Below are 134245 nucleotides of genomic sequence, written 5' to 3'. Positions count from 1 at the left end.
CGATCAAAGTTAAAATTAGGTGAATCTTAATAGATCCTAAGTTCTGTTAAATTTCTTTTTTACAAAATTGCCACCCTGCACTTGAGTGTCTTCCCTCTACTTTATGCTCATTTTCTTTCTTTTTTACCGTTCTACTCTATCGCCGGCGAGTTTTTAGGGTTGAGGTTTCGAGGTCTCGAGGAGGGGCTCATCAATCCAAGGGCGAAGTCAGGACTATTATTAGTAGAGGCCAACCATACTAATTTTTCCAAAATTTGATAAATTTAAAATTTTCAATAAAAAATTGCAAATCATTGGGGCTGGTACCTGCACCTGGGTAGTTGAGGAGTGTTAGAGAATATTTACCATGTAATCTAATTCTAAGGAGTACAAACAGTTACAAGTTTTAATAGACATGTCCCTTCACATCGAACAGATACGAGGCCTATTCATGGTGTCCCTTCATCATGTATATATATAGATAAATAGATAGATAGATTTATGAGACCAATATAACTCATGAAATCAATATAACCATGCACTCGCTCTTGTTATTTGTCTCTCAAGAACTGACGGAAGAAAAACTGGAGGCCTCAACTGTCGTCTCTCTCCGCCCGGCGTCCCGGCGTTTCTTACCCCGAAAGCATCCACCGCTCTTCCTCAGCGGATGAGGAAGACTTGTTCCTGCACGGAAGCGGAGAGCGGCATTCTTGCCTCGTACAACGGGTGACCAAGGAAAGGGGTGCCCACGCCGACGATCCAACACCCAGATCGATCCCTGCCACATTGCTGGCGTTGTCCTCTCGCACGAACATTTACAGCAAGAGAAGGATTGAATATCGAGAACACCCACTGCTAATGGTACGGTACGTACCAATACGGCCTTCTTCAATTTGAAATATGCATACCTATTTTTCGGCACTAGACGATGTTGATAATTAGGTAATTGTTGTATTAATTTTCGAAATAAATAAATCAAGACAAGAGACCATCCTAGTATGCAAAACTTTAACGTACTAGGCAACATGATTAACAACCAGATCAGATCACGTCACACATACCGGGAAGCCGTGATGATGAGCGGTACTGACGGGACGATGATGGTATTGTGGACGGATCGCAGCAGCCAACATTGAAGACGAGTCGTGATGACAAATTTAAGTAATCGCGCGGAGCGCTTTCCAAAAATCTTATTCACCCTCTCCCTGTGCAAGATCACAAGGACGAGTGGTTCTAGAGACCTGCTCTCCCGCTCGCTGATGCAACGGAATAGAGAAGACTACGGTGGCGGCACAACAGTGTAGAAGAGACAAAACCTAACTCGTATAGACCACATTAAGGATACCCGGCCTTCCCGTATAGTACCCTATGGTGCGTCTTTTCCATGAGGGTATGGTCCGTATTTATTGGGAGGAAAACCCCTAACATCGTCTATTAGCACTACGAGACTAGTAGATGGTGTGCCCTCTCTTACGCTAATGGGTTTTTGAGATTTATTCAGAATTATTTATATGGGCTAAGCCCGCATATCTAACAATCCTCCACTAGATATCAAATACCCATTTAGGTGTTTTGCGTTTTTCTCATTACTATTTGATATACCAGTATTTCAGAAAGGACTTTTAAGTTGAACTCTTGCCTAGAACTTCAGGTTACACTCATCCACAACTTGACAATGGACTATGCCTTGAATTGCTAGTTTTGTGCAAACAAGTTTCACTTAAAGTCATAACCAATGCCTAGCTGCCAATAGCCTACTCTGCAGGTGGAGCATATACATCGTACTTCCTGGTTTCTTTCATGAGCTTACTAGACATCACCCAAGTCTCATAGACTGCGACATTTAACAACCGGATTTATATAGATGTGTTCTTTCAAGAATGCTCTGTAGAACAACATTTTCGCTTATCAAAGTCAATAGAATCACATTAACGCATATAGCCAACCTGCCTTACAGCACACATACCTTACAACATTTGAGAGTATTGCATCTTCACTTAGAGAAGGTTAAAGAATTACTCTCCTCAATTAACCAAAAGCTTATTTTCCCCAGATCCTAATTCACGGGATCTCCGATCACATAGGTTGGGTTACCACTATAGCAACTCAAACGGGTCTCATACCCATCTCCCTCGATGCACTTTCTATCACATTCCGTCATAGCCTTTTAGTAAAGGGATTTGCTAGGTTTTTATCTATTTGAATATAAGTCACACTTATTACTCTGGAGTTTCTCAATTTCCTGACAGACTTCAGTCGTCTCTTGACATATCTTGATGACTTCACATTATCCTTAGCACTGTTCACTTTGACTATCACAGTTTGATTGTCATAGTTCATAGGATGGCCGGCACTGGTTTTTCAACCATAGGCAAGTCCATCAAGAGCTCACACAGCCATTCTGCCTCAACAGTGGCTTTATCTAAAGCATTAAGTTCTGCTTCCATAGTTGACCTCGTCAAAATAGTCCGTTTGCAAGACCGTCATGATATCACACTACCTCCAAGGGTAAATACATACCCACTCGTGGCATAAAGCTCATCAGCATCTGAAATCCAGTTCGAGTTACTATATCCCTCAAGCACAGCAGGCTGCCTAGAATAGTGAATCCCCTAACTCGTAGTACCCACCACCAAGTAGCGCATAACCCTTTCAAGTGCACGCCAATGATCAGAACCTGGGTTTGACATGAACCTGCTCAATTTGCTCACAACAAAAGATATGTTAGTTCTCGTTGCGCTATCTAAGTACATGAGTGAACCGATAATCTAAGAGTATCTCAGTTGATCTTTCACAATTTTCTTATTCTTTCGAAATTGCAAAATAGGATCATAAGGAGTTGGAGAAAGCTTGCTGTCCATGTAGCCAAAGTGGTTCAAGATCTTCTCCACATAATGAAATTGAGAAAGAGTAATCCCATTCTTATCCTTAATTAGCTTAATGTTCAGAATAACATCAGCTTCTCCTAGATCTTTCGTATCAAAACTCTTTGATAGAAAACACTTAACCTCATTGATCACATCAATATTGGTGTCAAAGAGTAGTATGTCGTCCATATACAAGCATAATATAACTTCTTCGCCCCCACCATGGCGATAGTACACACATCTATCAACCTCATTTATGACAAAGCCTGCAAAAATTAAAGTTCTGTCAAAATTCTTATGCCATTGCTTAGGCGCATGTTTCGGACCATATAAAGATTTCAATAACTTATACACCTTTCTTTCTTGACCCTTCACCATAAATCCATCAGGCTAATCCATATAGATCTCCTCATCCAACTCTCCATTTAGAAAAGTTGTTTTTACGTCTATCTGATGGACAATAAGACCATATGAGGTAACCAAAGAAAGTAGTGCTTGAATTGTGGTCAGTATAGTGACAGGTGAGTAAGTATCAAAGAAATCTTATTTTCTTTTTGTGTGTAGCCTTTGGCCATAAGCCGTGCCTTGTACTTCTCAATAGTATCATCAGGCCTAAGCTTGTTCTTAAAAACCCATTTACAACCCACCAGTTTGCAGCCATAGGGTCGTTCAGTGAGCTCCCAGGTTCCATTAGAAAGAATCAAATCCATCTCATTATGGACAGCTTCTTTCCAATCATCTGCATCTGTAGATGCAAATGCCTCAGCAATGGATGTGGGTGTATCATCCACAAGGTATACAGTGAAATCATCACCAAAAGATTTTGCAATCCTATCTCTTAGTCCTTCTAGGAGTTTCACTGTCATACTTCTCAATGAGCTCCTCATGCTTATCAAATTGTTCAGAAGACTCAATAGATGCAATTGGTTCAGGAATTATCTTAGAGGAAAATCCAGAAGTGTTATCCATATCTTTCATAGGAAAAATATTCTCAAAAAATATCGCATCATGAGATTCCATAATAGTATCAACATACATATCAGGTACCTCTGATTTAACTACTAAAAATCTATAAGCAATGCTCCTCTAAGCATATCCTAGAAAGACGCAATCCACTATCTTAGGTCCCAACTTGCGCTTCTTAAAAATTAGTACATTGACTTTCGCCAAGCACCCCCAAGTGCGCAAATAAGAAAGTGATGGTTTTCTCCCAACCCACATCTCGTATGGAGTTTGCTCTTTATTCTTGTTCGGAACTCTATTCAGTACATGACATGAGGTCAATAAAGCCTCCCCCACTATGCTTTAGATAAACCAGCAGTGTCTAATATAGCATTAATCAGATCAGTTAGCGTGCGATTTTTCCTCTCAGCAATCCCGTTTGATTCGGGCGAATAGGGAGGCATCCTCTCATGAATAATACCATGTTCCTCACAGAATTCATCAAATATTTTAGAAAAATATATTCACCACCACGGTTTGACCTTAGATGCTTGATCTTTCTCTCTAGTTGATTCTCAACTTCTGCTTTATAGATTTTAAAGTAGTCTAATGCTTCATCCTTAGTTTGCAACAAATAAACATAGCAAAATCTAGTCGCATCATCAATCAATGTCATGAAGTATCTCTTTCCACCTTTTGTCATAACACCATTCATCTTACAGAGATCAGAATGTATGAGTTCTAGAGGTGCCAAGTTTCTCTCCTCAGCCGCCTTGTGAGGCTTCTGAGGTTACTTTGATTGCATACAGCTATGGCACTTAGAACCTTTGGCAATGGTGAATTTCGGAATTAAACACATGATGGAAAGCTGAGACATCAAACCAAAATTAACATGACATAGACGTGAATGCCAAGTACTCACATCATCACTAACATTGCCACAAATATGGTTCACTGACTTATTACAAAAATCTGCAAGGAAAAAGCGGAACAAGCCTCCGCAATCATAGTCTTTACCAACAAATTGTCCATGTTTCGACACGACTAATTTATTGGACTCTAGCACTACCTTAAGGGTGTGTTTGGTTGGGCTGTGGCTTTTGGAAAAGCTGCTGTGAGCTATGGGTTGTAGAAAAGCAACTGTGAGAAAGCAGCAATGGGAAAAGCAGAAGGCCATTTGGTTAGAGCAATTATGAAATTAAACTGTAGGTTGTGTAAGAAATACATGTAATGCCTCTAAAGGCCTGAGGGTCTGTTTATATGCAAATTGTTAATTCACATGTAAGTGACTATTTTAGAAAGGAAAAAAATAAATTTTCTATATTTTTCATCCGTCATAGTGATTGGTTCACATAAATAGAATAATATCGATCAAAAATCTTATACAATGATGCCATCCCTCAACATAACTGTCCTCCTCTCGCAATAGGAATTGTAAACAATGCAAAAATAAAACTCGGGTTTTATTTCCCTTCCCAAGTCGCAACCTCACACAGCTCAACCAAAATCCCCAAAACCAGGCGACCCTGCCGCCGCCGGCCGCTGCCGCAGGCCTCCCCGTCGAGTGCTACGACCTTCAAGTGTAGAGATTTTTGTACTCTACCTCTCGAATCTCAAGATCGATCTAAGTTTGCTGTTACTTAGTCCAGCGCTTCCTTGGTGGTGTGAGAGCAGAGCCGATGAAGAAGAGGGCGGCGATTCCTTCGTCGTGGGAGGAGCTCCCGCCGGATGTCCTTAGGCTCGTGCTCCTGCGCCTGCCGTCCCTCGCCGACCGTGTCCACCTCCGCACCGTTTGCCGCCCCTAGCACGCCAACGCCTCCGCCCGGCGGCACCCGCTGCTACCGCCACCACTCCTGTGGCTCACCCTACGCAATGGCTCCCTCATTGAACTTGACGGCGCTCCCGTCCGGCTGGGGCGGCGGTCGGGTAGGGCAGGTAGCGGGCGGTGAGCGGCTGGGGCGGACGGCCGCCAGGGGTGACGGGTGCGGGAGTCGGATGGGAACATAACAAAATCAACCGGTATCTTCATAATCAATGGCAGGTGGGTAGTTTTTTACTCCAAAAGCAGCTGAAAGTAGGGGGGAAGGTGCTTTTAGTTTTGTACTAAAGCAAAAGCAGCTTTTGGCCTAAAGCATCGGTGGCTTTTAGGCCCTTTGGTTGGCTTTTAACTTTTGGAAAAGCAAAAGCATGTTGGAAAGTCCAACCAAAGGCACCCTAAACCCGTCCTTGCACAGGACCAAGCTGCTCATAAGATTCTTGTGGATAGTAGAGACATGTTGTACATTCCTCAATTGCGCGATCTTTCCCGAAATAAACTTCAGATCTACCGTGACAACACCATGAACAGAAGCATGTGATCCATTCCCCATTAGGACGGAGGAATCCTTAGCAATCTGGTAAGAAGAGAACATGGATATGTCAACACACACATGAACATTGGCACCTGTATCAAGCCACCAACTAGTAGATTGAAAAACTGAAAGAATAGTAGGTAATAAATTACCATACTCGTCTCCAGTGTTGCCTATGGTCATTGTGTTGACATCCTTGGACCCAGATCCATGATTAGCCCTTTTATCCTCACGAACTGCGCGATCTGGACAATCCTTTTGACAAATGTCCCAGCTCACCACAGGTATAGCAAGACAACTCACATTTGTTCATCTTTTTCTTCTTGAAGGTAGTAGTCTTGACGACCTTATTTTCCCCTTTATTCTTGTTGCGTGGGAACTTCTGCACCATGTTGGCGCTAGATTGACCTCGATCTCTTTTATCAGTGACATCTTTCATCCGAGCCTTCTCCTCAACATCAAGAGACGCTATCAGGTTTTCAACTGATATCTCCTTCCTCCTATGTTTCAGAGTTGTGGAGAAATTGCTCCACGTGGAAGGCAATTTTGCAATCATGTATCTAGCCACAAACTTGTCGGGTAACTCACACTTGAGCTGCTCAAGGTCCTTCACAATGCACTGCACCTCATGCACTTGCTCTACAATAGAACAGTTGTTCACCATCCTATAGTCATGGAAGCTCTCCATGAGGTACAATTCACCGCCTGCATCTGTTGCACCATACTTTGTAAACAAGCATCCCACAACTCTTTCGCATCTGTCGAGTCCACATAGATATCGACCAGACGATCAGAGAGCATGCTGATGATACATCCCACGAAAAGATTATTGGCATCTGCGAACTTCTACTGCTGCTTAGTCAGTTCACCTTCTGGTTTGCCTTTTCTCGTGTCCCAGATGTGCATCGCATTAAGCCATAGACAGACCTTTGATTGCCATCTCTTAAAGTTCACACCAAAAACTTTTCTGGCCTTAGTGACTCAGCAAAACCAGTCATGGTAAAATCAACAGATTGCCTATTATAAGGTTTTTTATTGTTGGATAATTAGACAATTGCTATATTAATTTTTAAAATAAATAAAACATGACAAGAGACAATCCTAGCATGCAAAACTACTAGATAACAGAAACAACATAATCATGATATCAGCATGATTAACAACCAGATCCGATCACGGCGCACGTACCGGGAAGCCGTGATGACGAGCGGTACTAACGGGATGACGACGGTGTTGCAGACGGATCGCAGTAGCCGGCGTTGAAGACAACGATACACTGCATCGCCTGACTTGGACGGAGGACGAGCCGTGATGACAAATTTGAGCAGTCGCGCGGAGCGCTTCCAAAAACCTCATTCGCCCTCTCCTGGTGCATGATCACAAGGACGAGTGGTTCCGGAGACTTGCTCTCCCACTCGTCGGTGCACGCCGACGCAACAGAATGGAGAAGACTACGGTAGTGGCGCAACAGTGTAGAAGAGGCAAAACCTAACTCGTATAGACAACCTTAGGGATACCCGAACCTAGAGGCCTTCCCGTATAGTAGTCTATGATGTGTTTTCTCCATTAGGGGATGGTCCATATTTATTGGGAAGAAAACCCCAACACTCTCATCTACTAGCAATACGGGACTAATAGATGGTGTGCTCCCTTCTGCGCTAATGAGTCTTTGAGATTTATTCAGAATTATTTATATGGGTCAAGCACATATATCTAACACACAATGGACAAATTCCTCTTGAAGTTGCGACCACGCATGGTCAATGGTTGTGCTGGGCATGGGGCAGTAGACGTGTCTGATGGTCTGAGGCAGCGGTGGCGGTTACGCCCTGCGCGCCATCGTGATTGTGTCCGTAACGCGGCACTTCAGATGTCGAACTCCGGGATACTTTCGCCCGAGGATCAACGACCACTGCACTCCGCTCGTTGCGCTCCTGCATTGAACGGTGGCAGCACCCTTCTATTCGCCCTTCATACGGCGAACGGCTGCGGCATCCACCCATCAGTGCCATTTGCGGCAGCGGCGGCGGTGCTTGCCGTTGCCGTCTGTCCCCATGCAGCAATGCTGGCCGGCCCCTTCAGGGCTCAGCTGTGGCAGCGCCTGTGGCATGCAGGAGCAAACCTGCGGCCCACTGTCCTGGTCCTCCGTGATGCGTGCCCACTTGGGCCTCACGGCAACCGGCGGTGGGTGCGCTTGCCTAATAGCAGCACGGCTGCACTCGGCATGTGCCCGCGCCATGCGGCAGCAACGGCACTAGGCACACAAAGTGGCCGGCTGTGATGAGCCACTTACGGTAGCGGTGGTTCGGTCCACCACCGGTGGCTACCCTACTGGTAGCAGTTGCAAATCTACCACAAGTCCATTGTTGCCGTAGCGATAAGGTTCGTCAATTTTACATGTGGCTCCCAGGCTTCATGTAATTTGCTCTATGTTTCATAGCATTTTCTGCTTTTTAACTCGTGTACTGTGTATCTAAACATACATAGACAATTATGCTATTTTTGCTGAGAATCCTGCAGGATCTTGCATAATTTTGCAAATTCTGTACAGTAGAGTGTTTCCTCCTTCAAAGTATTAGCTCCCGTACTACATTTTTGTCAACCTTGTTAATTTGGCAATTTACTTTATAAATTGCATTTTAACAAATTAGAATTCTCTTAATTAGTGATGAATTTGAGGCAAAATAGGCTACATGTCTTCAACTTGGGATTGAAAAACACATGATAGAGATCTAGGCATTGGCTGCAATAAGTTCTTCTTAAGAATTTATTTGCCCTGAGTCCACATCATATTACTTGCCCATCACTGAAAGGTATACATCTTATGATGATTACCTACACGTGTTCTTCCAAGTAAATGTTTTGGAGATTTAATTTTGGTCTACACCTTTACGGTGATTACCATTTTATTTTTGAAATTTGATCAAGCACAGGGTAGTGGAGACTTAAGCATCGCTGTGGTATGTTCCTTTTGAATATATCAACCCAGAGACCATGCTTTTAGACAACATGATTCTTGCCCACTACTGGGAGTTCTACTCCATTGTTTCACTACATGGAGATTATCTACATTGTGTCCACCAATTTTCAAAAATAACTCAATTGTTAGGTACACCTTCTGTGATACCTACAATCCTCCAACATAAGAAGATGTGATGTTTTATTTTGCATCAATATTACAAGATCACCAATGTGGTTCTTAATTTACCTACTGTAAATTAATGAGATTATGCCATGTTAGGGATAATTACTTTATTAGAGTTCGATGAACTCGCCTGATGGGTTTGACTATCCTACATGTGCATTAGATATCAAAATCACTTTTGCATTTCATGGGCTACTAAAGGTGCTAAGTGAACCCCAATATAGGGATCCACCTCTTCACATCTAGAAGAAATGTGATGCTCTCTTTCTTTTAAGGTTCTACATCCATAAGAATCTCACACATGAGTACCTATTGGAAAAGAACCTATGTGCTTTGTGGCTTGCTCTACAAGCGCACAATGAATAGCAAAGGAACTCATAAGACCTACTGCCTTATGAGTGGAACCATGTAAATCTCCAATATTTTTAATATATTGCAGACTACAACCTTGCCGTTCATGACATTTGCTCGAAAGTGGAAATTTTGCAAACTACCAGCATTATTCTCCATCCATTCAAAACACATGATGAATAGTATGATGAACTTCTTTTGAAGAATCATCACCAACGCCCAATTTGTGTGGCGCCTCTCTCCTGAGGTTCATAGTAGTGTTTATAATAACATTGAGAATAACATGAGGTTCAATGGATTGACACTCCTATTAATCTATGAACCCAGCTAAAAAATACAAATACAACACGAGGCAAATGTCCAATGCACACTAGAAAGAAAAGGGCAATTTGAATGACAACTCACTTGTCATAAATGTGGTTACACTATACATTTTTGTATAGTGTCAATGCCAAAGCACCTAATCATGTATCATAAGTCCCTAATGGATGCAAAGTACTCATCAAAGCCAAGATATGAAGCACCCTTCAATCTTCAATCTAATATAACACCGGTGGTTGGTTGTTTACTTGTGGCTCCTATTGAATAACGTAACAACACTTCTCTTTCCCAAGAGGACCCCACTTTGTTGGATGACATGCTCATTGAGTACTATACGAATGATCCACTTTAAGATTTCACATAATCTCATTGTCATTGATGTCCCATTTATTGATGTTGTAATATGTTCGAACTCATGCTATTTGAGTTGAACAAACTTATTCATAACTTGAGTTCTACAAACTTGGTTGTGATTAGGAGTACAAACTCATGAGTTTTGAGTTGTACAAACCCATTTGTATTGGAATATCATACCTTCGTATTGGATGTTCAATACTATGTTTCTGTATAATCGATAAGGATTTCATTAATTCTTATCCTATATAGAACTGTACGGGAATCATTTCAATTGAGGAAGAAATATGCCTTGTGACCAATTAAACCACAACCTCTATAACTAGGGAAATAAAATATTCTCACATTTCTTTGAAAAGAGGAGGGAATATTTTGGCAATCACTCCATGCGATGTAATGATAGTTCACTATCATGCTCCCTATGGTACTAAAGTCATCGAGGATGTTTTATTATATCCTAATTTGACTCATATCTTACCAAATTGTAGAGATATCCATAAACGTTTCTATCATGTGGAAACACAAGATGATAGTAATGTATATGGCATATGTTTTTCTGAGAAATATTTCTCTTGGATTGGATTCTACATACATCTTCCTGTACAACATGTTCCATTTGACATAATTTTTCATGCTTTTGATGCATACCACACCTGGTATGATCAACTTGGCCATTCTGTCATTGGGATGAAGTGAAAAGTTATAGGCAATTCTATTGTTAATGATTTTTCCATAGCATGGATAATCTACAAGTACCACTGGGAACTAGATTTTAAGTCCCTCTTATCTTAAAATCTGATCTAAACGTCTTAAGTTCCTTGAACTCCTTCAAGAGAACAAGTGTGGTCCAATACAAAGATTGCATGGACATGTAAGGCATTTCATGGTTCTATGTTGCATCTATATGATGACTTCCAATGTGTCCTACTGACAACACAAAACCATGAACTAATAATGGCTCAATTTCTGAGCACATTAGCCTATACACTACTAAATTTACCTCTTGTGCTTACAATGACGATTGTATTGCCTAGGTATTCAGGATTATATCCACAATGGATATGACGAGTTTATGACTCGGACATTTAAGATTCATCACGTGACCATCACTAATGAATTGCCATTTCCAACATCTTTGTTGGAGTCAGGTAGTTTTACACAATCCTAATTTGTGATTAACTGCATTTATGAGTTCCCCTATTCTTTTAGTACATGGGATCCATGAAGTATTTCCCATTTGCGTACATTCGGTGTGTTTTTCTTCTAAAACATCCCAATCTCACCACCACAGGGTACATCTATGGGCACATAGAAAACTGGGGATCTATAAGATTTCACTCTCCGTTGATCATTAAGTATTTAGAACCTCTTTGCGAGGATCTATTTACACCCTGTACGCTGGCTATATTTTAATTATGAGCATTTCCAGGCATTACCAGAAATTATGCCAGGAACTTTATTGGAATGCATTAAGTATTTCAGGCTCAGAATCCCGTACTAAAGCTGAACTCTTCTGGTTCAAATGATTTCCAATAAATTGCGAATCAACTGCCATATGCATTTACTATGAGGTGTCATAAAATCTTACTGATCCTATGAAGAATGTGCCAGAAAGAGTACCATGTAAAACCACTCAACTCCTTGTTGCAACCACTGTTGTAAATAAGAGGAGGAGAAGTATGGTCACAAATTAGGATTAAGTTGCTTGCAAGCAACTAAAGGCTGGACCTTCTAAGATAGTAAATGCAGACTAACATTTTGTTGGTAACCAACCTACTATTGACAGACACCTAAACGATATTATGATTATCCTGTGAATGGAAGGCATTCACAACCTAGCTCAGTGGTGCACAATACTAAGACTGGGATATCGGAAGCCCCTGATTCTCGTTTCGGGACATCTTGATGAATCATAAGGGTGCATAAGACATAGACATCATGTCAACCGGAAAATTATGCTCTTTAAAGGCTACATGTATGGTTCTACTTCTTATTTTTTCTAGTGGGTTTTGAGGAGTTCACTTGGTATATATTTACCTACATATATTCCTCGGATTTTTTTTCCAACAAGGTTTTTCTTGGAGGAATTAACAACATAAATGAAGGATGATCAAGTGAAGCTGCAATTAATTAAGGGGGAGTGTTAGAGAATATTTACCATGTGATCTAATTCCAAGGGGTGCAAGCGGGTACAAGTCCTAACAAACATGTCCCTTCACACCGAACAGACATGAGGCCCTTCGTGATGTCCTTTCATCATGTACGTGTGTATATATATATATGTGTGTATGTACAGACTTCATAAGATCAATACAACCATCCATTAACTCTTGTCATTTGTCTCTCGCTCTCTCTCGTGCATCTCCTTTAACAAGGAGTTCAGGCCTTAATACCTGAAATTTTCAAATTAAATTTAGGTTTATCAACTTCCTACCTGATATAGTGATCGAGTATATCTAGTTTGGGTAATTTAGGATCGGGTTCGGGTTCGGAAAATTCTTCCACGCGTGTTAGCAGGAGTAACAACCGACAAATTATACGTACTTTATTATATGTGCGCTCTATATATCTTTTCAAGTCAGTGTCTATTGGAGCATACATGCAAATATGAAAGGCAAAATTTGTCGTACGCTCGGAAGGAAAAAGGATAGGGGAACATAACCACCTAGCACAAAGACACGTGTACAAACTTGTGCTTCCTTTTCTAAGTAGACGATCAATTTCTCACAATAATTTGCATGTGCACGTATTCTAACGTGTACTAAAGCTATGAATTTTTTAATGCACACATTCACCTTTTGCGGAAAAGTATATGGAGCATAAGATCCGAAGATCACACATATGCTTTTCCGTACATCTCGGCACTAATATAAAACAGAACAATGCTATAAAGCGTTAAGTTGACCTCATCGATACAACCGTTTCAGTATGACAGCAAGATCTCTTCAATTAAGCATTCTTCGTCCATTACAGTGCGCCTTGCTCCCAGTATGGACATATATATAAATGTAGTTACAAGTCTCAAGTCTGTTGATGATATATATATATGTAACATATATGACAATATACAGAAAAGAAAAAAAAGAAAAAGAAATTTGGAAAAGTAGAGGAGAAAACCCAGTAACTCTGCATGTGAAAATTTTCCTGATAACGACGAAAATTTTCTTGCCTGAGAATTATTTACTGAGGGAATGGACCTGAGTCTCACCACCTTGCCCAACATGCTATCGAACCTGACATTCAAAAACCTTCCTTTTTTCCCGTTTTGGACATGAACAGAAGAACGCAAAAATTGCAAGTGAATCGAGCTTGCTTGTAACCTATCAATGCTCTTATTGTGATGGTAGAGAAAACCACCCTCGCCACAGCTTCTCTACAGAGGCCACAGCTTCTTATTCACATTGGAGAGGCCTATCGGAACTGATGTCAAAAGAGCAGGTGTTATCAGCAGTTGTATGTTTTATGCAATGACGAAAATTCAATAGAAGATGGGACGGTTAACCTACCTGTGTCAAAGTGACAGAAAAATTGTGCTGAGAGATCACTCCACTCAGCTCAGAAAAATCAGCGACCACCACCAGGGCTTGAACTGCCAACACCTGTAGTAGAAGTCTGAGTTCGCATAATGGTATCTGGAGGGAATCCCCCTTTTGGCAAGACTGCTCCAACAGGCTCGGGTGCTGCCACTGGTGATGCTACTTGATTCATAGATGGATCTTTGGTTGAAATATATTCTGGGGAAGACGGAGATGGAGCCAGAGTGGCAACAGAGAAACTGAGAGGATAGGGAGCAATTGGCATGTCAGATAGGGGTAAAGCAGATGAACTGTAGCCTAGTGTACCCATTGGGTGATCATATTTGCATGCAACTCCATATCTGCAATATCCATTTTGGGCATAGTATGCACAAGGCTGAGCACCCTGTATGTTAACATAACAGAGAGATTGGTAAGAAGCTGCAGATCATTTTTCAAATAAAAAAGGCAATGACAAACACAACATGATAAGTTCACCAGAACACATAAAAAAGAAACCTAACATACTATATGTTTGTACTCAACAGTATATGCCAGCTGCAACAGGCAAATGTGCAGGATAAAGAAAAAAGGATGAAAATGTATCCAAGACACTTCAGTAAGAGGTACAAATCTCTAGGTCATTATAAACTAATACAGGATTTCACACCATAAGCACAACTAGTAAGGAGCTGGAACATGCAACTAAACATCAAGATCTTACAAGGTCAAACTAAAGGGAAAATAAAATAAAATTGTTATTACAAGTAGATATTTTTAGTTTTCACAATATATGGGACGCTTTGCAGGGTACAATGAACTTCAGTCCAATGTTTTAAAAAGAAACTTAACCCGACTAAACTACTATGCTTTATTGAACTGAGCACCTTAATTAGACGGAAAATAATAATCATGAGTGTGCAACATGGATACACTTGTTAATTCTGTATCAAAATTCCATATCTTTATTTGTTCTTCATGAAAAAAGAGGTATCATGGTTCAGAGCAAATGACAACATAGATGATTGGTTCAGTCTCGTTCTGACAACACTTTTGTTAAACTAACACCTAATATAGTTTATGACTGCCTGCTACAGTGAGTCATCCTATAGCATTTCAATTATATTAACTATCATTTAAATTAGTTAAAAAAACGATATCTACCTGGCAAGAGCTGATTATCAGGGGGAAGAGGAGAGTTGCAGTACAGAAGTATGCATTTGTTTTATATTGGCTCACCAAAAGGGATTTATTAGAAACAAACCAAAACCAATTTGTGACTTACATAAAGCAAATTATTTGCTTAGTAGATGCAAATCCATGACATGTATAGCAAGATGAGGTATTAATATTGCTGCAAGCCATCTGTGGGCATGGTAAAGCTTATAAATACCAGAGTTACTCTAATAACGCGATCCTTCAATAAAATTCATTTTTAAAATGCCTCTATAAGTTCCATATATAGGCCACAGGTGGTTTTCATTCAATCTCCCAACTTCTCAGAAAGTCAACATACTAAGTAGGTGAACCTTTGCATTTTCACATGATCATTACACTTGTCACTAACTAGACTGTAATATCCGCATATTGGTTGATATGGATTTGTTTCCTACCCTAAAGTGGGTCCTACTCCATCAGTTCAACTCCAGCCCTTTTTATGTGGTTACTCCATCAGTTCAAATCCAGCCCTTTTAATGTGGTTAAATAACACAAGAAACCATATTGTAATAGCCCAGCTTTGTAATTCTCCTTATGTTGTGCTTACTATCCATGGTTTTTCCAGCAAGATTTTCTCATGTAAAATCGTGTCTCTCGTTTTCATCTACTTGCAGGTCATTTTCTAATATAGACTGCCAGATATGCAAAGACTATTAAACAAAAAGGAACGAAATAGAGATGCTAATCTCGACAGTCACTCATTTTGATAGGACATTATCATGGGATACAATGGCTCTTGTAGACTATTAAAGCACTTATCTAGTTATCTTCAAGATTTTTTTTAACAAACACATGCTTTTTTTGTTTCTATAATGGTGAGGCGGCATGGTTTGACAGGTTTGATTTTGTTCAAATTTGCTAAAACTGTGGAAGCAACCCACTAATGGAGAAATATAGTGACTTTACAAGTAACATTACTGAATTAGTCCCATCAATACATACATAAATACCAAGTTCTGGATGCTCACCGGACGAAGCGGAAGGCAGAGAGGGCTGAACATATAATTGGACTTAGCAGCACTCCAATCTCGAGGATGATTATATTTACATGTAGCTCCAAATTTGCAATCTCCAGTTCTCATGTAATACTGACACTCAGGCTGCCCTGGCCGCTCAGGGAATCCATGTTCTTGATGGTTATTGCTCGATTGTCCAGTTGAGGAAGAATATGGCATGTATGGACTGCCATAAGCAATTGTGGCGGAAGATCCATGGTGTCCTATACCATACAGTGGTCCGGCTTGAACGGTTTGCTGCGCTCCACCTGATGCTACAGGATTTACTGATGCCTGCATCAAACAAAAGAGTTAAAACTTGGGGAAAGTCTAGCTACTCTTTTAGGTAAAAGTATTTTTTTAGTTTTTTTTATTATTTGTCAAATAAGTTAACTGTATTGCCGTACATTATATATTTTCTTGACATGGCCAAGTAATTTCAGGTAACACAATAATTGAATGTCTTGCAGATCTTGCCTAGACAAAGATCATATGATAATCTTATACTCCCTCCGTCCCAAATTGTAGGTCGTTTTGGCTTTTCTAGGTTCACGGATGTTTGTATGCACCTAAATATAGTGTATGTCTAGGTGCATACAAACATCTATGAACCTATAAAAGTCAAAAAGACCTACAATTTGAAACGGAGGGAGTACTAGCTTGCAAAAGGGCTTGCTCATTTTCTTTATATCTTGGCACAAGTTTGTTGCCATGAACCCTTTCTTCTATCAAAAATAAAGCAATGTGTCCAAATTATATACCGGATAAGGGCTCCATCCTTGCAATGGAACCATTCCAGATGAGAGCATCATCGGAGTGTATGAGCCTGGCATATATGATCCAGGAACTACAGGTGACCTTCCCATTTGCCAATTTGCAAGAGGAGCATATGTATGGGGGGAGGGCACAGATGCTGATTGTAATGGTGGATATATTCCAGGGGTCACAGGAATACCACCAAATTCTGGATGATGAAATTTACATGTAGAACCAAACTTGCACTGCCCAGTCTTCATATAGTAGGAGCATTCTTTCTCACCCTGCACTTCATTCATGTAAATTATTTTTTCCAAAATAATTTTAAAAATGATCCAAGAAGCAGAGTCATAGGAATTTTCATACCGGGCGTAGAGGGAATCCATTGTTGTTTAGTATAACAGATTGCACTGATCCATCTTGCTTAGGATGGTGGTATTTGCAATTGGAACCAAATTTACAAGTGCCAGTCTTCAAAAAATACTGTAAAAAAACAAAAGGACAAGCAGTAAAGCACCAAAAATTAACAAGTCATCTGACATAACATGTAATAAGAGGCGTGGACAATTACTTCCTTTGATATTTGTGCAATGCCCGTGCACAAGCAGCAGATACATGCTACACTGGGGGTGCGCAAATAGTGTGCAGGAGGTGCCGAATACATGCTTGAATGTGTGAATGATGCTTAACCTTTTTTATGGAAGATAATGAAACTTTAGTTTGAAGGTGTTAATGTACCTCGCATACGGGTTGACCCTGTCTCTCTGGAAAGTCTGGTGCTGCTCCATTCTTGGTACCTCCACCAAACTAAAGTTTTGAAATAATATTGAAAGAAATTATTAGTTTTTCACATTAGAACAATTTGCAAAAAGGTTCCCTAGAATTCTATTGGAAAACATAAACTCTTAGCAACTAGGGATTTATTTGCAGCAGACGTCAGATAGCCTAAATCATCTAGGATTGCCACCACAGGATGAGAAGCAGATTTACAAGTGCTAACCGTGACTAGTAAGTAGTAGCAGTAATCAAAGTTGTGAACATTTGAAAGAATAGCAGGTCATAAAGCTCCTAATCCGTGAAAAACAAGGATAAAAAAAAGTTACTTCAAGCTACCATAGTACCATGTACCAACCATCAGCATTGTGAATAAAAAGTTGAATTACAAAGATGACTGTCCCTGCTTTTGTTCCTTCACATTTGACGTAGAAAACTTAAATAACTACCAAATTGGGAGGAAAGTAACTTTTTATGTCATCACACGTCAGGATCACTATGACAACATCAAAAGTGAAAAAAAACAGGGGTGGGCTATGTGCTTTCAGTATATGCATTTATTACAACCTGGTAAACTCGAAGGAGCAAATAAAGACAAAGTAGTGAATTTGAAGCATAGAAGAAACAGAAACGGCATAGCAGACATCAACAACAAACCACGAAAAGAAGGAATGACATTCCGCACAAATGACTGGCCCATCAGCTCCCAAAAGGATGCTCAAGGCTGATCAAGACATTGATTCTTGCATCCGATCACTAATAACAAGACACCACTGATAATTTCGCAAGTGCCGCGCCAAGAACTGGCTTCGGAAGAACCACATTACCCAAAATCACTAGTTTCTGCGTCCCGCCCCTCACGGGGTTCACACCGCAACTACCTCGATCACACGGCGAATCTACCTGGAGCGGGAGTAATTCGCCTGCGGCAGCGCCTCGGACGCGGGCACGGGGGGGCCGCGGCGCGACGCGCCGCATCAGATCGGGACGGAGCGAGGGAGTAACGCGGGAAACAGGGGGCTCACGCTCACCTCAGTGCCGCCGCGATCGCGGGGGTGGTTGTAGCGGCAGCGCTCCCCGAAGCCGCAGGCGCCCGTGCGGAGGTAGTAGCCGCAGTCCGCCTCGCCCGGGCGCTCCGGCAGCCGCGCGTCCGCCTCCCGCTCCCCGTCCTCCCCCTCCCCGCCGCCGTCCAGCCCCAGCCTCAGCATCGGCCCTGCAACAGCCACGCATTCGCGCGCCACGCGCACGCACACACCGTCAGTCACACCCGGAATCCACCGGAGATCCGCGCGGCCGTACGCCGAGCCGGAGATCTGGACGCAACGAAAAGGCCGTAGGCAAAGCAGAGTACCTTCGAGGCCGGTGCCGGGGCTCGCGCGGCCGCCCTCTCCACCTCCACCTCCTCCTCCTGCGGCCGCGGCCTCCTCGGCGTGCGGCGGCTCCATGGCGTCGCGGGCGGCGGGGAGGGAACCTGGAAGCTTCACGGAGCGGCGATCGGTCGGGCGATCGGAGTGGGAGGAGGAGATCGGGGAGGTGCCTGGGTTTTCTCTCTCTCTCTCTCCCTCTCTCTCTCTCTCCCCCTCTCGTTTCCTTTCCTTCCACTACTGTGGTGTGGCAGGCTACTGCTCCCTCCCCTCTCTTGTCTGTTTTTTTCTCTTCCTCTCGCTCGCTCTATTTTTCCGCAGCCTCTGTCTCGCGGCTTCGCTCGCGTCGCGTGTGCACCTGTCCGGAATTTACACGGGGGTAGGTGTTCGTGTTCGTGTCCCCTTTTCGTTTTCTTTTTTTTTAATTTTTTTTTGTTAAAAAAGGGTTTGTTTTGCCTGCAGGACCACGCTTTGGGAGGTAGCTTAGCTATCTACTAGGGCGGGGCGGATTTATGGTGATTTTCCTTCGTTCGTTCGTTCGTTGCATAAATGTGGAGCGATAACGGTTGGAGTTAAGGGGTGCTGTTATGGCGCTTGAGGGTGAAGTTATGCAGCTCCTTGAGCCGTCAACTCTTGCATTTTGGGACTGCGGGCGCGTGTCATCTCTCGTATGCCGTGTGGAAACGTTTTCGTCTGTGGTGGTTTAGTTTCCGTGACGTGTGTTATCTCTCGCGTGCCGCGTGAAAACGCTTTCGTCTTTAGGATGTGCAACGTTTTGCGACGCGTGATGGTGGAGCGTGACACTGGAAGGACATATCTTGTCATTCTTGTCCGTTAGATTCTCGTGATGCAAAGTTTTTCATGGGGGCTGAACTTTGCTTTATGTAACTTTTTCTTTGTTATGTTATGCAGGGCTGGCTGCGTATGTTCTCTCCTATCAAAGTTCCAAATCTCGTGAGCATGGAAGGATATGCTTCAATGGTTTTGCAACTTTAAAGATCTATAAAGGCACCGTGTATATACGAGACGGTGATTCATATAGGTTTTACGCACGAGGAATAACCACATTAGTCGACAAAAACAATCTTTCGTAGACAATGAAATGAGAGAACAATAGAGGGACATTTCTTAGAGAACGGTACAATCTTGGACTTTGCCTGGTAAGAAAAGTACAAGTCATCCGGTACAAGAGCAAGTATTTGAAATAATACAATTCTTTATTTGCCTTGTTACACGCACGTGAGTGTGGACCGTGCGTGCATGTCTAGCATGTGCTCATTTTCCATATGTGATCTTAAGGACCAATAGTTTTTCAAAATAAATCCCAAGGACCAATAAGAACAAGATTGGCAATATTATCTAAATTCCAAATTGAGTAGCAGATTTTAAATTGCAGGCTTTTTACCTGGCAATTAAGAGAACTACCAGAAACTTATTGGACACAAAGCAAGCATTCAAATCAAATAATAATGTATTTCCATGGCACCCTTTTTTGCGTGCACGTGAATGTGCGTCTCCATCTGGTATTGTGTATCTAACCTAGACTTTAGTTTGGACGTGTGATCTTGAGAACCAGTGAGAACAAGGTTAAACCATACAACATTCAGGTCGTTTTGACTTTTCTAAATGTACAGATCCAATGAATATCTATATGCATAATATTATTTATTAATCTAAAAAATTAAAACGATCTACAATTTGGAACAGAGGAAATATTAAACATCTATTATGATCCAAAGTCCAAATCGATCTAGTCGCAGCTTTTCTAAATCCTACTCTGATCGCCAAGGTGGAAACACGAATTTTAGGTAAAACAGACTAATTAAGCTCGTGTCCCGAACGTATGGGCCCTTACTCCACCACTGCTGCTGCTTGAGCACACTCATCTTCAGGGGGTGTTTGGGAACACCGTGCTAAACTTTAGCACCTGTCACATCGGATGTTTGATACTAATTAGGAGTATTAAACATAGTCTAATTACAAAACTAATTGCACAGATGAAGTCTAATTCGCGAGACGAATCTATTAAGCCTAATTAGTCCATGATTTGACAATATGGTGCTACAGTAACCATTTGCTAATGATGGATTAATTAGCCTTAATAGATTTGTCTCGCGAAGTAGACTCTATCTGTGCAATTAGTTTTGTAATTAGCTCATATTTAGTCCTTCTAATTAGCATCCGAATATCCAATGTGACCCTGCTAAAGTTTAGCACATCGTATCCAAACACCCCCTCAGCCTAACACACCGTGGCCTGGGGTCAATCCCTCACGTCGTACTACATTCTCTCACATGGCACGTACCTTGGCCCAGCCCACACCGTGCCATATGCGTACACCGGTAAAGAAACGACATTCGATCCCTGGACATATATCTCGGTTATTTTTGAACCCGAAACTAAAAGAGCTTTAGTCCCGGGTCAAATTCCCACCACCGACGGCCACCTCCGATGGGCTCCTTAGTCCTGGTTAGTAATATCAACCAGGACTAAAGAGCCCCCTTTAGTCCTGGTTGTAACGGTTTGTAAAGCTAGAAGCATCGAGGAAAATCTGGTGGGGCGTTTAGTCCCAGTTGATAACACCAACAGGGATTTTATATGCCGGGTGTTACCAACTGGAACTAAACATTTAGTCTCGGTTGGTAGTTTCAACCGGGACTAGATGATGCTCTTTAGTCCCGGTTGGTAACGCCCGGCATATAAAATCCCCTTCTTCCTCCCTAAGCTCGAGCCACTCACACAAAAAGCTTGGGCTCTCCTTCTCCATGGCGACTTGACAAGCTTAGAGAGGTACTGCCCGATTTTTTTCATCAATTTCGTGGGGATTTCACTCATCCAAAATGTTGTAAAGGTTAGCTACTTCATCCTCCCTTCATTTATTATTATTATACTTTGTTTTATACTTTAGAGATAGAGAAAAATGAGTTTTTTAGAACGAGGGAGAATGGAGATGATTTTTTATTTATATATGTTTTTGAGCTAGAATTTGATGGATAGATAGCTTGCTTGTTATATATAATTCATATTAGATAAAGAACTTGATTAATATTAGGTATAAAAAATAGAGTAAATTTGTTTTTAATATTTAGTCCTTGCAATAAAATTGAGGTAAATAAATAGTCCTTGCAATCAAATTGATGTATTAAATAGAGTAAATGTGTTTTTAATACTTAGTCCTTGCAATAAAATTAGGTAAATAAATAGTTTGCATATCAAATTAGAGTGACATGAACCCGCCCACCGGTCAAGTTAATGCTAGAATTGTGGAACAGGACAACAAAGATACACTAAAGACTACAGACGCTCCATAGTGGACTTCATGGAGTCAAGAATCCAAAAATAATGGTAGAACAGAAGAACTTCGAGTCCACAAACTCTAGCTAAATATCATAAAAGAATCTTGAAATAGTTTTTCAAACGTCTTTTGGAGCCACATTCTCATAATATAAGTATGGTGACCCAGTAGCCTATTCAGGTAGAGATTTGTTCACTGACCTTCACCCATCGGTTTTTGGTTGGTTTTGGCTTGCCAAAATGGGTCATGCTCAGTGAACAGATCTTTTGCCTAGAAAGGCTATCGTGTGCCACCATAATTCTATTATGAAAATCTAGCACTTGCTTCAAAAGATGTTTGGACAATTATTTCAAGATTCTTTTATGATATTCAGCTAGAGTATTAGACTCGAAGATCTTCTGTTCTACCATTATTTTCTGATACTGGAGGAGCGGAGGTAACTCTCCATAGACTTTAGAGAAGATTGAGTCATGTGCAGAGATGCTTGGAGGGTGAACATTTTGCTATGTTGTACCCTTATTCTAGGATTATTGACTACGTGAAGTCTACTATGGAGCGTCTGTAATCTTTAGTGTATATATATATTTATTGTCTTGTTCCAGAATTCTAGTATTTTTATTTTTGTCGACCTAATGAATGATATGAAGGTTGATTGGTGTAATTTTTATGTGAATTGTTTTTATCTTTATGAAGGCTGATTGGTGTAAATTATCAATATTGATCAACTTCTTTATCTAATACGAAGACCTATGTCTATTTTTCACGTAATACAATGCAGATGGACCGGCAATAGATGTACAATGCGGACAAATGGACCAAGGAGTTCGTTGATGGCTTGCATTATTTTTTCGAAGTAGCCAAAGCCAACAAGCCAGAGAAGGAATTTATATGTTGTCCATGCTTCCAATGTAGTAACAAGAAAGACTACTCTTCCTGGGGACTCTTCACAACCATTTATTTAGATACAGTTGCATGCCTAACTATTTGGTTTGCACCAAGCACGGCGAAAGAGGGGTTATAATGAAAAATGGTGAAGAAGAGGAGGATGGTAACAATATTCCGTACTAGGCTGCAGGCTAAACTTTTGCAAATATTACAATGGGCGAGGCTAATGAAGAAGAGTTTGCAAAAGACAGCCCTATTGATGATCTTGGTCAGGTGCTACGGGATGTACAAAAAGACTACAAAACGGAGAAGGAATCAGAAAAGTTGCAACGTATAATAGATGATCACAAAAAATTGTTGTACCCAGATTGTAAGCACTGGCATAAAAAATTAGGTACCACACTGGAAATGCTGCAATGGGAGGTAAAAAATGGTGTGTCCGATAAAGCATTTCAGGGAAGATTGAAAATAGTAAAGAACATGCTTCCCGAGAATAATAAATTATCGTCCAACACATATGAAGCAAAACAGATTGTTTGCCCTCTAGGATTGGATGTTCAGAATATATACGCATGCTCTAATGACTGTATCCTCTATCGTGGTGATGAATACAAGAAATTGGATGCTTGTCCTGTGTGCAGAACACTGTGGTATAAGATTAAGCAAGATAATCCTGATGATGTTGAGGGGCAGCCTCCCAAGAAGAGAGTTCCCACGAATGTGATGTGGTACTTCCCTATAATACCACATTTGAAGCATTTGTTCAGAAACAAGGCGAATGCTAAACTGATGCAATGGCACAAAGAAGAACGTAAGCAAGATGACATGCGAAGACACCCCGCGGATGGGGCCCAGTGGAGATCAATTGATAAAGCATTCCTGGACTTTGAAAGTGATGCAAGGAATATAAGGTTTTGGTAAGTACTAATCGATTCAATCCATTCGGTGAGTTGAGTAGTGGTCATAGTACTTGGCCTGTGACCCTATGTATGTTCAATCTTCTTCCTTGGGTATGCATGAAACGGAAGTTCATTATGATGTCGGTGCTTATCCAAGGTTCAAAACAACCCGGCAACGACATTGACGTGTACCTAAGACCGTTAGTTGATGAACTTTTACTGCTCTGGAAGGAAGAAGGTGTATGTGTGTGGGATGAGGATAAACAAGGGAGCTTTGATCTACGAGCATTGTTGTTCATAACCATCAATGATTGGTCTGCGCTGAGTAACCTTTCAGGATAGACAAACAAGAGATATCGGGCTTGCACTCACTGTTTAGTTGACACAAACAGCATGTATTTGAAACACTGCAGAAAGGTCATGTATATGGGTTATCGCCAATTTCTTCCTGCTAACCACCCGTTAAGAAAGAAAGGGATGCATTTCAAAGGAGCGCCAGACCATCTTAAAAAACCTGCACACCGTAATGGAAAGTGTGTATTTGAGATGATAAAGGATATAAGGGTAGTCTTTGAAAAGGGTCTTGGTAGCGAACGTGTTCCAAACGACAATAACGGACGTGCACCCATGGAAGAAGAAGTCTATATTTTGGGAGCTACCTTATTGGGAAATCCTAGAGGTCCGCAATGCAATAGACATGATGCACTTGACGAAAAATCTTTGCGTGAATGTGCTAGGCTTCCTGGGTTGTTGTGGTAACTCAAAAGATACATTGGAAGCACAATAGGACATGAAACGTATGAAGCAATGAGATGACCTGCATCCGAAAACGAGAGATAAATGACAGCACTACTTACATCCTACTAGTTATACTCTCAGTAAGGAAGAGAAGGATAACATGTTTGACTGCATGAATAGTATCAAAGTTCCGTCTGGGTACTCCTTGAATAGAAAGGGAATAATAAATATAAAAGAAAGAAGTTCACAAATCTAAAGGCTCATGACTGCCACATGTTGATGACCCAGTTGCTTCCAGTTGCACTGAAGGGTATTCTACCAAATAATGTACGATTGACGCTCGTAAAGCTATGCACGTTTCTCAATACGATTTCACAGAAGGCAATCGATCCAACTAAGCTGCTAAAGCTACAGAATGATGTGGTATAATGTCTTGTCAGTTTTGAGTTGGTATTTCCACCATCCTTCTTCAATATTATGACGCACCTCCTGGTTCACCTAGTCAAAGAGATTACTATTCTCGGTCCAGTATTCCTGCACAATATGTGGTCTTTCGAGAGGTTCATGTCAGTCTAAAAAATTATGTTCTTAATCGTGCCCGTCCAGAAGGAAGCATCGCCAAGGGATTTGGAACAGAGTAGGTCATTGAATTTTGTGCTGATTTTATTAACTCAATTAATTCAATTGGGGTTCCAGTATCACACCATGAGAGGAAGCTACAAGGAAAGGGCACCCTTGGAAGGAAATCAAGTTTGAGCAATGATAGTGATTTGTTCCATAAAGCACACTTCACGGTTCTGCAACAATCATCCTTTGTGGCTCCGTATATTGAGGAACACAAGCTGATTCTATTTTCCCAATACCTGACGAAATCCGATGCCTGAATTATACGTCATCACATGGATATTTTTCCCTCTTGGTTGCATCAACACCTTATGGGTAACTCCGCGATTCACGAACAATTCGATTGGTTAGCAAGGGGACCTTCTAGCACAATCGTGAAATTCCAAGATTACGGGATAAATGGTTATACATTTTACATGACAGCTCAAGACTAAAAAAAGCACCAACCAAAATAGTGGTGTCTGTACAGATGCCATAGACAGCAATGGGAGCAAGAACTCGTATTATGGTTTCATAGAGGAGATCTGGGAACTCGAATACGGACCGCTGAACATCCCTCTGTTTCGTTGCTAATGGGTGAAGCGGACTGGAGGTGGCGTAACGAAATATCAGTATGGAATGACAATAGTGGACCTGACCAAGACCGGATACAATGATGAACTATTTGTCCTTGTCAATGATGTGCATCAGGTTTTCTATGTGAAGGACATATCTAGCAAACCCAAGAAAAATTCAGAAGATAAAAAAAATCATGGGAGCCAAAGCGTCACATAGTTCTTCCAGGTAAAAGAAATATCATGGAACTCGAGGACAAAATAGACTAGTCAGATGAATACGATCAGTTTGACGGTATGCCTACATTCACTGCCGAAGTTGACCCACGCATCATGCTAACCAAAGAAGAGGCTCCGTATTTACGTCGCGATCATGACCAAGGGAAATTTTTTAACGTTACATTATAATGCACTGTATATGGTGCACCTTTATGTAATGCTTTATGGCCATCATAACCTTTCAATTATATTGTAATGCTATATGGTAAACCTTTATTCGATCAATATAAACAATGGTAACTTAACCACATACGTCAATTGCATTTTTGCACGTTAAAATTATTTAATTGAAGAGTTTGTTGATCAATTGATGCACTAAAATAATTATTTTAGAAACGTAATAAACTAGTATAGAACTAATGAGTGATTTAAACTTATTTTAAATATATTTACTAATTTAATATATTTTTTCATGTTCAAAATATGTAATTTTTTTATTTTTCTTTAACAACACCAATACAAAACAACTTAATATATATATATAAATTAAAACTACAAAACCAATTGCAGCACCAGTGCGAAACGAAAAGGAGGGGCCTTTAGTCCTGGAAATGGCGCGGGAGTGGCGTGGTTGGGCTGGGGCGGAGGACGATGGAGAGGGTGCGCGCGGGCGCTGGGGCGGAGGACGATGGAGAGGCGTGGGGAGTGGCGGTGGTGGAGGAGGACGAGGCTGCGCGGCACGTCGACGGGGACCAGCGGTGGACGCGGCGGCGGGGAAGGAGTACGCAGCGGCCAGGACGGAGCATACGAGAAGCGGCGGATCGGGGGAGTGAAGTGAGGAGGAAGAAGAGGCCGGAGAAAATTATATATATATTACTAGTCGGTACAAGGAGGAGTCCTAGTAGGATTATATGGTATGAGTCCCAGTAGAATTACAGAGAAATCATAGTAGGGGGTCCATCTTTTTCCTTCCTTACGGGTACTGGGATCTATCCCGACACTTCTCATCACTAACGAAATCTAAAAAAAGCAAACCCAGCAAAATTAAGCTGTCCGTGCCATCAACAGTGGAAAAGGCACTCTAGCTGCATTGCCCTGGACGCATCACAGGGCCTTGCTAGGAACTCGTGCGCACGGACAGATATGCGACGCGAGCCTCTTCTTGAGAGGAGCAAGGTCAACCGATCCCATCATGGTCACTCGCAGGGACGGCGACAACCGCAGGGGGGAGAATAATTGAGAGCGAAAGTGCAGTGCAAAGAGAGATCGAGCCTAACGTGCGAACGAAGAAACGGGGGCCAGAAAGGGCGCACGTACACATGGCGTTTTCAGCGCCGGCGCACGTGCACACGCTTACTTTCGTGATACGCCCCCGGAACCGGAAGCATTGCTTGCGAGAAACAACTCGAGAAATTGAAAAGAATCCAGAGTACTTTGTTGGGTGAACGGCTTTGCAATTGCAAGATCGTAAAGTACTAAAGTAGTAAAGTGTAGATGATTTGCCAAAGTTTTAGCAAAGTGAAGTAGTGCTCGATCGTAGCCTCGTACGAACAGAAGTCCTGGATCTTGATTTCTCTAGCCTTCACCGTGCTCGATCTCTAGGCCTGCTGGACCAAACTAGCCGGGGCAGATGCAATGAGAAGGCCCGTGCTATCGCCTGGTGTCCCAGTCCACGCACGAAAGAGGGAAGAGAGGTCCAGAGGGAATATGAGGCGCCACCGCATTTACACAGGTGACACATTGTACGAGAACAGAGCGCGCGATGTGGAGAAAGCACGAGTGGCAGGGCCCGCTACGGCGCTGCCTGTGAAGCTTGCATCCTTGCAGTTGCAGGCATGCATCTCAATGCAAAGTTTGCAAAACCGTGTGGGAACATATATACGTCGTCGTCCTCCTGGCTACCAAGCGAAAAATGGATCGGCCTTCACGGCAGAGAATCGAAATTTCACCGTGTTAGCACTCGGTCGTCCACTCCGGAGCATTCAATCTAGGGTTGCGCCTAGTATAAGAGCGTCCTAACGCCACATCTTCTCCTGAGATGGAACTAAGAGAAAGAAAGAAAAATACTTATACACCTTTTCTCCTACCCACTTATCACCCACCACCACCTTTCATCACCATCCAGCAGGCCTACCAGCCTCACCTCCTACCTTACAAATGTCCATGTCTTCTCCATCCCCCCCATCCCAACCCCCCCCCCCCCGGACAAGGTCCTAGTCAACTGGAGACGTCACCACTCACCAGCCGTTTGCCGATGCTCTAAGAGGTATGATGCCGACTAGTGCATCCGGTCATCTCGCTCGCACATGAGGTCCAAGAAGCAATACATGACATGGTCCACGAACTCGTCTTCTTCCTCATATAGTTCTCCAGCTTGTCCTTACACTCGTGCCCAAATTGTCATCTTGCTCGTGCACTACCCGTCGCTCCTCCATCCATCCCACGCTACCAATCCCGCCACTTCTTCCGTCTCCAGCGACTACCGGATCTCCCATTGCCCTACTGAGCTCTGCTAGGGACTCCAGTGTATCTCCACATCGCCATCGCCTATGCCCACTAGCGTCCTACCCATGACGCACCTCCAGCACTAGCCACCTGGCAAACCCATGTCTCAACCTTAATCCTTAGATGGGTGACGCACACAATAGGAGAGGAAAAGACTATTGCACGCGAATAAGAGGAGCACACCATGTTCATCCCCCCGGACCGGTCACCCTTGCGCAAGGGATAGATTGTGTTTTGCATTGAAGTGATGTCGACTGACGTATGTGAAACCCACTGGCAACATACCCCTCCTAGCAAAAAAAACTGAGCTAGTTATACCACCCACCTCGCGACTCAAACTCCCCCTACACCTGCCACCCACAAGGGTAATTAATGGTACCTAATGGATGACCCACACTAACTTTAGAACAGTTGTTGGCGAAAAGATCAAGAGATACATATGATATGGTTTTTGCTACATCTCCCCTCTACCATATAAATCACACACTCGAATGTACCACTGTCACGATAGATCCCCAATACCCACAAGTAAGGAAGAAACCGAACTTATTCCCCTGTAATCCTACTAGGACTCACTACTAGAGGATCGACTTCTAGTACCGGTCGGTAACCCCCTTTAGCACGCCATTTAGTACCGGTCAGCCCAACCGGTACAAAATGCGCAATTTAGTACCGGTCGGTAACACCAACCAGTACTAAATTGCGAGCCACGTCGCGCTGTTGCGGACGACAGTTTAGTACTAGTTGGTTTTACTAACCGACACTAAAGTTTATTCCTTTTATTTTTTTTACCCTTTTGTTTTAATTTGTATTCGTATCGATGGAGCTGTTACTAATAATATTACGTTAATATATCAACACATTCAAATTCAAGTATCACAAATATCAACCCATTCAAATTATTAACAGTCAATAGTTCGTACATCAATACTTAAGGTCTTAGAGAGAACAAGTTCAAATCCATAAGAAAAGAGTACGGTAGGAGTACATCCATGCATGCTACATATTTAATAATTCACTTCGCTTATGTAGATATGCCACATAGCTTAAGTCTCCAATCGTAAAGCCTAGAACTTCATCAATATAAGCTAGAGCATGAATTAGGGCACTCTCTAGTGCTTCATAAGGACGGTCACATGCACTACCATAAATCTCTAACAATAGAGACGATGTCAACTGAAATGGCCTGTAGAAAGTGAGATGAGCCTGGAGCTTGAAATCTCTGGTGTGTATTGGGTTTCCATCGGTGTAACTATAAATCAACACATCCAAGACTTGAGCTAGAATCGCATGGAAGCTCATTGCCGCTAAGGTTTGACCAAAGACATCCTAAAAGAAGAGAATAATGTGTAGAATTTAAAAGATGTAACATAATTAAAGATAAAAGGATGATTAGATATGTTTCATACATGTCATATTGATTCAGCTGACAAAACCTCTCAGTAGTCCTAGTCACATTGCTTTCTCCCTCCTTGAGCGCCTTTATTCGAAAATATGAGAAGTCTAGCATAAAGTACCATGATCCTTAAGCTGTTGTAGTCAGGCCTCCACGACGGTCCTTTCAAAAGTTACCCAACTTGATGCTAATTGACCCTATGCAGCAATTGAAACCATCGGGATGAGTTGTCCTGGTACTCTCATCCAGTTTGCCTGTGTTTTTTGAACAGGTACTTGAAAATAGATTTTTACTCTTTTAAAATTTTATGGACCAACTATCTCGGATTGCACTAAAGGAGAAGTACCACCTAGAGCTTCGACAACATCTTTCAGCCATCTAATATTGTCGATAAGTTACATTGTATGTAAATAAATTTAGGAATTATTCATGTGTAGTAAAAAAACTAATTACAAGAAGGAAAGAATATTACTATGTAGGGAATTACTCCTTTGCTTCGATTGCCTTTTGGCAAGTCAATGACGTGATTAGTGAAGTGAATTCCTAGAGGACGAGCCAACGGTGGCTCCTCGAAAATGTGGTGAGAAGAACGTCCACTTGCCATAGTTAGCCCAAACTATCCAAATAAAATTGTGATAAGATAATTTGCCACAATTTTTCTAAACTAGTCAACTTTGCCACCAATAATACATTGTCATATATGCACATCATATACATTGAAATAAATCTAGACCATCATTTCATAGCCATCCACAATTCTATCACAATGCTACCCGTGAATATCTACATATCCTATAAGAGATATAACCTTTCCATAATTGTATTACAAAAAATAATTACTTAGCATCCAAATACAAACTGCTATCCAATTGAAGCAAAATCATAGACATTTTTATCCAATACGGGTAGCAAAATCATTTTAATGCATCCAAATCAAAATTATCAAAAAAAGAAAAACTAACTGGGGAGGGCACGCATGGGAGGCGCAGCGGCGCGCGGGGGAGAGGGGGAGGGAGAGGCGTGGCGGCGGCCCGCGGGGGAGACGGGGAAGGGAGAGGTGTGGTGATGGGGACGACGGCCGGGGACGGGGCAACGGTGACGGGCTACGGTGATAGGAATGGGGATGGCGGCTGGGGACGGAGTAGCGGTGGTCGGGGATGGGGTGACGGCGACAGCGATGGGGGCGATGGGCGACAGAGCTGGGGATGGAAGGAGGAATAACTGCGGCTTGTTGAAAACTGCTAAGTGTTTGGAGAAATGAATTATTTGTAGGTGGGATACTTAGTACCGGTTATAGCCCTTGCCTGGTACTCAATTGCTCCACTAGTTTTCTTTCGCGCACACAATGTCTTTTGTTTTATTATTTTTGTGACTATAAATTGTTGTCATCATGATATTAACTAAATACATTACGTATGAAAATGTTTAATTGTAATAAAATGTTCCGATGATTATGACAAGGTTGTCACATGTATATATATATATGAAATAGTAGAGATAAAAATTCAAACATCGATCATCCGTATTAGGAAGTATATGTGTATATTAGGATGTATTTATCCTTTCCTTGTACACTTGATGTATTCCTTGTACTCCAAGCCATATTGGCCATATATATAGAGGTCACCCCCCTCATTAGGGTGTGTGGTGTTTCCCATCTACTTCTCTACATGGTATCACGAGATTAGATCGTGGATCTCTCCTCCTCTCCCTCGCGCCTCCCTCCTATCCCACGTGAAACCCTAGGGCGGTGCCCCTCCTGTCGTGCAGCCGCCACCACCCTCTGCTGCACCTCCTCCTCTGCGCGCAAGGCCACCCACTCCTCCGCCGACTCCTCCCTATCTGGCGGTGCCCCGCTCCCGCCGGCGATGCCACCGCTCCTCCTGGCGGTTCTGGCGCCCCTCTACCGCCTCCCAACGCTGACGAAGGTCCTCCTCCTGGCGGCGCACCCCTCCCTCCCCCTGCCGGTGATGCGCCCGGCCACAACGGCGACGGCTTCCTCCTGTACCAGGCGTCCCCGCCCGCCGTCCACCCCTACACCATCGTCTCCATCAAGTCTCGCATTCCCATGATGTTGACGATGAAGTCCTCCGCCTACTCCAAGTAGGTATCCTTCGTCAAGTCCATGTGCGGCAAGTTTGGCCTCAAGTCGCACATCGACGGCACGGCGGTGCCTCGTCCCAGGACCCTGACTAGGATCAAGCGGATTGCTAGGTCCGCTCCTGGTTCTTCGGCTCCGTCCTCGACCTCGTCATGACCGACGATGATCAGACTGCTCGGAATCTCTGGCTCGCCATCGAGGGACTCTTCCACGCCAACAAGCAGTCCGGGGCGATCTTCCTCAGCCACGACTTCCACTCCATGATGCAGGGCGACTCCTCCATCGCCGAGTATTGTCAGCGCATGAAGACCCTCGCCGACGCCCTCCGTGATGTCAGCCATCCCGTTCAGGACTCCCAGCTTGTCCTGGATCTCCTCCGCGGCCTCAACCCACTCTTCTCCAACATTGCCGATGACATCGCCAATTCCACCACCGGCTTCCCGTCCTTCGCCCAAGCGCATGACATGCTCGCCTTGAAGGAACTTCGCCTCGCCAACGACAAGAAGATCTCCAACTCCACCGCCCTCCTCGTCGGGAACTCCTCGTCGTCTTCGTCCTCCGATTGTACTGGCGGGTGTCACCCGCTGTCTGGTTCTGCCCAGACTGGCGGCGGTGGTAGCAGCAGCAGTAGCGACGGCAGTAGCGGCCACGGTGGCAGCGGCGGCGGCAACGGCGGCAATAAGAAGTGGCAGAAGAAGAATGGCGGCGGCGGCTTCCAGGTGCCCCCTGGCGGTGGTGGCTCTCACGGTGGCAGGCCCCCACGGCCCACCGGCCCGTGGTTCTGCTTCAGTCCAGGGGCTAGCTCCTACGACGCTACGGGCTTCCAACAGGCTGGCAGTTAGCACCCGTCGGGCGACGGGGGCTGGCGCGTCGGCGCCCCTAGTCTCCTCAGCCCCCCTCCGCAGGCCCATGCCGCCTACGCCCCTGTTTAGGCGCCCACTCAGGCACCAACCTGGGACCAGGCGGGTCTGGTTGCCGCCCTGAACTAGATGTCGCTACAGAACGGTGGCTAGGTGGTTGACTCAAGTGCATCCAGCCACATGTCGTCCTCGGATGGTATTCTTTTTTCCTAACACCCTCTCTCTCACTCCTCCATTACTATCGGTAACGGTCACATCCTTCCCGTCATGTGCCGTGGCAACTCCAGCCTTACCACCCCCACCTCTCGTTTTGTCTTTACAATGTCCTTGTTGTTCTTTCTCTGATTCGTAATCTGATTTCTATTCGTCAATTTACTAAGGACTATAACTGCACCATAGAGTTTGACGCTTTTGGTTTTTCTGTCAAGGATTTTCTGACCAAACGCGTGATTCTTCACTGCAATAGTGCTCGCAATCTTTACCCCATGCTTACAGCAGCTAGCTTTGCAGCGCCCCACGCCAGCCTCGCCATCTCCTCCAGTTTGTTGCATCTCCGTCTTGGTCATCCTGGTCTTGCCGCCATCGCCACACTTAGACAAATTTCATCCATTGCTTGTAATAAAGATAGTCATACTCTATGTCATTCATGCCCGTTAGGGAAACATGTGCGGTTACCTTTCTCACATTCTAGCTCTTGCAGTTCTGCTCCTTTTGAGTTAGTTCACTGTGATGTTTGGACTTCTCCCGTAGCTAGCATCTCTAGTTATCGCTACTACCTAGTCATTTTGGACGAATTCTCGCATTTTTATTGGACGTTTCCTCTAGTTCACAAGTCTGAAGTCACCTCCAACATCAATGATTTCTGCGCCTATGCTCACACGCAGTTTAGTCTTCCTGTTCGAAGCGTCCAAGCTGACAACGGGACCGTATTTGTCAATAAGACTCTCACATCTTTTTTAACTTCTCGGGGTATCCACTTGCGACTCTCATGTCCCTACACTTCTCCCCAAAATGGGAAAGCCAAGCGTGTCCTACGCACCCTTAATAATGTGACTCGCACATTGCTCATTCATGCCTCCATGGCCGTCCCATACTGGGCCGAGGCGCTCGTGTGACGACCCTGGTCAAATCTTTTGAGTTAATCTTAATCCGAGTCCCTAATCCCACTGACTCAGCTCCCCCGAGCTTAAGAGCTTAACCTCCGGTTCCCAGCTCCGACCCCTGAAAACCCCAACCTACCCCGCCGGTTCCTTCTAAGTCTCAACAACAGTGTCCCTTCCAATCTTGGGCAGAGGAGAAACCGAGACTGATGGGTGGACCCACAATCTTTTCCCCAGATCTCCCGATGCAGACGCACTCGAGTAGCATGCCCGCTTCAGAGCTTCTCCGCTGCGTGGCTCAACTCCTCCGACCCCCACCGCTCCGCCCAGTCGCCGGCCGCGACCGGATGGATTCCTGCGCCCTCCTCCCCAATCGCAGCAGAAGCCCCTCTGCAATCCTTTCTGCAGCGCCACGTCTCGCTCACGCCCTCGCCGGCCGCGCCTTGGTGCTCCGACGCTGCTGTGGCAGAGCTTGCCGCCTGCTGCGTCCAAACTGCCTCGCTGCTTGCGCCCATCATCACCTCACCGGACCCTTGGCTGCAAGGCTCGATGCCTTCCGGCTTTTCCGCCGCCTCTCCACAGTCGCGCCGCCCACGAACTCGCTATGCGACGATTCCTCTATCGCCAACCCCGACTTCGACCGCGACAGTTCTTTTCCACCTTGCCAGAACTGTGCCCGGCAAACCGCTGTTTCGCGCTCGCCCGCGCAGCCGCAGCCCGCCTGTCTTTTCACCGGTTGCAACCTCGCTTGTAGCACCGTTCTCCCTGCCACACCAATTAGATCTGCCGCTCGACGACGCCCGCCTCCGCCAAACCTCAACCACCGGCAAAACCGCGCCTGCGCCGCCCTGTCTCTAGTGCCCAATGGCCGAAGGCGTCATCTCCGAAGTCCTGTTCCGTCGCCCATCGCCGCTCAATCGCCGCCATGGCAGCGCACTCCATCTTTTTCTTCCCGGTCTTCGTGCTGCTCCAACCTTCTCTCTCCCGCGCAGCTATAAAAGGGAATGCCCGAGTCCTACCGGAGATTCCCTTCGCCGTCGTTGCCTTGCCGCCTTTTTCCTCTGTTTCGTGCTTCAGCGTTGCCACCTAAGTTCTTGAGGAACTCCCATCCCCGCTCAACACCCGCACCTCCCAATCCACCCAGCTGCCTGCTCCTCTGCGCAGTGCTAGAGCTTTCTTGCTGCTCACAAGAAGCTCCGCCGCCACCGGAGCACCGCCGGACATCGCCGCTGCCCAAGTCTTAGTGCTTCAGTCCTTCCGCCCAAGTCTGCTCCTTCCCGATCCCAAAACTTCACCTATAAGCCGAAGGTAAGCTGCCGACCCCCTTCTCGTTTCGCCCGACCCCTTTTTTCGTCTCGCCCGACCGTGTCTGTTTCGCCCGACCCTGTCTGTTTCGCCCGACCCCTTTATCCATCTCGCCCGACCCTGTCTGTTTCGCCCGACCCCTTTCTCCGTCTCGCCTGACCCTGTCTGTTTCGCCGACCCTTTTCCGCCTCGCCTGAGGACTCGGCTGTATCCTTTTCCTTGACCCGAGGGTATATGTGTAAAAAAATCGGGGACTTCTCTGCGCTAAGTCTGAGGACCTCGAACACGGTTATCTCCTAAAGTTTAGGGGTCAGATCATAAGTTTACCCCATCCGACCCTTTGATCTTGCTCTCCACCAACTAAAGTAATCTCTCCCCACCTTTTCTTTAGCCTTGCTACCAGTGTCCGAGCTTTAACTGCAAGTGTTGTTGAATTAACCGTCTAAAACACTAACTCCTGCATTGCATTTGTGTAGAGTTGCATCTCGCTGACGGCGTTTACGAGCTGTACCCGGCGCCCGAAGACGGAGCTGTAGCCGAGCTACCGCTCCCAGAAGCCGAAGCCGCCCCAGCAGAAGACCAGTTCCCTTCCTCCTCGCTTGAAGGCAAGCCCCGGAGCATGAACCTATTTTCTCTAAACTTACACATGCCTTCTTCATCATATTTGTGCATTTACGTATAGGAGTTGTTTGCAATCATAGATGCATGACGTAGTTCCTTTGATCTGAACACCAGTTTGTTGGACCGAGTAGTTGCTATGCTTAAAAAGGAATCGGTAAAAGTCGAGTGATTTTCTGTCACTCGCGAGTTATAGGAGTTGGTTGTTTCTCCTTCTGTTACAACTATAAGGACGATGGACGGGGTAGGGTTTTGGTTAACTCATTTGGTGGTCGGCTGATCGCCCCGTCTGTCTATGGAATATGTTAAGGCCCGACAGTGGTGGTGTTCGTGATCAAGTGTTTGAAAGTACTAACCTCATACTCAGTATGGGATGGGGAAGCCTAGTACCTGATTGAACCTAGACGTGAGCGGTCGCCCCATTGTCCTTGGAACGGAGTTCCCCTGCGGCCGCACGTGGTGGCAAGTGTGGTCACAGAACGATAGAGGCCAGGTCTGTGGAACCTTGCACCAAAGGAAATGGGCCCGACACGGGTTAGGGAATTGATGGGGAAGGCCCACACAGGAAGCGACCCTCGGTGGTGCGCGGATGTCGTGAGGTTAGGTTCACTATGCATGGTTAAAGAACTCGAATCGATTCGTCTGCCTCTCACAGTTTGAGACTGCTTGATCGCTATGCTACATTGAGTAATAAAGGAATCTGATGATGACATGGTCTTAATGATGTTTTATATACCCAAGGTTGGATCTATGTTTGCTTAGAGTAAGTTGCCAACTTAGACCGGTTAATGAACTTAGAATCTGAGCTAAAACTTTGAAAATAAGGATCTACATAGTGCTTTTGGCAAACAAACCCCTCAGCCAAAGAGCCTTGCATGTCTAGAAGTGGTGGAGTAGTTTTCCCCACCGGCCAGTTAAGTCTTGTTGAGCTTAGAAGCTCAGCCTTGTTTGTGGCTTCTCTTTTCATGTAAAGTCGCAGCGTCCGAGTTTGCTGTTGGCTCTTGGCCGCCCCAACTCCCTCCGGGTTGGACGGTTGAGTGGGATCCCTCCTCGGACGGCAGGGAATGGGATCACTAATGTCCTGGCTGGCCTCACCAGGGACGTCCGACCCCGACGAGTAGCTTCCGCTTGTTTTTATCTTCTGTTGTTTTCTTCAGAACTGGTTAAACTCTGATTTTCAACCAAGTGTGTACCAACTTGTAAATCTTCTGTTGGACCTGTTGTATTCTCCGGAAACCACTCACCTTCGTGTGAGTTTTGCTAACTCGGTCCTGTTAAGTGGTTAAATCGGACGAAATCCGACGGCACTTCGAGTTAACTTGATTAAGGCATGAGTGTCGCGTGTCAGGCGGCTTAACCGTGCTTTGATCAAGCTAATCTGAGGTGGTTCCGCCACAGCTTGCCACCGCAACCTATCTTCTGAACCGGTGCCCTTGTTCTGCCGTTCAGAATAACATACCCTACCACCTCCTCTAATTCCAGCCTCCCGAGTATTCTCACTTGTGTGTTTTTGGTTGTCTTTGCTACCCCCAACCTCTCAGCCACGGCACACCACAAGCTTGCTCCTCGCTCCGCAACCTGTGTCTTCCTTGGTTATCCCTCCTCTCACAAGGGGTACCGCTACCTTGACTTGTCCACCTGTTGAGTCATCATCTCTCGCCATGTTTTCTTCGACGAGTCCGTCTTTCCTTTCTCCTCCCATCCTACTCACCCATCACAGCTCGACTTCCTTTTGTCGAGCCCCTCCAATGTTCCTGCTTCCATCTCGGTCGCTCCGTCGTCAGACGTTGAGCAGCCACGGTCCTTACCAGTTGTTTTGCAGAAACCCACTAATGACGATCTCGCCATCCTGTTACATGGGCCGATTGTGTACCCCGCTCCGTCTGCGGGTGGGTCGCCGCTCTTCACCGCGCTCCCGACTGCTCCGACCGCGACCGCGCCACGCGTGGGTGTGGCCCCGACCGTGACTGCAGCGCTCCTGACTGCTCTGACCGCGACCGCGCCACGCGCGAGCGCGGTGCGCGTGGCCCCGACCGCGACCACAGCGCTCCCAACTGCTCCGACCGCGACCGCGTCACGCGCGGGTGCGGCCACGATTGCACCATCCACACCGGCGTTTATAATATTTAGTCCTCACTCTAAAAAACTCTCCATTCTACTCATTCTGAAGATCAACAACTACTCCATTTGTAACATGTAACTCATTCTAAAAAACTCTCCATCCTCCTCACTCTAAAAGATCAACAAGCTAGTACTCCATTTGTAACATAAAACTCATTCTAAAAAACTCCCCATTCACCTCACTCTAAAAAACTCTCCATTATCCTCGTTCTAAAAGATCAACAAGCTAGTACTCCATTTGTAACATAAAACTCATTCTAAAAAACTTCCCATTCACCTCACTCTAAAAAACTCTCCATTTTCCTCGTTCTAAAAGATCAACAAGTATTCCATTTGTAACATAAAACTCATTCTAAAAAACTCTCCATTCTCCTCACTCTAATAAAGCAATGAGTACTCCATTTGTAACATAAAACTAGCTTATTCAAAAAAAAACCTAGAATACTATAACTAGAGGAGGGAGAATGAAGTTGCTAATCGGTCTAGTGAAGAAGCCGGTCGAGTGAAGAAAAACGAAACCCGAGCAAATGGTTGAGCTTGCTCGGGGGGAGGAAACTAAGGAAGCAGCTCATTTATAGAGCAAATGGTTGACATTAGTATTGGCTGGTAGGTTCAACCAGTACTAAATGGTTTCAATTAGTACCGGTTGATGCTACCATCCGTACTAAATGCATTCTCACTATTTAGTACTGGCTGCAACCTACCATTTAGTACTAAATGGCTTCCTGGGGAATCTAGTTGTCAGCCATGCGATCCACGTGCCGCCATTTAGTACTGGTTGAGGCTCCTACTACAGGGGCTTCGGTGGCACTGTGCGTGACGACTGGTACTAACGCTCGAAAAAGCACGAAAAAGCATCCAGTACTAACGTGTTGGACGAATGCTTAGTTTTCCAATAGTGACTCATACCTTATAATCCTACTATGACTCCTACTCCCTCCGTCCTAAATTACTATTCATTTTGGCTTTTCTAGGTATATGGCTTTTGCTGCGTATCTAAACATAGCATATATCCAGGTGCATAGCAAAAACTACGAATCTAGAAAAACCAATATGAATAGTAATTTGGGAACCGACTAGTAATCCCACCCCCTGGAGTATACAAAGGAAGGCAGGGGTCCCTAGATCGCTAGACAACATACATAACATCTCAGGGCAGAACCTAAACCAAGAACACCAAACAACACCCAAGCGTAGGGATATACAACACCCCAAATAGGACGTAGGATATTACGCTACAGTGGCAGCCCGACCTGTATAAATCCTTGTCTTGTGTCTGTAGTGAACATGGTCTCATTAAGCCATAGTTTGTGATTTTGGTGATTGAGTGACAACATAGTCATTGGGACTAATGCTTTGTCTAGCATGTACCTAGTCATGGTATTTGAGTATCCAAGTCATGGTATTCGAGTATCCAAGCTATGTTATTCAAGTGACCAAGCCATGATATCTAGGATTATTTTATGGTATTGAAGCATCCAAATAATAGAAAAAATCCAAAGTGACGGTATCTTTGGTGCTTACATTGGATGAATTGGAATGAAAAATGCACCACCGGATGTTCCGATGCCCCACCTGAAAAGCATCAGAGCAAGCGTCGGAGTAATTGGTACGCTGCGGAGAAAACTAGACAAAGTCAACCATCGGATGTTCCGATGGTCACTTTTCTAGTAGCGTCAAACGAATTCTGAGGGACAGGCTTGGAAGATAGAGAAAACTCAATAGCACCAGATGATCCGATGGTATGCGCAAGAGGAGCGTCAAATAAAGCATATTTACTTTGAAATCAGATAGAAGGTTTTGGAAAGAAATCCATCAGCACCGGATGATCCAACGGCACCATCGGAGAAAGCATAGGAGCAATGACATCAAGGGATCCAATAGCTATGTGATGTAAATAGTGGCACCGAATGATCCGATGGGGCATTGGATAAAGCGTCGGATGAATTTCTGAGGAATTTGGGCACGAGGAGTCCGACTACTAGTTGCACCGGATGTCCCGATGCAGGCCAAAAATAGACCATCGGAACATCCGATGGTATACTTTTTCACTAGCCGCTGGAGTAACTGCTCTTTCAGCCTTTGGGGCTATTTATACCCCCATCACTTGCCCATTTGTAGTTGCTGGAGTGTCCAGGGATACATTGAAGACCAAGACTCATTAAGAACACATCCATGCCGCTAAAAGTGTTTAAGTGATCCATCAAAGGCTTAACACAAGCTTAGGAGAGTGATTAGTGCTAGGATAGGCCTAGAGAGAAGTGAGTGCAAGGTGTGCCTACCTTGTGATCAGGTTCTAGAGTGAACCACAACTGTACAAGAGGTGTGTCGGCGCCTTGGAACCTTGGTGGCTCACCGTCAAGTCTTCGACCCTCCGGCTTGGTGTGGAGCGGCGTCGACGACCTTGTGCGGGAGACATAGAGACCCCTTTCCTTCGGGGAGAAGCTCCTGAGTGAAGGTGGCATCAAGGTGACCGAGAGACTTGGCGTGAGCCTTTGTGGCCGAGCCTTTGTGGCAAGTCAAGGAGCATCTTGGGAGAGACTTGGTGACCGGGAAACAATACTCTTGTGTGAGTGCTTCAACAACGTGGACTAGTGGTGGTTCAGTGCCTACCAGCACCACGGGATAAATCCTTGTGTCAAGAGTTTGCTTCCCCTCATCCCCTCTTTACGTTTCGCATTTCATACTTGCAACTTGTGTGCCTATACTTTCCTAGAGTAGTATCTTGATAGGATTAGTTATAGGTTGCAAAACTTATTTTGGGATAAGGGTTTCACACTAGATCAACAATAGATTGCACATCTAGATAGTATGATCTAGTTTATATTTTTGATAAAAATAATGAAAGCTATAGGTTAAGAATTTTAAGTTGCCTATTCACCCCCTCTCCCTCTTAGGCTACGAGCACCAATTTCTTTCAAAATTTCAGGTCCGGCAATCCCCCACCAACCAATCTACTACATTGAAATATCCCTCGATAGATTCCGATAACTACCACTTGTCGTATGTATACGGCAACTTAACGGATAAGTACGAGGTGAATGGAAACATACCAGGATCTACTCTACCAGTTGGTGAAGAAATTAGCCACCAGCATAACCCTATGGCAAAAAAGCTCCATACTCTACCTAATATGTGTTTTAGCCTAACGAGTGACGGGTACCCGTTGCCGTCCAATTCTGTTGCATTTGTGAGCACCAAAGTGGCATGGCGTCCGTAGTCAAAAGAGGGGAGACCTGTGGGTCCCTTGAGAGCAAACCGGTCGTGCGAAGCCCACTAACTCTGCAGAGAGAGTCCATGAGATGCTATTGGTTTCTCACTTATCTCACGTGTGCTTTGGACCGGGGAAATGACACGAGCTACTAGTACGTTGGAGATACGTGCGTCACGTCATGTAAACGTCAGTTCCTCACAACACAAGCTCCAGGCTGCCTGTTCTGAACTGGAGCAAGGGATTTTTATACTTTAGCAGTATCATATCGGATGTTCGGATGCTAATTAGGAGGACTAAATATGAACTAATTATAAAATTAATTGCAGAACTCTGTGCTAATTCACGAGATAAATCTATTAAGCCTAATTAATCCATCATTAGCAAATGATTATTGTAGCACCACATTATCAAATCATTAGGCTTAATAGATTCGTCTCGCAAATTAGACTTCATCTGTGCAATTATTTTTGTAATTAGCCTATATTTAATACTTCTAATTAGTATCCAAACATCCAATGTGACATGTGCTTTAGTAGGGTGTATCCAAACAAGTAAACTTCTTGAGCTGTTTACTTGAGCAGGACAGATAGTAGATTAATCCCAAGTCTGTGTACCTTGTATCGAAGAAGCACATGATCGCAAGAACTAGCTAGCTAGCCTTCGGCCTTGCTTTGCTGTTGATTTTTGTGCGGCTAGATTCTGGAATCCAATGACTAGACTGAATATGTTTATTCCAACAGGAGTAACTTGGTTACAGGTGCTAATCAACATGCGACACACTTGTCCATTGACCATTGTCCTCACTCCTCAGGTCGAAACAACGACGTAAATGGAGCTCGAGCCTTTACGACAACGACGACAGCAAAGCTATGCCACCGTGCCTGGCTTGCCCGGCGCATCCGACCGCGCGCGCCATTTGTCTACCACCGTGTACAGAGCCGCGGCCGCCGATCGCCACAACCTCGCCGGTCGCCATCCGGCCGGCTGCCTCGGTAAATAAGGTAAACTCGAACACCTTCTCGCATTGCCATCGCGCTCGCCGACGGCGTGGCGCGGCGTTGCTGTACGCATGTGCAGCGACGGCGCGTTGCTCTCTTTTCCCGCGGCGCTTCCACCCTCTCGGGCGACAGGTGGGTGGCGCCGCACGAGGCCACGGGCCACGCCCACTCGGTCCTCCGTCAAACCGCGCCGCCCCAACCAGAGAGAGAAAGCGGCCGCGGGGAGCCGTGCGCACGACGCGATGTGGCTCGGCTGTCACGGCCGCGCGCCCCCTTTCGCCGCGCCGCGGCGCCTGCCCCGGCCCCCCTTTCTGCGCGTGCCCGTCGTGCGACGTGCGCGCGGCGCCGCCACCGTGGCACGGGTCGCCTTCACTTCGCCGTGCGGCCGCGACAGCCGTGGTCGGCATCCGGATGCGAGCGGCCTCGTCACTGAATCAGGGCGCCGAGTGATTAGTTGGGGGAAATTAGCATCGCGGCGTCCTCGTTTCGTGCGGCCCGTTCGTTCGCACGGGAGATGGATGGGTTAGGTCCCAACGCACGCCTGCCTAATTGGGATATACTACCATATCTAAACGAACCAATGTCCTAATCGGCCGATAAGGATAGCCTAATCCACGTGGCACCGTAGCAGCCGGTGATTGACTTGTCAACGCCATGCCCAGCACGCATGCCGTGGTACAGTGCCTGAGCTTTGACCAGTGCGCCCACAGCCTGGCTAGCGGTTTGTGTGAAAGACCTTTTTTGCAGACGATGGCGGGCGCCAGTGCAAGGCTACTACAAGTTCAAGGAAAAATTGAGGATAACTTCCTAACAAATGCTTCAGTTTTCCTTTCAGCCTGCCCCCGCCACATTGGATTGGGAGTGGATTTTTGTTAATAAAAGATTAGGACTTTATTCTAGCTTTTACATGAGCAATAACAATAGCTATGTTAGGTAGCCAATTCAAAAAGAAATAAAAAAGCCCAATCGCATTACGATTTACCTCTCGCTTGTTCTTCCAGAAGTTAACATTTTCCCTCTAATAATCATATTAGGTAGCGATGAGTCTAGTGATAAGATGGGCCACACCTTTGACATACTTCCTTCGTTCCAAATTGTAGGTCGTTTTGACTTTTTTAGATTCATAAATATTATTACGCATCTAGACACTAGATGCATAATAATATCTATGAACTAAAAAAGTTAAAATAACCTACAACAATTTTTCTATGTTCATAGATGTTATTATGCACCTAAAAAATTAAAATAATCTATAATTTGGAACGGAGGGAGTAGAAAACTAGACCGCAAAATGGCATGCTCATAAGTTTTTAACCGACCTGTCCATAATTACAGGCTTGCAAGTATGCTAAGGTGAACTTTTAATTTAAGTTAAAGTGATTTAATAACAAAATTTGACCGAGCTAACTCTTTTTTAGCTCCGGCCAAACCGGGACTCATCCTCACACAAAAGGGCTTGGGCTTAGGCTTATTAGGCCCCATTAATATTTATCCACATATTATTTATAAACTTCTGCAAGTTAAAGAGGAGTTCATATTTATTCATATATACTCCCTTAGTCCTAAATTATTATTCCTAAATTATTATTCGTTTTGACTTTCTATATACTTGTGATATATGTATGTTTAGATACGTAGAAAAACTATGTATCTTAGAAAGATAAAACGAATATTAATTTGGAATGGATGCAGTAAGTAACAACATTTGAACAATTTTGTAGCCAGGAAAGGCCAAGCTTACGGTCCAAAATAAACAACTCTAGAGGGATATGAGTGCAATTTGTCCTGCAAATTAAACCTCTCTATTAATTAACCGTTAGCCGTGCAATTAGTGAGAGTCCCCGACACCCCCATCGATGCTGACTTTTCCGCTTTTACTCCCCACTGTTTTTTGTTTTCCCCTTTCCATCAATTTTTCTTTTTATAATTTCTTTCTCAGAGCAGACTTTTGGCCGCACGCCGCTATCTATCCATCTCCTCTCGTCTCCTTTTCCCTCTCCTTCTGGACGGACCTGGAAAATTGATCCAGTTTTTTGGCAGCTGCAGCAGTCCTTGATTGATATCCCGGCGATTCAAAGCCGCCTCACACGGCGGGTTAGGATTGGGGATTTTCTCTTCTTGTCTCCTCCTACTGGAGGCGTCGAGTCGGGTGATGAGAGATGGGGTTCTTGGCGTGCTTGTGCCGGTGTCCTCAGAACGACGAGGACGACGAGGAGAAGGAGGGGGAGCAGTTCAGGATCAATCACCAAGTCACCTCAGGTGATGGATGATTTCCATGGCTCCCTTTCGTGTGTTTTCGTTTCCTGGTGCACTTTTGGTCTTGTCCTGGTATGTCCAGGCCCTGCTACTGCTACTCATCTACTCTTGTGGTTGTAGCATGCATCTTGTGGAGCTTAACATGTTCTTGATGCCAAAAGGGACGTTTAATTCTACGGGGAAACTTTGGATAAGTCTGGTGATTTGTGAACTCGATAGTCGTTTTGTTTGGTTCTGCACCGTAATCCAATTTGGTTGTTTACTAGTACTTTACGGGGGAGAAGAATTATAGTCAACAATCAAGAACTTTTTTATTCTTTCTGAATAGCAAGTCTACTTTCTTCTCGTAGGCAGCCTCATGGAAAATCCCTTAAGTTGCAACCGAAGTCCAGCTACTTGAAAACTGTTTCTTTACGGGCAACTCCTCTTTTTTTATGTCTACCCCGTGTAATTTCATGAATACTTGAACACAACAGTGTTAACAAGAATGTAAAAAGGCAGGGAAGAACCAAGAACCATAAGAAAATTGTTGTTATCCTTGTTTTATGTTTCCGCTTGTCTTTTTTATCCCCCTAGCTGTATTCTTGTTTCATTGACATTAGATTTATCTTTTGATTTTAAATGGGTTATTGACAGTGAGTTATTCGAAATTTTCAGAAAGTTGCCCGCTGAACACTGGGGGTATTTTACATATGGAAGGATCCCAACCAATCGGCAGACATGATGAAGCAATCATCTTCCCATTACATCAGCTTGCTGATGCTACTAAAAACTTCAGTCAGGATTGTCTTTTGGGAAGAGGAGGGTTTGGTTGTGTGTACAAGGCTACTCTTAGTGATGGGCAGGTCTGTGTTTCTAGTCATGTTTTTCATTGATCTAGTTATGCTGCAAGCCGGCAACAATTTGGCAACAAGATTCCACTGCATACCCAATGATGCTAATATGAATATTTCATTTTGCTGATGGCAATGTGGAACGTTGGAAGTATGATGATCTAATTTGAATTTTGTTCATCTCTAATACTGGTTCAGCATTGTTACATGGCAGGTTGTTGCAGTCAAACAACTTGATCTAAATGGGCTTCAGGGGAACAGAGAATTCCTTGTGGAGGTTCTCATGCTCAACCTCCTGCATCACCCTAATCTAGTCAATTTGTTTGGGTACTGCGTTGATGGTGATCAGCGCTTGCTTGTCTATGAGTATATGCCATTGGGATCTCTAGAAGACCATCTGCATGGTTAGTTTCTTTGGTTTATATTGGAAAAGAATAATATATGCCATTGGGAGCAGCTCAATTTTTTTCCTAGGTGCCATTTGTAATATTGTCAGAACACTGTTAATATAAAAACATTGGGTATTTCATATCATGTCCCTCATCATTTTTTTCCCTTTAAGCATATCTAAGTACTCGAACATGACCAGGTAAACTGTTCTAGCATATGGGAATGCTCCACTAATTCAACTGTCAGTTCTTATCACAAATTAGGAGAGAAAAGCAGAAATGTGACTGAACTTAGTCAAACATGGTAAGATAAACGGTTCTAGTTTACAGAATGCTCTATTAATTTAGCTGTCTATTCAGGAAAGATATCAGAAATGTGGACTGAACTTCAGATTGGAGATCCTACCTAGTTAGAGTTTACCATAACCAACACATTGAATAAAATTTCTAAGGCATTGGCTTCTTAAGGATCCGCCCTGACATGTCATTTACCTTGAAGTCTTTGTATCTGATTTGTTACTTCTGTAATGGTTAGCGTTTGTTTACTACCACTTGTATTACACTTATTCATGAATTTGCTTCACATTTTTTTTGCTACTTACTTGATACCCCATTAAAAAAAATAACTTTGATACTTTCAACAGATCTTGCACCTGATCAAGAACCTTTAGATTGGAAAACACGTATGAAGATAGCTGCGAGTGCAGCTGCTGGTTTGGAATACCTGCATGATGAAGCACATCCTCCAGTCATTTACCGAGATATTAAACCATCAAACATTCTTCTTGGTGAAGGGTATCATGCAAAGCTCTCTGACTTTGGACTTGCTAAGCTTGGCCCGGTCGGTGATAAGACACATGTGACAACCCGTGTCATGGGGACACATGGTTATTGTGCTCCTGAATATTTCTTAACTGGGCAGCTAACAATTAAGTCCGACATCTATAGTTTTGGTGTCGTGTTCCTTGAGCTAATTACAGGGCGAAGACCAAATGACAGCAATCGGCCTCCTGAGGAACAAGATTTAGTTGCATGGGTATGTTTTAACCAATTTTAAAATTCAGTCAAGTGGTCCATGGTCATTTTTGTACAATGAAAATTAAAACACAAATTAAAAGATGTGCCCAAGACAAATTTTTGAATAATCACCAAAAGAATTAGCAAATGATTTAAAGTATAATAACATGTTGTTAGCGTTAGATTGTTTTCTTGATACTTTGGCTATGGTTCATATTTCTTGTTTCCATTTCAGTCTAACAATAAATAAAAATTTAACAATATATGTGTTAGGTGTTGGAGATATCTACAACTTTCAAGGATATTGTATTTGAGAAAAAAAACTTTCAAGTACATTGCCTGGATATTTTTCTGGCTATAAGTAGTTTTCTTAAATTGTCTCATAAATGAACATTTTTTCCTTTTCCAGATTTTTTTCACATTGTCAAACACAGGTATTATGTAGGCCACATAGCGTTTATTGTGTTGCTTGAATTATATGGGCTTCTCTCATTTTCCAATTTGCTGGCACAATGTACATTAACCTCGAGTGTTTTTTTTTCAATCTGTCTACAGGCTCGTCCATTGTTCAAAGATCAAAGGAAATTTTCCAGGATGGCTGATCCTTTGTTGCATGGCCGCTTCCCAAGGAGGGGTTTATACCAGGCCTTGGCTATTGCAGCAATGTGTTTGCAGGAGAAAGCTAAACATCGGCCTCCCATTAGGGAAGTTGCTACTGCTCTCTCTTATTTAGCCTCGCAAACATATGATAGGAACAACACCACTGCTCGTCGTAACCGTGCTGGGCCTTCGACATCAAGGGTTTTGGATGATCAAATGAACCAGGACACCACATTGGCTAGCCAGCAAGAAGTTCAGATGTCAATTCATTGCCAGACAAATCAAGTCGTACCGGAAGTGAAGGAAACTTCCTGGAGTGGTTCACATCGTCCAGGAAGGGGCAGAGTTGCTCCAAATGGCATTGATAGGGAGCGTGCACTTGCAGATGCCAATGTATGGGCTGAGGCTTGGAGGCGCCAAGAGAAGGCAAGCAAAATGTGGTAGCAATCAGAACCTGACTGCAGCCTCTGTATGAGTTTAGATATGTCATGGCAAACATGGTTACTTCGCATACATTTCGAAAGAAAACTATGGACTACAGAAAGGGTTGGTAGAAGAGGATAAGGAATAATGTGCAGTGGAAGTGTAGAACCTCACCAGAGTGAGCGCTTCGAAGATTTCACCGGTGGAGTCTACTGTATCCGGACGTGTCTTACTGCGTACATGGATGTAGTTCTCTTTAGACAGACATTGCATAGATACAGTTGCTGGGGAACTGTGTACATGTAACAACCCCGTAATAGACACAGTAGAGTATGCAACCTTTCTGTAGTTCAGCGGTTTTGGATACATAATGTAGTATCCCCGTATATGTATGAAATGTATGTATCACAGCATATGCATTTTGGATGATCCATTTTAAAGCATCGCTATTTTCTGACACTGTCATGCTCAGATACTGCACATGTGGCATGTGCTGTTCCCTGAATCTTTAGAGGTCCTTAAGAACTGTCATGGAATGGAACTGTTATGGTGAATTCCACTATCATAACTACAGTTAATCGCTGCTGCCGTTATGCAAAATTGCGCTTTGAGTAGTAGCCAAGCGCCACTGCCTGGTACGGTGGTAGTACATTCAGCTTACTGGGTTTTTTTTTCTGAAATTTGTACTGAATTTGTTTTCCCTCTTGCTTGACGCGTATTGGTGTGATTGTGAAGCCCCCATTGTTCCTGACTTCATGATCAAAGTCGTCAAGTTCTCGGGTTGGTAGGGTAAGGAACATGATTAATGAAGGAAAACACAAACACGGTACGCTGCTTGCAAGAAGTTCTGACAAAGCTAGGACGAGATTGTTCCCGGAACGAGGAACGGGATGTGGTTCCAAGTTCTCACTTCTCAGTGACTATGTTCATGATTTCTTGGTCATACAGGAACTTGCTCACAGATATTTACTGGCAACTGGTGGCGCCTCCTTCAGGTTTCATGTCTCTGACCAGCATGTGTATTTCAGAGCTGTAAACTGGAACAACGGCAGCCACTCAAATCACTACGCGTGTAAGCAAATTTGAATCAGGGACAACAGGGGAGAAACTTTGATCACTCGAATCCATGATTACTAGAGAGTAACAAATGCTAGCAGTAGGCATACAAAACGCAAGTTTAACCAAAACTTAGCATGCCACGCATGACTGTCCAGTAGACTCCAAACCAACGAGAAATAACACTTGGGAATTGGTATCCCAGCCTAGCTCACCAAGAACTGCACCAATTATATATACGCACATCGGGCTATCAGAGAGACATAACACTCGGGATCGAATCGACCGACGCCACGGCCAGGCTCGCCTCGCCGTGCTCTCAGAAGTAGCGGCGGCAGCGCGGCGGGGCCTGCAGGAAGGCGATGAACATCAAGGCGACGACGGCGACGAAGGCCAGCGCGATGAGGATGTTCTCGTCGACGGGGAGCAGGCACACCTTCTTCCCCATGCTCTCGCAGCCCTGCTGAACGGCGATCGATGCAGAGAGGGACTCGATCGCAAGCGTGTATCTACTGGCTTCGTTGCAGAAGCATGCGTGGATGCGTCCCTGTTATAGCAGGTGAAGTCTCTTCTCTCTCGCTGGGTCAACTGCTCTGTGAAAGGTTTTTCTTTGGAGTGCGAAAAGGTTTCTCTATTGGAGCTTCGTTGCGGTACATGGAATTGAATTTTTGTGTTTAGGTATTGCATTGTCAATAAGAATTAAGTTTCTCCTCATGGAGTAGGTCAGTACAACTGCTGCAAGTTGCAACATCATCGGTTTGAACTTTGAAGAGATACGGTGCATCCATAGGTCACACAATTTGCATCATCAAGTTGATAGTTTCATGCACTAGTTGTATTTTTTGTAGAGTTCCCAGTTGTGTTTTTTATTCAACTGTAAATCCTTTGATTGATCTACATCTTTATCATCTGGCCTCAGCCTCACCAAACAAGAGTTGTAGATTTTTTCAATGTTTCTCTTGATGACTGATTAAATTAGTAATTAAGAGTTCAGTGATGACTGATTAAATTGATCATGAGCATGAACAACAGAACTGAAATTTAGTGATGTAGAAATCAGAGGTGCGGAAGGGTGGAATGTCAACACCCTATCTTGGGTCGATGACGGCTTCGTGTTAATAGATGCATCCAACATGATGCCGATGGTTACATATTAGCTAAGAAGTCCGGCCAGGATCTATCTATAAAGACAGATTTACAAGACCTCTATCTCTAGAACAACAGCAGCTACAACTCCTGGCCGGTTCCAACTCATGCTATCTGTTACATTGTTTGTTTAACAAGTAAGACCACCGTATGTATGTATGAACGTTCAAATGTTACTTTACGTACAAAAGCACGGACACTCAGTACACTTGGGTGGCATTCTGCGGCTCGTCCAGAAAAGTTAGGCGTCTGTGTAGACTACCGGTCCGGTAGTTGAAATGCTACAGTTACAGAATTGAGTTTTCAATAGGTACCGGACTGCCACCACCTATTGTTGGGTATTTATACTTTTCAAAACTCAATTCTGTAACTGCAGCATTTCAACTGCCAACTCTTCAATTTTTTTTTTGACCAACTACACCATCAAAGGAAAATACTGTTTAAATTGTACAATAATTTTGTGGATGAAAAATTCATGAGCCACAAACAGTGCAGATCCGTAGATAGGTCTTTTTTAATTTTGAAAGATGATAGGTCTATTTACAAGTCGTGACAGATACAGACATACAGTGGATAGAGAGTCTATACTGATCTCCTCGTGGAAATAATGAAGACCACAAGCGTATGATCAGGTCGGCTCCAGGCTCCAGCACAGCCAACCACACGCTGAACCCAACGGTGACGAAACATGAAAACGAAATCTTCATCTTACCCAGCTGACCATTGCCTCATTGGTGCCTTCTGCAGATAAAGAATGGAAACGCAAGCGCAGATTCTGCAAAAGTTTTGCTTTGGAAGGCTGCACAAGTCTTACTGCATTGAACCCTCAAATGCAAAGCAGACAACTAAGCAATCGAGAAAGATTCCACGGAGAACGAAAGGGAAAAAGTTGAAGAAGCTTACGATAATTGACAAAGAATTTGCACAGACTTGTTTGGTTCCGTAGTCCAAAAGTTTAGTTCATGTCACTAGATACTAATTAGGAGTATTAAATATATGTTAATTATAAAACCAATTGCACAGATGAAGGTTAATTCGTGAAACAAATCTATTAAGCCTAATTAGTCCATGATTTGACAATGTGATACTACAGTAAATGTGTGCTAATCATGGATTAATTAGGCTTAATAGATTCGTCTCGCGAATTAGCCTCCATTTGTGCGATTGGTTTTGTAATTAGTCTATGTTAATATATCTAAACATTCGGTGTGACATGTACTAAACTTTAGTCCGTGGAACCAACTTATCACTGTTGTAAAATGTACAGACTAGTACCAAGATTCAGGAGCCAGGGAACTTTTTTAATGTTACATGAAACTCAACAGGCGTTTATCGATGATGTACACATTATGATATTGGACTACAGTATTCTCGCAGAAATTACAGGTGCTACAGAATTACATGGAACTGAAAAGTAATTGCCAACCAAAATTGGCGAGGCAATGAAGGGGTATATGCTTCTTGCCACCTTCCAGATATGGTTAAAAGTGACATATACAGCAGCCCCGAATCGCACATAAATAATAACATAAAACATCCTACACATCAACGAGTGAAGGTACCTATTGGCAATCGTGGCAGAGTGGCAATTGAGATCAACCAGATGGCCACTGATGTAAAATACCTGCACTTGATGAGGTCCTGCCCACTTGCTCAGCGCATGTGCATGGTACATGAAGAGTGAAGGAATGCAAGGGCATCCTATTAAGATCACTTGTAGAATAGCAGCCAGCCTGCCTCCTTGGCCGCGTTGCAGCTCAACCACACCGAGGTAACCGCTGCAGTTCAGCGCCCAAATAAGAAGCAGCATCAGCAAGAAAGTTATCATTGGAACCCTTGAAAGCTGAAACGAGTGCTTCAACTCGCATCAAAGCCGACACTGATATCGACAGGATCATTCCCTGGGCTAGATATTGTCTGCATGAAAAGCCTAGGCCATATAGTAAGCGAGTCAGCCGTAGGCTGCTGTCATGCTTCAGCAAGTCCATGACAGCACTCAATTTAGGAAGATTCGTCAACAAGCCCACTGTTGCCTCTCGAGGTGCTGCCTTGAGCAACAACACCATACAATCTGATGCTAAATCACTTATCTGTGGATCTGAACTGCCAACTAGCTCAAGAAAAATACCCATGTTGCCACCAAAGTCACATATATCCATGACGCAAGTTTGTTGATCAACAGCAATGCTCATGCTGAAGGCACTGTCAACAAGGAGTGCTGGGTTTTGGGAGAGGGCGGCACTTCTGTTGCTGCCAATGCCACGGATAATGAAAGCTCTGCAAAGTTCCAGGGTTGGTTCAAGAAAATCATCCATGTCTTTTGCAGCAACAAACTCAAGTAGGTTCCCTATTCTTCGAACAACTTGAAGCTGAGAAAGAATATGGGTGTCCATCTCAGGAGCAGATGCAAGGGCAAAGCAAAGCTTGACATTGCTTACATTTGTATTTGACAGATCTCCTAGTAAAAATTCAAAGCACTGGGATACTGTTGCTTTGTGCAGAATATCACAGACTTTCACACAATCATGTTCCATTAGCATTACTAGCAGTTTCTGTGCATATATGGGTATGGGATCTTCATCCTCTGCAAAAGAAGGGTACAGCGGCAGAAAATGCTTTTGAGAGATCAATTTCAAATCACTTATTGTTTGCTCGTCAGCAGTTAACGAAGAGTCACTGAAGATCACAATCATCACATCAGAGAGTATCTTCAAACACAGAAATCTGGCATCACCATCTTTATTGCCCTTGTATAAGATGGATAAGCTTGGGATGATACGACTGGTGAATATTTTGTGTTCATTGAGTATAACAGAAGGCTCCTCTGTAGCAGCCTCAAGAACTCGCAACAATGTCATCTGGAAATCATCCCTAGCCTGAAAGTACAACAGGATGCACATAGATTTGTTCAGCAAATAGATTGTGCGGTACAAAACATTGTTAAGCAAGACAGCACCAAAGTTGCAGTTATATGATGAATGCAATCTCCATATACTCTCATCAGGATGTAATATCCATATAGTTCACAAAAACCATACCTGAAACGGTGCCTCCAGAATCTTAATAAGATTTGCCAGCTGAAGCAATACATGACTTGTCATGACTCTGTGCCTGAAGGATGCACTTCCCAGAAGATGAAGAATAACTGGAAACAGATGAATTGTGCTCTTTGGATGAGCTCGCCCAGCTAAAGCAGTAACAGGCCCATGGCGTTTGCCAGCCAGAACCTGCTGTATATCACTGCAGACTGTGTCAAGAATAGCAGGTACCAAAGAAGCGACCAACTGCACAAATGCTTCTGTACATTGATGAATGAAACCCTCCTTCTCCTTTCCCAATCTATCAACCGCTGATATTAATTTTGCATTGCAAAAGAAATGGGGAAGCCATCTTCGACTGTTCTTGCAAAGTAGAGCAACAAACAAAAGGGCTTTCCCACGCAGAACATCAGTTCCCTGTTCTATCAGAGAGATGAGCCCAGGGACCAATTGTTTGTCATCCGATAATGAAAGAATATAGCGGTTCATATTTGTTACAGTCTGACTGTTAACTAATGCTGAATTGAGAATATTAAGACTAATCTGCTGTTCACGTGGATTTCCCTTGATGAGTGTGGATGCAATATCCTTGAATGATATCTTCTCCAGGATTAAATGAATACATGATGGACTGAAGCGAGAGAGGCGAGCCAAACAAGATCCTGCAATGAGCCTTGTACTCTCCTGCTTTCCAGTTGCTTTATAGATGTAGCACAAATGTCCAATCGCATCCTGGGAAGCAAAGCGGGATGTCCATTCTGTTCCTTGGCTACATATGTTATCAATTGTCCGTAAGGCATATAGCTGAGCCAGATCATCTTCGCCCTTTCGCAAGATAGATGACACCAGCGCAATTACAGCACTAGGAACCTGTACAATTACCAACTCCCAAGTAAATCAAAGGTGAACACATTAGAAACTAATGCAAAAGGCTTCTTCTTATGAACACATCAAACTACACGAACTAAAAGATCTATGCAGCTGCTTGATACAATATAACCCTGCGCAGAGGCAGACCACTCATTTATGATCAATATATATGCGATCAAAGAGTTGACCCAAAAAATAATCTCATAAAACCAAGAATTATTGCACTCAGAAGAAATTAGGTTAAACAAGGGCCTAAGCTGATCAGACACATTGTAAAGGTGAGCCGTGATATTGTAAGAGCAAAATGATAATTAATAAATGTATTTTGACATCTATGCATATCATATTATCATACCAACCTATAGATTTGTTCATCATGAAAACTGCAATGAAAATACCATAATATCAATGTATAGTCGAACTAATTTTTCTCTTGGATCAGATGACTACAAAGCTTGTACAGCTTAATAGTATTGAGTTTCTATAGCACACAATAGTTCTGTATTGGTGAACACCAAAAAGGTTACACTTGCACAGAAATGAAGGCAAGAGTCTAAAATTTAAACACGTGCAGTGTACATCCATGCATTTGTTTCGTATGCAAGCAGTACTGCAGTGTGCTTATATGAGCTAACTAGTTAAGATAATTTCAACTCCTAGAAATCTGTGCTTAGGAATATAACCAGTGGGAAAAGCAACGATGCTCCAAAACAGAATCAGTGCCAAGTATTAGATATTCATATCACTCAGTACTTTACCAAGGTATGATATACTACTTGTTTTGACTACATGATATGATATACAATAATTTTGACAAACTAAACCAAAAAAATAACATACTACTTGTTCGGAGTTCTGACCTGCCATGAAGTTGCAGGCCTGTTATCCTTCAAAGGGGATTCTTGGGTATTGATCTCTTTGGTATCTTGATCAGACTGGGTAGAAATGTAAAATAATAACTCTCCTAGTGTTGCCATACAGAATCTCCTGAGTTTATCATGCTTATCCCTCAACCCATCTGATAATGCATTGACAATTCCCGAACTTGCCAGCTCCACATCAAGAGCAGTGGAATAGCGTATCAGCAAACCCATAAGCGAGGCAATTTGGACACGTAAGACCGCAGTTTTTGACAGTCGAAGCATCTTTATAAGAAGCAACATAATTGGGCCATTAGTTATTTTGTTCGCAGCATCTGAGTTCATGCTTAACATCTCTAGGTATCTGATAGTATTTTGTTTTTCTGAAACCTGAAAAGTTCCACTTAAACTCTGAAGTATCTGACTGTTGAATGCATTCAACTGCTCCTGTGGTAACTTAATATAATCGCATGCTGTAAGAGCTTCGAAAGGAAGTGTGGGAACCGTGTCCACAGCTTTATCTGCTTTCCTACTAGGCATAACTGGTTTAACTGCGAGATCTGTTGGATGCCAGAATGCTTCAAAGATGTTAGTTGGCTCAGAACCAGTTGCAGAACATGGAGTTACCTTTGCACGTTGTGCTTTTCGCATACAGATACTAGGTGGAGTGGCCACCACATCCAGGTTATCTGAACAAGAATTCTGCTCAGTTTTCGTCATGATATCAGGCTTAACCAACCCCTCATCTGTAAGCATGTCAACCTGATTTGCCATACAATTCTCTTCATTACCATTAGTGGCTTGAGGCTTTTCATGTGCTGCGGGTCCTGGATGATCAGATCCATCAGTGTCATCAGGCGCATCTCCCTCTGGATTTTCACCAAAATCAAGCTCCATGTCATTATTTTCTATCTTAACTTCAGTCTCATTCTCAGATGTTTCTGCAGGAGGACGCCTGTAGTTTTCCTTGTCCTTTTCCCTTTGCAAATTCAACTTAGCTATGCGAGACATCCTGAGGATATTTACACCTTTGAAACCATCAGCCTTAGGTTTTGCACTATTTCTCTTGCCACTTTGCACATTCTTTACAGGTGTCACGAACCCCTTGGTAGAATTTTCATCCTTCTTCCTAAGGCCATTATGCTCACGGTGCTTGGGTGGTGTCAACTGTCTGGAAGGTTTGTCACCATTTCTCTCAGCTAGGTATGGTGTAGCAGAAAGTTCAATCATGTTGTCAAAAGCAGGCTGAGGTGGTAAAGGAATCATCGCTATACTTGTTCTCCAAAAGTTGTGCTCACACAATTCAGACCACTGTAATCTTTCTGCCGGATCTTTCATGAGTAAGCAATCAATTAGATTTTGTAAAGACCTTGATGGATTATCAGGTAAAGGTGGAGTAGGATCCGAAATTATAGATTTGACTAACTGTGTAAATTCTCTACCCACAAAAGGGGGCCTTCCTGTATAGCATTCATACAAAACACAACCAAGTGCCCAGAAATCAGAAGCATATGAGTGGACTCCTCCCTCTCGAAATAATTCAGGAGCCATATAGCATGGTGTTCCCTTCATGGGTTGTGGCACCTACAAGCCAGTAGAGATTAAGGCCAGGGAAAGAAAATCAAACTGATATAAAAAAACATGAGCAAAGGAAACTCTGTATTAAAAGTAAATGAAAGCCTACATCTCCAGGATTGGTTTTCTCAATGTCTTTTAAGCGCCTTGCTAATCCAAAATCGCACAGCTAGAACAAGAAAGTGAAAAAAATAGTTAACACCGTTGGTTATGTGATAGTGGAACAAATTAATTTTGTTGTGGCCCACTTAAGTACCTTCATGCATCCAAATTCATCAAGTAGAATGTTTGATGGCTTCAGATCACAATATATAATTCCTTGAGAATGCAAGAACCTATCAAACATGTTCCCAATAAATCAAAGTTCACCGATTATACGAAGTAAATTGCGATACAAGGTTACCAAAAGAACTTTACTGAAGAGCTTTGACGAGATCGTAAGCCAGGTCATGAATAGAACTTTCAGGAAGCTTCTTATCCTGCATGGAAACATAATCTATTATGAAGAACAGTACATAAAGGCAAGGAAAACAGTGACAGTGGGGTAAATTTTGTCTTTAAACAATTAGCATACAATACAAGTTCCATATATGTATTCACAAAGATGGATCTTGGCAACACAAGTACGAGAAAGAACCTTATGGGTTACTCTTGTTTTCTCAAGGCCAAAATGTAAATAACCAAATAGCAATAAACATGCCTTGAAACAGGCTTGTGTACCAAAGGAACAGAAAAAATTACTTAAAAAGGTCAGACAGGATGGTTTGATATGCACCTGGGGCACATCAGGATTAAAACATAAAAGTGGCTGACAATATTATCGTACCTCAGTTTAATCACATTGAAAGCCACATACATGGATGATTGTTCTACCATTTTCTAAAGCCAAAGTGCTCTAATTTGTAGTTCCTAATTTCAACAGTTTAGCTTGACTACTACTCCCCACTGTTTAAATATATGACATTTAGGATAAGCTAATCAGTTCATTTCAGAATTAATTAGCTTGCCCTGAATGTCATATATTTAAAAACGGAGGGAGTACTATCTTGAAGCACCCAACTACAAGTAGCAAGTGCAAATCAATAACATAATTTTTTCTACTTGAAAGTTGATATGCAAGCTACAACATAATGTTTCGTGTGGAATTTATACCTAATAAAAAGAAAATTCTTGTGCATCCATGTAAGACGCATCTCCTTATGATCTGATGAATGGCTCTTGAAATAATTTTTCCAAGTTAGTTAACTCTAGCATATCTGCATACATTGATGTGTATAGCCTATACTTGCTAAGTTACACAAATTGGTTACAAATTTTTAAGCATACAGATACATGGCATGCATTGTATATCCTTTAGAACTAGAGAAAACTAGATGCAGAAAGTAATAGACGAGCAAGATACCTGCTCAAGCAAGCCCTTCAGGTCTCCACCAACGCAATACTCCAACACTAACCAGAAATGTGCAGAGGTCTCATACCTAGGAAGACAAGTAGAATATAAGTATGGTATGTAAAGAAACAATGATATTCTCAAACAATGATATTCTCAAACAATGATACCTAGGACAATGGGAGTGCCTAAGAACCTTACCAGGAGTAAAATTTCAGGACATTGGCATGGTCTAAAGAATGGAGCATCCGGACCTGCAAAGATAAGTTTAAAAGCACAATTAGTACAAAGGAGCAGAACTTGACAAAGAAACAAGTACAGGTATCCCTTAAGTCTGCTCAATAGTTGTACAATCATGCTCCCAGAAATGAGTTCTCAATCTAAAACTAAAGCATGGTAATATGATCTCCTGACCAGAAACAATTACTACATTTCTGAACCTTCACTGTTAGTGCTTGACCAAAGGGGCATCCCCAGCAAAACAGGTGACAAAAATGTATTATTCCTCATAAACAAGAAACAGGTATGCTCTATATCATATAGAACAGCAGCAGCAGCATAAGCAAGTGCAAACTGTATTACAGTATTAGTGACTTACTACAGCATATCTTCCATGGGCATTCTATCTGTAACTAGCCACTGGAAATATAAAATCAATAAGCCTAACTGTCAGCAATTTAAGGTTTGGCAAGCGCTCCAAAATATATAGTTCTGCATAGGCAACAACACCTAACCAAATCCTTATATATAGCTATAAACAGGCTAAACCATGCCCTCGAGAAAAATTAACAGTCTACAACCACAGAAACCGAAGATCTAGCGATTCAACCATGGTGATTCACGATGCAAGCGGGGGAGCAAGCTCACCTCGTTGAGGACCTTGGAGCGCTGCGATTTGTCCACGCTCTTGACGGCGAAGTACTCGATGGTCTTCTTCTTCCGCCCCTTATACACCGTCTTCGCTCCGCACAGCCACAAGCACCGAATCGCACAACCGACCATGAAAAAAACACCAAAAAATCAGAAATCGGTCGCGCAGGAACCTGGGCCGTCCCGATCCTGGCGGATCCAGCGCAGGAGCCGGGAGGGAGGAGCGGAACTGAAACCCTCAGGAGCGGAGCGGGGGAGGGAAAGTGAGGGAGGATTACCGAGTGCTTGCCGCGGCCGATGGCCTCGTAGACGTGGAAGTTGTTCATGGCGGAGGAGTAGGAGAAGGAGGCGGAGGCGGGGCTCCCCCTCCCGCCGGTCGCCGCCGGTGAGGTTGATTAGGGTTTTTTGAGATTCGGGGGGCGAAGCGGTGGAAGAAATGGGGAGAGGAAGAAGGGATGGGGAGTGCGTGAGAGAGTGGGCGGGATTTTGAATTGAGATGGCCGCTCGCTCGGCTAGTTTTGGCCTTTGGGCTGGCCGATGCGGAGGCGCTCCTCCTGTTAATCTTTTTCCCGTTTTGAAATCCTCTTATTTTTGTGACGTTGGTATGATTGCGTTTTTTCATTTGGGACCCTGCATTTATTCTCTAATTGTTAAACACTCCTTGTTGGAAGAATACATGACGTGTTTTATTTTCACTCAGTAGACTTTGCACACTGTTTTCTTAAATATATCGTTTGTAGCTACACATTAAAACTAATAGATTGCAAAAAGAATTAAATATGAATATAATTATACAGTAATTTTACAAATAAACATATTTATAACATAATGTAGGAGGTCATGGCTAAAGCTCTGCCAGTATATTAGACCTTTCTAAATATAAAATAAAAGAAGGTAGAATCTAAGAATAGATGTTGCACTCACTTGAATGGATGACGATAGCCGGGAGCACAGTGAGAGTGACCTAGCCCCTTTTTCGATAATAATAACATAACGTAGGTATGTTCCGAGGTGGAAAAGTTTGCACTTTACATAAATAATTTCTTTCTCCAGTTTAAATTATAAGTTGTTTTAGTTTTATCTTAAATCAAGCTTCTCCCGTTTTGACTAATTTTATAAGAAAATATTCCCTCCGTCCTAAATTACTATTCATTTTGGATTTTGTAGATACATAGATTTTGATATGCACCTAAACATAATATATATCTATGTGTATATCAAAAGCTATGTATCTAGAAAAGTCAAAATGAATAATAATTTGGGACGGAGAAAGTATATAAGTAACTAGTTTTACTAGATAGATCAAGAAATATATATCAAAATAACTAGTTGTTGCAGTGCACTCAATATTTATTGCTATGTTTGGAAGAGATAAAGAAAACATCTACTCCCTCTGTTCTAAAATGTAGTCGTTTTAGCTTTTCAAGAAGCACCTAAATATAGATTTATATCTAAATACATAACAAAATCTATGTATTTAGAAAAGCTAAAATGACGGAGGGAGTAGCTAGTACTATCTCCATTCAAAAAAAAAATGTTATTTTAGTTTTGTCCTAGGTTGAGCTATATTAAGTTTGTCCAAATTCAAATTTGTAGAAAAAGGTGTCAGTACTTACTATACTAAATTTAGTATAATTAGTTTCGTCAAGTATAATTAGTTTCGCCATGAAGCATATTTTTATAATACAACTACTTGGTGGCATAAGTGTTATTTTTTTAATAAACTCGGTCAAACGTAAATATTATTTGATTAGGAATAAAACTAAAATGACATTCTTTTTGGTACATATATGTTATTAAGTATTCCTTTGAACATTCAAAGTAACTCGCTCAAGTTAACTGTTCAGTTTACTGCGCAGCAAGCATAACGATGCAGGGCTGATCCTTCGGACATGTATTTGCGTCACCTTATCTCAGAATGTTCATCTTACACTCCCAGGGAAAATAAAAAGAACACTTTTCAGCATCAATATTTGCATCAGGAAGCACTGCCACAAGTACCAACACATCAAACAACTTATAAGAGACCAAATTCGAACAGTAAAGCTATGCTATAAATTATAGTATAATTGAATTGATTTTGAACCAATAATTATGGGCTCTTAACCCGATCAAAATATTAGCAACGCAGGGCTACAGTGTTGTGCTAGTTAAAGGCCTCTCAGAACCCAGCCAGTTGCCAATTTCTAGTACAAAATTCCTATGTGTCCTAAATAAGATATGTAGCTTCAGAGTACCAGCTCGGTGGATTATTTTGGTGGTCGGTTTAGGGCAGTTGAGCACCATCATTAGTCCTGCACAATCTCAGAGCTTCAGGCGGAAAGAATATGCCAAGAATGTGGAAGTGTGTACTCTGACAGCTTATTTGCAACTGTCGACTTGGGAAAATTGTCCTTCAAAGCTACTCGTCAGTTTCTCTGCAGCTGCTTCTACCCTCTGGTTATCCTGAAATTAAGAAAAAAGAATTGTGTAAGAAAAACAGTATTGCATGAACTCAAACTAAAGCAATGCGTTACTGTAAACCTTAGACTAGCTGTTCCTATTTCAGCTATGAGAAGGTTCAAATGTAATTCTGTGTTATCAATTATGTCTATATTTTCATTTGATGATGTTTACAGATTGCTTTGCTTTTCAAGTAACTGGGTGTAACTGCGTACATTACTGCAATGCTACTTTATATGAGCGCTTAAATGGTGCATTAACCGAAATCATCCTTAAAATGTGTAGTAACGAATAGATGGAATTTGTAAATATACTAGTATGATCATGTGTGGGATCGAAGTAGTCATCTGTACAGTCCAGAGAATCCATCATATACCTTTCCAGTAAGATTTACAACCAAAGGACCAGCTCTAGATATCCGATGACACCCTGCATGAAATGTCAACCATAAAGTGTCACCAAGCAGATCACAAGGGTACATAAGCTACACAAAAAACAAGGGGATCCTAGATAGATCCCCTCAAGAATCATACCTATGTAAACATCAGAAAACTCTAAGCACAGTTTTGCAAGAACCGGAGCAATTTGAACCTGAACAAGCATACAAGTAAGTTCACATTAGACAAGTAATGAATTAATGATGTATTCTAGAAGTGAAGCCTTGAATGATAATATTTGGGGGAAACATGAGAATATACATTAAATGCAATTCATGAATTATGACTATGAAATTATCCAATGAGCCAGTATTCTGTTATAAACCTCTAGAAGGTATCATCTGGAATCATAGGGCACTCTCATTCCCAAAAAGGTAAAGAAACATAGTTTGGAAAAATAAAAATATTTAGCCATGAACATAATGCTCTATTAAAATCAGGATAGACAAGAATTGACTATAGAGGACATTTAAATTTTCTACTTTAAAGGTTAATGGCTAGTGTGGACTAAATCACTTGATTTGAAGCAATCATTTGCAGGGAAAATTTGCGCATGTGTTTCCAAGGATAGGCTTTGAGACAAATGGGCAAATCCATTATGGCAGGGAGACATACATCTGAAAGTGTAGTGCTGAGATGCTTTGATACAAAAGGTTTTGCCTGCACTAATCCACTCTCCTGAGTGTCTAGAAGACAATCCCACTCAGTGTCTAGTTCATCCACATTGGTTGCAGCAAGAGTGATGACATTTCTGCATTTGATCTGCATAACGGGAAAAATATATAAGGCAAATACAAACAAAATTGACTAGAATCTTTGAAAGCCTGCACAGTAAGAACACTACAATGATATCTGTAAGAATTTTTTCATCAGTTGCTGGATAAAATGCCATATTTTACATTCTTGCATGCCTCATAAACTTCAAAGATAAGAGTGGATAATTGGATATCATTTCTTCATTAAAAAAATATAGGCACTTAACCGTTACTGCCTCAGAATTATTTCATAGCACCTAGGTCCGTAGGAAAAACCCAAAAACATGTAGCTTCAGAACACATGTAAATGCACCAAAACTACATAACATACCAATGGTAATGGTAGCGTTTTGTGATGCAATAATTCAGTAATACCTTCTGGCAACAATGCCATCTGAGAAAAAATAGAAAAGGAGTTAACTCATAAAGATTGCAATTTGCTAGAATAATCACACACAATTGCAAGCCAATATACATTCAAGAAATTTAATACTTGAAGTCCAGATTACCTCATTTCGATCTCCAGTGTAATTGTTTCCCATGAGTTGACTAAGATAATCCTCAAACTCTTCATCAGGAGCCTATGCTAATGCAAAGCACAGATAAGTTGATACCCGGAAATGACATTTTATCAAGTCAAATTATGAAATAACCATTTGACGCGTACAACAATCCACAGTTATGCATGACGGTGACTGGGAACATTTTACATCTCATAATGCAGTCACAACATGGCTTTTTGGTGATAATAATGCAACCCTATAAGTAGCACAAGCTTTTTTTTCCTACTATAAAAAATGCATAAATACTACAAACTGCCATTTTTCCAGCAAGATAATGTTATTGAACGCACCAGACGAACTCCAAATGCTTTCGCCACACCAGCCAAAGAAACGTCTGAATGTAGAGGCCCAAGTCCTCCAAAAATAAACACCTTAAATACAACATGAATTTCATTACACAACTAACTTGAAAACTTTATACAATTGAAAGCCTATAGACACTAACCATGTCATCCGTAGATTTACAACGTTCAACTTCTTCAGCAACAGAATCAATCTGCAAGGACACAAAGATATATTCTGCTAGATTACATGCCTGGAAAATGACATGGCAGTAGCAGCTAAATAGAATAATTTAGAACCAAACCGCAACAACTATTCAAGGCAATGTTAGCTGGGACGATCATACCTCATTGCGAACAACTGCTACATGAGAAACCCGCCAGCCAATTGCATGAAGCTTCTTGCACAAGGCAGTTCCTAGTTTATCCTCAGTTGTGCCAAACCTGAAGAACCAAAATGGATAAAGTTCAAGGTTAATAAGGAGAAGATTTCCACATCCATCAATGAAACAAAAAGGATTTTCAGGAAAAGCGACAAAATATGAAGTAGTGTGGCAACATTAAGTTCTCTGGCATTATTAAATAACCCAATAACTTGTATATCTCGACTTCGAAATGCCTGGCTACACTTTGATATGAAGTAGTGTGGCAAAATTAAGTTCTCTGGCATTATTAAATAAACCCAATAACTTGTATATCTCGACTTCGGAATGCCTGGCTACACTTTTCTATCCTGAAGTGTCCAGATTATCAATCGATATAATTCAATCATCCATCCAAAAAGAAATACAAGAGATTAAAAGAATTTGCATGGTTGTGACATAAATTTCAAGAAAAGATAAAGATCCCAGATTCTATTGCTACCAAGAAAAACTACTCCAAGTGTAAAACCTGAAGCATAGCAGAATTACATCCCAAGTGATAACTAGAAGGGATCACTCACAATATTTCATCACCGACTATAATGATTGATGCTGCACGTGAGACCATATGCTCTCCCTCAATATTGCTCATGCCATTGCTTGCAACAGAATTCATTTCTATTTTGTGATTGGTCTTTTTCGTTCGACCAGCTCTTTCAAGCCTTCCATCTGTTAGCATGTATGCTGGTCTGAAGCTTTTCTCAGTTGATGAATCACTAAGAAGTGCATTTGGAACAGTATCATGTATGCTCCCAATGGAAGTATACCTGAAATCAGAATAGATGAAAGATGTAGGTCACTGGAAAGTGAATATGAAAGACCAGAATACTTCTGTAGTGGATTCGCAAAGTGAACTGAAATCCAGAATAAAGGTAACAAAATTGCTCATCCAAAGAAAGAAAAAATCCTTTCAGAAAATATTTTTTAAATCAATGCATGGTAACATTTTTGACCCCAAAGGTATCAAAAGATCTATAGAAGGTATGCATACAGGAAATTAGAACTGAAAAGTTTTGAACATAAGATAAGAGCCTACCCTTGATCATAAAGGCTGCAGTATTTGACCTTACATATTAAGAGAAAAGACCAAACATCCCTGGCACAGAAAATAATTCTCCTTAGCATCTGAATGAGCATATTAGAAAAGGCAAGGCATGATTTGTTACATGATCAGGAGAAAAACCTGTACGACCAATCCAAGATTGGATTCACCCTCATAAAAGGAGGCCAGCCAGGTGAACTAGGAGAGAACTGTTCTTGACCAACCTATAATGTCAAAATTGTGTTTACTCAAATGTCTGTGGAGATACCAACTGTAAGGAACTGTGAATGCCATGGGCATAATTATTGCACATAATAGATACAAGGGGTTGTGAAGAACAAATGAGCAATGGGAAAAGACAATTACCGCATTTGGATCACCAATTCTTGTGCCAATAAAAATTGCTTTGGTTGGCTTCTCTTTCAATAGGCCTTCTAGACCAGACTTGAAATCTGATTGGATAGTTTCCAGTGGTAACCCATAGCTGTGGAGCGTGCAGAATAGAAAGAATATTCAATTTGGCTTCTAAAAATAGTGGATAAACGAAGGGTACAATTAAGCAAATCTTAGCCAGATCTTACGTTGAGACAGTCTCATAAGTGAATGAGTTAATTTCAGGGAACGCACAAGGGCTTTCGAAATAGATGGTACGCAATGGACAGTTTTTAACAGCATCCATTTGGGCTACATCAACAGAATCCTTCTTGTAAAGGTAGTAACCAGCCCGAATCAAATGCAAGAGCACCTATTGACACATAAAATTGGCATTGTCAACTTACCAGGACTCCAAGAGATATTAATTGACACTGAGCATACAAAAATAGGATGACAAAAAGAGAGCATAGAGATATTTACAGTTGAATCCTTCCCACCATTAAAGCTGAAGGCTACTTCCTCAAACCTGTAAAGTGAAACTGATGGGAGTTAGACAGCAATGATATTCCAAAGTGAAACTAATGAGAGTTAGACAGCAATGATATTCTTATTCATATTCCTATCAGCCACCAACATCCAATATTAGACACATGGATTCTTTCAAGGAAACACAGAAAAGGCACATTTTCTTTTCAAATTTATTGAAACATTTAACACAGAATAAAAGGTGGAATTGATTAGCCATAGACTGGGCGTAGATGTAGCGAGAAAGAATATTTTAAGAAAACTGTACACAAGAATAACAGCTTCATGTTAAGATTACATCATAGACCTGCACCATGGGTTTTATACCCCCTACGGTGCATTTTGGTTTGATTACTGTACCTCTTAGCAACTTAAGTGATAACATCAAAACTGTTAACAGCATAACCCCACATAAAATTGTTTCTACACACTTTGATCCTCAGAAACTGGCCTAAGAACAGACAGAACAACCTGAGAGAACTGCAACAAAAACAATGTACCTACTTTCTGGTGCTTCAGGACACTGACTGGGACCCGTCTACTTCAACCAGTGCTCTAAGGCAATTGTTTACAGTTATCTGCTAGCACTGGTTTTCCACCAGCCAGTTTTGGGTGGTCTTGCAATCCCAGTCGATATATGATGAGCAAATAGTCAGACAACAATTGTGCAATTGATTAAGCAACCTTGCCCGATATGTACTCTTTCATTGCTGGTTGCTGCAGGGGGAGCCTAAGCAGAGAAACAGTGACATAGAGACATCTGCACGTTGGAACCCAACGGCTGCAGCTCCAGGCAGTTTGAGATCTACTCCGTCAGCACGCGTCAAACTCGACGTTCCCGCGGACCCATCTCCCGCCGCCTCCCTCCCCAAATCCGAACCCGCGCCTATCCCTCCGCCGGATCAACCAATCCAAACGGCGAGCCAGAACCCGGACCGATCGCACGCGCGAAGAGCGCCCGCGCGCCCTGAATCTCGAGCTCCCACCCCCCACTGGATCGTCGCTGAACCAGCGCACCTCCTCCGTCGCCACTAATCCAATCCGCCCGCCCCGTCTCAGAAGGTGAAGGAGGGAGAGAGCAGGGGGGAGCTTACGGGTAGAGCGCGAAGGCCCGCTGGACGACGTAGACGGCGTTGGCGTACTTGGTGCGCAGGCGGCGGTCGCTGCACCCGCGCACCGCCTCGTCGATCTCCATCCCCCCGTTACTCCTCCTCCTGCTCCGGCGAGGCGGGAAGCGGCTCGGAGCGGGAGCGGGAGCGGTTGAGGAACGGTGGAGGCGTGGGTGACTCGGCTGTGTTTTGCTTGGGAGAGGGGGAGCGGGGCCGCGGAGAGGGACGCCAAGGGATCGGCTAGCAAGTCGGAGGGAGGAAGCGACTCCAATCGAGGCTGCTCCGCCCGCGTGGATAGACTGCACGTTCCGGATGCTGTGGGATCTTTTTCTTGTCTTCCCGGGAATTTTCCTCCCTTTTTTCTCTTTGTCAGATATAACTGGCATCGCTGTGGGCTCCGTGGTGATGTCGGGGCGCTGACGTGGTGGAATCGTGTCGTCAGGGTGGCCCCGGGTTCTGCTACGCGCGCTAGCCGGCAGCTGGCGTTGTGCTGACGTGGTGGAACGGGACCGTAGAGGCGAGAGGTTCTAGCGGAAGGCAATGGGCTGTGTTCTCTCTCTTTTTTTTTTCCTTCCCTTTTCTTTTTCCAAGAGAGAGGATAACGCTGACGTTCGGCTTATTTTCCAAGAACCTGCAGTCTATTCATCGACTGTTGTATCATCTATTCATCTGCCTGATTTTGAAATATCTTTGTTTTGACCTAAGAGTAAGTAAGTACGTTACTTCACCTTAGCAATCTCATAGGTCGTCTCATGCAGTGCACATAGGATTTTTGCTGATATGAAGGAGAGAGGGTGAGGAGAGAGAAAGATATCGTTGTTTCACGAAACAACCGTCTCATAGGCTAGATTTTAGGATTATGAGATGACTACTTCACCATTGTATGAGTTGTGGTTGCCATGCAACTTATAGTATTTTTTTCAATGCACAAATTAAGGAGATAGAATTATTATGAGACAATTTAAAAAGACAAATTAAGGAAATAGAATTATTATAGAAACTGGTGGAAATGGAGGTGGGTTCAACTTGGAAGAGAAAACCAAGTTGAGAAAATTCGAAGCTAATATGATCCTGATGCAAAAGGAAACAAAAGCAAGGGTGCTATGTGAATAGAAGTTTATCATTATATATGGGCACAACCGGCTCTCAACTCCAAGTCAACTACGAGATTAGTTATTTTTCCAATGGTTTCTTCTCTCAAGTGGCCAACAGTTTTAGTATAATTGATAACTAATGAAAATTATGAGTAATGAGGTGGTGGGGGATTATATTGTTGGCAACTTGCCTAAATTGTAGGCAAAGCTAGTAACTTCACTTGAAAAAATGTTGTCCATTAGAAAAAATATTAAGATCAATCTCAGTGGAAGTTTCATCAAGAATTCATAGCCATTAAATAACATACCACATCAGCAATTTTGCTGACGTGGCAATGTCATTATGAGGAGAGAGAAGAGAAAGTTTCATCATATGTAAGAGGAGTTTCATCACCATGAAATCCAGCAGGCACAATTACCAAGTTCTCAGCCTTGGTAACTGTACCATGAAACTATGCACTGAGACTGACCTAAGTGATACTACATCGTAAGCCATTTGTAGGAAATTGTTGGAAAAGATGTCATGTCTTGTAGTGTAAGTTTAAAATTAAGTGGCTTTAATACCTAATTTTAGTTTAAGATCGAATCAAAAGGATTCATGTAAAGAGTTTCAACGAAGTTCTAGCTCTAGCTCTATGGAAACATAGAGCTAGGAATACCTAGCTCTAAGAATTATTAGAGTTACAACTGTGCCAAACATGCTCATAGTATGTACTAGCAAACGGTGTAACACATGTTGTTATCTTTATTAGAGCATTCCCCCCCACGCACCCCTCAAGTTTAAGGGGTCTTTTCCCCGGTGGCAGGCTGAGCTCCGTAAAGCTAATTTATCCTTTTCTTTTCCTAGTCAGAGTGCTTTCTTTTATTTGTACTTAATTCTATTTTTATGCCACCCAAAGTACTTTCATACCATGTTCATTTAGTTTATATTAATGAATTTCTCTTTCATGGTCAATTCTATCTCATGTGATGGGTTCGGTTCCAAAAATGCAAGTGCTAGTCATTGTTTGCATGAATCCATAATTATTCTCAGTTTTTTATATGGATACCTTAATATGCTTCAGATCCTGGAAAGTCCTCTCATGGAATGTGAGGGGCAGCAATGCTGAGAAATAGTGGAACTCTATCAAGGATAAAGTTAAGGAAGTTGCTTGTGATATTGTTTACCTGCAAGAAACTAAGCGGGACTTTATTGATTCAAAGATTGTCAAACAGTCCTGCCCTTCTTTCCTTAATAAATTTGCTTACCTGCCATCAGTAGGGGCCTCTGGAGGCTCTATGATTATCTAGAATGGCTCCAAATTTGATGGAGAAGTAATCTTCCAAAATGAATTTGCACAATCTATTGAATCCACATCTCTACACTCAGGAGCTAATTGGATCATAACTAACATTTATGCACCGTGTACTGATGAAGGAAAAAATTTGTTTCTTGATTGGCTCAAAAATATTTCCATGCCTCATGACATTGATTGGCTCATTGTGGGAGATTTTAATCTTATCAGGAAATTGGAAAATAGAAACAAGCCAGGAGCAAACATTAATAATATTCTCAATTTCAATGCATCTATCAGTGCTCTGGGACTCGTAGAAATACCCTTAAAAAGCATGCGCATCATCTGGTCCAACAAGCAAGAATCTCCTCTATTAGAGAGATTAGATTGGTTCTTCTCCTCAGTGTCTTGGACTACAAACTACCCAGGTATAACTATGGAAACTTCAGATCATATTCCATGTATCATTACAGTGAATACCAACATCCCAAAGGCAAGAGTTTTTTGTTTTTAAAATTATTGGATGGCACCCAGATTTTATGGCAGTAATTCAGCATGGATGGTCTATTCCTAGGTCAAACTGATCCAACAAAAATTATCACAACTAAATTAAAGAATCTAAGAAGGGTACTCAAGGCCTGAAGAGCTACCATCTCAAACCTACCATCTCAAATATTAAACCCTTGGTGAATTTTTTTGATGTCATGGAAGAATACAGAGACGTAGCGCTACATGAATGGAATCTTAGATTTCTTCTTAACAAACAGCTAATTTCTCTCCTTGAGCAGCAAAGAATATATTGGAAGAAAAGAGGTACTATAAAGTGGGTGAAATTTGGTGACGGCAACACAAAATTCTTCCATGGCAATGCTACTATTAAATTCAGAAGAAATATGATCACCTCCCTCCAAGACACATAAGGTAACACTCATTTTGAACATTCTGTTAAGGCAGGAATTCTATGGGAAGCTTTTAAGGAAAGGCTAGGATCAACTGACTTTAATCAGATAGATTTTGATCTGACCTCTCTCCTCCACCATCATCATGATCTAAGTTCTCTAGAAATTGACAAGTAGTTAATGCACTACCACCAGACAAATCACCTAGCCCAGATGGTTTCAATACTGATTTTCTAAAGAGATATTGGCCTATCATTGCAGATGACTTTTATAACTTGGTAGCTACCTTTCATAATGGAGATGTATGTTTACAGAGCATCAATAGGTCTTATGTAACTTTAGTGCCAAAAAAGGAAACCCAAATTTTTGTGTCACACTTCAGACCTATTCCCTACTCAATTGTTCAATAAAATTGATCACTAAACTGCTTGCAAATAGACTTCAGTTGAAAATCTTGGAGCTTATCCATTTAAACGAGTATGGTTTTATTAAAAGTAGAACAATCCAAGATTGTCTGGTTTGGTCCTTTGAATATCTCCACCTCTGTCACCAATCAAGAAGAGAGCTGACCATTCTAAAACTAGACGTTGAAAAGACTTTTGATAAGATAGAACACAGGTTCATGCTTGAAATTCTTAAGCATAAAGGCTTTGAAGCTAAATGGATCCGATGGATGGAGAAAATCTTTAACTCTGGCACATCATCCTTCTCTTAAATGGAGTTCCGGGAAAAGTTTTCCATTGCTAAAGAGGAGTTAGGTAGGGAGATCCTTTACCACCACTGCTATTTGTTTTGATGGCTGATTTCCTTCAGAGCATCATCAACAAAGTCAAAGACCTTGGTCAGATTAACTTGCCACTGCCACAACAAGCTGGATCAGATTTCCCAATAGTGCAGTATGCAGATGACACATTTATAATTATAGAGGCTTGTGCTAGGCAACTCCAGGTCTAAAGGAACTTCTATCTCCCTTTGCATTCTCCTCTGGGTTAAAGGTCAATTTCTCCAAATCTGTTATGGTGTCCATCAATACTCCTGATGATAAATTAACAGCTCTATTAGAAGCTTTTGGATGTGCCATTAGAACTCTGCCCTTCACTTATTTGGGTCTACCACTTGGGTTAAGCAAACCCACAGTTCAAGAATTCATGCCCCTTATCAAAAAATGTGAAAATAGGCTACTGGTGACCTCTAGCCTGCTCAATCAGGGAGGTAAACTTACTTTGGTAAACTCTGTTCTCTCATTCTTTCCAACCTTCCTCATATGTACACTTAAGCTCCATATCACTATCATTAAACAACTGGATAAGTACGAGAAATATTGTCTTTGGAGAGAATGTGATCTGAATGCTAAAAAGCCTCCTAAAGCTGCTTGGACTATGGTTTGCCTACCAAAGGATGAAGGAGGCCTAGGAATCCTTGATCTGTTAGTACAAAATTAATTTTGAAGAATCTACACAAGTTCTTCAACAATGCTAATTTGCCATGGGTGAAATTAATTTGGGACAATCACTACAAGAATGATAAACTCCCTAGAACTACAAAGAAAGGATCTTTCTGGTGGCATGATATTTTAAAGCTATTGACTCAGTACAAAGGTTTAGCCTCGGCTATCCCTCAAAATGGCAGAACAATTCTGCTATGGGATGATGTATGGAATGGCTTAATATAAAGCTGGACTTCCTTGAACTATTCTCTTTTTCTAAAAATAGGAATGTATCCCTTATGAAGGCAGCCTCATTGGGACAACTCCACTCTCTATTCCATCTCCCTATGTCACAGGATGCTTTCCAGCAATACAATGTATTACAAGATAGAATTGTCAGCTGCAACCCAAGTAACAATGATGATATTTGGGTATATATTTGGGGATCTCGACAATACAGTTCACAGAAGGCATATAAGAGAATGAAAGGACATAGAGATATTCACCCTTCATTCAATTGGCTCTGGAAAAGTTCATGTCAGATCAAGCACAAGATCTTCTTCCGGTTACTCTTAAAGGAAAGATTAAATACAAGAGGGCTATTAAGACATAAACACATGACCATTGATGACTATTCCTGCATCTTCTATAATAATGTTGACGATGAGACAATTGAGCACCTTTTCTTCATTGTGCCTTTGCAAGAAGTTGCTGGCAAGGAATTTCCCTAAATATTCAGCCTCACATGCTACCCACCCAGATTCTTGTAGACCTCAGATTATAGATTGCAAAATCTTTCTTTATGGAGATCATCATCCTAATGTCATGGAACATCTGGATAGTAAAAAATAACTTTATTTTCACTCAGCAACAATTGTCAACTGCCGCAGCTCTGACTAATTTCAAACATGAGTTTGCAATGGTTATCCGTAGAGCGAAAAGTAAATATTTCCCCTCTATCCTAGAATGGCAGGATCTATATTTGTAATCTTCGTAGTTGCTGGTGAACGCCGCCTTCAGGTCTTGCCATGAGTCGATGGAGTTCTTCTCCAGTGATTCGAGCTATGTGAGAGGCACTGGCTCCATACACGTAGGGAAATAGACTACTTTGGTGTCATTGTTTCCGCTATCTGATTGGACTAACAACGAGTAGCACCAGAGCCATTGCACTAGTCTTGCTTTCCATCGTACTTGCTGATACCCAGGGGTTTGAACTGTTTGGGTAGAATCGTCTTCCTCATGTGTCTGGAGAAGGCGAGGAACCTGTCGACGTCATCCCCTAGTTGTTCAGCTTCCTGCTCACGCTCGCGGCGCCGGTCCTCAATGATGGTGCGGACATCACAGATGGCGTTTATCTTGTTACGAAGGTCTTCCACTGGGCATTCCAGTGTGCCCCCCATGGTGGCTACGGCCTCTCGGTCTTGTGCCCCCGGCTTGATTTGGTCTGGCGCCACCGGCTCCCCCTGGGGGAGGGCCCCTATGGCTATTGCCATGCTGGCTCCTGTGGGATTCGGAGGGTTGGAATGACTATACAGGGTTTAAGTGATCGAGTTGCTCGTACGCGAGTTCCACAAGGTCCGCCAAGTGCTCAGTGTACTTGTTCTAGGGCATCGCTCGGGTGATAAGATTTATGGACGCGCTGGTAGCTAGAGGAGTATGGTGGTGGCGAGTTTAAACTGCTTTGAAAGCCTTGTCCAGATTCTAGAATGGTAGATTTGCTACAAGACGGCGGCGTCGCTTTGCTCTCGCAGTGTTCCTGACCCTTCGGTGAGCTTCAATTTCTTCCCTGACTACATCGATGGTGAGTTCGTCTTAAGAGACGTCATTTGGATGACGTTCATATCATGGGTTTCTATCCCTAACCTCTTTGTCTTCTTGTCCCACGATGACGGCGAAGACTTCTCGCTCTGGTGAGAAGCTTCCCGAACTAGAGGTGATGACTTCAGTGGAGCCGCCTTCTTCTGCGATGGGCGATAGAGGAGCTCCCTCCTAGTACGGGAGAGTAGGCGATGAGGCGCGAGTCGTCGTCCCTAGCAAGAGTGGATGGCTTCATGTTGGGCTAGTAGACGAATCTGCCTTGTGCAGTTGATGTGATTACCAGACCCTGCTGTGAACCTGATAAAGGAGTCTCTCCGTCCAAATTCGAATAGTAGTCGAGATCCTCGATCTCATCCGTATTAGATTGCGATCTGGACAAAGCCGCCTAGTAGACAGTGGTCGCGTTGCGGAGTCTGGACGGGAATCGACTTGGGGAGAAGTCCGACTCGCACGATGACTGCTGCGCCAGCTTGTGCAAGTCAATTTGACTAGAAGAAGAAGTCGAGTTGTACTCGGACTCATCCTTCCAGCTCTGACTAGGTCAGAAATTGAAAATTTACCGAAATTCTCGACGAGATCCTCTAGTGCTTTGTGCTGTAGCTTCATGGTTGGCTTCTTCTTCTCCGGGACTGGCGCGATGTGGCAGCGGAACTTCCAGCGCCTACAACGGAAACCCAGGAGCTGAAGACGAATGTCGCGCCTTCTTTAAACGTGGCGATTGGCTTGATGATGACTTGTGCCATCGAGTCCGCTAGCGGATTCTCAGCGAGAGCCCCTACCTAGCGCGCCAGCTGTCGGTGTTTAGACCTGGCAACCTATCAAGGGGGGTGCCTGAGGCAGTGTTTTGGTTGGTGGGGCTCTTCAAACTTGAAAGTAAACGTAGACACACGATTTAGATAGGTTCGGGCCGCTCAATAGCGTAATACCCTACGTCCTATGTGTTGGTTGCATTTGATTGGTTTGGAGGGGTCCCTGCCTCGCCTTATATACACGGGGGCAGGGTTACAGGTCGGTTGATTACAAGAAGACTAGTCGGATACGATTAGAGAAGTCCTACTCTTACTACAACGAGTATTTTCCTAATCCTCGACCATTTCCTATCTTTTCTTATAGACTACGTCGCCCTGCGCTATGGTCTCCATGTCACATGTGTCTCGGTGTCCAGCTCCATATTTATGTCTGTTCAAACCTCCTGGTAGGCCCATAATTGTATGTACGACAATAATGTACACTCAACTTGCCAAGAACAAAGATAAAAAAGTAGGGAAAAGTTTTATTTTCACCCTCCAACTATAGCAGAAGTCTGCTACAAAACCAGACAGAGAGCCATCCAATTGTTAAAACCGGGCAAATTTGACCCTTTGGGTGGTTTCGAGAGTGGTTTTGCATTTTCTAGAAATTTAAAAAGTTTTAATTTAATAAAAAAATACGTAAATAATTCATTTCAAATCAAAAAAATATGAAGTTGGTACCAAAAATTTTCTAAAAATGTAGACTATTTGTTGGTACTTGTTTACAACATATTTGTTACCATTCCTAGTCTTTTATTGCTCGTAATAAAATACAAGGAACATGGACAACTAAGATTCAAATAATGCCATATAAGACACCAACATTTTCAAAAAATCTTTAGCACCAATTTGATATTTTTTGATTTGAAATAATGAATTTTTTAATTAAACTTAACCTTTTTAAATTTCTAAAAAAAATGCAAAACCACTCTTAAAACTACCAAATGATCAAATTTGTTGAATGACCATCCGTTTCGAGTTTTATAGTTGCGGGATTGAAACTTCTGTTGAAGGGTGAAGATTGGACTTCCCTTAGAAAGTACGAACATAAACTTATTCATTAACTGATCAAACCTACGAGTTCTTACGTCAACGCGGCCTCGAACGTGAACGAATCGATGTCAGGAAAGGTGCCAGGGTCCTCGACGTAGATGGTCCGCACAGGGCAGTTTTTAACGGTACGATGGACCGTTGTTTCCACATGGCCTGAACTTGTCTTGTGCAGACCGATAGTAGCCAGCCCGAAGTAAAATGCAACAGCACCTTTTGATTTTAAGTTGCACATTGCCATCAAGTCTGATGGTCAGTAACTGTCATGAACATAAGGCCATGTTTAGTTTCATCCAAACTCTCAACTTTAACACTATGTAAAAAGAAGATTCCCCATCACATCAAACTTGCGATACATGCATGGAGTACTAAATGTAGACGAAATTAAAAACTAATTGCACAGTTTTGTTGTACTTTGCGAGACGAATCTTTTGAGCCTAATTAGTCAATATTTGGACAATAATTCACAAATAGAAACGAAACGCTACAGTTGCGCATTTATGACAAAATGCCAATTTTGCCACTCCCAAATTGGGAACTAAACAAGGCCTAAGGGGGTGTTTGGATACGAGGTGTTAAACTTTAACAGTGTCACGTCGGATATTCGGATGCTAATTAGGAGAACTAAACATGAGCTAATTATAAAACTAATTGCAGAACCCTGTGCTAATTCGCGAGACGAATCTATTAAGCCTAATTAATCTATCATTAGCAAATGGTTACTGTAGCATCATATTATCAAATCATGGACTAATTAGGCTTAATAGATTCGTCTCGCAAATTACACTCCATCTGTGCAATTAGTTTTGTAGTTAGCCTATATTTAATACTCCTAATTAGCATCCAAACATCCGATGTGACGGGTGTTAAACTTTAACATCTTATTGCCAAACAGGTCCTAAGTTAAGAAGGAGCGGTGAGCAGGGATGAGGACAGTAGGAAAGTACGGTTGAATCTTTGCCACCGTTGAAGCTGAAAGCGAGTTCCTCAAGCCTGTAAAGCGAAGTTTATGAGAATCAGATTCAGACAAAACTGTAACCAACTGCACTCACCCACCCAGCCTAAAGAATTGAACATTTTAAACAACAAAAAGGATACAAGAAAGTAGACCGTAGAAACAACTACCGATAGTCTTTGCATTTTCCAAACGCGTATCCACTCTTGTGCCGCGTGTGATGTTTATGATGTAGTTAGAGAACGAGTCCATTTTCATTTTTATATTTAATATAATTAACCCAGCAGGTCCGGGTGGGGCCTTGGGGCATGATTGAGTTTCCCCCGATAAGGATTTATCGGCGAAGATAAAGAAAGCAAATGATTTGAAGGATTTGTCGGAGAAGATGGCCGGGATGTTGAACAAGCGGCAGGTTGCGGCCACCAGCAGGCGGCAGGAACCTGGTGCAGGCTAATTTCACAATATGCCTCGGTGCGCCTTCTCCGATGCTCTTTCACTCTTTCTTCAATCTGTAGAATCATGGCATCTCATTGTTTCGGATGAGACCTTAGTTACCAACAATTACGTGATAATTGTTCTGTGTAACTACTATAAATCCTCATCTTCTAACTCAAGAGTATTCGTAGTACACCTTGGAGTAGTGGCGGACCCAGCAATAGGGGCCGCCCTACCTAACGCCGGCAGCGAGGAAACCCGACCCCTTGTTCGTTGCGGACTCCGATCATCCGACGCCCGCCTGCTTGGTGGGTTCTGTTTGTGCGTGCGTTTGCCTAGCCGGGGGAGAAGACAACAAAGCGAAGGGGTATATATGGGCCAGACAACTATAGAAGAGCCCATTCAGCTCTCTGTGGTAGATTAAGCCCAAACACCAAATGACTCAGAAAACAGCGATGTTCATTACTTGCCTGATTCCCTCACAAATCTCGTGCGCATGAAGCGAGCTGACAGCCCCATCATGGTCAGAGAGACAGCACAAGCTAATTGGGCCGGGAGATGCATAGGCACAAGCTAATTGGATGATGCATAAGCACAAGCTGTTGATATGTGCTAGTCGGGTATAGTACGTAGTTGTTCTTCTCATGATAATATTAACTATTTTGTGATATGTGATTTCCGGGTCTAGTAGTTGTACTCGTTAATCAATTTTTTGGTGGGTATACTCATTAATCAATTTATTGTTGGAACTAAAGGATTGTATCTTTTTTCATTGGATGAAAAAAAATCTCAATGTTTTATTAGGGATGCCACGTTTTTACTTCTTTTCATCTACAAAATTTCTTATTTTGTGCTACTTATCTATGTTTACAAACGTTGGTTACTAGTTTGGCAGCTTTGGTCGAATTTGTGCTTCTCGTCTCTGCCCTACCTAAAATTTCCGGCTGGGTCCGCTTGGAATATACTAACCTATTACGGTATTACCTATCTGCTCCCAACTCTTCTAATCTTAAACAAGAAAGCAACATCCAATGTGCACTTTTATGTAGTGCACACCGATGATCGTACTCAATACCGCAGAAAATGAGCTGCAAATTGATGAGATAGTAGTGTTAACCTGAATCAGCAGATGAGAATTTCCATTCAGCAGGCCATACAGGCAGGTTTATCTTTCACATTCAGTTACTACTTACTATAGTCATCTTAAGAAGTTTCAACATTGAACATGTTAAAACAACAGATGTAGCATGAATCTGACATAGTGACAAGTACCTTAGTATCCCTTCAGGTTCGAATGGCGCAACACACCATGCTGGGGCATTGTTCTTAAAAGGCCCTCATGTGGGGAACTATCAGTACAGGACTGCATGGACCAGGACAGTAGTTGATAAACACTGAAAATAACAGTAAAGCAACAGCAAAGCGTTTTGTCAGAAAACACAACCTGGTGCCTTCTCCATGCCGGTCTCTGGTACAAGTGATTGATGCCAAGAATTTTGCGGTCAATGTAACCGACAGCATTGCAAGGAGGGCTTAATATCCCCCTTGTACCACACGTCACCTAAACATTAGGGAACATTACAGTGAGTTGCAGTGTTTCACAAAACAATTGGTAATTAGCTCATTTCTGAAGCGCAAGAAATAAATTATGAGAAAAATCCCGTACTGTTAAAACTTTGTCGTAGTTTGGGCTGTCAACATTTTGCACTCTGAATTCCCAGTCAGGAACATAAATTCCATAAACAAGAGATAGGTAGCCCACTAGAATGCAGCATGCAACAATCCTTGCAAATGCACAGATCATGCAATTTGCATGTAGAAATGAAACCTGTCAGTGTGAGAACTAAAAGGAAATAAAACCTTGCATACCATTGGGAAAGGTAAATTCTGAAGATAGAGAAGCCTGAACTTGACTGATCCTGAATCTTTGCATCTTTTGTAACAATCTCTAGAACTGCAACTGCCAAGTATGCAAGAGCAATCCTCTGGAGGAGCAAGAACCGGATTACTCTTGATAGCACGCAGCTTCCTTTTGATTCAGATATTATGAAATTTTACTGGGTTTCGTTGATACCTGGAGAATTCCACCCCATCTTACGTGCTTCATGTCAACTCCATATGTCAGTTTATCCGGAGCATGCGACTAACCGCCTGGAAAAGTAATTTCATATGTAGTTTATCTTACAGCCAAGGCTATTATGCTAGAAAGCAAAGTCACTGCAGGGCTGACTTTTTGATTAGTTGTCCACTATGTTGCGGGTTCGCTTATATAATCCTCATATACTCTAAAATTAAAATTAGAATGGTTGCATGGTATGGTATATTATGCTTGTACCTATTTTTGTTACTAGGAATCACTTGTTTAAATAAAAAGTGTAATAAGTATGAGTAGAAAAATTATGTTAAGTCAAAATTCTATTGATTTTCTAGCAAATGTATGGAGATCCGTTATAATAAAATATAGTAGTAGAAATATAAAAATATATTAGGTTTAGAAAATACAACCACATTTTTACCGTAGCAACGCACGGACATCTTGCTAGTAATTAATAATTTCTGTTTTTTCAAAAATAATCGCAAAGACTATCGGTAGCTGCTGTGTGGGTTCGTTATGGGCTGGGTCAGTGCAGATGATAATGCACGAGGTCTACGGCCCAACTAATGCGGTTACCAAAGGAATGGGCCAGGCGATTTGACAGAACAGGTAATAGAAGCCCAATTTAGGGCTTCCTCGTGAGCTTCTGCTCCCTTCTCTCGCTGCTCTCTCGCTCCGTCCGTCGTCTCTCTGTCCCGCCGCCGCCACCGGGTAGCCACGCACGCGCCGCTGGTGACGGGACACAGCAACCCACGGCCCCGTCCACCGGAGGCTTTCTCTCGTCGAGCGGCCGTCTCTCTCGTCCTCTTCCCCGCCTGTACTGGTACTGGACCTTGCTTACACGGGGGGAGTACTTTTCATTCCCTCAATCTCAATCCAGTGTGTTCCTATTGTTTTTCTGCTTCGTATTCTTCCTGCTTATGTAATCCACACATCCATGGTTCAATCAGGTTGTTGTTCTTCGGTACGCAAGATCAATCCTACAGAAGGTGCGGACGCAGTTTCTTTCGCCGAACAGATTAGGGTGCTTCATCTGATCCGGAAAGTCCCCGTCAAGTGCGCCCCTTTGGTTGAGAGAAAATACAATAAGGCTTGGCTTGCGGTAGATATGGTGAAGGCGGCAGCAAGGGTTCGGTATGACCTCGACGTTCTCTTTGTTTTCCATGTGATCTTACCAGTTGCTACCATTTTGAATGCGAGAGTATTATAATTGCAAAGCATTGTTTCGCTGCTTTTTACTACCTTTTTCTGGCCATTTACTTCAATCGAATAATGCTAAGCTGGAATGCTATCACATGTCCAACTGTAAAGCTTAACAACGCTTGCTCTGAATTTAACTTATGGTAGATATGCAACTGCTTGTCACCAATGGAATTAGCGTATAAACTTCCAGTAGCAGGCCTTGTATACTTTGATGCTGTGTTTCTGTTCTTTGCCATCTTAACTTTGCATCGACTTCTGTAGCTATGAGCCTGGACCAGCTTTTGCGGAGGTCAAAGAAGAAGCCATGCTTGACATATCACCAACAGAATCGACAGAATTTTGGCTAATACAGTGGCCTAAAGATCAGGTAAAGTTGGGATCTCTTGCACCCCAGTAGGGTGTTCTTACTATGCTGCAATGCTGATTGTTGATGTCTTAATGTCTTCTGTTCTACGATGCAGTTAGATGTTTCTGATTTCCATGGTAAAGAGCTTTCTCTTAAGCTGCACAAGGATGGAAACATAGGCAGTTTGGAAAGTTCCTCAGGTAATAACTTTGGTGAAGTTGCTTACTGGATGATTACATGGTCTTAATAGCCTTTGAGCTTTTTGGAGATTCTACACTTTGAGTATTGTTCACTCCAACTTTGATTTTGCCAAATAGCATCTGTATCCTATACTTAAGACATCATTGTTAATCCTTTCAATGGAACCATTGCATTTCCATGGTTAACATTGTGTCTGAATTTATTCTTTTTGGCAGCACAAATTAAGCATCACCTGGAATTTTAGTCGTACTTAAGTTCTTATTCTACCAATTTCCTTGTTTAATCTTTAGGGAATGAAATAAATTGAAATAAAAATGTATGACTTACTATTCAGTTTGTGAAAATAAGGTGGTACTCATTGTCAATATTCATAAGTTCCATCATTGAAATGAAATGTCATCTTTATCATGTAATGCACTGCTAACTCATTAATTCCTTCACTTGGAGCTAGACTCAGTACATGCCAAACATCATTGTCCAGTTATTGTGGGAAAGAACTACTCAATTTTTTCACAGAAAATATCAGCTACAGGCTGCAGCTAACACACTTATTTTTTCAGGGAAATCTTATGAGCTTGTCAGCTTTGCAGCTCAGCAGCCAGATGCAACTGTCTTTCAACCATCAGGATCAGAAATGAAACCTGGTATGGTGGAATTTCACTTATTACTTTAATTGTGTGGAGTTTTTCACATATTCTTTTGCCCCTTTCTTGAGATAGGAATCTTGCTAAAACGCCGCTGTATATGAATATTTGGTTTAATGGGTTAGTGTTTCAGGCCACAATTGACATTGCATTTGATGGCTTGGTAGAACCCTAAGCTAGCACTCATTAGATAGAAACCCTTGATATTACTTCTTGCCATTGCTAAAACTTTAGTTACTGGTTCGTTGATAATATTAACAATATAGTGAGCCTTCTGCTTAAAAAAAAAGAAACAATTACATGAGAGTTTGTAGCATCATATTTGTTTTGGAAATGTTAATCTTAGTCCGTTATTTTAACATGTAGTTCAACTTGTTAGTTTGGGTTGTTTTGATCATAAGGGAAATACTGAAATGAGAAGAGAAGAATCAGGACATGGTTCCCATCTTTGAAACTTTATCTCTAAATGTCAAACTCGGAGATATGATTCACTTGTAGCTCTGGGTTTAGTAAAGGAAACCAACTGTGATGCAGAAACTATCTAGGGATATATTGATAAAACATAAGAGATGAACTGTAGAAGTTGGATCCTATGCCAGCCAAGTGTCAACTAATGAAGAATATCTCTTCTGCATTAATGCTTCTTAGTGTTCTGGTGAATCAGTGTTCTTTCCTGCATGACAGTTCGATCATGAAAACAAGGTGGCGTAGTAGCCATCATCCTGTAAAACATGTAAATTAATCTAAATAACTATTCTCTTTTTAACGGTTGTTGTGTTAAGCCTGCAGTATTTTGTTTCATGTTTAAAAACAAGCATACTCTTCTTAAAATCATAAGGGTTTTTGGCAAAGGAGGAAAAATATCCATCACCTTCTCCTGTCTTGCAGGCACTACTTCTAAATTTGTGCAAACTCTCAAGTAGTCCTGTCTTAGCTTTTCTCATCTGCTATTCATATTTTATGTTTTTTTGTATGAATGTCAACTGACAAAAACAAAAAAATACAGTGGGGAAGATATCACGGCGAGTTTGCTTAGTTCGTTATCCTGAAGCTGAGGAATTAGCTAAACCAAATTTTGGGGGCCTTACTCCTAGCAGTAAGATATCTGCAGGTAATTCTTTTCCTAAAATTGTTTTTGTTTCACCAATTCCACTTTATACTGCTAGCATTGTAGCCAAGTTGGGCAGGATATGATGTTACTGCTAGATAATAGTCGAAATCACTAGATTGGGGTAGTTCCTGGCAGTTAAATCTTGTGATTTCTTGGTTTTCTGTTCACGGTCTTGTATTATTGTAAGTTCATAACTATTCAGCAACAGAAAAGACAAATCGGTCCAAGTGCATATCATCTATGCTGGTAACCTTTAGGCATATGGGTAACCTTACCTTTTATTTGTGTGAGTGCTAATTTAAAATATCTGCTTCTTTTACCATGAGATGGGAGGTCAGCGGTGAAAGTAGGCACATTAAGTAAAGATGGCCCCTTAAGATTTAATCACTTATTCAGATGTATTTTTGAGTTCAGTGGTGATGAAATGCATTTTTTCCCAATAACTTACATCTCTCTCTAACGAAATAATGCGATTCTTCACTGATCAGAGTTCTTGTGGTCTCTCAGGTTCTTCTAGGAAGACTAAGTCTCGGTTCACTAGCGCATCGAAGAACCGCAGCAGCCAAGGCTCAGCCCTTTCACTGGGCCAATGGAGCGCAGAGCCGACACCCAAACACAAGCAGAAGAGAAAGGACAAAAGCAACCTGGGGCACTCAAACATGTCAGGCAAGGCCTCCGAAGGATCACAGGCTCGTGGGGCAGAGAGCAACACTACGACCTCGGAGATGCCGCAGTTGTCATCAGAGAAATCGAAGAAGAAGAAAAAGGTTAAGATCGTGGAGTAGTAGTGTCGCCTTGGCAAAGAGATCAGTTTCCCCTGAACTATCAGCTGCTGAGGAGCTGTGCGGGGAATACGGGTCTGTAGTTCCTTCGTGCATCCCTGTATCTCGATTTTTGTTTGATGCGGAACATTTTGCTGCAGTGTTAGGTGTTGTTTGTGGGATGATACTTGGGAGCAGCCCGTTGCATGGTGCTGGAATACCGCTATGTAACGTTCTGGCTCTATTTCAAAACCGAGCTCTGCTGCACTGTTTCCGTCGTTGTGCTGAAAGCAACGACCCACGAGTCCCTGAAGTTCTGAAAGCCTGTTGCTTTCGAACCTGAAAATCATGATATTGCTAACTAGGACTGGGAGCATGCTAATCATAAAGTCCTTAGATCCTTTATTTTGTCTTCTAATTTTATGTTTGTATAAACATGACGTTTAAAATTAAGGTGAACGTCATCTCTTTGTTTGAATTTACCTCAAATGTATCTCGGACGAGGTCACGACGATGATGTGATGCCCAAAGCCCGCCTAGGCCCAGGCTCCCCCCAGGAGGGGGGCCGCGCTGCCCCTTGGGCCGCGCTCAGCAGGATCCAGGTATGCAGACCCCCGCGGCCCGCGCGCCCCTTCCCTTCGCAGCTCTGCCTCCCGCCGCAGCAGTGCCGGCCTACTATGGAGCAGGGCGGCGGCTGGCGGGCTGCTGCCGGACCGGGCGGCGCAAGCGACCTGCGGTGGCGGAGGCCGCAGGCCGTGCACAGTAGCCTGATGATCTCGAACTCGAGGTAAACTGCCCCTCGGATTCTCCTTAGCTGTATCGTTGTTTGCTCGGGTTCCGAAATACGAACATGAACATCAGATCTCGCATGCTTGTTTAGTTCTTGCACGCCATCAGACCGCCCGATCATGGAAATGTATGCCGGTGTGGGTGCTACAGTACATCTGAATATCCGATATTCCGATTTGCAATTTTGTTGGGAATCGCAAGTTCAATTTCTGCACCGTAATTCATGCACAACCTGCTTGCAAAGAGTTTCCTTTTCCTTTTCCTTTTCCAGTCCTAAATCTAAGCACATGTACTTTTATGTACTAAAATTATCAGTTAAGCACAGTGTTCTGTATTTTTCTTTTGTATAAGCACTACTTGTAATAGTGAAGTCTGAAAGTTTAAGAGGCTAGTACGTTCAGTCAGTCAGTCAAGATGTAGTCAACAGTAGAAACCTCCAACAATCTTTTAGCTGTTGAATTCTGGATCATCTGATAGCAACTGGACAACGTTGTATAGCAAAAGCTATGTATTTAGAAAAGCTAAAATGACTTACAATTTGAAATGGAGGGAGTAGGTAATTTCCATTGTGTGTGGTCTCTCCTTGGCGTGCCCGTCGGCAGAGTGAGTTATAATCTCCCACTTACCCTCCCCTAACCTTTATAACAGGCACAAGTGCAGTAATATTTTGCTATTGCAGCACATGCTTGTGCCATGGCTTCTCCTTTCTATTGCCTCTACCTTCCTTCCTCCTCTTCCACCCCCTCAATGCAAGTCATGCTGTGGATGCCAGCAGCCAAGCACAGATTTGCTGCACTTGGGAAGTGGGAAGGGGTCGTGTGTGAGACAGCTCACTGCCGAGTCACTTAGCTAGCTGGACCTCTCTAAGAATGACATCTCTGGCTACCTGCAACCAGCCTCTTCAACCTCTCATCCCCTTCGGTACCTCAACCTTGCCTACAACCAGTTCAATGGCTTGCTGCCTTCTCCCGGGTTCGAGTGCCTCAATAAGGAGCTCACGTACCTCAACCTCTCGTGCTCTGACTTCACCGGCCAGATCCCTGCTGGAATAATGTCTCGTCTTACAAGGTTGTTTTTTTTTTTTTTGGATCCCTCCACCCGGAATCCCAATCAGCTGGGCATCATGGAGCCAAGCTTTCATGTCCTGGTCTCAAACCTAAGCATCTGGTGGAGCCAACCTTGATTACATGAAGCCCTTGTTTACTTCCCAAGTTGGGAGGTGCCAAATTGGCATTTTGCCATAAATGCGACACTGTAGCATTTCGTTTGTATTTGTGAATTATTGTCCAAATATTGACTAATTAGGCTCAAAAGATTCGTCTCGTAAAGTACAACAAAACTGTGCAATTAATTTTTTATTTCGTCTACATTTAGTACTCCATGCATGTACCGCAAGTTTGATGTGATGGGGAATCTTCTTTTTGCATAGTGTCAAAGTTGGGAGTTTGGAGGGAAGTAAACAAGGGCGAAAATGTGATGCGCTTGCTGCATCCACTGATCCTCACCTAGGCTACAAGTGGTTAGCATGACTAGCAGCTCGCTCTCTGGTTCCGTTAACACCTCGTTTCTGCGTCTGCAGTCTCTCACCTATGTCAGCCTTGGTGACCACATGTTGTTCTCTGCTGTTCCTGACTTCTCCAAGATTTCGTCCAACTTGTGTTTCCTGGATCTCGACCAGAATGGACTCGAACTCTCGAAGGGTTGTTCCCACCAGGGATCTTCCAGCTAAGAAGTTTGAAGACGATCAGTTTCTGTGGAAATGGCGACCTGTCAGGATCACTGCTTGATTTCCCCAAGGATATAGTATTTTCCTTCCAAAATGCCAATGCCATCTCTGCTGCTTTACCTGTACCTCTAGGGCCTAGGGGTTTCTTTTTTTTTGAAAGCAGGGCCTAGGGGTTTCTTGGATTACTCAAAAAATGAATTTAGTTCAATTCTTCAAAATTTCGCCTCGTATGTGATTGGCACTGAATTCTTTATGGCCTCTGGAAAAAAAATAACTAGAATCACCCCCAAACTCCCTTTGTTTTGTAGTAAGTCTTGTAGCACTTGATCTCACAGTCTTTTTTTTTTGAGTGACTTGATCTCATTGTCTTATTTCTTTGTTTGTTTGGAATTCATGACCATTGTTATAATTAACTTTTACCTGCACTTTCTCCTTCGACGAATTGGTCAATCCAGTAACACCATAAGAGCCAGAACCCTTTCATTCGCAAGGTTTCGTAAACACCATTTGAATTTATCATAGGCTTTCTCAATTTCTACCTTTAAAATGACACCATTGTATATCAAGGGCCACCTTGCTAGTTTGCATGATTTGCCCATCGCCTCCCTATGGAACATTTGATCGGCCGTATATTCTATCACACAATGCTCATGATCTATGTAAGGAATGTATTCTTCCTTCCGATTAAGGATGCAATTAAGAAGAAAAAAATATGCTTAGATATACAGTCGTAAACCTTGATTATATTTCTAAGGAACGAAGTAAATGCTTGCCATGATATCATGTTACGAATTCATGATTTTATGACCACGATATGTTCATCTAGGCTCCTACTCGGATCTATATAAACACCACCCGTCCCCTCCATTCACCTCATCACTAAAGCAACCGTTTCCCTTTCATTTGTAGAATTTCATAGAATTGAAGCTAGCTAGGTTCCTGCTTAAGCTAGCACCCTAAGCCAATAGCACGCAAGAAGGTCAGTCTCCAATGGATTGCCAACAGCTCGACTCGGCGTGCGACATACAAGAAGCGTTGCGAGAGCATAATGAAGAAGACCAGCGAGCTCGTCTCGCTCTGCGGTGTCAAGGCATGTGTAGTGGTGTACGGTGAGGGCGAGACCCAGCCAGAGGTTTAACCATCTGCATCAGAGGCCAGGCAGGTCCTGAAAAAATTCGAGGACATGCCAGAGGCTGGCAAGTTTAAGAAGATGCAGAATCAGGAGGACTTCCTCCAGGACCGCATCTCCGAGCTCCGTGACCAGGTATGCAAGTTGGACCGTGAAAATCGTGCCTTAATTCGCTGGTGGAGATGAAGATGGCAAAAGCAAAGGAACGTCTTCAAGCTTCCTACACCTACCCCGAGATACAAACGCTGGCGGAACTAGTAGGGTGATTGGTTGCCTGAATCTAGATCAGCCAGGCTCTCCGGATGCAAGTTGTCTATGATTGGTAGCCTGGTTCAGCTCTTGCGCCTGGCCCGCGCGATGAAAAAGGCTCTTCCGGCCTGGCTCCGCGAATGCGGAAGAAATCGGCGTTTCCTCGCAGCCTGGCTGGCGGGGGCGCAGGGAGCGCACAGGCGCGTGTAAACGATGGCTCGACGGGCATAACCAATCGCTTTCTTCGTTTGACCTGACTGGAACGGACCAGCTAACCAATCAAGCTTGTCCAATCGTAGCCTGATTCTCTCATGCGAGCTAGGATCTGCCGACCAATCAGGCCTGTCCAATCGTAGCCTGATTTTCTCATGCGAGCTAGGTTCTGCCGAGAAGTGAACCAATCACACCCTAGAGGAACTCCAGTCTCTCCAGCATGGCTGGCTCACCGACCCGGTCCCAAACGAATCGCCGGTAGCAGCAGCGGTGTTGGTCCCAGCAGCTGTGGGTGTGACAAGATCCAACCATAAAATCTGGGTTGTTGCTCAATTAGGTTTCTCATGGACATGGGAAAAGCTTCCTCCCACGGTGGGAGTCATGCTATATGGTTTTAGTTTCATCCAGCGTTTTTCTAGTAAGGATCATGTGTCGTCATTGTTGTTATGTGTCGTAGAATTGCTCGTGTCTGGTGCTCTGTTAGAGGAGAAGTAGTATGGTGTTGCTTAACAATTTTGTGTTCAACAATATGGATGTCTTATTAGCAAGCATTTCTGTGTCCCTTTTGGTTCTTCTGATCAATGATATTACTGCCCAGTTGTAATTCTGTGGTGTTGCTTCCTTATTCTAATAATCTTTGATAGATCACAAGGGTGCATCAACTGTGAGGTGTTCCTATGTGAATGATGATGAGTTTGATGAGATGACAATATAGGTGACCACGCCGAGAAAGGGTGCAGGCTTATGTTGCTGCAACCTGTAGTCTATGTAACTATTGAAATTTGAAATATCTACGTTCTGGCATTGAATAGTAACAAATAATATTAGTGGCAATGTTTCCATAATCGTACTCCAAAATGTTAGCCTTGAGCCTATGTCTAGGTTTTTTAAGGCTGCACCGGCTCGTAAAAATGGTTCATAGAAAAAAAGACTGGATTTAGTAACCTAGTTGTTTATTTTCTTTATGTAGTTTCTAGTTTTTATGGTCCTTTAATTTGACTTAGACCTTAGCAAAATAGACCCGACGGCTCGGCCCGACACTCATTTAGGGCCAAGTGTGGTGCTGGTTTTCGCGAAAAAAATGGATGGGTTTGAACCCGGCCCGAATAATATAATGAATTAAATTTACAATAGGAAATGGCGGGCGGTTCGGCCCGAGCCCAGCCTAAATTGGGCCTGATTTTGTTGGTCTGGTGGAATTAGTAGGCGGGCTTGGGCAAAGATTATGGGTCCGAAAAAATCGGGTTTTTGGCCGGCCCGCCCTGAGGTTTGTTCAGGTCTAATTTGACTCATACGATAATATTTCAGTATTAATTTGACTCATACGATGATATTTCGGTATTCCAAGATATTAGCTGGATTCAAGATACAGAATGGGTTGAAGTTTGAAAGTGGAAGAAGATACGGGGTGCATGGTTGTAATGGCACGAATTCAATTAACCTATGCTCTGATTACATCTTTTCACAAATCCTTTTTGATACTTTTCAAAAACAACTCCTTTTTCGAAAAAGTACTTTTTCCAACTCTGAACGAACCAGACCAGAATGATATGGAATCGCACTCGCAGCACCCGAACAACTGCGCATCTGCTCTATGTCCTGTTCTTCGGTTCTTCCCCGAGTTCATGCTGTTCCTTCCCCAAATCTATCCAATTCCCAGCTCTATCCGTCCAAATCTCTAGCTGAACCCTAACACAAATCGACCTCGCACCCCGGCTGACGCGGAATCGCATTCGCAGCACCCGAGCAACTGCGGAGCCATGGAGGACCGGCTCAGCAGCCTCCCGGACGACCTCCTCCACTCCATCCTCCGTGGCGTCCCGCTCAAGCACGCCGCCCGTACCAGCGCTCTCTCCCGGCGATGGGTGGCCCACTGGATCCGCGCGCTCGCCGCCTCCCCGGTTCTCGACTTCACCGACAGCAACTTCGCCTACGGCCAGCCGCCAGCGCGGGCTGCGGCCACGGTGGATCGATGCCTCCGGCTACACGCCGAGCATGGCACGCCGCTCCACGTGTTCCGTGTGGCGCTGGTGTCCCCGTCGGTGCCGGGCGACGGCGCGTTCGGGCGGGACGTCGTCGGGTGGATCGCGGCCGCCGTGACGAGGGGCGCTAGGGAGGTGGAGGTGGACCTGACGCCGTCGCAGGAGGACGCCGACCCCGGAAGCGCGGCGTTCCTGGAGCTCCCCCGCGACCTGTTCCGGGCCAGGAACTCGCTGGAGCGGCTCGCGCTCGGCCGGCTCAGCCTCCGCGCCGTTCCGCTCCCGGCGGCCGGGCTCGCCGGCCTCCGCTCGCTCTCCCTCAGCCACGCCGACGTCACCGACGAGGCGCTCCGGGGCGTGCTCGCCAACTGCGGCGCGCTCGAGTCCCTGAGCCTGAGGTGCTGCTCCCTCCTCACCACGGTGAGCGTCGCCAGCGAACGGCTGCGGGTCCTGGAGCTCCTGGGCTGCCGGTCCGTGCGCGAGCTCCGGGTCGCCGCGCCCGCGCTCGAGTCGTTCGCCCTGTACGGCAACGTCATCCTGAGCGTCACCGACTGGTTCGACTCTGTCGCCGTCGACTTCGGCGCCGCGCCGGCGCTGCGGGACGTGTACCTGTCGCAAATGGACTGCTGCGGTTCCCTGGACCGCAACATCGACTACTACTACCCCTTCGTGTACCATGTCCCGCAAGCCCGGATCTTGACGCTCTGCTCCGTCGGCTTGGTGGTACCGATTTTTTCACTGGACTCGGATGATGATAATCACTTCGATCATTTTCCTTATGCACACTTAAACGGCGATGATAGCGCATATATCGACATGCCCAACCTCCAAGAGTTGCAGCTGCTGATGGGCTCCCTAGAAGAAGAAATGAGCACACAGGACCCTCGATTCCCTGAGCGCGTGTACTATTTCTTCAACTACACCTCGCTTCCAGTCCTCGAACGGCTCTTTATCCGTGTAAGAAAAGCTCTCTCTCTCTCTCTCTCTCTCTCTCTCTCTCTCTCTCTCTCTCTCTCTCTCTCTCTCTCTCTCTCTCTCTCTCTCTCCCAAACTTTGAGTTGAGAAAATAATTTCGGAACTGTTTAAGCTGAATTCGCTTTTGTAACTGCAGCTCGCCAGCAATCCTGCAAATGGAAGCAGCTCGGAGCCCGACGAGGACGACGACGATGCAGAGATCAGATTCGGCCCCCACGAGATCGTCCTCGGCCAGCTGACTTTCATCAAGGTTGTGAATTTCAGGGGGACATGGCGCGAGCGGCGGCTCGTCGCGTACTTGCTGAAGAGGGCTCCTATCCTCGAGCAGCTGGTGTTGGTCACGGTGAGAGGAGAGGGAGCCCCGGGAGACGAGCAACCGGAGAACATCAAGGAATGGGTGTCGGAGCTGCAGAAGGCGTCGTGCGAGGCGCGCATCACCGTGTGCCGCCCAAGCGAAGACGATAGCCCGAACCATGCCCACACGAGGTTCTTCCATGAGGAGTATTGCTGCACATGAATATGATGGCTTTGTACCAAAATTATGTTCAATTGTTTTAGGGTGCTCGATTTGCTTTATTCTACTATCTTTTAGTATTGTACCATGTAATGTTACATTGTTGTGACAATGGTGTGAATGATGTTGAGGGCAAACTAGCGTTACATTGCTGGAACTGGTTGCTATTGCTGTTGGTCAAATGCTAAGGGCCTGTCAGAGATAAATTGCTGCTGCTATTCAGAGGAATCAGGATGGTGTGGCATAACAGGAACCAGGTCGTCCAGGAGGGCGAAAAGGTGCTAGTTGAATCCTCCTCAGCTTTCTGGACAGTACTATGATACACTCTGTAATCTTCAGAAGAATTCAGACGTACTGAACTTCAACGGGAATTCTCTGTTCCTAGAATATTTTCAGGGGCTCGGGGCATTCTAATTTCTAAACCAGAGAAGGGCTGGAGTGCGCCAGCCACGGAAAGGGAAGGTGAAAAACCAATGTTGATGCTACGTTTTCGTCGGAGAAGGTCCAGTTGTCTTCTGAATTCTGGCTCTGGCCAGGTGCGCGATTCTTTAGCACATGCTGAAGGAAGCTGAATGAATCACGAGGAGCTTGTTTGGGCCGACGAAGGCCCCGGACCGTCACGCGGCCCAGATAACTGGTGGAAACGGCGAGCCTGGCGAGATCGCGTGGACGCGACCGATCCGACGGCCCACGTCGACCCACCTTCGCTATAAATGAACATCCCCACCCAAACCCTACCTCTCACCAAACTCCCCTCCGGTCCCTGTTGCGCCGCCCATGTTCGTCTCCTCTCGTCCAGACTGTCGATCTGCTCCTGTTGCAGTCTCGATTAGGCGCTGATTCCAGTCTCGAATTTGTCCTTCTCTGGATGCAATCTGTTTCTGTTTCTCGTGCGCGTGTGTTCTTCTTTCTTCTGTTTCTGGTGTGGTTTTGGTGGAGAGATTTCGAAAATTGACATCCAACTTTTGAGTTTACGCCTTAGGTTTGATACGCACATGTAAAGAGGCCCCGAGTTCTGATCCTGAATACTCGGGCTCCTAACCTTGGTGTGCGAGAGTTTACGCCCGGCGAATCACGTATATCCGGGCGCGCAGTGCTTCCCCGGCCTGCTCGCTCTGCTTGTGATTTGCCGCACATTTTATATAACTTCCACGGTTTTGTTTCAGAACTGATTGATGCTTGGCGCAGAACTGATTGATGCTTGTTTTATATAACTTCCGCACGTTTTATTGCTCCGTTCAACTAAACTGCTGCTCCCAGGAGGTTGCTCGTGAAGCAATTCGATGTTGTCTACGATCCTACGGCGCAGTCTGAATGTCCTGCACTCCTGCTTTGCTCTGCTTCTGCTGAAAAACAAAATGCTTTGCTTAGCTTATTCTAAAAAGACAGAACAATTCGTTGATGTGACTACAGTTACGGCGCAGCCTGGCACATCGAAGTTCGAAATATTGATAGGATCTGAACATGAAATAAGTTCTGGTTACAAAATGATAAAATGTTTCATAAATAGTATTACATTTTGGTTTTAAAATAAATAAATTTGATTTAATAAAAAAATGTTAGAGCCCGTTTGGTATGGTTAAGTTCCACTGAGAAACGTTTCAGATTCAGTTTCTCTATATATAGAAAAGAATCTCATTTTCTTAGAAAATTCATAAGAGATAAATAGGCTTCACAAAAAATATCAAAACTTTTTGGTGTGAGGAGCATCTCAAATAACATCTATTTTGACTATAATTTCACTTGTAAAGAATAATAGTAAAAAACGTTTCAGATTCAGTTTCACTATATATATAGAAAAGAACCTCATTTTCTTAGAAAATTCATAGAAATAAATAGGCTTCACAAAAAATATCAAAACTTTTTGTGTGCGAGGAGCATCTCAAATAAGATCCATTTTGACTATAATTTCACTTGTAAAGAATAAATAGTAAAAGAGGATTGACCAGAGGAGATGGTTGGAAACGGTGAATCGTAATCATGCGAAAGGTGAGAAACGTTTCCCGCTCCTAGGTAGAAAAGAGAAACATCCCCGTGTGTTTGGGGGGTGTTTGGATACGAGGTGTTAAACTTTAACAGTGTCACATCGAATGTTCGGATGCTAATTAGGAGAACTAAATATGAGCTAATTATAAAACTAATTGCAGAACCCTATGCTAATTCGCGAGACGAATCTATTAAGTCTAATTAATCCATCATTAGCAAATGGTTACTGTAGCACCACATTGTCAAATCATGTACTAATTAGGCTTAATAGATTCGTCTCGCGAATTACACTCCATGTGTGCAATTAGTTTTGTAATTAGCCTATGTTTAATACTCCTAATTAGCATCCAAACATCCGATGTGATGGGTGTTAAACTTTAACACTAGTGAGCCAAACAGGCCCTTTGTTTCTCGCTTCTAGGCAAAAAAGAGAAACGTTTCCTAGTCCTAGGCAAAAAAGAGAAACATTTCCCGTGTGTTTGGTTACTGGGTTGGAGTGGGTCAGACCCTCATCGTCTCGCATTTGGTTGGGAATGAAGTGGGTTGCGTTGAGGGGCGCAGGCCGGAGGGGGGACGGCGCAGGCGGGGCGCGGCACAGGCGGAGCGAGAGGCCGGTTGCAGTGGAGGAAGCCGACGGCGGGGTAGAGCAGGCGGGGCGCCGCACAGGCAGAGCGGGAGGCTGGCCGCGGTGGAGGAAGCTGACGGGGCGGAGCACGAGGAGGAGGTCGGTGGCGCGCGGGGAGAAGGAGGCGGCCGGCGGTGCCCGGGCGCCAGGGAGGAGCCGAGGGTGCCGGGGAGGAGAGGAGGCCAGGCGGCCCCAGGAAGAAGGAGGAGGAAGGGAGTTAAAAAAAGAGAGGTTGACAGGTGGGCCCTGCAGCTGACAGATGGGGCCCATAGCTAAAGGTTTTAAAAGGATATCCATCCCAACCCTCTCAACCTTTTCAACCGTTTGGCTTATATTCTAGTGATTCTCGGTAGAAACAGAAATGTTTTTGCTAGTCAAACGCACCCATAGTAATATTTAGGAAGTTCCATATTAAGGAACTCACTTTGGCAATTGTATCTTCTTGCCCAAGAAACTATGGCTTATATTCATTTCAAAATTTTCTTCTGTATACGGTTTGGTTAATATGTACTAAAAATTTCTAGGAAATAACAAGTTTTGAAATAATGGATGTTCAATAACCTACAGTGTCGAGACATTGTTTTATATGCTCCGGCTTGTGGCATTGGTATAAATAAGATTTAAAAGATAATAATTCACCTTCCCATATGCTTACAATAACGGTGCAGGCAACGATCAAGCATCACTAGTTCGCTACTAAGGATAGAATCGATGCGCTAGACCTAGCTTTTCATTTTGAGCCTTGCACGAATCCTAGATGGCTATCAAGCTGACCTTGTGTTTACTTTTGGATTTAGATATTAAGGTTACTCCCCCGTTCAAAATTTTTTTTAGTCTATTTTATGATCTTCTCAAAATTCTCGTCACTCCATATTTCTTTCTCGTGCATACATATAAGAACAGGTCATGTTTGTTTTAGCTAAGGATTCGAAAAAGAGGCTTGTAGGTGTTTTTTTTAAGGTAAACATGAGGGGAATCCCCTACAGATCTCATTTACATTAGAGGAAGCTGTACAAAATTCAAGAACTGAACAAAACAAAAGAAGAAACTAAGGTTAAAAAAAAGTGGAGAGCCAGGATGTACGAAGATTTCTTAAGCTCTCGAGCTTTTACTACCGTTTATTCCAGTTCCTCACGGAAGCTGGTCTTCCAAAAACTCAAAGGTCATGCTTCCCATCGAAGATGATTCCATTCCTATGCGTCCAGATAACCCATATGTCAATTGTCAATGATCACTATCTCCTTAAAAACACTACATCTTGAAGATAATCTTGCATGTCCAATTCTTTCATGCAGAGGTCGCCAAGATTCCAAATAACTCCCACAAGCGCCAACACCAGGAGCTAAAAGCACATTCAAAGAATAGGTGTTGCGGTAGTTCCTTTTGCACTTTGGCAACATAACACACAATTATAGGAAAGCACCGTAAAGTGCTTCCTTCTGAAGAGGTTGCGAGTGGGGTTTTTCGTTCTTTTGCTTGAGGTCGTCTGCAGCTGCCTGTGTGGCATCTTATTCTTAGGCTGCCCTTTGTAATTCTGCTCTTCTACTTAATGAAAAACATGTTATGCACGTCTTAAAAGAAAGGTTGCGAGTGTTCAACCTATCCAATAAAAACAACTAGAAGAAGAATTTATGCTTTCTGGGACAACCACTTTTTCGCAAGCACTTGAATGGTTTTGCTGCGGAAGTACTTCCAACTAGAGCCTTGTATGCTTTCTTACATGTGTATTCTCCTCTTCGCCAAATATAGCTCCACTGGTCATTTCCTAGATCATTAAATTGTAGAGTATCAATCTAAGTTATGAAATTGTGATCATTAAATTGTAGAGTATCAATCAAGTTATGAAATTGTTCTGATGCAATGACTGTAAGGGGAAGATGGAAGTTATCAACAGGATCATGAGTTAGCAAGTGAGCCATAAGAGTCACTTAAAACATGTGTTAAGGCAAAATAGCCAAATATATACCTCAACTTTGTCCAAGAGTCACTTAAGCCCCTAGAGTATTAAATCGGACATCTAAGCCCTTCAACCTTTCTTATTGGGTCAAAATGGTTCCTGAGCTATCGTGGCACGCCACATGCTCATGCCATGTCAATTGTGAGCATCCTTGGATGAGTTAGCATGTTGTCATTGTTTCATTTACCCCTTATTTTGTGAAACTAGAAATGATACTTGATGTTAATTCAATGCATGGACCACAATATACCTGTCATTCTTAGGTTGCTTGAGAAGGAACGGACAAGCATAATAAATCGTATTGTGTCTTCATGAATTTTGTGAAATGAGAGGAATCAAAATGTACCTGTAGCAATAAATAAATAAATAAATAAATAAATAAAGCAACATGCTTAATGCACAAAATGCAACAAAGATGAATTCCAAATCATTCTATTTCTTTCCAACATGAAATACATTTGATGATGGTTAAAGTAATCGAATAGGTCAGTTAATAGCTCGACCTTTTCTTATAGAACGAACAACAATGCGATGTCTTAACCAATCATCTCCAAAATTTTATCAAAAAAAGATTAAATTGAAGTTTATGAAGTGCATACATAGCCATTAATATAATGCAAAGCCAGGTGGTAAAAGAGGCGATTCCAACATGCAAACATGGCACGAATACATGTCATACCTTGTCAGCCTAGGGATCATTTTGACCCAGCAAAGAAACTTGAAGGATTTGAATGGCTTATTTGATACTACTTCGCACACCAACTTGAAAATGCGAGCATAGTACCGTGGTGGGTAAATGTATTTGGCAAAAGCGCAGAGAGTGTGGGATGGATATTCAAAAACTGTTTTTTTTTTCAGCTAGAGATTATAAAAGCTAGAATTTATAATCTCTGGCTAAAACAAACATGACTTCAGGAGAAGATTAATTGAGGGTGAAATTGTCTCTCTTTTTTTATCTCCATAACTTTTGTGTCCAACTCTAAAACAACTATGGTGAATGTGAGGTGTGTATCTTATTCTTATAAGCTTTAAGCATTGACCTATTGCCAAGTTAAGATTACCCCACGGAGCTTACTCAAGCCACGTTTCGAGCTATGTTGCCACATTTTACGTCTACCGTCAGAAAACTGTGTTTTTGATGTGTTGCCAAGCTTTCTCAAGCCGAGCTCGAGCTCAATCGAGCATTGGCTGCGCTAGCTCGAGCGAACTCTAGAGCTTCAAACCCGACATAGATCCTCAATCGACTCGGCTCGCGCGCCTAGATTATCATTGATCACATGAAAAGATGACATGGTTAATTTCAAGTTCCAACCAATACTTTTTGGAGTTAATTGTACCCACCATACAACAACTTGTCAGGCGGGTGTAGATTGGTCCAACAATTTGTAAAATGCTCAATTTAGTACAATAACTTGTCAGGTGGGTGCAGATTGGTCCAACAACTTGGAAAATGCTCAATTTAGTTTAATAACTTAGCAAATTGGTGCACCTACAGTCCAAACGTCACAACGAGAACGTAATAAGCAAAGTAGATGGACATGTAAATTTTATTCCAATCAATAATTCTTACTTTTTGTCAATAAAAGTCATTGATCGTGACCTGTCTGTTGCTTCTCAACTGTGTACATAACTTATTTGTTCATTAGTTAAAATTGAATAAAATTTTAGAATTACATCATTGGTATTACCGAAAAACTAAAGTCCACATGAGACCTGTGACCTTGGGTTTGTTCTGCACTTCTGCTCATGTATTCAATAACCGTAGAGAAGTATGTATGTTTCTAGTTTCGCTCAGCTTTACTTTCTAAACAAGTACATGTGGCTTTAAACAATATTTACGTCAAACTTTATGCATTAATATATGGTTTTTTTAGTTGAACAGATATGCATATAATCAAAATGTAAAACATTGAGGTGAACTTGTCAATATTGAATATAAAATTAAATATTTCTACTTAAAATTAAATCATTGTATAAAAAATAATTAATACGAAGTCATAGCATTAATTTCGTAAGCACTGAAGGTTTTAGTGCTAGCTAAATACGTTACCCTTGCGACACGAATATCAATAATAAATAATGCTTAAAAACTTGTTCTGATGTGAATATCCTCTGGCCCGACATTAACAAATATATTGCTTGTTGGACTACAGATGCACCGATTTACCAATTTACTATACTAATTTGAATATTTTATAAGTTCTTGGACAAATCCGCACCCACATACTATAGATTGAGCACTTTACAAGTTGTATGGTGTTTGTTTAGAAAAATCTCCCGGCACGAAGTACAGGGAGCAAGCTCTGAGCGCCGTCACCACCAAGACCAAACCACCTCGTCCTGGCTCTCCTGCCCCGTCAGAACGGCTCGAACGAACCGCGGGCGATCCTCCTCCGTGATATCGTGCCGTGCGCTGCCGCTGCGCCCTCTTCGCCGTGCACGACATGCCGGCCGGCCAGCCGCAGGCGTCGTTTCAACCCTCGCAATCATGGGCGCGGGAGGAGGAAGAGGACGCCATTGCCAATTCCAGGACAGCTCACCGGCCGATCGAACTGTTTCGCTGTCAGGGCAACGAGCTGGGGCAGAGAGCCGTACGAGGGATCGTGCATTGAGCTGAGCGGAGGGACGGGAGGAGTGCACGGCAGCGCGACGCCCCAGTCAGGCCCGTGATGTCCCCCATCGTTTCTTTTTCATCTTTTGTGCTTAGACAGATTTTCCTCAACGGAAAGGCGCCCTGTCAGAGGACGAGGAATCTCCGACGTGGAAAACAGCATAAACAACATGGCTGTCAGCTTTCAGGATCACCCACCGTGTACCTACAAAGCCTACATTTGGTCCAGCATACACGACTTTATTTATACCTGATGATATACTGATAACAATCGACACTAATTTGCTCTGCCGTCAGTGAGTCATTCAGGAACCTTTGGTTTGAAATTACATACGCGTGTTATCGCAGAGACAAAAACGTTGAAATCGTTTGGTCAGCGTGTCCCATGTCTGTGTGCATACGTGGACGCATATCAATCCATGATTTTTTGGCATTGATTTCCCACGTAGTAGCTAGCAGCAAAGATCGCGAAATGCATGTGCCGCGTGACCACATTTCCTTATCCGATCGTAGCCTGTCCCTTTCAAAAAAAGATCCGCAGATGATGATAACCAAGAGCATTCAAGTGTTTTTCCAGAAATGCAGGCTATTCAATTCCCCCACCGACCTACTTCCCCTTCAGAAATGGCATCTATAAAGATCCCCCCATACATCAAGCAAGCACATCCCTGTCCGCCTCCCTCTCCCTTTCCCAGCAGCAGCTCTCTCCTCTCTTCCTCCCCCAGCCGTGGCTGCAAGCTCAGCCATGGCGGCTGCTCGGCCGGCGTCGCCGGATCGATCGATGGACTCGCCCGCGGCCTAACATTAGGCTCGGGGACTATGGTGCAGCCAAGGATGACTTGCCGATCGACAGATGCTTCGCTTCCTCCATCTGATCGTCAGATCACTGGATGCGTGTGCTGATCGATCGGCCATCGGCAAGTTGTCCTTGGCTACACCGTAGCCCCTGCTCCTGATGTAAGGCCTTGTCTGCGGCGACACACTTTTCCATCTGATGATGATCAGGGCAAGATCAAGGCAACATCCATCAACTATACCAGCTGCTCCAAGCATGGTAATTTCTTCCCTGATTCGAGTTCTTCCCTGATGGATATCTTCGGTTCAGAGTTGAGCGTGCCTTCCTTGTCCTTGCTTGGGTAGATTAGTTAGCTTCAATAATGCATGCGTGCGTCCTTTTTTTAGCAAAAGGACGCGTAAATCTCCTTTGCGTGTTCTTGATGAAAACGCCTAGATACGTCGGCATCGCCGCTTAATGTCACAGGAGACTACAGCGAGAGTCAAACGTACAGGAGATAACGAGATAAGATGTGTACGTCTGGGCATGGCACCTCGATCTTATCCGGACACTGGATGTACATGCACAACTCTGCCCGATCTAGGAGCTCGATTTTTATGGTAGCAGCGCAGGGTCTCATTTTTCTTTGCTTTTGGCAACTGTGTGTACGATTGGTAATTTGTACACTTGCTGGAGCAAGCAGTATTATATCTGACGAGAGAAGAACTGCAGGCCGTGTGATAGGAAGCTCTTGCGAATTGCGGCGGGCATTGCCGCCAAGGCCATGCACAAATGCAACTTTTCTAGTGCCAACTTGCGGCTCAGCTAGCTGGTCAACGTCTCGGCCTCAAGCTAGTGGTGATCACTTATCACTCAGTACATACTCAATTGATTTGCTTGGTAGTATTTATTAAAATTTAGTCGAATTAGAGTTTCAGTTTGTTTCGGTTTCAGTGTTTTTTTAATTTTACAGTTGCTGTTTGTTTCATCATCGGCAAGTTTTTGGCAAAGTTCTTTAGGCGTTTGCATCCTCGGGTATAACGATTGCGCCATCTTGTCGGCCTGGACCTTACTCTTCGATGTCAGAACAGAGCGCGTTTGTGAAGCACAATCCGTGCACAAATGTTTTGGTGTTTCATCTTGTTCGCCACATGTCTATTGTTTGCATTTATCGTATTAAATTCCCTTATATTGAAATATTTGTTTGCGTTGATCATTTTGGCCGTCAATCGAATTTTAATATCAAACTATGGCAAAGGCTCTGAGTCAACACAGCTCTACTTCCCACACATCTTGACCAAGCTGATTATTTGACGCTTATATAGGTAGGACTTAGGGTATGTTTTGTAGAAATTGATTATGTGGCTGAAAGTGATTCTCTTTAATTCTTTAGCATAAACTCTTAAAATTAAGATGGAGAATCACTTCACAGAATCAGGAGAAGTTACTTTTTCCGGCTCGCAGCTTCTTAGTTCATTTTAGATAATCACTTCACATAATTAGAAGGAATTACTTATCTCTGAGAAATTATTTGGCAGAGCTCCTACTGGAATCTGCAAAGAATCAGCTCTGGGAGTAAGCAAAGATGAATTCCAAATCATTCTGTTTCTTTCCAACATGAAATACATTCGATGATGGTTAAATTAACTCACGGCAATGGCATAATCGCTGGCGTGCGCTGCTTGCCCATGGCTCTCCATTGATTGGCGTACTGCCGCTTGCGTGTGTTCGCACGGCCGCCTGAATCGAAGGGGAGTAGAGTTCGCAGCGCCTGCCTGCCTCGCCTCGTGACGACGTCTAGGCCAGCTGTACACGTATCATTGCCTTGCCTGCATCGATTTCAAATCCTGAGCGAGATTTGCTGCAGGTAGATTTGAATCATTTGGCAGATTTGCTACGGTCGCGATAGCTCAGACTCCTCGAAGATGTCAATCGAACATACAGAGAGGGCGAGAGGCTGCCTGTACACTTGCCCCCGATTAAATCAATTGGCTCGGATTTGCCCGGGTAGTGGTAGCACGGCCACATACCTGGTGAATTCAGAACAATTAATCAATATGGTGGCCGGGATTAGATTGCAGAAGATATGCACATCTGCATGCTCGGTTGAAACTGAACTGATCCTAAGCTCACTCGCAATGCGCTAAAAGAAAATCTTAGCTGGGGACAAGCAGGTATGTTTCGTTGTTACAATTACTGGAATACCTAATATGAAGTTCTATTTGTTCTTATCTTCGCTTGATAGGTTCATTCTAAATCTGAGTTAGAAATTTGATTTATGCTGGTAGGCTCGTAAGGTTTCAACCGAAAGGAATACAGAAATGATAGATTTCTGATAATCCATAGTACATTATTGTACAAGTGTGGCCCAGCTCGTTGACGCCCATGCTTAAGAAAGCTGCCCCTCTCTTAACTGCACATCACGCCCATCTTTATCCACATTCCAATCACCAGAAGGAATTAGGATTTTTTGTCTTGAACATGCTAAACACATCCAATGGAGTAATGAATACAAGATAAAGCACCACTGTTTCATTTGATATAGAAAATTCTCGGTTCAAAATTGTTGACATCTATTGTATCGACACTTTGTTGTGGAAAACTACTTGCGAGGTTGAAAAGAAAAGGAAAAGAAAATTGACGATCAACTCGCTTGGCATACCCAAATGCACTGGGGAACGAGCATGGATCAATGCAAAAGGACTCCGGGGGCTCAGGGACTAAACCGAGAAAACAACTTTCTCCCCTGGCCGTGTCGGTCTCCTCGCATCGCACAACACCCTTCTCTCTCCTCCAAACTTCCTCCCCCTTCCTCGCCGCCTTTGCACTCCCATCCCCTCGACAAGGCATACCAACTCTTTTTAGGGGGGATGATTGTCCTGTGTGCGGAGCGCTGCAGTATAAGATCAGACGAGATAATCCTGCTGATGTTGAGGGAAAGCGAGATGATCCTATGTGCGGAACGCTGAGCTGGATTACTAGTGTTGAGAAATTCCTAAACCTAGGGATAATTATAGGCTCATACCAAATACCCTGAAGGATCAAGGTTATATAAAGGAACATGTACTCATCTATTATAAATATAAGAGAACTAGTTCCACCTACATTGTCTCCTGTATGCTCATCTTGGGTGCTACTGGGAACGGATACGGGTGATCTTCTATATTTTCCTCACTGTCGGTGTTTAGACGCAGCAACCTACTGAGGGGGGTGCCCGAGGTAGTGTTTAGTGCGTGGGACTCGCTGAGATCAGGAACTTGAAGGTGAATTCAAACACACGATTTAGACAGGTTCGGGCCGCTTAGATCGCGTATGTGTTGTATTTGATTGATTGTTTGAAGGGATCCCTGCCTCACCTTATATTGCCAGGGTAGGGTTACAAGTCAGTTGTTTACAAGAATACTAGTCGGATTCGACTAGTGAGTCCTACTCTAATTGCTACAAGTAGTTTCCTAATCCTCGACTAGTTCTTGTCCTCCACGTAGATCACACCATCCTGCACCTAATTGTTCCTTTCTCTCTCTTTTCTCTTTCTTCTTCTTCTCTCTCTTTTCTCTTTCTTCTTCTTGTGTTCTTTCTAATAATGTTTTCTCTTCCTTCCGCAGCAACTAACAGCATCTTTCCATGATTTAAACATTGATGATGATACAGTGTTTAATACGGACTTTCTGCCCTTAATAAATTGAAGGGGAAAAGGGGAAAACAAACCGCCCACCTTTTGACTGTTCAGGTGAGTCAAAAGGAGTTGGATGTTGTAAATCTATGCAAATGTTTCGTTTTGACAATTTCCCCCAATTTTTTGTAAAGCCAATTTCTGCACAAGGATTTAACCAAGTTCAGTTGATATGCACTTGTGAATAAAGCAAGCCTCAAAAGTTAACGATACGAAAAAAAATTCGTCGGAAGTTCGCTACATAAAAACAGTGCATTTGAGTAGCGAAACTCGCCCATTTTGTATCGTTTTTCGTGCAGTAGCGAAATGCTTCAAAATACCCAAACATGATTTATGATCTAATGGAAATAAATCTAGGATCTAATGAAGTAGATTGGATACGTGCGATTGCAAAAACAAATAATTATCAGGAGTGCAATTGGGTTTACCTTGTATGTTTGAAGCAAAAACAAATAATTACCGGAGATCTGTTCTCTGCTCTGCCCCCCGATGCGCGTCTCGCGAGTGGGACATGAAATGAAAAGGTGCAGGAATTTTCCACTATAGGAAATCATAGGATAGGGAAATATTTCCACGAAATCATGTTACTGACGAAGTGGTATGACTGATCGAGACCAAACCGCGCATAGATTTTCACAGAAATCCACATGCAATTAATTAAGACTACGTCCACCGTGGCGTCTCTGCCAAACGCACTCTTAGATCATGGCATGATCCCGCTCTCTCGTGCCTCTCTTATCGTATCATACCTTGCTTAGTACTCTAGGCAGTAGGCACGCCACTCTCATCATGTTGTGGCGTGCACTGCTGGACCGATAAGTATGGAGTTAGGCTAAGTACGCCCATACAATGATTTACCATCGCTATATCATACCCGTCAAAAACCCAACTCCTATAAAATATCACTAAAATACAATTTATCTTGTCATCAACCATAACTTATTTATGCAATTTATATGCGTATCCAAGTACTTCATAATAACAAAAGAGAAAATAAAATAAGAGAATAATATAAAGACTAGAATAGATATACCTTATCAAGATGACGTGCCATCGTGCCATGTCATGCCGCTCACGCTCACCTTGTCGAGATCCTAGGCACGACACCACTCTCACATTCATGCCGTGCTGGTGGAGTCTAAAGCTTATCATGCAATCCGTATCTTGAGCCTTGCAAAAAGATTAGGTTTTGGACGGTCCAAAAGTGGAATCTAAATGTTATCATGCCATCACAGTTTTTCGGACCATACTAATAAAAGATTGTGCTTTAGATGGTCCAATAATAGGTGGAATCTAAATGTTATCATGGTATCACTATATTTTGAGCCGTACTAAAAAATCGTGCTTTAAATGGTTCGGGATAGCTGACACCGTAACTTTTTCTAAACTTGATTAATAGTATTTATTCAATCAAGTAGCTAAGTCAAGTAAAATAATAAGTGCCACTTGATCTTATCGTAAAAAAAGTATTTTAATTTAACATGTAGATTTATGTATTGTATAAATATTTACAGAAAAGATTGTTAAACAAATAAAACAGTAAATAGTTATACGTTTGATGAGAACGAAAATAGTAAGGGGCTGTTTGGATACGAGGTGCTAAACTTTAACAGTGTCATATCGGATGTTCGGATGCTAATTAGGAGAACTAAACATGAGCTAATTATAAAATTAATTGCAGAACCTTGTGCTAATTCGCGAGACGAATCTATTAAGCCTAATTAATCCATCATTAGCAAATGGTTACTGTAGCACCATATTGTCAAATCATGGACTAATTAGGCTTAATAGATTCGTCTCGCGAATTATACTCTATCTATGCAATTAGTTTTGTAATTAGCTTATGTTTAGTACTCCTAATTAGTATCCAAACATTCGATGTGACAGGTGTTAAACTTTAATAGGGTGTTCCCAAACACCCCCTAAGTTTCGATCATTTGCCATATATGCATGTCACTGGCTCTTATGGTCAAACATCTCACATCAAAGCGGTGAAGATTTTGGTGGCAAGCAAGTTCTTGAATCTTTTAGTTAGCCGAGCTATGCAGCCCTGCACGGCATCCCCCCTCCTCCACCTCTGTCTCCGCTCCATCGCTGTACAGTACAACCAGCAGACCCCTTCCCCTCCCCTTTTCCCAGACCAGGTGTGACGTGTGACGAGCAGGCATTGATTGGCCGGCATGCATAACGTGTACTCCCTTCGTCTCGTAAAGAGTATCTCTTTAGATTTGTCATAAGTCAAACTATTTTAAATTTGACCAATTTTATAACGAAGAGTATCAATATTTATAACACTAAATAGGTATGCTATAAAAATATATTTCATAAAGAAGCTATATTAAAAATATTAATATATTTGTATATAAACTTGGTCATCCTCCGACCAGATCCGTTTCGGATAGGTTGGAGGGGCTTGTTGCAGCCTAACGTCTTACAGTGCTCTACTTCGATTCCAGCTTTGAACCGCTGCAACACGGTTACACGTAAGAAGCGGCTTTGCTAAGGCCACGTGATCAGCCGGCCGCTTCGAGCGGTCAGGATCGATCGATGAGACGATGAGACGACGCGCCAACGGATCTTTCTTTCACCCCAGGGGCCGGATCGGACGTGCGGCCGCCGGATGGCACCGCGACGACGATGCCGTGCGGTCGCTTTCGTCTAGGCAAGCATAGGGCGCGCGGGCGGCGCCGCAACTTTTGCGGCCAGCCGACCGTCCGTTCGGCTGCGCGCTTGGGCTCGCCATTCCGGCGGCTGAGCTTCGCCCGCGGGCTGCTCGGATGCGGTCACGTGCGGCGCGTACAGCTTTGGGTGTCTGGTTGTCGGCTCGGCTGAGCGGTGGTCCATGCATCGGCATCGTCCTTCAGGAGCGTCAAAGGGACGTACGGACGGACGGGTGGCTCTTGGGATGGGGTCACCGCTTTTGGAACAGGAGCGTGCGGCCGCTTCGCCGCGCGCGCCGCGCAAAGACGCAGTGCAGTGCAGGTTCTAGCTGCTCCGTCTTCAGCACTGATGTGTAAAAATATATACATATCTGGTAGTTTCAGGTTGGATCGCCTCGCGCTAGAATTTGTGGAATGTCTATTCTGGTAGTAATAAGCTCGAGGATTGCAATTCTTTCGATTTCTGTGGCATGATCCGACACTTGTTAGTAGCTTTCATAAATTGAAGAAATACACATAATAAGGCACGTCTTCAATTGTAATCGACTTGGTCTAAAAAAACTCATGCATACAATACAATTTTATATCACCTTCTCTCTCTCAAATTTACTAGTAAGTTATAATTCAGTAAACAATAACATAGTAAAATGGCTGACCAGCATGCATCAAGATTTAACGGAGAACATTAAATCTTACTAAGCAACGCTTCTGTCCTGATTTTTGACTTGGTTCAACTTAATTACATTGACATGTGGACCTAAACACTAATCTGTTACTATCTCTGTGATTGACAGGTGGGGGTCCATATTCGGTTCGTTTTACTTCGCGAGAACCATCCGTCTCCCTTTCCGCGACTCCGCTCGTCCACCTCCTCTTCCGTTTCTTTCGTCCGCCCGCCACTGCTGCGGCTCCCTCTCTGCCCGTTTTTCCCCGTCTGATGCTGCCGCTGCCGCGACTCCTCTCCGCTCGTCCGGCCGCTGCCATTGCTCCTCTCGCCCGCTGCTCCCTCTCCGCCCTTCCCCTCCAGCACTGCTGCTGTGCTCTCGCTCGCAGCTCCCTCTCCGTCCACCTCTCGCACCTGACTGTGGTGCCGCCGACCATCGCTCCTCCTCACCATGGCGGCCGGCATGGCACCCGGACCTAGCGCGGGCTCTTGCAGCAGCAGCCCTCAATGTTACGGAAGTCCTCACCGATTAGGAATCGAGTTCACTGCCAAATCGGATCGGAATCGAGGCCGGGCATGTGGGGATCGACATATTCCCCGACTTGGATTGGAATCGAGGCTGCATTCTTGCCTGTATACATAGCTAGGGGTTGTCTTCTTTGACATCTGGAAATTGCAATTGGGGCATCTTCGACGTGTTTGTGCCAGACTGCCAGGAGCCCAGGACCTCCTCGCCGTCGAGAAACTGCTCAGCAACACGCGCGGAGATCCCCTCCATCGACGCCAAGCAAAGCCCTGCCGTGTTTAGCTTGTTATCTACGACCTGCAAGGCTGCACACAAGGTACGTGAATTTGTTCAAAATTGTTTAATTGTTTATCTTATGTTTATGTATGCATGTACAAGATGGCTACGAACTAAGAAAGTAATTTATGGCACAACTATTGACATACAAGGAGAATGAATTGGAAGACATCATGCCTGCAGGTATTCAAGACTTCCGGTGTATCCATGCTACTCAAAGTTATAAATCGTTTTGCTAGGGAAGAATAGATGAGATCATGTTGAGATGATGCTAACACTTGTATCCCTAGACCTTCTGCTTGTTAAGGTCAGTCTCGGTGTATAGTTTTATTGCACAGTTACCTAGAATGAGAACTGTGCCAGATAAATGTCATGGGGATGAAACTCCCTCTATTAATCACCTTACCAACTCAGTAATTTTACTGATGCTATAAAACTCTTATAAAACTTCCCAATGAGACTGGCCTAATTACCATAGACTTTGTAATAAAGAAATTGTTGGAGCTAGCTAGGTTCCTGTATACTGTAGTTTGGTTCTGCAGATTCCCTGCTCTGCTTCTGTTCTAGATATTCAAAGTTTGAATTTTGTAAGGAAATTAATTTCATCTCATATCTGGATATATACCTCGTGTGCAATGATGCTTTGTCGAAATTATTATTATTATTACACTCATATATGAGTTGATATGTTGCTGGTTCTTGTGCATATATGTTTGCATGTATACTGCAGTTTGGTTCTGCCGACTTCCTGATTTGCATCTATGCTAGATATTCAGAATTCAAGCTATAACTGAATGAACTGCACGACGACTTTTTTTATATTAAAAGGCATCAATTTCATTTTATCTATATGGAAACCTGGTCTACAAGGATGATTTGACGAAATTGTTTCTTTGATACTGTATGTGTTGTCGTGTTAATCAGATTTTGGTTCTCTCATTACGTATGCAGTAAAAGAAAATACAAATTCAAAGAACAGTAAAAGAAATACTCATTGGGCTCGATCGGGAATTATGAAGACTAAAAAAGTTCACTATAAAGACATAGTAAGATAACAACCTAATTAAATGATTATATTAAATTATAAATATTAGGTATCCGCAGGTGGTAACGCACGGACATATTTACTAGTAACATTAATAAATATAAATCAGGTCTACGAGGAAGTAAAAAAACATTTCTTTTTTAAAATAGCCCATGGATCAGACCCACATAATAAAAGCCCACAAAGAAGCAAACGAATGAATTCTAAAAATTGTAGCCCACGAATCAGGCATACAAATTAGCCCAACAAAAAGCAAAGTATGAGCCCTGTAAATGAAACAGCCCATGAGTGAAGCCAATATTTTTTTTTTGAGAACGAGTGAAGCCAATAATTGCATACGAATCTCCGGCCACATCCGACGGCTCGAATTGAGCAAGCAGGCAGCGACAAAATTTGAGCGCCAGCTATATTCTGGGACCGAGTGTATAAAAACGTGTGCCCCAAACTAAAGATATTTTAACTTAGATAAAATCTATAATTTTGTATTTTAAGTTTTAAGACAGAGGAAGTATTTACTTATGATAATAATTTTTATATTAGATAGATGGTATATTATCAGTAGGTCAAAGTTTCATCCTAATGAACAAACTGAATTATGTTTTGTAATTTTATGCGAGGGAGCAATATCACATCAACTTTGACAAGTTTTGATGGTTTGGTCAAAATCGTGGTTGGATGTCTAAAATTGGCAATATATCTTGAAAATTGTATATGAGCGTGCCACGGGTCATTTTTCTGTTGGCATCACCCTAGCTTGATACCAATTGCTATAGTTTCCAAATGAGAACTCTGAAGGAGTGAAGGTTAATAACTAGAAAGCTGAAAGATGCGATTCGTTAGTCCACTTCTGTGAGTTTTCCATACTCAACCAAGCTCGGTTCCTTCATATAGCGGTTAAAGGTGCATCTGCTTACTGATTATATTTCCGCATGGGCACGATCCCTCTACATCTAAATTCATAATAAAATTTATGAGTCAAAACAACTATGATTAGGTGCATGTTCTTACATCATTACACGCAAAAAACTCATATAAAGATTCTTTATTCAAACAACACAAGAGATCATCTCCTGTGACACACGTAAATACATGGCATGAGACTGAACATACACGTACACCATCACACACTAGCAATACAATACTAGATGACATCATAGACAAGGCCACTACTATGTATCAGTACATCACCTCTTTCTTGCTCGCATTCTCGGTAGTAGCTTCACCGCCGTCAAGGGCAACGGGCTTGCCATCATCCCCGGTGCCCGCAGTGAATTCCACGCGCTGGCCCTCGAAGATCAGGCCAGCAGAGCCATCCATCTTGACATCTGAGTGGCGCACCACGTAATCCCTGACGCCATCGGGAACGGACGAAACTATCCCGAAGACCCGAACCCATCCGGCTCGTTGAAGGACTTTACCGTTCCTCCAGCCTTTGAGCCGCCATTGATCAGACATGGTACTGCATGTATCCTTCACAAGTACGGTGAGGGCTTGGCTTGTTGTTGTTGTTGTTGGAGTAGATGATGTATTGATGCGACGAGTAGCTAGAGGCATTATATAGAGCGTGGAGGACGGAGGCGGTGATGTTACAGCCACTAACCGGTGGTGACAAGGAGCATCACTGCTGGTCCATAATCGATGGTGAAAAGAAATCATCATCAGTTCTTTAAAATCGGTGGTAATAGGTGTCAAGATAAAAAGAGGAGGTGATAACTTTATGGGCTTATGGTAGAGGTCAGTGGCGGGCCAAACCTTCCTACTGGCAATTATTGACGGATCATTAACGATTGTGTGGCCGCGTGATTACATTTGGCACGTCTAGCTCTCGTGTACGGCGGCGACGACTTAAACTTGCAAGATACTTTGGTGGACAGGTTTGCATGTTACTCCCTCCGTTTTAAATTATAGGTTATTTTAATTTTTTTAGAAAGTCAAAACATCTTAAATTTAACTAAATTTATACAATAAAGTACTAACATTTATTATACAAAATAAGTAGTATTAGATTCTTCATTAAATATATTTTCTTAGTATATGTATTCGGTGCCTAAATCTTTATAATTCTCTCTATAATTTTGATCAAACATAAAATAGTTTAACTCTAAAAAAATTAAAATGATCTACAATTCAAATGAGGGTGTACGTGCCGCGGGGTTGCTGTTGCGGCGGCCGGGCTTCGCCGTGCCGTGAAAGCCTTCGCCGCCACCCTGCTCGACTCGTGGACGACGGGAACGCGCCGAGCTGCCTTTTTAAGTTTTAAACAAGGACAGATCTCTGCAACCATAGTCAGCTAAACAACAAGCTTGCCCGCTGTTAAGGGCTAGTTTGGTTCCTCTTGCTTATTTTTAGCACCCATCACATCGAATGTTTAGATACTAATTAGGAGTATTAAACGTAGACTATTTACAAAACCCATTACATAAGTGGAGGCTAAACAACAAGACGAATCTATTAAGCCTAATTAGTCCATGATTTGATAATGTGTTGCTACAGTAAACATTTGCTAATGATAGATTAATTAGGCTTAATAGATTCGTCTCGGGAATTAGCCTCCATCTGTGTAATTATTACTTGTGGCATAGGAGTAAAAGAATCATCAGCATATAAGTCCTTTTTATCACAAGAAACGACAAGTAAATTATTTTGTGATAAAGGAAAATCAGCAGTGGATTCCACTATTGTTGCTCTTCATTAGCATGCAGAGTGGACATATTTTGCATATTATGGGTCGCATCATTCTTACAAGTATTCAATGATAATAGAATCTTCTTTTCAGTATTGAGAGCAAGACAACACAATTGACCAATATGTATGTATGATGCTAATTAATAAGGTTCGAATTTCAGAATTGAGCCTTCTCATGAACCTACTCATAACATCTTCCATGCATTCATCTAATCCACTCTTAAAATTATGGTAGTATTCTTTCATAATCTTGCTACCGTGTTTTAGTTTGTCCAGTTTGCTAAGAAAATGATCAACATAGTATGAGGGAATATATTCTTCTCGAAAAAGCTTTTTAAAATCATTCCAAGTTGGTGGAACTATGTTGTGCCTACAAATATGTTTTCATTTAGTCAAAGTATATTTCATTAAAGCACTCGCAACAGCTAAAATCATTTGACGTTCAGACAAGTCATAATTATAAAATTCAGCATCTACTTTAAGCTCCCAATTAATGTATGCACGAGGGTCAAAATTTCCCTCAAAAGAAGGCTAACCTCAGTTAGAACATCATCATGTACCTTCAGTGGGTATGATCCCATATATTGTCGAGGTTGTGAATACCCATGGTGCAGGCTCTCAGCTCCCACATGTGTCATCGAGCCTGCCATTGTTAGTGGATAGAAAAAATTCACAAGTTGCCTACCAACTAAAGAAAATAGGTGGTGGAAGATTGTTGTTTTCACTTAAACCTGTCCATTCAATTTCTTACATGTTCTTACCAAGCCAAACAGGAGGTGATGACAACCATCAAATCTGCAACCGTGGAAGAAAGTGTATCGATGCCGAAGCAACAACCCTTGTTAAGCTGTAGTCGAATATATGGAGCTGTAGGTGGGCTAAATCAAGGAAGTATTAGAATCACATTAGTTGCAAGCAAAATTGAACAAACGCTCAACGGTGTTATTGTGCAGGTCCTAGAATAGAACGTGCTAAACACGCGAGCCTGGACACAAACGAAGTCACTGAACTGCGGCAAAAAAGATCACTAGGAGAGAAATAGCACCAAAAGGGTTAGCACCAAAAGAAAACCCTGCTCTTCTTCTTTTTCTTTCTTTTCTTTCTTTATTTCTTTCTACTTTCTTTCTTTTCTTTCTTTTCTTTTTTTCTTTCAAGTAGCACAAAACTGAAATTTTGCAACAAAAGATAACAAGCTAGTTACAACAATTAAATGTTTTCTTGGGATGGGTGAGTCAATAGCAAAGTTAAACAAGTGGTTGTTTTGCAAAACCAGCAGATGCACAAATCTCTAGGGCGATTGCGAAGCGCTCAGAATGAATTTGGGACCAAGGTCAGATCCGTTGGAAAGAGCACAAATTAAGGTTTCCAGGCTGTATTTAAACTCCTTATTCGGACTCCTAACAAAGGAAATATGAAGCTTTTCTTTTTAGGATGAAATAGGACTCCGAATCGAATTCTATTTTGAACTTGTTGGATTTCCTTTTTGCCGATGGAAGAATGGATGGGGATGAAACCTCAAAGGACGTGGTTAGGTTAATGGTGGTAAACAAAATAAAGGAACTTAGAAATCTGCTTAGATTCGTGGAGAGAAACAAAGAAACTCTAATCTAAGATGGTGACACAAACGTGACTAGAACTCGAAACTCTAAATGACTAGACGCTAAGACTAGCAACTTGACACGACGATGCAACCGTTAATTCAATAAGCCATAACTAAGCAGTAATAGTGAAAGGCTCAAAGGGTCTTTAGGATTAAGGGAAACTAATCTACTATTTTTTAGGGCTTTTTCTAGACTATAGGAAATTAAAAACAGCAAAGAACTAGAAGTTTCTCACCGATCAACCTTGCTCTAATTACCAATTGATATGAACCCGCTAGGGTTGATTCATGATCTTTTGATGAGAGAAGGTGGATAACTCGATTTGGGGATGGAGATGATGTTCACTGTCCGACTACAACCATCCAAGGATGATGTGCCTTACCAACCGATACACCACCTCCAATGGTTGTTGTGATCTTGTGGAGCACGATCAACCAAACCACTAGGGTAATTCCTGCAAGCAATCGAGAAATAAGATAGAACAAGGAACTCAATTGCAAATATGGAGATGAAAACCAATCTGAACTCATAAAGTTGGGATTCTGAATCGAGTAGAATAGATGGTCTAGTCGACACACGCGTCTACAAGGAAGTAGCAATGGCTAAACTTTCAACAAAACAAAACCCAATCTGTTCTTGGTGGTGGCAAAGTGGTATATAAAGGCGGGAGGATGACCAACTAGGTGTTGGGGTCGTGCTCCAACCCTAAGACGCGTTCCTAATGGGCCAAACTTGATACACGACCCATTGGGCCAAAATAAGACGATGCGGCACCTTTGGACAAAAAATCTCACGGTAGTAATTCAGTCATTGCAGCCGTCTCAGAATAGATATAGACATGAGTCTGGATCCATATAAAAGTAGACTTCATAAGGATTCCAAGGAGTAATTGAACGGTCAAGACGGAGTCTGGATGAGGTCGTGGCGGCCGTCACAAGAATCCAGCCCCAAAACGTGTTAGATTGGATCTCTTTCTTTCCTTGGGCCAAAAGTGACGTGGTGGCCTGGTGGAGGACATTGGGAATACTTTGACTTGGCCCCCAATCAACTTCTTTGGTGCTCCATGCCTTCCATGTATGTTTAATACTCCTTTTGATCCACGTATGTATTTCTGAAAATGAGAACGAACACACATTATGGTGCAATATCAATTCATCAAATATATCAATTACAATCATGATAAAGAATTATTTCACCTGTAAGTGCTAATGTGGGTGTATCTGAGCAGGTGATGTCCTCTTAAAAAAAAGAAAGCTTGCACTTCGAGATCTAAACGTCTAGTTGAGGCATATCATTTTGTGGCGGTTCCTCTTTTGCTTGTCTTTGTGAAAACCAAACCTGCTGTTATTTTGTTGGGATTATGTGAGCTAGTAGTTCATGTTATTTTGCATGTATGGCTCTGCTTGTATGGACAGCTACGGCGGATTGCAAGGATGCTTATGGACATCAGCGGATACTTGTATGGCTGGTTCTACAGCTGATTTGGTGCGTGCATTAGTGAAGCAATGGTCTATGCATATGTGCTTGTGTTGCTCCCAGTGACTACTGAGTGTGTGTTGGTTTGTGCATTAGTGACACAAAGATATATATGTACCGGAGAACTCATTGTTATACGCAGATACTCCCTCCGTTCCAAATTGTAGGTCGTTTTAGTATTTTTAGGTTCGTAGATATTATTACGCATCTAGATATAGTGTATGCCTAGGTGAATAATAAAATCTATGAACCTAGAAAAATCAAAACGACCTACAATTTGGAACGGAGGAAGTACGTTATTGTTCTTCATTGAAATGGCATAGAAGGGATAGCATTCATCTATTTTCTTCTAGGTGTAGTATTGTCTTTTCCATCTTCACTGAACACCCACTTAACTGTGCTGTGACGTTAATGGCACGTAGGGGATGGGGTTAAATTTCTAGTGGCACTGAGGGGATGGATTAAATTTTGATGGCACGTAGGAGATGAGTTAAATTTCCAATGGCATACTGGGAATTTGCTCTATAATAAAACCCCACAAATTGGCCCACAAACAAGAAAACGTGTAAATTTTAAAAATATAGCCCACGAATCAGGCATACAAGCTAGCCCAACAGGAAACAAAGTATGAGCCCTGGAAACGAAACAGCCCACGACTGAAGCCAACGCAAACGTATCACGGGCCACAACCGATGGATGGCTCAAATTCGAGCAAGCTGGCAGTGACAAATTTTGAGCGCTAGCCATATTATGGGACCGACGAGTATATAAAAAATGCGTCCCAAACTAAAGATACTATAAATTAGATCAAATCTAAAATTAAGTATATTTTAAGTATATGGAGTTTTAACTTATTATAATAATTTTTACCAGATTGATGATATATTAGTAGGTCAAAGTTTCATCCTAGCAAAGCGAGTTATGTCCTATTACATGAACGCACCACAGCTCACCTTATTCCTACAAAAGAAGCACGGAAGACTTTGAGATTGATGAATTCAATACATACACATCGCTATTGATATGTCTGTCACCTACCAGTCTACCACCAAAAGAGTCTACCACCAAAAGAATAACTTGCCAGTAATTAGCTTATTTGGATGGCTAAAATTTGGCAATATTGCTTCAAATTATATATTAGTGGACGACGGGAACGCGCCGGGAAGCAGAGATCTTTAATTTGCAAGGACAGGTGCATGTACCCTTTTAAACAAGGACGGATCTCTGCAAGCTGCAACCATAGTCAGCTAAACACATACTTGCCCGCTGTTACATTTTATGAGACTACGATGCTTGGAACATGGCATATCTTGAACCAGTCCCTGCCTGTATCTTTAGTGCATCTCTGACTCAGCACAGAGCTGCAGTCAGTGATGGTCAGCTCCTTCAGCTCAGTCAAGCGTTGCAGGCCCTTTGGCAGCGAGGCCAGCCTCGGGCAGCAGCTTATCTCCAGAGATTCAACCGTTACAAGCTCGCCCAGCCATTCTGGAAGGGCTTCCAGCTCAGCGCAGTTCAAAACCTTCAGGCTCCGCAGGGTACCGAGAGACCGGATGGCCTCAGGCAGGACGCGTAGCGTTTCGCAGTACTCGATCACCAGATCCTCGAGCTTTGGTCTGTGCTGCAGCAGCGTCCATTCATCGGATGAAACATGGCAACTTTTAATCCAGAGTCTCCTCAGAAGCGATGCGGATACCGAGGATGACGGCCGGGAAATCCTCCCGGATGATACCATCTCACTACTACTTGACACCGATAAATCTGCTATAGCATCTGGCAGGCACGGCGTTGGTCTCAGCTTTGGACATTCTTTTACAGTGACAGTTTTCAGAACAGGAAACATGAATAATGATTCGGATTGGCTGTCCTTGTGATCCATTGATGATGAAGTTGGCCAAATCTCCAGGTTGGGCATGTCTTCAAAGTGGAGTTCCTTCAATGATTGGTATAGAGCACTTCTGTTTATTTCCACAGGTACTTCAGAGCCCATACTACCAACACCGGTGATATGGCGGAGCTGAAGAGACTGGAGATAAGGAAGATGCCCAAGGGGTGGAAGGCAATTGCAATCACAGATGTTGCTCAAACTGAGGGATACAAGATTTGGAAGCAACAACTCCATGCTCTTCATCATCCAGCTGGGAAACTTAGTGCCCCTGTAGCCATCTATCTCGAGGACCTCAAGGTTTTCAGGTGGCACAAGAACTTCAAGAAATGTTTCAACAGTTGTTACATCCACACAGAAACATGAACCAGTCCATAACAAGGTGAGGCTGCTTAGTTTTCTCTTGATTCTTAAGTTTGCTCTCTTGGCATCAATTGCCAGATCCTTCTTATATGACCTGCATTCAATCCTCAGCTCACCAGTTAAAAGATTGAGGTTCTCTAGCTCCGCAATATTGCTATATCTGTCACCTATAATAAGCAAGGACAATGTTTCGAGTTTCGTCCATTGCCCAAATCCATGAGGCAGCCTCTCCAAAGATTGGCATTGGTCATTTCTCAGGTGCTTTAAATTGTTGAGGCTTATTATGCCATCTGGTAGCATGGTCAGCTGTTCGCATCCATCAAGGTTCAACCTCTCCAGCATCACAAGGTTGGATATGGAGTTAGGAATCTTGCAAAGGCTCCAGCACTGGAACAAGATCAGGATCTTCAAATTATGAAGATTGCCAATTGATTCAGGCAGTTCCTCCAGACCAATATTCCATGAGAGATCCAGGGTCTGCAGGTTTGGTAGATGACCGGTTGATATGGGCAGTGACAAGCTGCTTGAATGATGTGACAAAATAAGAAATTGAAGTTCTTTAAGGCTACCAATTGATGCTGGTATTTCTGGTAGACTACTACAATGAGACATATTCAATGTATGCAGGCGTGTTATGCGGCATATTGAGTCTGGGATTGACTTGAGATCATTGCATTGTGATAAATTCAGGTGCAATAAGTTTGAGAGGTTTCCAATATTTTTGGGCAATGATTGGAGAATTCCACACTGAGAAAGGATCAAATATTGCAATTTTTGGAGGTTGCATATAGCATCAGGAAGACTTTCGAGCTTACCACAACCTTTAAAATTCAAGGTCTGCAAGCTTTGGAGTTCACCAATGGAGTTTGGTAATGTCTCAAGAAAATTGCAAAATGACATATTCAGATTTTGCAGGTACTTGAGATGACCAATCGAATCTGGTAAGGAATGGAAGCTACAGGCTGAAAGATTCAAGATCTGTAGATTTTGAAGGCTGCATATTGACATGGGAAGAACACAAAGATCGCTGCAATTGGACAAGTGTAGAGTATGCAAATTGTGGAGGCTGCTGATGGAATTGGGCAGAGTTTTGATAGGGGATGAAGAAATATCCAAGTACCTCAGGTGTTTCAATTTTCCAATTGATCGAGGCAGTTCGATCATCGGACTGCCTCGTAAATCTAGTACTCGCAAGCACCTAGCATGAAGAACCAAATTGATGTCAAGATCATATCCCCATGAATGGAAGGCACGCACTTTGTGAAGCATGCTTTGGAGAACTTCAGGTTCAGGCACTTCCATGTCAGCATCCAGTGATACATAGCGGCATGGTTCAGAGTGACCATTATCTTGGTTGAAATTGATCGCCTGAACTTCATCCCCTGCAACAGATTGTGCAAGGTCATGCACCAAATGATGAATCTTGTACTTAACATTGACATCTTCCTCTAATTCTTTCTTTGATAAATCAAGCTCCTCTACTTCTTCAAGGAATGACATCCACAACAAATGCTCGAAACAGTCAGTCGCTCTATTGAAAACTGATTGACTACCATACTTTGCAGGTTCAACAAACCCAAGAGCAATCCATTGCTGAATAAGCTTGTCCCTGTCAATCTCGTAATTCCTTGGAAATACTGAACAATAAGCAAAGCATTGCTTCACACCAGGTGGCATCTGGTCATAGCTGAGTTTTAGAGACGGCAAGATCGTATCTTCCTTCTCCATCTGCCATATCTCACTGTCCTTAACATCCACCCATGATTGCTCACTCTTACTGAACCTCAACATGCTCCCAAGCGCCTTCGCCGCTAATGGCACACCGCCACATTTCTGAACAATCTCTCTGCCCACATTGACTAGATTTGGATGCAAAGCCTCTTCCCCTTCCTCGAATGCCTTGCATCTGAATAGCTCCCAGCAGTCGTCGTCGGAGAGGCCCTTGAGCACGAATGGCGGTACCGTGCGCACCATCATGGCGACCTTCCTGCTCCGTGTCGTCACGATGATCTTGCTGCCACGCTTGCCATCCTTGAGGAGCATCCGCAGCTTCTCCCACTCCTCCTGGTTCTCGTTCCACACGTCGTCAAGAACAAGCAGGAACTTAGTCCCCGTGAACGACCGTGAAAGGAAGCTCGCGACGGCGTCGAGGTTGTCGAGGTCGCACATCTCCTTGTCCTTGGTTGCGCTCACGGTCGGCTGGACCAGCGTCCGGAGGCTGGAGCCGACGGACATGGAGACCCAGATCCGGGGGTCGAACACCTCGTCGTTGGCCCGCCGGTCGTTGAACACCAACTGCGCGAGCGTCGTCTTGCCGAGGCCGCCGAAGCCGACTATGGGGATCACGGACACGTCCTCGTCGCTGGCGGCGTCGAGGACCAGCCGCATAAGCTTCTCCTTGTCGGCGGTTCGCCCCACCGTCTTGGACTCGTCGACCATGGAGATGGTCTCGCGCCTGGGAGGCGCGGACGGGTGGGCCGGCGGGTGGATGCCGGGGTTCAGGCGCAGCCTGTCCCTCCCGGAGGCGACGGCGTCCAGCTCGCGGCTCAGGGACCTCAGCCTGCGCGCCATGGCGAGGGAGCGGAGGAAGCAGAGGTTGGTGGCGATGCCGCACGCCGTGTTGTTGCGCTGGTGCGAAGCGCAGAGGTCGGTGCGGCACTCGTCGAGGAGGTCGTCGATGTCGTGGGCGACGTCCCTGAGCCTGCGGAGCCAGTCGCGGATGGCGCTGTCGCCGCCGCCGCCTCGCTTCTCGGCGTCGAAGAGGACATCCCGTATGGTGGTGAGGTCGCGCTCCATGGTCCTCAGGTCGGCCCTGAAGCTCCTCAGGAGGGCGACCTCGGCCCAAATCGAGGAGCCGATCTTGGCCAGCACCTCCTTGACGATGCTCGAGGCAACAACTCCTTCCGCCATTGCCTCTCTACTGTAGCTTAGTCAATGAAGAATGGAGAGGTTGCTCTAGTCATATAGGAGTAGGTTTGAAGCGGAGGGCGTTTTTTTTCCCTCCAAAGAATGGAGAAGGATAAGGGCGTTCAAGTTCTTTAGCTAGCTAAACAGGTGTTGAAGAAATATCTGTCTATTCTACCCTTCCTTCCTACTTAAAAACTTTTCCTGAGAAAAATGAAGGGCAATCTGATCTTTCATTTTAGTTAGGTTCAACCAGTTAACAAAATCTTTAGCTAGTGGATCAAACAACGTATCAGATGCGTTGTTTATCAACACTCAAATGGTACGTCGAAACTAATAAAGCCACAAACCAAGTCAAAGCCACAAACCAACCCAAGTTTCGTTGGTAGCGTGACCTGTTTGCCAGGTCGTACGAGTACCTTTCTCTCGAGACAATGCCAAGGAACGTTTTGTCACAAGCCTAGTAATACAGGATTAAGTGTATTGGAAAATAACATCTGACCTGAGTCTCGGCTACTTGGTCAATGCTATTTTCCAATCTCCAGGAGTGATGCTATATGTTCAGAATGGATTATTGTTCTGACTCTGCCAACAAGTGGAATCAGAAAAGCGATTAGGACAGACCGCAGGCTTGACTTTCACCCATACTTCCGTTGATCAGGGTTTTTTCTTTCGGACTTGCTAGCGCCACAACGTTCGACGTCCGGAGCTAGTATCGGACATTTCCGTCTAACCGTCCGACATCCGAGGCTAGCATCGGACGCTTCCGTCTGACCAAGCAAGTTATTTAAAGTCCAAATCATCTGAAGTAGCGCAAACTAAAGCCGAAAAATCACCGCCGCAACCTCGTACATCGTTTTATTTGTTCCCGCAACAAGAGGGCTTGCAATTGTCCAGAACATTTGCAAAGACCGCCCATAAGGTCATCCCCTGATAGGAGAAAGTCACAACAAAAACTGCCTCAAGTACCCAGCACTAAAATCAGGTATGTCTTCCCCTCAGATTGCCCCCAAAAATCATCAAACTAAGAGCGTAATCAAATGCAACATGAAGCCATTGTTACATGAATATTTGAAATAGAAAATACAAAACAAAAGTAAACCATCGTGGAAACAAGCGAAATGAACCATTGCAACATTAAAAAAGTACTAGAAATATACCAAATTATCGCCGCAACATTTGGATAACATCACTGAAACAATTTAACTTACCTGTTGCAACGACATATCCTCAAATTTGTACAGTTCATGCATTTGGAACAAACTAAATCCGTATTCACAACATTCAAATCAAGCCACTGCAACATAAAAAACCATAAACAAATTCTCCAAAAGAAAAAAAAAGGCAGTTGAAACAAAATGAAACAAATGCATGAAATATCTTAAATAAATTGTTGCAACATCCAAACAAATAAGCTTGAGGGCCAGCTTGCTCACGCACTAGGCACCACGGTCGCACTTCAGGGTGAGCTTGGAGATGGCAAGAAAGTGCGTGCAAGGATGCATGAGGAGGGTGGTGACAATACCATCACAGAGTACCCCAACGCGAGGGACGCGCAGTAACCTGACAATGGGCTGGCCCCATAGACGGCCCACGACACTCCAAAGCGGTCCATGGCACTCTAGAGAAGCCCGCGCCCCCATCTCCCGGGATGGATTGTAAAACGACCCGGATTTACGTAATCTGAAAACCCGAATCCCTGTACCCTTGTGATAGTTCCTAGATCAGTATCTATCACGTACAAAACTCATTTCAGTATAATATCATTTCTAAACAACGAAAACAAAGTAGAACATTTGACATTTACATCCGAAACATCTCGGAATACGAATATGTATATGCCCCTTGGGCTAAATGACAAACAAAACTCATGCGCAGCAGAAACTAGGGCTTCAACTCTTCATCTTCGAACTTCACCACAGGCATCCTTGAGCGAAGCAACGCGACCCTTCCTTCATGAAGTCTTCGTGATCAATCTTCCTCTCCAAGTCCATAACTGCACACTCACGAACTGTCCCTAAGGAAAGCATAAAGATAAACTCCATATCCACCATTCCAATCTCTCAGCACATCGGGCACACCTGCCTCGACAGGGTCCCTATCACCAATACCCTAACTCCAGACTAGGGTTGATGCCCAGCTCCCTCCCTTCGCATCTCAACAATTACAGCCGGATCCAAAAGGCAGAAGGGAGCAACTTCTCTCCCCAACTGCAATTGCGGCTCACCACACTCAAGTAGCTATAAGGGGAGGTAGAGAATCCCAAAATAAAGAAGAGTCATGATGTCACAGGGTTGTCCATGACCGAGGATGTGGCTATATGTATAGTTTTAACTCTGTAGAGTGTGTACACGTTGACCCATCAAGGGGTCTTCCATCTCGAGGTGAGCGCAAACGGACCGTCGACCGAGATAACATCACCCTACCGAGCGAAGAACCTGGGAGTTACGATACCATCCTGCTACCGAGCTCAGATGCGATCCCCGCAGAGAACCACCCCGAGGCCAGTTGGGGGTTGCGGCTAATCAGGGGAGGCGACGGGGCTACACCCTCCTCCCCCTAACACGGTGAATCTACACTATAGCAGGTATGGTACGCACTTGCCAATCTCGACCCGGGCCTAAACCCATAATTCGGCGAGTGGTGTGCACGTTTATATATTCCCATGAAGCATGGCAACCCACTCAGCTTCAGACCGGGACGAGCTCCTAATCTTCCATGAAAGCGCCTCACCGCGGCGGACGCAACATCACCCATTATAGGTGTCACCATCTCCAACTCCTATGCTCCTCAACCAAGTACCCACAACAGGTATGAAACAGGGAACATCTGAGAACAAACCCCAAGCCCCCAATCCAATGTACCATACATGGATTGTCCGAAGATTGGGTTGTGTAAAGCTCACCCCCGCCAAATATCCCCAAAACACCTTCTCCTGTTGATTTTTATCCCCACACATGCCAAGAGTCCTAATCACAATATCCCATACACATGCAAGCATCGCAGATATCATATATAAGCCATATGGTAGTAGGTCCCACAAGGATTCAAGGCATAAAGATAGGCTATGCATGGTTCATCATCATCATACGAAGAAATAAAGCACTAGCATACTAGTTGCAATGCCTAATGGGTATTCAGATCGAATGGGCGTGAACCTGGAGTGTCTTTCACTTGACTTCTTCCTCCTAAAGTAGCTCGGGTCTTTGGGATCCTTCGAATCCTTCTGTTCCTAGATACATAATTAAAATAAATATCGAGATCCTATTTGCAAATAAACTCCAAAAGAGAGGCAATGAAGATCCAAATAACTCCAAATGCTAGTCTAACGAGTGCTTCATCATTTTAGAAAATTAATGAAATTGGTTTCAAACTATTCTAAGCTACGATCAGTTTATTATGAATTTTCAAATATTGAAACAATTTCTAGATTTTAATTGTTCCGAGCAAAGCACAAGGATTTATGTTAGCTCCGCAATGCGCCACTTGTCACACACGGATAAGCTTAGGTAATGTTAGCATGTCAACGGTCAGACATGTCCCACCTATTAGCATGTGGGCCCCGTTGGTCAGGTTCGGTGTGGTGCTAAGCATGGATGCAAGGTAAAGGTTTTTGGTGCTAGGTGGCGGCGTAGAGGATCGCTGGACAAGGCATGCACGAGTGATGGTGGCGTTTGGGTGATGGTGAGGCTCAAAGGTAGGTTCTTGGTTAAGGTTAGCGAGAGCTTGTTAAGGTTAGCGCGTGCAAGCTCTCGGTGTCCCGAGTGTTAGGATCTGAACTGTAACTCTCATCGAGAGGATGGCACTAGGAAGAGTTGGGGCAATTTTCTGAGTTTTCTTTCCACAATACCATGTCCAACCAAGAGTTGGGGATACATATTTATAGCTGGCCAAGCAACCAACCAGCCAAGCATCAAGGCATATGCTAGTCTAAGATGCCTTTTTGATGCTGTCCTATTTAGTCTAAGATGCCTAGGACTATCCTACCCTAAAAATAGTCAACAAAGGTGGTGCTGCAGCAAGCATATGCTGCAGCCCCACCGTCCTCCAGTCAACAAAGCAGCTACAGCCCCTCAAGGACAGCAGCACAAGCAGCTGCAGTCCCAGAAGGACTGCAGCCCCACAAAGACCACAAGGACCAGCTGCAGCCCCACAAGGACTGCAGCCCCACAAGGACCACAAGGACCAGCAACAAGACTTTATCCAGCATCATTCTCCCCCTAAGTCTTGGGCGTCGTCTTGTGGGAAGGTTGGACCATCCCGGTCCTGGAACAGAGCTCAAGGAACTTGATCCTCCCAAGGGGCTTGGTGAGTAGGTCTGCAAGCTGATCCTTGGTGTTGATGTAGCTCGCCTTGATGCTTCCTTCTTCCAAGCAGCCTCGGATGAAGTGGTACTTCACCCGGATGTGCTTGCTCCGCTCATGGAAAACGGGGTTCTTTGCTAGGGCCAGAGCGGACTTGCTGTCCACCCTGAGCTCCACCGCTCTAGTGTCTCTGCCAAGGAGATCACCGAGCAGTCGGGCAAGCCAAAGCGCTTGAGTCGAAGCAGTGGAGGCCGCTATGTACTCGGCCTCGCAGCTGGACAGCGGCACCACCTGCTGCTTGACCGACTGCCAGCTAACGAGGCACTTGCCGAGGAAGAAGAGAATCCCGCTCGTGCTCTTGTTGGTGTCGATGTCGCCGGCATGGTCGCTGTCGCTGTACCCGACAAAGTGTGCCGCCCCGGGATACCTCGGGTAGAAGAGATCGTGGTCGAGGGTCCCCGCCACGTAGCAGACGATCCTCTTCACGGCCTGTTGGTGCTCCATCGTCGGTCGCTGCATGAACCGACTGACGTAGCCGACGGAGAATGCCAAGTCCGGCCGTGTGTGGGCGAGATAGCGAAGGCTCCCCACAAGACGCCGGTACTGCGTAGCGTCTACCTCCTCCGTCGTGCTGTCGCGGCTCAGCTTCAGCCTCTCCTCCATCGGAGTGAGAGCTGGGTTGCAGTCGGTGAGCCCGGCTAGCTCCACAACGCGTTTGGTGTAGGCGGTCTGTCGAAGCGTGATCCCAAAATCATCCTGGTGCACCTCGATCCCCAGGTAGAAGGAGAGAGGCCCCAGGTCACTCATCTGGAAGGTGGCCTTCATTTCTTCCTTGAACGCCGCCACCTCCGCATCCTTGGTGCCAGTGATCACCAAGTCGTCGACGTAGACACCCACCAGCAGGGCATTTTCTCCATTGCCCCGCCGGTAGATGGCCGCCACGTGCGGGCTTTGCTCGAAGCCCATCCCTTTAAGCGTGGAATCCAACTTGGCATTCCACGCCCTCGGAGCCTGCCGCAGGCCATAGAGGGCCTTGTGCAAGCGCAGCACCTTGCCCTCCTTGCCGGGGATTGCAAAATCCAGCTGCTGGTGTACGTAGACCTCCTCCTTCAAGTCGCCGTTAAGAAATGCCGACTTGACGTCCATGTGATGAACGCGCCAGCCTTCCTGGGCGGCCAGCGCAAGGAGGAGTCGCACGGACTCCATCCGTGCCACGGGGGCGAAAGCATCGTCGAAGTCGATCCCCTCTTGCTGCACGAACCCGCGTGCCACCAAGCGAGCCTTGTGCTTGACGATGGCACCAGCTTCATCCCTCGTTAGCTTGAACACCCACTTAAGGGTGATCGCGCGGTGACCACGAGGGAGGTCAGCAAGCTCCCAGGTGCGGTTCTTCTCAACCGTGTCCATCTCCGACTGCATCGCAGCGCGCCATGCCGCGTGTCTCTCGGCCTCCGCGAAAGACCGAGGTTCGCCGTCGTCGCATGCAAGGTGCAACTGTGCCTCCAGGTCGTGAGGCATCAGTCCCGGCACCGGCTGGTCGCCGAGGAGGTCTTCCATCGTACGGTACCGCAACTGCTCGCCGTCGTGGTACGCGTCGATGCGCTCCTCGTCGTGAGAGAGCGGAGTAGCGAACTCTACCGGGCTGTGCTCGACATGAGCTGGTGTCGGAGTAGACGTGCCCGGAGGAGTGGCCGTCGGTGCTGGAGTACGTGGCGTCGCCGGCTGTAGTGGTGTCGGCGAGAAGCTCGTCGCAGCCGAAGTCGCGGCTGGAGAGCGTGGCACCGCCGGAGTAGCAGGCGTCGGAGTCGGTGGACGTTCGGGGACCGGGGTAGGCACGCTCGACAAAGAAGAGCTACCTACTCCCCCAGCTCCCTCGAAGTGGACGTACTCGACAGTGAAGTCGTCGTACGTCGGAGTCGACCCGTCGTCCACCGCCTTGTCCCACGCCCATCCTCGTCCTTCGTCGAACACAACATCGCGCGCTGTGCGCACACGCTGTGTCTCCGGGTCGAGAATGCGGTAGGCCTTCGAGCCCTCCGCGTAGCCGATGAACACTCCTGGAGTGCTCCTGTTGTCAAGCTTGTCGATGTGGACAAGCTCCTTGGCAAACGCGAGGCAGCCGAAGACCCGCAGGTGGGACACCGCCGACTTGCGCCCATGCCAGGCCTCGGATGGCGTCCTGGCGTCAAGCGCCTTGGTGGGCGAGCGGTTTAGGATATAGACAGTCGTCACCACCGCCTCTCCCCAGAGAACAGCCGGCATCCCCCTCTGCTTGAGGAGGGCCCAAGTCATCCCCACAACCGTCTGGTTGCGCCGCTCAACGACGCCGTTCTGCTGCGGGCTGTACGGCGTGGAGTAGTGGCGCTGAATGCCCTCATCAGCACAATACGACGTGAACTCAGCCGCCGTGAATTCGCCACCGTTGTCGGTGCGTAGCACGCGCAGCTTGCGGCCACACTCCGCCTCCGCAGCAGCCTGCGTGCGCCTGATGGCGTTCGCAGCCTCCCCCTTGCTGCCGAGAACCATCACCCACATGTAGCGGGAGAGGTCGTCGACGAGCAGCAAGAAGTAGCGTCGTCCTCCGGGTGTGGCCGATGTCACTGGGCCACAGAAGTCCCCGTGCACGAGCTCGAGCCGCTCCTTGGCTCGGAAGCTCGCCTGCTGGGGAAAGGGGAGCCGCCTCTGCTTTGTCAACACACAGACATCACAGAACTGCTCCACGTGATCAAGACATGGTAGGCCTCGCACCATCTCCTTGGTACTGAGCCGCTTTAGGGCCTCGAAATGAAGGTGCCCGAAGCGCTCGTGCCACTGCCACGCCTTGTCGTCCCGACGAGCAGCGAGGCAGAAGGGTTGTGCCACATGCACATTGAGGATGTAGAGGCGATTTGCGCCTCTGGTTACCTTGGCAAGAAGGCGACGACGGCGGTCCCAAATCCTCATGACTCCATTGTCGATCACCATGCGCGAACCGTTCTCCTCCAGCTGTCCCAGGCTGATGATAGAGTTCCTCAGCGCGGGGATGTAGTACACTCCGGTGAGCAGCCTGTGCTCTCCAGACTCGGCGGTGAAGATGATGGAGCCGACGCCCTTGATCTCTACGCCGGAGGCATCCCCAAACTTGACGGTGCCTCGAACGCTAGAGTCAAGCTCGGTGAAGAACTCCCGCTGACCGGTCATGTGCTGGGTAGCGCCGGTGTCGAGGCACCACCCCTCAGTCCTATCGTTGCTGGAGCCGTCGCCGAGGAAGGCGTGTGCCCTCGGATTGTCAAGGTGGAGAAGAACCACTGCGGCCGATGCCGCTGGAGATAGCTCGATGCTTGCATGTGCCAGGAGCAAAGCCGGCTCCTCCTCCTTCGCTAGTGCGACGTGAGCCTGGCCGCGTCTTGGCTGTCGACAGTCCTTGACCCAATGGCCAAGCCTGCCACAGTTGCGGCACGTGTCGTCTCGTGGCGGCCTATGCTCACCGGCGGCACCACCCTGGGCGCCGCCTCACGCGCCGCCAGCACCACCCTAGGCGCCTCCTTGCACGCCGCCCTCGGCGCCTCGTCGCGCCTTGGGCGCCTTGCGTGGCTTGCCGCGCCTGCGGCCGCCTGTCGAGGAAGAAGGCTCCCCCTTCTTCCGATCACCCCGGCGGGCCTCCCACTGCTTCTGAGTGAAATGGAGCTTCCCGCCAATGATGACAGGCCCTGAGAGAGGCTGTGACTCATCGCTGTCGACGACCTTGAGGCGACCTATCGCCTCCTCGATCGACATCCTGGAGAGGTCCAGCAGAGACTCGATCGAGCGAGCGATCTGCTTGTACTTCTCGGGTACGCAGCGGAGGAGCTTCTCGACAGCTCTCTCCTTGCCGTAGGTGTCGTCGCCGTACTGCACCATCATCTGCAACAGAGTGTTGAGGCGGAGAGCAAAGTCATCAATGTCCTCACCTGGCTTGAAGGCCAGGTTCTCCCACTCCTTGCGAAGTGCCTGTAGTGTGGACTTGCGGGCGTGATCGCTGCCGATGCGTGCCGCAGCAACGGCGTCGCAAGCCTCCTTGGCAGTCCGCTTCTGGGAAAGCGAGAACTGCATCTCGGGCGGGACTGCAGCGATGAGGGCGTCCAGCGCCCGTCGATCCTCATCGTAGTTGACGTCACCGTACCGGACTGCCTCCCACATGTGCCGCACCTGGAGCCTCACCCTCATCACCGTGGCCCACTCGACGTAGTTGGTCTTGGTGAGGGTAGGCCACCCACCACTGGGACCGACTTCCCTGACAACAGCATGGGCCCCGTGGCGACCATGATGGCGGTCCGGGGAGGGAGAGCCACGCTGCCTGTAAGGGCCGCGCTCTCTGTCGACCCGGCCGCCGCGCCGCCGATCGAACTCCATCTCCGCCTCCAGCTGGGCAGCCCTCTCCCGCAATCGCTGGACCTCCACTGCGAGGTCGATGTGCGGGTCGCCCTGGAAGTCGCGGTCACCATGTCCGCCAGGAACACGATCGTCGCGCGCGCCCCCGCCTGGAGCGCCGCCGGCGCGTGCACGCGCGTCTGGGCTGCAGCCGCCGCGCCCGCGGGGGTGCTCGGCTGCCCACTGCGCCACATGTTCCTGCGCCGCCTCCCTTGCTAGCACGAGCTCTACGTCGGTACCACCATCAGCAGAGGTAGCGCTGCTGATGTTACCGCCACGCAGAGTCTCGAGCTCCGCTGCCGCCGCATGTGCGGCATCTGCCGCCGCCGCCGCTTCCGCTTCCGCTCTTGCTGTAGCCAGCTTCGCCGCCGCCAGCCTCGACGCCCTTGCCGCCGCCGCAGCGGTCTCCGCCGCCACTCGGGTACGCTTCTCTGCCGCAGTGAGCTCAGCCTTCTGCCGACGCCGCGCGCTCGAGGCGTCCGAGTGCTGAGACTGTCCTACAGACATAGCGCGCCACCGGAGGGCTGCGTGGTGAAGAGGCTGCTTCCGACGAGCTGTCGCTCGTCTGCGTAGAGGGAGAGGAGTGAGCAGGGACAGCCGGTGCTTCTGCTACCGGCTGGGGACGAAAGGTGGCTGGGGAGGGTTGTGAGCAGGAGATGTTCAAGCTACAGGATAGTACGGCTCTGATACGAGTTGTTAGGATATGAACTATAATTCTCATCGAGAGGATGGCACTAGGAAGAGTTGGGGCAATTTTCTGAGTTTTCTTTCCACAATACCATGTCCAACCAAGAGTTGGGGATACATATTTATTGCTGGCCAAGCAACCAACCAGCCAAGCATCAAGGCATATGCTAGTCTAAGATGCCTTTTTGATGCTGTCCTATTTAGTCTAAGATGCCTAGGACTGTCCTACCCTAAAAGTAGTCAACAAAGGTGGTGCTGCAGCAAGCATATGCTGCAGCCCCACCGTCCTCCAGTCAACAAAGCAGCTACAGCCCCTCAAGGACAGCAGCACAAGCAGCTGCAGTCCCACAAGGACTGCAGCCCCACAAAGACCACAAGGACCAGCTGCAGCCCCACAAGGACTGCAGTCCCACAAGGACCACAAGGACCAGCAACAAGACTTTATCCAGCATCACCGAGTTCGTGGCACGTACTCACAGCTGCAGTGGCTTAGCAGCGTAGGGTCAACAAGGCTAGGTGCGTGTGTGCGGCAACATGGCATCCCATGACCGTGACACAGCTATGGCACACGCGCGGGTGCTCGACTACGCGAGTTCACGGCAGCACATAGCTGCAAGGTTCGGTGGCGATGGCGAAGGCAAGCGGTACCTGCAGAAAAGGGGGCATGCCTCAAAGGCTGGCTCACAAGCGGCGGTGGGGCTGCTGCGTAGCGGCACGATTCCTCAGCACGAAGGCCGGCACACATAGGGATAGGAAAGCTAGGGGCTTTGCTCACCTAGAGGCTTTACGGGGCAGTTGGACATTTCGTCGAACACATCGTGGGCGAGGTGGATGGCAACCGAGCGGTGCTGGAATCTTCATACCCGTGGCGCTCCCCTTCTCCTCCTACAGTCCCTCCTCTTCTCTTCCTCGGACAGGCGTGGCAAGGGGACGGGTGGCGTTGGTGTGCGGCGTCCGACCCGAGCGAGCGCTGGTGGGCTAGCACAAGAACGTGATGGGTGTGCAGGGGCTGGTGTGCAGGCAGGCCAGCGCAGGCGCGGCCAGGAGCGCGGCGTAGGAAGAGTCAGGCGTCGGGGGCACAGGCCAGGCGACTGGCAGCACTCGGGGCAGCACGGCCTAGGCGCAAGAAGGCGAGGTGCGCAGGTGGCCGGGGCACACGAGGGAAGATGGGCCATCGACGAGCGTGGTGGCCTGGTAGGGTGCAGTGCACGAGGGTGGCTAGGAGGTGTGCGGGCGAGCCGGCGGCGCTGTGTGGCTCTCCTAGCATCGCAGGTTTTTGTGGTGGAGAAAATAGAGGAGAAGGAAAGGGTGCGGCGGCGACAGAGAGGAAAGAGGAGTGGAGAGGAGAGAGGGTGAGGGGTGAGGTATTTATAGAGGGGGTTATGGTTAGGGTTAGGTTAGTGGGCTTTAGATGGGCTTTTAGGTAGGCCTTTGGGTTTAGGCCAAAATAATTCGAGCTTGTGAAATAAATTGTTTGCAATTTATTCCGCATACTTGGAACATATGTGTTGACGCCGGATTTCGTCATCAGTAGAATCGGCGCCAAGGAGGAAAGAACTCGAAGAAGTACGGTTGGGAATCGGTCAAATGGTGCTATAATGTAGAATCGGCCGGTAGCTTTTACTTCGCTTCAGGGTGAATGCACCAGATCCCCAATCGGCAATCCTTTGCCGATAAGAAATCGGCCGATTAGGAAGATGGACTAAGTTGGGCCTGTATGGGCTTGGAAAGATGGAAGGATAAGGTGGAGGTCGGCCCACGAAGCGTGGGGTAACTAGTTTAGCACGGATTGTGCTTGTAGATATTTGTTTTCTGTTTGAATTAGAGATAGAGTTCTAGTCGGTTAAGAAGATTATTTGTACGGGGCTATAAATAGCTACCTTTGTGAATCTGTAAACATCAACAATCAATCAATACAACAAGTTACTTTCTTCGTATTTACTTTCGAGCAGGCGACTTCGCCATTACTTTTCCTTCTCACGAGTTCGTGCGGGTTGGCGGGGCTGCATCATCTTGATCTCCGGCCGATTCTGTAAGTTCCGCTTATCGAGTAATATCTAGGCTTTAACTTCCGGCGCATCGCTGTCGTTTCGTTTAGATTTATTCATCAGTTATCGATATTAACTAGATTCATAGGTTTTTACCTGTTTTCCTAGTTTTTATCACCAGTTATCTCGCTAGGAATCGGTAGTATCGGCTTTCATTACTTTCTGTTGTTAGATCCATTCGTTGCCGATTAGATCTTTTCCTAGTGCTGTTATTACAAGCTTTGTACCGATTACTTTAGTATTTTTCTGTCTACAAGGCTACAGGGATCGTGCTGTCTTATAGCCGATTTCATTATCACAGTGAATCGGCCGATTTGCCGATAAACTCTCTCGATCGGAAACTTAGCCGATCGTAGTTTCTGAATTTGACACGTGTTCTTCCTTGCCAATCAACAGGTCAGATTGGCTGGCACGCCGCGCGAACCGCACCAGGGCATTCACCCGAACAGGAGCTAAGCAGATTTTCCCGGGTCGTGTGTCGGTCGCTGGGATTCGGTTGACCGATTTCTAGCGCCAACACACTTTTGGCACGCCCGGTGGGACCAATACAACCGCTATCATGTCGAAAGCTTCTGATGTCTCCGAAGAAAAAGTCATCGAAGTAACGGAAGCAGATCTAAAGGACAACCAAAAAGAAGATCTGAATAATTATTTGGAGCAAGTCCGAAAAAATTGCTTGAAATCCTTCAGTCGTTCCAGGAGCGGGGAGACGGTTAAAAAGACTCCTTTCCCTACTCCCCGTCAGATCACAATTTCTGAAGATTCGGATAAAATGTCCGATATGATTCAACAATCTCTTCACCACGCCTTCATCAATCAATCCCCGGTACTTTCAAACATGGTGCACAATGCTGTTGTCAACTCCTTCGCCGAAGGTATACCTCAAGGGTACAGAGGACCTACGTATTTTCAGCCGATTCCACCAAATCAGGCTTATCAGGCTTCACAGCCGATCCAATCTTCTGTCGGAGGATCCGGTGCTTCTGCGTCATCAACTCCTTTGGGATATAGCTCTATCCAACAGTCCTCTGCACCACCCCCTCCAGTCATCCCTTTACCCTGGGGGGCACCTTTAAACACGACCGGTTTGAATCAATCGGTCAGTCAAGGAAATCCTCCATTCCAAACACCCTCCCAAACGGCCACTCGGCCGATCATACCACCATATCAGCCTATCGCTCCGGAGGTTAACAAGACGTCAGAGCTCATGCTATATGATGAAACAAGTGGTTCATACAAGCAGCCGTCCTTTACTACATCACCGGCTTATACTCAGATACCACCTTTTCATCAAACTCCTTTTATTCAGCCTCCGATTTATCAGCACGTGCTGATACCGCCGCCAACTATTCCCCAGCAACAACCAGATTGGTCGGCACAAATTGCGGAGGTAATGCAAGAATAATTCGGCTTGAGGCCGAAGGTGCAAACTTATACTTATAGAACACCATACCCATCTACATACGACTTGTTGCCGTTCCCCCATCGGTACAAAGTTCCTGATTTTCCAAGTTTTCGGGGATGGATGACACTTCTACCGTAGAACATGTGAATAGATTCATCATCCAATGCGGGGAGGCAGCTACGCAAGATGCCCTGCGGGTACGGTTGTTCTCGTCATCCTTGTCTGGATCAGCCTTCCAATGGTTCACAACTTTGCCACCAAACTCAATTATCACATGGGCCGATCTAGAAAGGCAGTTCCACAAGTACTTCTATGCTGGGGTCCACGAAATGAGGCTGTCTGATTTGACTAGTCTCCGGCAAAGAAGTGACGAGCCGATACCCTCGTATATACAGAGGTTTCGGGAAATCAGGAACAAATGCTACTCCCTGGCTCTAACCGATGCACAGTTGGCCGATATAGCTTTCCAAGGCCTGCTGCCACACAATGGTTCACAACTTTGCCACCAAACTCAATTATCACATGGGCCGATCTAGAAAGGCAGTTCCACAAGTACTTCTATGCTGGGGTCCACGAAATGAGGCTGTCTGATTTGACTAGTCTCCGGCAAAGAAGTGACGAGCCGATACCCTCGTATATACAGAGGTTTCGGGAAATCAGGAACAAATGCTACTCCCTGGCTCTAACCGATGCACAGTTGGCCGATATAGCTTTCCAAGGCCTGCTGCCACACATTAAAGAAAAATATGCTTCACAAGAGTTCGAGAGCCTGAGCCAGATTGTCCACCGATTGTCCGGGCAGGAGGTACGTCCATTCGATCCAAGAAGGAATTTCCAGAAGAAAGTGGCATTCCTGGAAGAATTAGAGGATGAGGAAGATGCCGAAATCGGACTTGCAGAGTGGATTAAGGGAAAGAAGCCGATATCATGCCCGTTCGGCAAGGAGCCGGAAGCATTTAGTTTCGATACAACTAAAGCTGACAAAATCTTCGATCTTCTACTCCAGGAAGGGCAGATTAAACTCTCGCCCTACCATACAATACCCTCTGCCGAACAATTGAAGAAGATGAAGTATTGCCAGTGGCACAATGCCACATCACATGATACCAACGAGTGCAAAATCTTCAGGCAACAAATACAGTCGGCCATTGAGCAGGGCAGACTCAAATTTGAAGTGCCGGCAAAACCGGCCAAACCAATGAAAATCGACCAGCACCCTTTTCCTACCAACATGGCTGACACGGGAAAGAATTCTCTCCAAACAAAAGTGCTGACGTCCGAATCGGCCAAAAAGAGTGGCGCTGTCGATCCCAGAAATCAAGTTACGTCTGAAGACATCAAGGGAAAGCGTCGAATGGAGGACGATGATGGTGAGTCAGAAGGACCACGCATTACTTCCCAGTTCCTGCTCCAAAAGTACCAACGCCAACATGAACGCTCGAGGTCCCGAGAAGAAGCGATGCGTCGGCACGAGGAGCACTGGAGATGCCCATTCTTCGTACATTGTTGGGAAAATAACCTCAGGCTACCATCGGCCGATACTTGCCCGGAGTGCAACGGTCCCTATCGAGGCAATCGGCCGTTCACCAGGTCTCGCTCTAGAGACAGAAGGCCAGAACCGATCAGCAGGAATTGGCGCAACCCAGATGAGAAGCGCCCTCCCATGCGTGATCGGCTGGGGGGCAGAAGTGACCGATATGATCGGTCAGAAGGAAGAAGCCATAATAGGCAGGGGGGCAGGGCCGATCGTCATGATCAATCAAATAGCAAAGCCAGCGTTCACAGCCGGCTCGAAGACATGGCCGATGCTCGGGTAACGGATGAGAACCCGTTAGGACGCGAGCCAGAATGGGAACGCGCCGGGAAAGAAGGGAGGCCAATAAACCCCAGATGGTGTCCCGATGGTTTAACCAAATCACAAAAACGGAGAATCCAACGCCTCCGCCAATGGGAACAGCAAGAAGAAGAGAGCACGATGGACAAGAAGGAAGGGAGGCCTCGGGTGTGGCGCCCCAAAAGAAACGACAAGGGAAACAATGAGTCGGCGGGTGATGAATCGGCAGCCGAGATCGGTATGGTTTTCATATTGCCGATGGAGTTCATGACCCCTGCCGATCAACAGGACGTGTCGGCGATAGAGGAACAAACAGCACGGTTGGCTTTAGAACCAATGATGGCCACGTTCGAAAAGCCCGAAGACGACGAACGACAACATATGAAGGCGTTGTTCCTTAAAGGGCATGTTGACGGTCGCCCCCTCACTAGATTGATGGTCGACGGGGGAGCCGCCGTCAATATCATGCCGTATGCCGTACTCCGAAAGTTGGGAAAGAGCGACGACGACCTAACCAGGACGGACATGATGCTCAAGGACTTCGAAGGCAAGGTGTCAAACGCTCGCGTTGCCCTTTGCGTCGACCTCACCATCGGCAGTAAGACCCTTCCTACCACGTTTTTCGTCATTAATGGCAAAGGGTCCTATAATATGCTTCTTGGCCGAGACTGGATACACGCAAACTGCTGCATCCCGTCGACTATGCATCAATGCCTTGTACAATGGGTCGGCGATAACATCGAGGTGGTCAAAGCCGACTCCGCGTACAGCATCGCGGCAGCCGACGCACAGCAATGGAGCTGCGAAACCGTCAGATGCATATCAGGTAGGGTGTGGGAAACCGATTTCCTGAAGGTCACCGATTTTGGCCTACAGCCGATCCGAGCAGTCGGCTCCGAAGAAGCGCAATAGATGGATCAGTTCGCCCGAGAAGACGGGAAGCTGGGACACGGATTCACGTCGGCCGATTCATTAGAGATGATAGACTTAGGTGACGGGACCAAACCAAGGCCGACTTTTATTAGTGCAAATTTAGATCCAGAGTATAAGTGTAAATTGACAAATTTATTAAGAGAATTCAAGGATTGTTTTGCTTGGGAGTATCACGAGATGCCCGGATTAGATCGATCTATTGTTGAACATCGGCTACCCATAAAGCCAGGGTATCGGCCGTACCAACAACCCGCACGGCGATGCAATCCTAAAATCTTACCAGACATAAAAGCTGAAATAACTCGGCTAATTGAAGCAAAATTTATTCGGCAATGTCGTTATGCCGAGTGGATTTCTAACATCGTGCCAGTGTACAAGAAAAACGGGAAGCTGCGCGTTTGCGTTGATTTCAAGAATCTTAATCAGGCCACACCGATGGATGGTTACCCCATGCCTACGGCCGATGTACTGATCGATGCTGCCGCAGGACACAAAATTATTAGCTTCATGGATGGAAACGCCGGATACAATCAAATATTTATGGCCGAAGAGGACATACCCAAAACGGCTTTCAGATGTCCAGGCCATCTTGGTCTATTCGAGTGGGTGGTGATGACTTTC

General features: G+C 44.4%; 8 protein-coding genes and 2 long non-coding RNA genes across 11 annotated transcripts; 5 read left to right on the top strand and 5 right to left on the bottom strand.

Moving 5' to 3' along the window:
* Positions 1–2747: 2747 nt before the first annotated feature.
* Positions 2748–6827, bottom strand: LOC111257306. Its single transcript, XM_022826607.1, has 4 exons — positions 6443–6827; positions 3707–3817; positions 3412–3591; positions 2748–3112 (listed from the first exon to the last, which is right to left on the bottom strand). Exons 1-4 carry the CDS (start codon positions 6825–6827, stop codon positions 2748–2750), a joined length of 1041 nt encoding a protein of 346 aa, XP_022682342.1.
* A 6404-nt stretch (positions 6828–13231) lies between these two features.
* LOC101757057 (zinc finger CCCH domain-containing protein 6) lies at positions 13232–19252 on the bottom strand. The gene is made up of 8 exons (XM_004967754.4): positions 18920–19252; positions 18600–18781; positions 17533–17601; positions 17161–17277; positions 16800–17078; positions 16012–16332; positions 13817–14231; positions 13232–13730 (listed from the first exon to the last, which is right to left on the bottom strand). The coding sequence occupies exons 1-7, from the start codon at positions 19011–19013 to the stop codon at positions 13875–13877; spliced, it is 1419 nt and encodes a 472-aa protein (XP_004967811.1). The 5' UTR covers positions 19014–19252; the 3' UTR covers positions 13232–13730; positions 13817–13874.
* Positions 19253–44311: 25059 nt separating this feature from the next.
* Positions 44312–48341, top strand: LOC101756364 (receptor-like cytoplasmic kinase 185). 2 transcript variants are annotated; one of them, XM_004967752.3, is made up of 5 exons: positions 44312–44623; positions 45278–45465; positions 45668–45857; positions 46487–46878; positions 47415–48341. In XM_004967752.3, exons 1-5 carry the CDS (start codon positions 44524–44526, stop codon positions 47901–47903), a joined length of 1359 nt encoding a protein of 452 aa, XP_004967809.1. In that variant the 5' UTR covers positions 44312–44523; the 3' UTR covers positions 47904–48341. The 2 variants fall into 2 exon arrangements, with proteins under 2 accessions (XP_004967809.1, XP_004967810.1); XM_004967753.3 differs by having other exon boundaries at positions 44554–44692.
* A 459-nt stretch (positions 48342–48800) lies between these two features.
* On the top strand, positions 48801–51394 carry LOC111257424. Its single transcript, XR_002677952.1, has 2 exons — positions 48801–49497; positions 50832–51394. It is a non-coding gene; the product is annotated as an uncharacterized LOC111257424 (long non-coding RNA).
* Positions 51371–59228, bottom strand: LOC101755963 (serine/threonine-protein kinase RUNKEL). The gene is made up of 10 exons (XM_014805313.2): positions 58966–59228; positions 58685–58774; positions 58019–58071; positions 57830–57905; positions 56845–56906; positions 56684–56762; positions 56537–56596; positions 54853–56436; positions 53123–53992; positions 51371–52960 (listed from the first exon to the last, which is right to left on the bottom strand). Exons 1-10 carry the CDS (start codon positions 59011–59013, stop codon positions 51842–51844), a joined length of 4041 nt encoding a protein of 1346 aa, XP_014660799.1. The 5' UTR covers positions 59014–59228; the 3' UTR covers positions 51371–51841.
* A 1483-nt stretch (positions 59229–60711) lies between these two features.
* On the bottom strand, positions 60712–66925 carry LOC101755558 (FAD synthase). Its single transcript, XM_004967750.4, has 16 exons — positions 66624–66925; positions 65485–65530; positions 65211–65374; positions 64996–65113; positions 64771–64853; positions 64624–64683; positions 64109–64354; positions 63513–63609; positions 63330–63380; positions 63175–63255; positions 62831–62902; positions 62653–62715; positions 62182–62328; positions 61663–61720; positions 61506–61558; positions 60712–61132 (listed from the first exon to the last, which is right to left on the bottom strand). Exons 1-16 carry the CDS (start codon positions 66722–66724, stop codon positions 61049–61051), a joined length of 1524 nt encoding a protein of 507 aa, XP_004967807.1. The 5' UTR covers positions 66725–66925; the 3' UTR covers positions 60712–61048.
* Positions 66926–79119: 12194 nt separating this feature from the next.
* Positions 79120–83145, top strand: LOC101754886 (mediator-associated protein 2). Its single transcript, XM_004967749.3, has 7 exons — positions 79120–79298; positions 79426–79609; positions 79940–80045; positions 80140–80224; positions 80786–80869; positions 81876–81980; positions 82488–83145. Exons 2-7 carry the CDS (start codon positions 79584–79586, stop codon positions 82763–82765), a joined length of 684 nt encoding a protein of 227 aa, XP_004967806.1. The 5' UTR covers positions 79120–79298; positions 79426–79583; the 3' UTR covers positions 82766–83145.
* A 5165-nt stretch (positions 83146–88310) lies between these two features.
* Positions 88311–90472, top strand: LOC101754488 (putative F-box/LRR-repeat protein At4g15060). Its single transcript, XM_004967747.2, has 2 exons — positions 88311–89783; positions 89938–90472. The coding sequence occupies exons 1-2, from the start codon at positions 88608–88610 to the stop codon at positions 90316–90318; spliced, it is 1557 nt and encodes a 518-aa protein (XP_004967804.1). The 5' UTR covers positions 88311–88607; the 3' UTR covers positions 90319–90472.
* A 7648-nt stretch (positions 90473–98120) lies between these two features.
* On the top strand, positions 98121–101373 carry LOC111257244. Its single transcript, XR_002677659.1, has 2 exons — positions 98121–98548; positions 99002–101373. It is a non-coding gene; the product is annotated as an uncharacterized LOC111257244 (long non-coding RNA).
* A 12658-nt stretch (positions 101374–114031) lies between these two features.
* LOC101754092 (putative disease resistance protein RGA1) lies at positions 114032–118040 on the bottom strand. Its single transcript, XM_004967746.2, has one exon. The coding sequence runs from the start codon at positions 118028–118030 to the stop codon at positions 114152–114154; it is 3879 nt and encodes a 1292-aa protein (XP_004967803.1). The 5' UTR covers positions 118031–118040; the 3' UTR covers positions 114032–114151.
* Between the last annotated feature and the right edge of the window lie 16205 nt (positions 118041–134245).

Source organism: Setaria italica, chromosome V (genome assembly GCF_000263155.2).
Source record: "Setaria italica strain Yugu1 chromosome V, Setaria_italica_v2.0, whole genome shotgun sequence".
NCBI classification, from domain to species: Eukaryota; Viridiplantae; Streptophyta; class Magnoliopsida; order Poales; family Poaceae; genus Setaria; species Setaria italica.
The sequence above is the reverse complement of the archived record's forward strand: the minus strand, read 5'-3'. Positions and strand labels throughout refer to the sequence as shown.

Coding starts and splice junctions, on each gene's coding strand:
- LOC101754092 (XM_004967746.2), bottom strand. CDS start 118,030: ATGGCGGAAGGAGTTGTTGCCTCGAGCATCGTCAAGGAGGTGCTGGCC.
- LOC101755558 (XM_004967750.4), bottom strand. CDS start 66,724: ATGGAGATCGACGAGGCGGTGCGCGGGTGCAGCGACCGCCGCCTGCGC. Junction 63,610..64,108: donor ATAGTCGGTGATGAAATATT/GTGAGTGATCCC, acceptor TTGGTTCTTCAG/GTTTGGCACAACTGAGGATA. Junction 63,381..63,512: donor TAGCAGTTGTTCGCAATGAG/GTATGATCGTCC, acceptor GTGTCCTTGCAG/ATTGATTCTGTTGCTGAAGA.
- LOC101755963 (XM_014805313.2), bottom strand. CDS start 59,013: ATGAACAACTTCCACGTCTACGAGGCCATCGGCCGCGGCAAGCACTCG. Junction 56,907..57,829: donor TGAAGGGCTTGCTTGAGCAG/GTATCTTGCTCG, acceptor GTTTCCATGCAG/GATAAGAAGCTTCCTGAAAG. Junction 53,993..54,852: donor GGCCTGCAACTTCATGGCAG/GTCAGAACTCCG, acceptor GTAATTGTACAG/GTTCCTAGTGCTGTAATTGC.
- LOC111257306 (XM_022826607.1), bottom strand. CDS start 6,827: ATGGAGAGCTTCCATGACTATAGGATGGTGAACAACTGTTCTATTGTA. Junction 3,818..6,442: donor GAAGAAAAAGATGAACAAAT/GTGAGTTGTCTT, acceptor TTCCTATGAAAG/ATATGGATAACACTTCTGGA. Junction 3,113..3,411: donor GGCACGGCTTATGGCCAAAG/GCTACACACAAA, acceptor TAATTTTTGCAG/GCTTTGTCATAAATGAGGTT.
- LOC101754488 (XM_004967747.2), top strand. CDS start 88,608: ATGGAGGACCGGCTCAGCAGCCTCCCGGACGACCTCCTCCACTCCATC. Junction 89,784..89,937: donor TCGAACGGCTCTTTATCCGT/GTAAGAAAAGCT, acceptor TTGTAACTGCAG/CTCGCCAGCAATCCTGCAAA.
- LOC101754886 (XM_004967749.3), top strand. CDS start 79,584: ATGGTGAAGGCGGCAGCAAGGGTTCG. Junction 80,046..80,139: donor TACAGTGGCCTAAAGATCAG/GTAAAGTTGGGA, acceptor TCTACGATGCAG/TTAGATGTTTCTGATTTCCA. Junction 81,981..82,487: donor TAGCAGTAAGATATCTGCAG/GTAATTCTTTTC, acceptor GTGGTCTCTCAG/GTTCTTCTAGGAAGACTAAG.
- LOC101757057 (XM_004967754.4), bottom strand. CDS start 19,013: ATGGAGCCGCCGCACGCCGAGGAGGCCGCGGCCGCAGGAGGAGGAGGT. Junction 17,602..18,599: donor GCGATCGCGGCGGCACTGAG/GTGAGCGTGAGC, acceptor TCAAAACTTTAG/TTTGGTGGAGGTACCAAGAA. Junction 16,333..16,799: donor AAGGATGGAGCCCTTATCCG/GTATATAATTTG, acceptor TGTTTGATGCAG/GCATCAGTAAATCCTGTAGC.
- LOC101756364 (XM_004967752.3), top strand. CDS start 44,524: ATGGGGTTCTTGGCGTGCTTGTGCCGGTGTCCTCAGAACGACGAGGAC. Junction 44,624..45,277: donor CAATCACCAAGTCACCTCAG/GTGATGGATGAT, acceptor CGAAATTTTCAG/AAAGTTGCCCGCTGAACACT. Junction 46,879..47,414: donor AACAAGATTTAGTTGCATGG/GTATGTTTTAAC, acceptor ATCTGTCTACAG/GCTCGTCCATTGTTCAAAGA.